Here is a 144,179-nt window from a genome sequence, read left to right as displayed (position 1 = left end):
TTTATTCCTCACGTATGAGTAAAATGCCTTTTGGTTCTCCCTAATCCTTCCCACCAAGCCTTTTTTGTGCCCCCTCCTGGCTATCCTCAGTCCATTTTGAGCTGCTTCCTAGCAAGCCTGTAATCCTCTAAAGCTGTGCCAGACCCTTGCTTCCTCACCTTACATAAGTTGCCTTCTTCCTTTTGATGAGAAGCTCCTAATACAGTCCTAATCAATCCAGTCTCTCTTCGTGCATCAGTGCTACCATTCCAGGAATTAGTTGGTCAACCTTTGTAACAGTTTATCCATCGCCAGAACATCCATCCTCAGATAAGGAGACCAAAACCACACACAATACTATGGGTGCGGTCTCATCAAGGCCTGTACAATTGCAACAAGACATCCCTCCTCCTGTACTCAAATCCTCTAGCTATGGAGGCTAGTGGGCCATTTGCTTCTTCACTGCTTGTGGCACTTTCATTTTATGTCCAGTGATTGGTGTACAAGGTCACTGAGATCTTGTTGCACCTCCCCCTTTCTGAAGCTATTGCTATCCAGGTAAATCCTCACATTGGTTTTGCTGCCAAATTAGATAACTTCACATTTGTTCACATTATACCTCAGCTGCCCTACAACTGCCACACATTTTATTTTGAAATTGCTAGACAGGATGAGGAGGACCATGGTTTCGGACTCGCTCCTTTGAGATCCGAAGCTGTTCTATTGACAAGTGAGTGTGACATTATCACAGTGAAGATGATGAAGACACTCCTCAGCATTAACCCTTTTGGAATCTTACCCTACGACACAACTGGTATGTGGGGTGGCACACGCTGGCTCAGATCTTCTGGTCAATGTTAATATTGCACGCATCAATATTGTCCGCAAATATTTCTGAAAAAGAATCAAGCACAACCTTTGATCTTGACGAGAACATTGATAAGTTTGTGCAAATTCCCATGAAGAAGACCATCAAATACAAGAAACTTAACAGAGACCATTCATATGTTCATGAAGGGAGCTGCTGAATTCAGGTATGTTCTTAAAGATCTCAAGTCTTTAGGTTCGTTTGTAAATAGATGAATGATTGGTGCATGTTTCTGTAATTCTTTTATGAGATGTGGTAAAGTCACCATGGTGTTGCTCCCTTATTAGGGAGAGAGAGATGATGATGAGTGATGGTTTAACTTGAGGATTACCACACCTTCGGAAAGGGAAGAGTTTGAGAAAGAGAGTCCTTCATGATAACCTCAGCTAGTACAGGAATTGAATCCATCCTGTTGGCATCTCTCTGCATCATAAACAAGCCAACTGAGCTAACCAATGCCCTGTGAGATATGGACATCATTGGCAAGGCCAGCATTTGTTCCCGATTTCTAATTGCCCCTGAACTGAGTGGCTTGCTGAGCCATTCTAAAGATCAGTTGAGTATTGCCCACATTGCTGAGGCTCTGCAGACATGTGCCCACAATTTCATGGATCGCCAATTCCAGATTTAGTCATTGAATTTAATTGGAAGCAGCTTCATTCATGGGATTTGAATGAGTCTCTCCTGGAACATCAGGCTGGGTCTTTGGATTGTCATTCCAGTCATGTTCCCACTATCCCACTGCTTCCCTTTGAGGTTGATTCATTAGAAGCTGTATTATTGGTGCCCAGTTGGGAGACATGGTGTGGCAAACTATGTGTGATAGTACAGTGTGAACGTAACAGTTTAATTTTGCTGCTATGTAGGCAATACAGCTGCTGAGATTATGGTAACCCAGAATTTCTTTACATTCATATTTTGTGATAGTTTTAAGTTAATCCAAGAAGGTGTGTCAGTGTGTTTGAGAGTTTAAATCTCCTACTAATTAATGCTCTATCTAATTTAAGCTTGACTTGTGTGGATGCCTCTGGCAGTTTGAAAACTATCTCTGATCTGAGGAGACCCAATACTCTTGGCAGAAGAGAAACAAAGTACAGCTCTCTAATTTTGGATCAGGGAATTCAATCTGTGGGATTCTTTACTGCAGAAGGTTGTTCAGGTTGGGTCATGAAGTATATGCAAGGCTGAGGTTGACAACTTTTTAATCAGTGAAGGAATCAAGGGTTATGGACAACAGGCAGAAAAGAAAGTTGAGGCCTATCAGATTAACCATGATCCCATTGAGTGATGGAGAAGACTTGATGAGCTGAATGGCCAATTTCTGAAGCTTGTGGTCTGCTGGATGGTATCAAACTTCTTGACTGTTTCTGGAGCTGCACTAATCCAGTGAAGTGGGGAGTATTCCATAACACTCCTGACTTGTGCCTTGTAGATGGCAGACAGGCTTTGGGCAGTCAGTTACTTGTTGCAGTGTTCCTGACCTGCTCTTCCAGGTATAGTGTTCATATACCACTGGTCCAGTTCAATTTCTGATCAATGGTAGGCCCCAGGATGTGGTATTTGGTGACAATAATGTCATTGAATGTCAAGGGACAGGGATTAGATTCTCTCTTGTTTGAAGTAACATTGTTTGGCACTGGTATGTTCCGAATATCACTTGCCAGTTATCAACCCAAGCTTGGATAATGCCTAGGTCTTGTTGCATTTGGCCACAGACTGCTTTGGTATTTGAGGAGAATGGTACTGAACATTATGCAATCGTCAGAGAACATCTCAATTCTGATGGAGGGAAATTCATTGATGAAGCAACTGAAGTGTGTGGTGCAATTTTCAGGATCATGTCCACCATAATTAAAGTGTAAACTGAGATTCGCTGGTGGAATTGTTGTCTCATGGTGTGATGTTTGTGGGCTTGAAAATTCTGCTCCTGAGACCTTGAGTACAAAATTGAAGTGCACAGTCCCATTACAGGACTAAGGGAGAGCTTGAAACAAGGATGCAAAATAAAAGTTTGGAACTGTCTTCCACAAATGGCAGTTGATGCTAAACTGGTTGTCAGTTTTAAATCTGAGACAGATATATTTTCATTAAGAAAAGTTATGAAGGGATACAGATCAAAGGCAGGTATGTGGAGTTAGGCCATAGATCAGACATGGTCATACTGAATGGCTGAACAGGCTCTGATTCCTGATGAAGGGCTTTTGCCTGAAATGTCGATTTTCCTGCTCCTCAGATGCTGCCTGACCTGCTGTGCTTTTCCAGCATCATTCTAATCTCGACTCTAATCTCCAGCATCTGTAGTCCTCACTTTCGCCTCATGAGACTGAATGGCCTACTCCTGTTCCAAAGCACTGATGTAAACTGCCTTACCAGTTCTGTCCATATCTTGAAGAATTAATTTTTAAAAAAATGTTCAGACAAAAAAAACTCAGCCTTTTAGCTGATGGACAAGAATGAAGGGATTTAAGGGTCTGGCAAGAGAAGTGGGGGAGTCAGTGTGTTAGGACATTTTTATGAAGCGAGTGGTCATGACCTGAAGCCCATTGTCCATTAATGAGAGAGAAGAAGAGACGATCAGATGGACGAGTGGAAGAAAGGGATTGATTGGTTTCCCTACAGAGAGGTGGCAAATCGTCTCCTTCTGAGATTGATTGACTCTACCTGGTTTTAACTGCATTGTTACTATTGGTTCTGGTGGTCCTTTGCTGAGGTGAGTACACCAGTAGTGTTTTTGCTCCTGATTACAGTTTATATCTTCATCCAACTTTGTGGAAATACCATTATCTGGAGTCATCAACACTCCAGCCTGAGCTATGACCAAGGGAAAAAAAGAAACCAGTAAATCAATCTTGGAATGACCGTACTGGTCATACTGGCCACATTGTTCTGAGGGGTACAAAACCAGTGCCACCAGTATAATTAATTCACAAATTTTACTGGCCTCTCCACCATTAGCTGATCATCACATAGAAACTGATTGGAAGGAAGAGGGAATATCTAAAGGCAGAGAAATACTTTGCAAATAATTGATGGAACATCGATCAGTGCCTTCTAACAGTTACGCTTTGAGCTTCCATGACATGTCAACATTTTACTTAAACATACAGAAACTTGTGGGAATAGACTGCTTTCCTCCACAACCCTTCCTTTACATTAAAATACTACGAGTTAAAAGCATTTCTAATTGCACAATTACCCACCCAATGTGCAAAACTAAGGATCAATATCTATCATGCCAAAAATGCATTCAACAACCTCTGTAGAGTAGCTTGTATATTCATCACAATGTCTGACACAAATTAGTATCACACATGGTGATATCAAATAATAATCATTATGTTATTAGTGAAACTTTAGCAGACTTCTCAGTGCATCAATCCTGAACCGTAATCTTTCCTGCCCCACGTTTGTCGCAGAGGGCTGGAAGATGAAACAAAGCAAACAGAACTTTGTGAGATGCAGAGTGCTGCTAGCATTATGGTATCGCCATCACATTGCTGCCTTTCTGAGGACATTCTAGGCCGCAAGACTCATTACTGGCAGTGTCAAAAGGCAGCTTGTTCCTTCAGATTTCAACACAAAACCATTCATTATATTCACATCGCCAAAGGGAACAGCCTGTACCCACTTGGCCTGGCATTGTCTAAGGAGGGGCTGCTGTTTCGATCTCGGCTTTGTTCCCACTGAAGAATTTACATTGACTGGTTACATTCTGGGGAGTTACTTGATTAAAAATCCTTATCTCGACGTCACTCTGCTAACAGACAATCTTTAGCTATCTCTCTCTCTGCGGAATCCCTGAAGAGTTTCTATTTGCATTTGCAAAGAAGGAAAATATTAAAGAGGATTAGGCTGGAGGTAAGCTTCAAAAGCTAATTACTAAATTAATTACAATTACAAAAAGATCCTTCACTAAACCTTGTCTTTAATTTCTGTGAAAATCTCTGATTGTTATTGCATTAATGTAAAAATTTCCATTGTCGATCATTTTGAGTAAATCTCCAAGCACAGCAAAACATTAATACAAGATTTACTTGATTCCAAATTGTATGGTTACAGTTAACAGGCAAAGAAGTTTTGCCATTAGAATTTACTTGATTTGTTTAAAAAAAATGAAGAGATCTTCGAATTCCTACAGTGCGGAAACAGGCCCTTTTGCCCAACAGGTCCACACCGACCCTCCAAAGAATCTCCCACCCAAACCCATTACTCTATATTTAGCCGGACTAATGTCCCTAACCAACACATGTATGAGCAATTTAGCAAGGCCAATACATCTAACCTGCACAGCTTTGGATTGTGGGAGGAAACCCATGCAGACATGGGGAGAATGTACAAACTCCACACAGACACTCTCTCAAGGCTGGAGTTGAACTCAGGCTCCCTGGTGCTGTGAGGCAGCAGTGCTAACTGCTGATCCACATCCTCTGCCCACACAGAGGATGTGGATTTTAAGAGAATCGAAATCCAAAATGAGTTCCAAATGAGAAAGAATTCAATGGAAGTTCTTTCTTACAATAGAGCTATTTTTCAAGATTTTTATGGATGCAATTAATTATATATCAATTCTGTGAAGGAATGGCTTAAATTCCACTAGATAAGGTGCCAGTGTAAATCTTGAAGTGTTCTCTCAAGGTTAGAAATGTCAGTGTAGAGATTTCTTCCCAAGATGTTGGCAAAGAGGGGATAGGCGATTGCATTGGCAGATAAGGTCAGGGATAATCCAAAGAGATTCTACAAATACATTAAGTGCAAGGGGGTAACTAGAGAGAGAGTAGGGCCTCTTAAAGATCAAGGAGCTCATCTTTGTGTTGAACCCCAGGAGATAGGAGAGATACTAAATGAATTTTCACGTTGGTTTTTACTGTGGAGAAAGAGATGGTACCTGAATGCAGAGAAATAAATTTTGATATTTTAAAAGCAGTTCACTTGACAGAACAGGACGTTTGAGAGGTCTTAAAGAATATAACAGTGGGTAAATGTCCAGGACCTGATCTAATGTATCCCACTGTGGGAAGTCAGAGAGGAAATTGTGAGACCCTTTGCATAAATATTTGCATCATCTATAACCATGGGTGAGGTGCCTGATGACTGGAGGGTGGTTAATGTTGTACCTTTGTTTAAGAAAGGTTGTAAGGAGAAACCAAGGAACTATAGACTTGTGAATCTGACTTTGGTTGTTGGTAAATTGTTGGAGATGATAATAAAAGATAGGATTTATGGATGTTTAGAGAGGCAAACATTGACTAGGGATAGTCAGCATGGTTATGTGTGAGGAAAATGGTGTCTCACAAACTTGATTGAGTTTTTTGAGGAAGTTATCAAAAACATTGATGAGGGCAGAGCAGTAGGTGTTGTTTATTTGGATTTTATAAAGCCTTTGACAAGGTTCCACATGGTAGACTAATTAATAAAGTTAGGTCACATGGGATTCAGGGAGAGCTTGCCAATTGGATACATAACTGTCTTAATGGCAGGAGACAGAGAGGAGTGGTGGAGGGTTGCTTTTCGGACTGGAGCCCTGTGACCAGTTGTGTTCCACAGGGATCAGTGCTGGGTCCTCTTTTGTTTGTCATTTATATAAATGATTTGGATGAGAATATAAAAAGCATGGTTAATAAGTTTGCAGTTGACACCAAAATTGGTGGCATTGTAAAGAGTGAAGAAGTTTTTCTAAGATTACAAAGGCATCTTGATCAAATGGGTCAATGGGCTCAAAAATGGCAGATGGAGTTCAATCTGGATAAATGCGAGGTATTGCATTTTGGAATAACAAACAAGGGTAAGGGTTATACAATTAATGGTAGGGCCTTGGGTAGTGTTGAAGAACAGAGGGACCTCAGGGTGCAGGTACATAATCCTTTGGAATTTGCATCACATATATACAGGGTGGTTAAAAAGGTTTTTGGCACATTTGCCTTTATTACTCAGTCCCTTGAGTATAGAATTTGGGATGTCATGTTGGGGTTGTACAGGACATTGGTGAATCTTCATCTGGAATATTGTGTCCAGTTCTGGTTCCAGTGGAAGGATATTACCAAGCTGGAGATGGTTCAGAAGAGATTTACCAGGATGTTGCTGGGTATGGAAGGTTTAAGTTATAAAGAAAGGCTGGATAGGCTGGGACTTCACTGGAGCATAGGAGGTTGAGACCTGACCTGATAGAAGTTTATAAAATAATGAGAGGTATAGATAGAGTTAATGGTAGTTGTCTTTTCCCTAGGATGGGGGTTTTAAGATTAAGGTACACGTTTTTAAGGTTAGAGGAGAGAGCTTTAAAAAAGTTATGAGAGACAAATTTTTTATGCAGAGGGTGGTTTGCATGTGGGAGAACTTCCTGAGGAAGTGATGGATGTGGGTACAATTACAACATTTAAAAGACATTTGGAAGGTACATGAATGGGAAAGGTTTGGAGAGATATGGGCCAAGGACAGGCAGGTGGGACTAGTTTAGTTTGGGATTATGTTTGGCATGGACTGGTTGGACAGAAGGGTCTGTCTCCGTGCTGTATAATTATGTAGCAACTGAAAGTTGCTGTGTCGATGCTGTGACACCTTGTCATGTTTGTGGAATCCAAGAACAGCACCACCTAATGTACAGGCTGAGTACTAACTTCATGCGGCACTCAACAGCTTTTGACAAACAGGTGACCGAGTTATTTTTGGTGTTTGGAAATGCAACCTTTCATATCTCTTTAATGATATAAACAAGCACAGAAATAAAATATGACAGTAAATGATAACTTAACTTAATGATTGTTCTCATGCATCAGTAACCAAAGTATCACCTGCTGAGTTCCCTTTATTTATTAATAAATCAGTTCTTAGCTGGTGAAACAATTTGTTGTTTGATAATAAGAACTGCAAACCAGATACCAATCTGTCTTTGATTATAGCAAGCTTTGAGAAGATTTGTAGCTCAGGCTGAACTTCTGAATGTAGGTTTCCTCGCTGAGCTGGAAGGTTCCTTTTCAGATGTTTCATCACCATACTAAGTAACATCTTCAGTGAGCCTCCGGATGAATCACTGGTGGTGTAGTCCACTTTCTATTTATATGTTTGAGTTTCCTTGGGTTAGTGATGTCATTTCCTGAGATGACATCATTTCCTATGGTGATGTCATTTCTAGTTCTTTTTCTCAGGGGGTGGTAAATGGGATCCAAAACAATGTGTTTGTCGATAGAGTTCTGGTTGGAATGTCATGCTTCGAGGAATTCTCGTGCATGTCTCTGTTTGGCTTGTTCTAGGATGGATGTGTTATCCCAGTCGAAGTGATGTCCTTCCTTATCTGTATGTAAGGATACTAGTGAGAGAGGGTCATGTCGTTTTGTAGCTAGTTGATGTTCATGTATCTTGGTGGCTAGTTTTCTGCCTGTTTGTCCAATGTAGTGTTTGTTCCAGTTCTTGCATGGTATTTTGTAAATGACATTAGTTTTGTTTGTTGTCTGTATAGGGTCTTTCAAGTTCATTTCCTGCTATTTTAATGTGTTGGTGGGTTTGTGGGCTACCATGATGCCAAGAGATCTGAGTAGTCTGGCAGTCATTTCCGAGATGTCTTTGATGTAGGGGATACTGGCTAGGGTTTCTGGATGCATTTGTCTACTTGTTTGGATTTGTTGCTTAGCCACCAAGGAGACCCAAACATACAAATAGAAAGTGGGTGCTTCATCCGGAGGCTCACTGAAGACGTTACCTAGTATGGTGATGAAATGTCTGAAAATGAACCTTGCAGCTCAGCGAGCAAACCTACATCCAGTGTCTTTGGTTATATCAGCAGAGTTACTGAATATATTTGGATCAGTCTCAAAGTCTTAAAGCTGTTCATCAACAGTTGATCACACTTGGCAAAAGAATCACCATTTAAAAATGATTCCTTTTGGTTGCATTTTGCGCATTTGGTTACATTTAGTTGGACTTAGACATGCTAATCATTTCAGCTTTGTGTACAATTTACTTATTTTGAATGATAGGAGCCAGTTAGCCACAGTGTAGTTTCCACACACACAACAGCACAAACTTTTGACATAAATGAATAACAATGCATAAAGCAATTAACTACTCAACACAAACAGGCAAAAGTAAAGATTGCAGATACAATAGGTGAATGGGGATGGGGATGGAGGTGATAGGACAGAGAGGAGGGTGGGGAAAGGTAGCAAATGTGGAAACTGGTGAAATTCACATTGATGCCCTGGGGTTGAAGTATTCCGAGCGGAAGATGAGGTGTTCTTCCTCCAGGTGTCGGATGGTGAGGGAGCGGTGGTGGAGGAGGCCCAGGACCTGCATGTCCTTGGCAGAGTGGGAGGGGGAGTTGAAATGTTGGGCCACGGGGTGGTGGGGTTGATTGGTGCGGGTGTCCCGGAGATGTTCCCTGAAGCGCTCTGCGAGGAGGCATTCAGTCTCCCCAATATAGAGGAGACTGCATCGGGAGCAACGGATACAATAAACGACATTGGTGGATGTGCAGGTGAAACTTTGATGGATGTGGAAGGCTCCTTTGGGGCCTGGGATGGAGGTGAGGGAGGAGGTGTGGGCGCAGGTTTTACAATTCCTGCGGTGGCAGGGGAAGGTGCCAGGAGGGTAGGGTGGGTTGTTGGGGGGTGTGGACCTGACCAGGTAGTCACGGAGGGAATGGTCTTTGAGGAAAGCAGAAAGGGGTGGGGAGGGAAATATATCCCTGGTGGTGGGGTCTTTTTGGATGTGGCAGAAATGTCGATGGATGATGCGGTTTATGCAAAGTTTGGCAGGGTGGAAAGTGAGGACCAGGGGGTTCTGTCCTTGTTACGATTGGAGGGGCGGGGTTTGAGGCCGGAGGGGCGGGATGTGGACGAGATGCGTTTCCTCATTTCCCCTCTCCCCACCTTATCCCAGTTCCAACCTTCCAGCTCAGCACCGTCCTCATGACCTGTCCTACCTGCCAATCTCCCTTCCCATCTATCCACTCCACCCTCCCCTCTGACCTATCACCTTCATCCCCACCTCCATCCATCCACATTGTATTCTTTGCTACCTTCTCCCCAACACCCCTCTCCCCCCCGCCCCCCCTCCCCCCCCCCCCCCCCCCCCCCCACACACACACACATTTATCTCTCCACCCTGGAGGCTCCCTGTCTCCATTCCTGATGAAGGGCTTTTGCCCGAAACTTCGATTTTCTTGCTCCTCGGATGCTGCCTGACATGCTGTGCTCTTCCAGCACTACTCTAATCTATTCAACACAACCAGTTCAGTCAAATATTTGCACACCATGTTCTACTGGCCATGAAAACTCTAAATTAGATTTGGATTACATGCTACATTCTCCCATTTCCTAAACAGCTAAATGCCTTCCTAGTCAGACTTTTAGCTGTTTGGTTTCCAGTATAATGTGTTGCTATAGTGACATGAAGCTGAAATCCAAAAGCAGCTTTAAGTTTTTGGTACAAAACTTGATTAGTGACCTCCACCTCCAATTTAACATTGTAGCACCCTAGCTGTTTATATCTTTGCCTATTTACTGAGCAGTATGGTGGCTCAGTGGTTAGTGCCAGAGACCCAGCCTCAGGTATATGTCTGGAGTTTGCATGTTCTCCCTGTGTCTGTGTGGGTTTCCCCAGGCTACTCTGGTTTCCTCCCACTGTCCAAGGATGTGTAGGTTAGGGTGGATTGGTAATACTAAATTGTTCATAGTGTCCAGGGATGTGTAGGCTAGGTGGATTAGCCATGTAAATGCAGGATTGTGGAGATGGGGTCTGGGGAAGGATGCTCTTTAGAGGGTTGGTGCCAACTCAATGGGCCGAATAGTCTCTTATCACACTGTAGGGATTCTCAAAATTAAAAATCACACAACGCCAGGTTATAGTCCAACAGGTTGTCCAACCTGACAACCACCTGATGAAGGAACGTCACTGAAAGCTAATGCTTCCAATTAAACCTGTTGGAATATAACCTGGTGTTGTGTGATTTTTAACTTTATACACCCCAGTCCAACACTGGCCTCCAAATCGTGTAGGGATTCTAACTGTGATTGCTTGCTTATTTGTTCTGCTATAGAAGTCAGTAAAGCCCAATTATAACCTGCATTTAAACAGCATCTTTAATACAGTAAGGCACTGCACAAAAGAATTATCAAACCCATATAGATACTGACATTCATATAAAGAGATACTGGGATGGATGGTCCAAAGCTTAGGAAATGTGGTCAATTTTAAGAAGGGTCTCAAAATACAAAAACGTATCTCCCTTACCTTAAATATCTGTTTTACCCGAATTAATTTTGTCACCCCTCCAAATCCACACTAAATTCTTCCCAAAATGTGAAAAGGTGAAGGTTGAAGGGAATTAGGAAGAAGATCAGCAGAATGACTTCCCTCAAAGGTTGATGCGATTTTGGAATCCTTCATCCTGGATGGTTGTGGATATTCGCTTGTTGAGTTCACATAAAGCTGGGACAGAGAGGGTTCCTGATAGCTCTGGAATCTGGCGATATAGGGAGCTGGTGGGAAAGTAGAGTTGAAGGTCAAAATTAGCCATGATCTGATTAAAAGATAAAATAGCCTCAACAAATCACACAGTTTATTCCTGCTTCTATTTCATGTGTTCCTGAAATCACTGTTAACCTGAAAGGAAGTCATTGCAGCAAAAAAACGTTGTAGAATTTGATAGAACCATTAACATATATAAAGTGGAGACTTAATGAAAGTAACATGATTGAACTTTCAGGCGGGAATTCCAGAACAAATGACTTGGTTTTACAAAATGCATGATTGCCAATGGTACAGATATTAGAATGAAAGATGTGCAAAAGGCCACAATTGGAGATAACCTGGACAGTTTTAGGACATGAAAAAGAAATCTCCTTCTGACCGTTCCACAGATATATTCTAATGTGGAAGCAACACTTTTAAACAGCTGTTGCCATTTCAATATGGGCAGACAAGATGTTCAACAATTGTCACTTTTAGATTCGACAGTAATATTTTTCACTTGGCAAATGCTGCCTAGTCCTCTGCTATGGCACCATAATGAATGCACATTCAGTTTCTGTCTGCTTTATCAGTCATGTGAAAACAACAATGGCCTGAGCACATCTCATCTGTTTACATGATGCTATGTGTCAGTTGATTGCTTCTCTGCTTTAGTCGATGTTAAAGTATGACCCTGAGAAAAACTAATCCACCACAGACCAAAGCAAACTTCACACCTCACTGCAACTATGGGGCATAACGGATCTTATTTCCACGTTCCACACCATGCATTTGTATCATGTTTCAAATAGGAATGAACGTGCCTTTATATAGCACCTTTCATACCCTCAAGATTCACAGCCAATGAGAAGGTCACTGTTACTTTGAAGGTAAATTGTAGCAGTGAATTGTACACAGTAGACTCCCACAAAGTGTGACTTAGAATAGGATTGTGTGTAATTTGATGAAAATGTTAATCTAACACAGGGAATGTGTGGGTGAAGATTGATCAAAATGGCATAGTTGAATCATTTCTTTTCTGAGCTCATAATTAGAACTGCCAGGAAATAGATAATTTGTGATGAATATGACATTATGACATAAATCTGTTGAGCTCAAATTGCTAGCTTGGGAATTCAAAAGAATATTTCGGGCATGGGTAACAATGGTATCAGTTGAGCAATGAGTCGCATCTGTATACATTACATTATACCCTTTATGCAGATGTTATTTTATCAAGCATGTTTGAGTTAAAACTATTTATGGTGTTGATTCCCTCCTCTTTGATCCTTGTTCGTGTGCATATTATTTGCTTGAATTCAGGCAAAATACTGCAGATGCTGGAAATCTGAAGCAAACACAGTGAATGCTGTAAAAACTGAGCAGATCTGGTAGCATCTGTGAAGAGAATTAAACTTTTGAGTCCAGTGACCCTACTTTGGAACTTCTTCCATTCTAAAGGAGATCATACCAGACTTGAAATGTTGACTCTAATAGTGGCTTGACTTAGAGTCTAACAGACAGTTGAAACTTTATTGCTGGAACAGCACAGCAGGTCACTCTCTGCTCATTCCTGAGGAAGGGCCTGTGCCCGAAACGTCGAATCTCCTGTTCCCTGGATGCTGCCTGACCTGCTGTGCTGTTCCAGCAATAAAGTTTCAACTTTGATCTCCAGCATCTGCAGACCTCACTTTCAGTCTAACAGACAACATCACCAGCAAAAATACATAAATCACCCTTCCAGAATTCGACTGTCATCAGGAACACTTACCTACCTTCCTAACAGATAGGCACTAAAAGGTGTGTGTTTTTATTAGAATACAGTTTTTTTTAAGTCCCTGACTAGACATTGGGAAAATATTCAACAAAAACTGAAAAATCTGCTATAAATCACAACCAAAAACAAAAAGTTGCTGGTCTGAGCAGAGATCAGAGTTAATGTTCCGTGACCCTGGGCCAATTTTGCTGCTGCATTATTTGGACTTAAGATGCGCTCACATGATCATGGAATCCCTGCAGTGCAGAAAGAGACCATTTGGCCCATTGAGACAGCATTGATCTGCCAAAGGCCATCCATTAGAACCTACTGCCTCCATTGCTTTTTTTGTAACCCACACGTCTTTGGGCTGCAGACAGAAGCCAGACCACACAGAGGAAGCCCACGCAGACACAGAGAGAATGTGTAAACTCCACACAGACAGTCACCCAAGGCTGGGATTGAACCCTGGTCCTCAGTGCTAAAAGGTAGCAGTGCTAACTGCTGAGCCAGTCCCCACATGTGCATGTGCAGTGGATAACCAAGAATGTGCACCAATATGAACCTATCCTGGGGGTGGAGAGAATGCAGTGTGGTGAACATAAGGCAGCAGAGGGGAGTGCTCTTGTCAAAGTGCCAGAACACAACAGAATCAGCTCGCTGTGTGGGAGACCAGCTGAATCCTAATGGTTCTAACCTGTTTCAGACCATGATATCAGAACATTCCTCTACTGCCCTTTGTCTCACCATTACAATGTTAATTTCTTCACTCTGAGGCTGATGGCATGCCCACAATTTGCATGCTTTTGCTATGTGGCATTGTGAGCAGGGAATCATGTCAGTCAGGGGCACATTTCATTGGTTTACATGATGCTGTGTGTGTTAGTTGATTATTTCCCTATTTGACCCTGAGGAAAACTCATCATGTGAATATGTACAGGATACATTTCCACTGGCAGGGACATATGCGTCTTTATACCTCTTAGCTTGCTTTCTTAGCGCTTACTCACTTTAATCGCAGAAATTTACTTATCTATGCTACTTATTTACTTATCTATGCTCCTTAACTCTGTGATCTGCCTGTATTGCTCACAAGACAAAGCTTTTCACTGTGCCTTGGTACACGTGACAATAAATTCAATTCAATTCAATTCAATTCAAGTGCTATTAGACAATGAGAACCTTTTTCCACGTATGGAGTCAGCTATTACGAGGGGGCATAGCTTTAAATTAAGGGGTGGTAGGTATAGGACAGATGTTAGGGGTAGATTCTTTACTCAGCGAGTCGTGAGTTCATGGAATGCCCTGCCAGTAGCAGTGGTGGACTCTCCCTCTTTATGAGTATTTAAACAGGCATTGGATAGGCATATGGAGGATAGTGGGCGAGTGTAGGTTAGGTGGGCTTGGATCGGCGCAACATCGAGGGCCAAAGGGCCTGTACTGCGCTGTATTTTTCTATGTTCTATGTTCTATGTTCAGAATTCAGCTTTTCATCCTTGCACTGGCATGTTAAACATGCACCATTACCTCGGGTCAATCTCCTGCTGTACCCTTGCACATTACATTTATCCAAACAATCATCCATTGCCCTCTTGAATGCTTCAACGCAAAAGTAGGAAAATGGAGTTGAGAAGTGTGAGGTGTCCCGGCTGAGGGAGTAGGAAACACAGTTCTTATGAAGGTGGGTAGATTAGGAGGGTGTATATGAGCCCCACATAATATTGAGAACCGTCTTGGTGAGATGCATGTGCAGCGGTAGAGTTACAGCGTATTATCTCGGCTGACCGGATGGCCAGTCTGCAATGCAGATTGACGCCAACAGTGTGGATTCAATCCCTACAACAGCTGAGGTAACTTTGAAGGACACACGTTCTCAAGCTCTCACCTGAGGCACATTCACCGTTAGGTTATGATGTGTTGGACTGGGGTAGACAAAGTCACATGACACCAGGTTATAGTCCAACAGGTTTATTTGAAACCACAAGCTTTCAGAGTGCTGCCCCTTCCTCAGGGTAAGTGCTCTGGGGGCTACACTTCGAAAGCTTGAGACATTCCTGATGAAGGGCTTCTTCCCGAAATGTCGACTCTCCTGCTCCTCGGTCGTTGCCTGACCTGCTGTGCTTTTCCAGCACCACATTTTCGACTCTGATCTCCAGCATCTGCAGACCTGCACTTCTGACTTTATCCACCCTCAGGTTCAACCACCACCGATCATCTCTCTCTCTATCTCTCTCTCTCTCTCTCTCTCTAATGAGAGTAGAATTATGGCAACTTCCACTAGGTATTTGCTAAAAGAAATTGAAAATTGAGGAGAAAAAGATTACATAGTGAACTGTTTGATCTGGAACTCACAATCCGAATGAGGGATTCTGTGCCCAAGTCTCTTAACTTCGGAACTTCTTCACAGTCTTCTGTATATGAGGTAGGCGTGCACCACTCTAATCTAGACTCTGATCTCCAGCATCTGCAGTCCTCACTTTCGCCTAGTTGATTTTAACCTTACTGCAAAACCTCTTGCAAGGATGCCTACCTTGAAGAAGTTCTCCTTCTCTCTCTACAAAGATCCCAGTGAGTCTCTGTCTCTCATTGCAGCCTCCAGTCATCTCCTCTGCCCCGAAGTTCTTCAACCATGCCCTGAAACAGACTCGCTACCACAGCCACATTTGCTCCCTCAGTGCTTGTCTCCAACCTCATTCCTGAAGAAGGGCTTATGCCTGAAACGATGATTCTCCTGCTCGTTGGATGCTGCCTGGCCTGCTGCGCTTTTCCAGCACCACACTTTTCAACTCTGCTCTCAAGCATCTGCAGTCCTCACTTTCTCCTAGTTGATTCCAACCTTCCAGCTCAGCACCATCCTCATGACCTGTCCTGCCTGCCAATCTTACTTCCCACCTCTCCGCTCCACCCTCCTCTCTGACCTATCACCATTACCCCCACCTCCATCCACCTGTTGCACTCTTGGTTACCTTCTCCCCAGCCCCATCCCCTTCCCATTTATCTATCCATCCCAGAGGCTTCCCTGCCTCATTCCTGATAAAGGCTTTTGCCTGAAACGTCGATTTTTCTGCTCCTCAGATGCTGCCTGATCTGCTGTGCTTTTCTAGCACCACTCTAACTTGTTCTGTTGACTGGGCCACATTTAGGACTGAGATTTTGAACTGTTAATTTTTTTAGTATTTTCAATGAGAAGGAAGTATTAATAAACATTTTTAAAATAATCAATTTCTCCATATCAGCAACATTTTGTGACAATGAACAATGCTAACTATTATCTTATACCTCCATGCAGAAAGACATTAGTTAGTCACACATTATCAATACCTCACCTAAGAGTCACGGAGCTTTGAGAGAGTTTTACAAAGAGAGGAAGGAGGCCCTTTGGCCCATTAAGTCGGTGCTGGCTTTTTTGTTTGCGGAGTTCAGCTACGCTTAAATTGAATTTTAGAGAGTGGAAGTCAACCTTAATTAGACTGACACCGAAATGTTTATTCTTTTATCAGAGATTTTGGTTCAATTTTTGTTTCATGACAAAACAACTTAGCAAGATATCATTGTGTTTCTGGCACATGTGAAGAAGCTGAACTGTTGGAACATTGGCCCAACCCCACAAAGAAGTATTTCACTTGAAATGCATGCAATTTGTAAAGGAGTCATGTTATCCCTCTCTTAATAAATATCCTGTATAAATGAGGGTGGGAAATGTGATACCAATTATTCTGGGAGGCCAGACCCAACTAATGGCTCAATCAGCGATCGCATTACTATCCTCCAGCTGCTGTAGTTTCAATTTATCAAGATGTAATAATCTGAGGGTAAAAGGCTAACTGTTTGACAACCTTCGGCTCCTTACACTTTACTACCCACACACTTCATTTCGAGCTTGTAAATGAACAGTCGGCTTCTACCATGTAATTAATGTTCCAAATAATTGCCTTTATGTTGGGCTGCACACTGAAATATGGAGATACTAATTGAAATATTTTGCTACCTCATTATCTTTAAGTAGAACATGCTGGTCCTGAATGTTCGCAGGCCCCAGTGGAAAATCCTCAGAGGAGGATGACGGGTGGGTGCCAAACAAATCTGACCACTTCCGAGTGGCTTCAAGGGTTGTTTGTGCTCCCATCTGCCCTGAATGTGGAATCAACAATTTCACCAAACCAGGCCTGCCCTTGCTGTCTATGCTCCCCTCACCCCCCCCCCCCCCACCTCACTTTATCCTCCACTCAATGGAGGTCTTAAAATCTTAGAATGACAAGGTGTGAAAGAAGGAGAATCGACGTTTCAAGAGAAAAGCCCTCCTGATGAGGTCTTTTGCCCAAAACGTTGATTCTCATCCTCTTGACTCTGATCTCCAGCATCTCCAGTCCTCACTTTCTCCATGGTTTGAAAGAAAGCTATTTAGTCCATTAGCTGTTCAGAAGATTATCAAATTGGTCCCACTACCCTGCACTTTCTACTTGACCCCTTGCAAATCTTTCCCAATCAAGTATTTATCAAACTTAATTTAGAAATGCCTTGGAGGTGCCAGTGTTGGACGGGGGTAGAGAAAGTTAAAAATCACACTACACCAGACTATAGTTCACAACCACCTGGTGAAGGAGCAACGCTCTGAAAGCTAGTGCTTTAAATAAACCTGTTGGACTATAACCTGGTGTTGTGTGATTTTTAACTTTGATTTTGAAAGTTATCATTGAATAAGCATCCATCATTCAGGCTAAAAACCAAAAGAACTGAGGATGTTGTAAATCAGAAATAAATAAAAAGAAATTGCCGGAAAAGCTCAGCAGGTCTGGCAAAAATCATAGTTAACATTTTGGGTCAAGTGACCCTTGCTCAAAACTTCAGGTGGTTCTGAGGAACAGCCACTCGACCTGAAACGGTAACTCTGATTTCTCTCCATGGATGCTGCCAGATCTGCTGAGCTTTTCCAGCAATTTCTGTCTTTTGGCAGTGAGTTCGAGATCAAACAACTTGCTAAATAACCCCTTTGCTGTCAAGTTATTTTATCAAATACAGGTACACAAACCTTTATCCGAAACGCTTGGGACCAGCTGACTGTTGGAACTCGGAATTTTTCGAATTTCTGAATAAGTGACAGTTTGACAGTGAAATTTTAAAAAATCTTACCGAAGAGCGGACTCACTGTGAGTAACGGGTCCTGAGACAGAATTGAGGCCTGCCAGTGATGGGGCACAGCTCCGCCCCCGCTCCCCACGTCGCATCTGAGTGATACGCATCGAGTGTTGGCTTAACTATTTGCATGCCAAGCAATCTTGTTATGGAGAAAAAACTTCAACAAAAGACATTCAGATTTCGGAGCTTTTTGGATTTCGGGATTTTGGATAAAAGGTTGTCTACCTGCACCTTAATTCTGTGTCCTCTGGTTACCTAACTCTACTGCCACTGGAAACTGTATTCTTCTTATTCACTATCAAAATGATTCAGAAAATTCTATCAAATCTCTTACTAACCTTAATAAAAATCTAAATACTGAGGATGCTGGATAATCTGAAATGAAAGCAGAAAATGCTTGCAATTCTCTGTAGGTCGGGGCAGAAGTGTTGGAGAGAAAAACAGAATTGATTGACTGATTATTCCCATTTGCAGTTAACGTGCAGTGGCAATGAGCCCTGAGACAGAGTGGGGAGGGAGAGATAGAGTTAAGGGTGGAAGGGGGGGAAGAGAGAATGCGTGCTAATTGGGGAGTGGAGGGGGCTGGTTGGGGAGAGGGAGTCAATGGGAATGTCGGGAAGGGTGAGAAGTCAGAGGGATTGGAGGGTTAGTCAGGGGTGCCTGTGGTTGACGAAGAGGAACAGCAGAGGGTGGAGGCATGGAGCTTCATCCTTCAAAACATCGCATCCGTGTGGTGTGGCTCCCCTTCTCTGACTGCCATTCTGCCCTTCCCAGACCCCTAGTGCGATCACCCCCCTCCTCCAGGGAGGTAGCATTCACCAATACTGCCTCCCAGCTCTGGGAGGGGCATCACGGGGGCGAGGGGGAGAGGGTTGAGTGGTCAATGGGAGAGGGGTGAGCATAATGGTGGTGGCCTCATGTCTCTGCCCCCCCACCCCTCCCCCAAACCGGGCACAGGCCCAGCCACTTCCTGCTCATGGCCGTTGTCCCACACCAGCTCTTGCCCTGATCCCTCTCCAGCAGGGTACCTGCGGATGTTCCCCTGTGTTGAGGCTGGTTTGGTATTATGGTCTGGATGGCTGCATACACAGCAGTCATACTGTGTTATGGATAATCACTCCGGCTGGTGAATACAACTGATTGCAAATCAGCTTTGCCCCAACCAGTGGGCACAGTGCATACTAATTTGTATCTTGGTGCGTTTCAATTCTTCATTTAAACTTAGCAGCCTTAGTTATTCATTTTAAAAGTTTTCTGTGAAGAAAGTAAGTTCCCCAAACCTCTACAATCCGCCTTCATTCGATCAGCTAAACATTCAAAGCGTTCATCCTTGACTTGACAATTGCAATGACCCTGCAGCTACACTGATGTGAAATCCCAGCTCCCAGTCTCTGAACTCTCATGAACATTCTCTCTCTGTCTCTCTCTCCCTCTCACACACACACACACAACACGTGCACGTGCACACACACATACATGCATGTGTGCACACACACACACCACACATACACACACACATGCGTGCATGCACACATACATGCACACACCACACACAGACAGACACATACATACATTCACACACACACGTACGATACACATACACACGCGGACACTCACATACGGACACCACAAACACACACACACGCACACACACATATAGACATAGGTGCACACATACAGACACAGGCACACTCACCCACTCAGACTCACGCGCGCACACACACACGCGTGGAGAGAATGGGGATGATAGGAATGTAAGTAATTCAGTCCCTTCCCACCTTCCCTTTAAGTGGTTAAATCGACAAATACAAAAAAGCCAGAGAGCATTTTGTCCCTGAGTGAGGGATGAGGTTCTCCTTCTGATTTGGATGGTGACCTTCACTGAAAAGACAGGTGATCCAGTCGGACTGCTGTAGAACACCTGACACAAATCCCCCGGGAGTGTCTGTGGTGATGGAAAACCTGGACCAGCCACTGAGCCAGTAATTGAATACAACCCAAACTAAATTGGTCGACCGTGATTCTGTGATTATAAGCCTTGGTAGATTGGATTCGGATGATCCTGTGGGGCTGAAGAATAAATGTGCCTCCAGGTTGTAGAGCCGACCTGTCAATCTGTTTAAAAGGGACACGCATTTGGCTGATAGCACATACGCTTGATGCTAGTTAATGAGAACATGGACACCAATTGATCATGAATGTATTTAAATCTGTACCACTGAGGTTTGATTAATGGAACAGACTAATAATTGGGACAATTCCATTTGCATGTGGGGCATTTCAATTAATCAGCTTCATGTGGTTTGTTTGATCATTCAGGCTTCAGCACAGGAACACTGTCCCCTTCCTCCCCCACACTCCCCATCCCCTTCACAATGTATGTGATGGACACCAATCGCAAATATACTGGGATCAGAGCAACTGACTGGGAAATGTCAGACCTGAACTTGACAGGCCTGAGACTTTCAGGCAAATGAGGCACAAGAATATAATGAAGCAATTTAGGCCCAGAAATCTAAGTGCACTGTGTCCTTTTACTCATCTGTAAAATAGGTCGTGGTTCAAATGCATTAAATTGTACTGGAGATGGGGAGGTGATGGTCTAGTGGTATTACTATTAATCCAGAGTCCCAGATATTGTTCTGGGGACCCCGGTTCAAACCTTGCCATGGCAGATGGTGAAATTGGACTTCAATAGGAATCTGGAATCAAGAATCTAATGATGACTGTGAATCCATTGCAAATTGTTCAAAAAGCCCATTTCATTCACCAATGTTCTTTAGGGAAGGAAACTGCCATCTTTACCTGGTCTGGCCTACATGTGACTCCAGACCCACAGCAATGTGGTTGACTCTTAACTGCCCTTTGGGCAATTAGGGATGGGCAATAAATGCTGCCTAGCCAATGATGCCCTCATCCCGTGAATGAATAAAAAACGTGTTGTGTATGATATTCGATAGGTGTCAACTTGAAATTAGCATGAGACCTATTGCTTAAGGAAATTGGCTGCACTATGACTGGTGACTGCCTATAGCATTGGTCCTGACATACCAGAGCTACAACTAAGGGACAACTTTTAAAAAGAAGGGGTTACCCATTTTAGATGAAGCTAAGAACTATTTATCTCTCAAATGTTTAGTGGTCTTTGAATCTCTATGCCCTAGAGAAGAGCAATAATTAAATATTTTCAAGACAATTAGATAGATTCTTACCGAACGAAGGAGACAAAGGCTAACAGCACAATGTGGGAAAGTGGAGTTGAGCCCACAATCTGATCAGCCCTCATTTATTAAAGGCTAGAGCAGGCCTGAAAGTGCTGAATGAGCTACCCTGAATTATACATTGACATGCTGCTTTGTAACTTAACCTGTCCAAACATGGAGAGCACAGATAGCAGTCCAGACCCTCAGTCACTGTGCAACTGGAGCCCTTACACATTTTCCTCACCAATCTGTTGAGAAAGTTTATGATGCTCTTCTGGAGCAGGCGGGACTTGAGCATAGGCCTCCTGGTTCAGTGTTAGGGACACTATCACTGCACCACTTCAGCCCTTATAGTTTGTCCAGGAGAAAGTGAGGACTGCAGATGCTGGAGAGTCATAGAGTCAAAAAGTGTGGTGCTGGAAAAACCCAGCAGGTCATGCAGCATTCAAGGATCAGGAGAGTTGAAGTTTTGGGCATAAGCTGTTCACCATGAATAAGCCCGATAAAGGGCTTATGCCCGAAACGTCGATTGTCACCTGACCTGCTATGATTTGGCAGCGCCACACTTTTCAACCCTTATATTTTGTACGCTCGTGACACGAAATACATAATTGATGGCTTTTTTTCATCAGGGATGAATATGCTGACAATATTTCATACTTTTGGATCTATCACATTCAATGGGCAGCAGATGAAGTCTTCCTGACTAACATCGCTCCCTTAACCAAAATCACTAATGGCCATTTGTCTGATTGTTGTGAATGGGATCTTTTTAGCACATTGATTGCCAAATGTACTGACATTACCACAGCGATTATACTTCAACAGCATGTCATTGAGGTGTCCAAACTGAGCTCACAATAGAGTGCAGATTGGTTTTATATTGGTCTCATGTTTTGAGTTATTTTTCCTTTCCATATGATTCTTTCAGCAAAAATTCAGAGAATCTCCAATAAGATGCATTCGCTTATCTAATTACCCACCACAGAGTGATGTTGTATCGCATCATTCATAAACTGGATGCTATAAACTGATTGCAAGTAATTGTTAATTTTTTTATAATCCGTCTCCAAACCCACGCAGTCAAATAGAGAGCTGAAAATGTGTTGCTGGAAAAGCGCAGCAGGTCAGGCAGCATCCAAGGAACAGGAGAATCGACGTTTCGGGTATAAGCCCTTCTTCAGGAATAAGGGCTTATGCCCGAAACGTCGATTCTCCTGTTCCTTGGATGCTGCCTGACCTGCTGCGCTTTTCCAGCAACACATTTTCAGCTCTGATACTCCAGCATCTGCAGTCCTCACTTTTTCCAGTCAAATAGAGACCAAAGCACATCTGAGATGGCAGAGCAGACTTCAGGTCAATCAATGAGTGAATGGTTTGAACAATACAGTCCAAACTTACTGAAACACCCGGGGAAACTGTTTTACACACGAGTCTTTGAAGTATACTGCTTTGAGGTGCAATGTGGCATTAACTTTACCACATTCCCACGACAAAACCTCTATTGTTCAAAAGGCTTCTTTTTCTGTGCTTGGCCAAACTAATTAGGACGGCTCGGATGCTGCCTGAAGTGCTGTGCTCTTCCAGCACCACTAATCCAAACTAATTAGGACAGCAATATTCAGAAAACAAGTCAGATTGAGAGCTCTTTGAGGATTTTGCCAATGTAGTGGTTTGGAAGAATGTTGTAGATGTGGAGTAGACTTATCTCCACCAAATATTTAATCAGATATGACATGACTGCACAGAGGCTGGTATTCCAGCACCACTTCCCCCTTTATTGACATGGTCAAAAATCACACGACACTGGGTTATGGTCCAACAGATTTATTTGAAACTGCAAGCTTTCGGAGCCCCTGCTCCTATACGTGAACTCTGACCAGTCAGCTTAGTACCTGTCGTTAGAGTGAGGAGACTCTCTCAGACTCACCAATCCATTGACTGATGGATGGTGTGGAGCTGTCTGAACATGCCGAATGTCATTTAACTTTTGGAAATACTCAAAATCCCTGCTGGTAAGTGACATCCCATTGTCCGTGATCAATACTTCCAGGAGTCTGTGACCAATACTACCGGGAGTCTGTGACCAATACTTCCCAGAGCATATTGCTAACAATGCTCGCAGCTTTTCAGAAGTCATCTGTTTGGAATTGCGGTGATGCTTGGAAGGGGTAGGTGGGACTTGAGCCTGGTCTATCTGGTCCAGAGTAAGGACAGTACCAGTGCTCCAGAAGAACTCTATACACAGGTAGCTACAAGTTTAAAGCCTGGACTCTAGATCACTTGGCTTCGCCCACACAGAGAAACTGAAACAGTGCAGAGTCAGAATATAAATTAGATTAAAAACGATTTCAAAGGGCTGATTAGTCTGCAGGAATAAGAACAGGCTTCCTCTTTGGAAATAAAACAAAGAACTGCTAATGCTGAAGATCTGAAACCAAAACAGAAACTTCTAGAGAAACTCAGTGGGACTGGCAGTGGAGAGGAAGCAGGGTTAACATGTCAAATCCAGTGCCCCTTCTTCAGAACCCTGTGGGTAGTTGTGTTGCACAGATTTCTGCACTCTGACTTCTTCTACTGCCTGGATATATTGACTGGTTTTGATATTTGGGCTAGAAAGTGTGGTGCTCAAGTTTGCATTTATTACCTAGACAGCAGTTACAATAAATAATTAAAGACAATGAATAAAGTGGATATTGATAAGATAATCGATTGGCAAAAATGTGTTTAATGCAATTCAAGCATCAATAAATCTAACATGGCGCATTCTGATTAGCAAAAGGCTTCGCTCAACTGAACTAACCTTTGTGATTACAGTTCGAGCCAGGTCTTTTCCTCGATACACATCATTATAACTTCAGTTAGAAAATCCATGACAGCTCACATGATGCTTAGATGGTAGCATCCTCATCTCTGAGTTAGAAGGATTCAGTCTCAGCCCAGGGAACTGAGCACACACATTTAAGCTTGCAAATCATGGTGGACAACATTTATGTACTGTTTAAGATATCAAACCAATGCACCTGAGGTTGTAATGATAACAATCCGTTCTTTCAGGTGAAAAAATATTGCATGGCACTCTTTTACAAACATACCGTAGGGAATAGGAGTAGGTGACTTGGTCCTTCAAGCTTGCTATGCTATTTAATAACATCATGGCTGACCTGATATTAACCTCAGCATTCCTGCACATCCCTGATTACCTTTCAACTTCTTGGAAATTAAAAAGCTATCTACCTCTGCCTTAAAAATAATGAAACATTCTACATCTATTGCCCTTTGAGGAAGGGAATACAAAGGACACACAGCCTTCAGAGAAGAAAATGTTGCCTCATCTGTGGCTCAAATGGATGGCCCCTTAGTTTTACACCATGGCCCCTAGATCTAGAAGATGAAGAAGTTGAGGAACTATCTATGCATGGTACAAAGACTGATTCCTGATGAAGGGCTTTTGCCCGAACATCAATTTTCCTGCTCCTCGGATGCTGCCTGTCCTGCTGTGCTTTTCCAGCACCACTCTAATCTAGACTCTGGTTTCCAGCATCTGCAGTCCTTGTTTTTACCTAACTGTGTGGAGAGACTAATGCAGTTAACATTTTGAGTCCACTATGACTCTTCTTTGAAAATAATCAAGATCATCTGGTTATTATTGCTTATTATGGTATTTTGCTGTGAGATAATTGGGTCATTGCTGTGTAGAGCAACAATGATTAGACTTCAAAAGTACTTACTGAGTTAGAATACTCTTTGGAGCGTCCTGCTTGTTCTGAATGGTGCTACACAAATGTAAACCTTTCTGTTTGGTGGAATCCGATGCACAAACTGAAATTTTAGTCCTCCAAAGCATGTTAGCTTCATTACGAAGCAATATAAATGACATTTTCTGATATTGTGGTCCAGTCTGGAAAACAAACCTTTGAGTATGATATTAGATATCCAACTGTGCTCAGTGTAATTGAAAATTGCATTCAAATATATTCAATACACAATATCTATGACCCGGACTCAAACCATTGTTTTCAGCAGGTTCCTATTAATACTAACTTGTTGAGATTCTTAGATGGATATTTTCTTTGATGAAGCTCAAAAGTATTTCATTACAGCGTGACAATGGTAAGGGACAGTCAATTTTCAATTTCCGTCATCTAAATTTAATATCTGAGAGCTTTATGGAACAAAATCCTTTTAAGGAAGAGGAATCATGGACCTAAAATGGCTGGAGTGATCACCTGACCACAGATTGTTACAAGCTCAAGAACCCCATAAGGAATAAACAAAATCAGCTGAACTTAAATCATCATTTTTTTCTTTCGGACATGAATCAATTTCCTGTTCTGATTTGTCCACAAATGTGAAGTCATTGGATATCAAAAGGTTTCAATAGAAAGAAAATGAAGCCAGACTCAGGCACATTCAAATGAGCCATATTTTAGTAGCATTCACACAGAAAGAAATTGGATTGGTAATTACAAGGACAGGAAGAGACTCCTCTCTTACTCTGTCTCCTTCGCATCATCTGGAACACTAGCATTGATGATAAAATACAGAGGAGAAACATTCAATCATTGAGATTTCAATAATGCTATAGATGTCTGAACTTCCTGAGGAAGTGGTGGATATGGATACAATTACAACATTTAAAAGACATTTGGAGAAGTACGTGATTAAGAGATGTGTGGAGGGATATGGGCCAGGAGCAGGCAGGTGGGACTAGTTTAGTTTGGGATTATATTCAGCATGGACTGGTTGGGCCGAAGGGTCTGTTTCTGTGCTGTGTGAGTCCATGACTCTGTGTCGCGATTGTTGAAGATGCAAAACATCCACTAAACAGCAGTAGTCTTAGGTTCATAGGAACATATATAAGTATGAATCTGAGACTACTGCAGTTTAGTTGTTCAACTACAGGTATAACAAAGGATGTTTGCTTACTGTTGCACTGGCCAATCTCCCCTTTTAGAAAAGTCTTTACAGCAGTTTCTGTGTTTGTTCGAATGTGGGTTTTATTACTTTTGTCAGGTTTAGTCAGTAATAAGCTGAAAATGTGTTGCTGGAAAAGCGGAGCAGGTCAGGCAGCATCCAGGGAACAGGAGAATCGACGTTTCGGGCATAAGCCCTTCTTCAGGAATCCTGAAGAAGGGCTTATGCACGAAACGTCGATTCTCCTGTTCCCTGGATGCTGCCTGACCTGCTGCGCTTTTCCAGCAACACATTTTCAGCTCTGATCTCCAGCATCTGCAGACCTCACTTTCTCCTTAGTCAGTAATAAATTCCACGTTCTTTCCTTTCAAGCAAAATTCTAGTTGGCTCCATGACTTTGAGTAGTACTGTATTTTAGTTGAAGTATGATATAACTGCACGCTAAAAAGGAAAAAGTATTTATTGAGACTGACACGAGTTGAAAAGAGGGGATTCTATTTAATGATCCCCCTCCCCCACTTGATTATAAACAATGCTCACAAAATGTCTAATGGTCAAATGCATGGCTGTATTGGTTCAAAAATAGAAGTGAGAGTTTGATGTATTGCATAGCTTTTGTCAAAGAGAAGGAATAGTCAACAAGCCTAAACATTATGTGTGGAAATCTAAAATAGAGAACATTTCTGGAAAAAAACTTATTGGGAAATAAAATGATTAAAATAACTACATCAGCTATTTTGAAAGAAAAAATCTTTCTTTGTAAATATTATAATTAAGAGGAAAAGATTGCTTGCTTTAATTAAGAATGAAATGGCTCAGAATTTCTTTCAGCCATGTCTGTATGACCTTCATCGTAATCCTCATATACACTTACCCAGAGACTGTTCATGGGCTTGTCAGCATGAAGTTTATTAATCTGTTGCTTTTTTCCCCCACGTCTACAGCCCATGAAGATGAAAAACATCAGTCAGTTAGAGTGGAGACTCCTCACTGCAAGATACGGATTGAAAACCAGGGAGTGTAAAGCGGAAACATAAATTATAAATAATTTTTGTGGAGGATGTGAATCAAATAGTAAGAAATACCAATAGGATTAAAATAGAGAGATAAAAGAAAACATGTAAAATAACTTTATTTGTAAATTGGGAAATTAGGCTGAAGTATAAGTAAGCAGTTAAGAGTAAGTTAAAAGTTTTACCTTTTAATTACCTTCTCAGTGAATGAAGTTCCATGCTTGTAAAGTTAACATTGTACTGGCAGAGAGGTTGTTCATAAGTAGTTTAAACTTATCAGGACATTGGAAACTCATTTATTTCTAAACAGGCTGCTGCTAATTCTTTTCAACTGCCACTAGTCCAGACTATAGCAAATATGTTGTGAAACTTGAAAGGGTTCAGAAAAGATTTACAAGGATGTTGCCAGGGTTGGAGGGTTGGAGCTATAGAGAAATGTTGAATAGGCTGGGGCTGTTTTCCCTGGAGCATCGGAGGCTGAGGGGTGACCTTATAGAGATTTATAAAATCATGAGGGGCATGGATAGGTTGAATAGCTAAGGTCTTTTTTTCCCCAGGGTAGAGGAGTCCAGAACCAGAGGGCATGGGTTTAGGGTGAGACGGGAAAGATTTAAAAGGGATCTAAGGGCCAACTTTTTCACACAGAGTCAGAAATTACTGGAAAAGCTCAGCAGGTCTGGCAGCATCTGTGCAGAGAAATCAGAATTAATTTTCTAGGTCCAGGAAGTCCAAACTTTGGAAAGCAATTCATGGATTTCCAATTTGCCAATGTTGTTTTATCGAATATAATCAGCGACGATGCTCATTAAATGAGCCAATGCAGGCATGATGAGCTAAAAAGCCTTGTCCTGCACTGTAATACTTTGAGTAATTAAGTTCATTAAACCGAAGTCAAAACTTTACCCAAAACCCTCCCCTGACTGCAGTTAAGTCTGTTAGTAGTACACAGTCTTTCCAATCACTGGGATTCAGGCAGTAGGCGTCAAATGGGCAGTTATGTATCTAGTTGGAGCTAAAGGGATACGTACAGAGTGATTGATATTCTCCTTGATTTTCAGTCCTGATGGGAAATCTTTACTTCTGTTACTTGGCTACACAAGCCTTTATCCATCATCTGCACAACATCCATTCCTTTTCTTGCCAAAAAAAAATTGCTTCACTTTCAAGTTTAAATGTAAATCTGCGCACCAACTGCTCAACGGACTGCTGATAGCGCAATTAAAAATTATGATTGATTGATTAATTCCGTTTTCCTGAAAAGCTTTGTGAGGTTGAAGTCAATAACAGGATGTGGAAGATGGAAACTTTGGGAAAGATATTTGCTCACTGGGCCACATTGGTATTAAGGTTAGCACCCAAAATAAAATAGCCAGCATCCTGGTCTGCCTGCGTTGATTTTTCCTGGGGACGAGAAACGGTGAATGTGCATAACCCTACAGGTAAGGGTCCATGCTGCTTCATTTTTGCAGAGGTGAGGACAGCTGTGGGAAGAGGCCAGTTCCAGGCAGTTATATGCTTTAGAACAAACTCAGAACAGAATATTACAGGAACAGACCCTTCTGCCACAAAGCCTGCACTGACACATGACGCCTTTTCTAAGCTAAAAGCTTTTTGCTTCGATGCTGTCTGCCTATTCATATTTCTGTCAAGATGCCTCTTAAACACTGCCATTGTATTCACCTGCACCATCTCCTCTGGCAATTCCAGGCCGTCACCACCCTCAGTGTAATAAACCTGCCTCTCACATCTCCTTTAAACTTACCTCTTTTTACCTTAAACCTATGCGCCCGAAAAATTGACACTTCTATCCTGGAAAAAAGACTCCAACTATCCATTCTATCCATGCCTCTCATAATTTTGTAAACTTCTATCAGGTCGCTCCCCATACATCAATGTTCAAATGAAAACAAACCAAGTTTGTCCAATCTCTCCCCATAATTAATACCCTCCAAAACAGGGCAACATTGTGGTAAATCATTTCTATACCCTTATCTTGCTATTTCAGCTTTTGAAATGGACATGAGGCAGGTTCACAACATTAAAATCTTTAGCTGATAGCTTTCAGCACATACGCACAATGCAAGACCAACAGACAGAATTCTGACGAGTTTACATTAAGGACAGTATTCTTTTATTTTGCTTTCACGTTGCTTCTTGCTTGTCTCTTCTTTCCTGGGGCTGGGTTTTGTTTCCCCCTGCAGTTCACGTGGACCTTTTGTTCAGAAAGGAGATGGATTGCACAGGAAGGGAGCAATTGCTGAATGAGAAAGGCCAAGATCACACACGAAACATAGATCACAGTTGGACAGGCTACATATTGAATCTGAAGGAAGAGCAGCTGTTTCCTGCTCTGGACAGTTAACATAGGAATTGTTAAACGAGAGAGAAAAAAAATTCAAGGCCCATATAGCTCACCTTCTACCATCTTTTGATTGCTTGATAAAACAGGAATAGATTTGTTGGCTAATTGGAGGAATTAATCTCTATCAATTCAATTCACTCAGCTAATACCAGGTAAGGAAGTATTGTCTTATAAGGAGAGTTTGGGCCTGGATTCATTGGAATTTAGAAGATTGAGAGGCAACCCTATTGAACATATAAGATTCTTAGGGGACTTGAAAGTGCAGAGATAGAAAAAATTGTGTCTCCTTTTGGGAGAGTCTAGGACGAGAGGGAATAATCTCAGAATGAGGAGTTGTATACGCCAGACAAAGATGCAGAGAAATTTCTTCACTCAGTTTTGTGAATCTGTGGAATTCTTCTACTGCAGAGGGCTGTTGAGGCTGGCCTATTGAGTATATTCAAGGCTGAGATAGACTGAAGCTGAGGGTTACAGGGGGAAGGAAAGTGGAGTTGAGGATGATCAGATCAGCCATGACCTCATTGAATGGCAATGGCATTCACTGAGCTGAATGGCTTGTGTCTGCTCCTACCATAAGACTATAAGATACAGGAGCAGAAGTAGGCCATTCAGTCTGTTGAGTCTGCTCTGCTAACCAGTGATGGATCTGATAATCCTTCTAACTGTTTTCCTGCTTTTTCCCTCTAACCCTTGACTCCCTTGCTTCTTTAAGATTATATAAGCAGCTTGAGCTAAAAAGGCATTCGGTCTGGGTGGGAATTGGCTGAACCGATTTAAATGTGGATAGCAGGACAGTGAGGTGCCTTGCAGATTGACCTAAAGAAAGTGGATGCTGAAGGAGAGATTGGAAGGAGTGACTCAAAGCATGAATGAAGAGATGAATTTTGAGGCAATTTTCAAAAAGGAAAAACATGTGATGCAATGTTGACAAACAGGGAGCCAATGCTGGCCAGCGAAACCTCAAGTGACAGACAAGCAAGACAAGAAAGGTACAAGAGAATTTTGCAGAAGAACCTTTGCAAATGGGACATCATTAAAGAAAGTATTGTAGTAGTCAGATCTGGAAATGAAAAAGCCATGGATGTCAGTTTGAATGGAAAAGGATCTGAAGTCGAAGGGACAATTAGCAACATTATGGCGGTGGAAGCAAATTGTCTTTGTCATGGATACCATAATTCATCTAATATTCATTTCAGGTCAAACAGGATGACAATATTGTCAGGAATATGCATGAGATAGAAGCAGTGGAGAGAAGAGTATAAATTATTGGAAGAAAGAAGAGTCTGTGTCCAAAACTGAAGAAATTGAATTTGAGCAAGTTCCATTTCAAGAATACAGTCTGATACAGAGACAATTGAGAGGTCAAGACAAGTTGACAGAAAAGTCATGTTCAGCGTTAGTAACCAGGAATTGGTCATTGCCTGAATTTCTGTAACTTGCGTCATTGAAGGACTGCATTTCAATGAGTAGTAATGACATCAACTGTGCCTGGAGGATCATCAACTCGGTGAAGGACGCTCTCTGGATGGTCCGAAACCTGCTGATCTTCCAGCTGAAGGAGTTGACCCCGACTGAGTTCTGCAGACTGGCACATTCCAAGGTCCAGGACTACGTGTTGAGGGAAGCGCTGAAGCTTGGGGCAGCTGCCGCCAAGGCGCGGTGGGGAAAGACCACTGTGTAAAGTCTGCCTGCCTAACGAAGAATAGGGGGGCCATGCAGTCATTTGGGGTCTGCTGACGCCTCAGCTAATTATATGGGCATATGATTGAAAAATGTACAGACCTGTATAAAAATGATAAATTCTGATCTCTGTATGTACATGTTTACATATGCATGGCATGACCAACTGTACAGACCATCAAATTATTTTATGAATAAAGTATATTTTTGAAATAAAAAAAAGTAATAAAGCATTGATTCCAGCTTTTGAAATGCAAAGGAGATAAGATATCCTTTTGCGAGAGGTACATTGGGCGTTCGTGTTTATTCACTTGTGGAAGGTGGGAGTCATTGCCTGCTCCTTAGTTGCCCTTTAAAAGATGGTGGTAAGCTGTCTTCTTGAGCCGCTGCAGTCCCTGCACTGCGGGCAGGTCCACTGTGCTTTTAGGGCGGGAATTCCAGGATTTTGACTCAGCGACAGTGAGGGAGCGGTGAAATGTTTCCAAGGCAGGATGGTAAATTAGATGAGTTCACTTACATAGGAATGGAGCCGAGCAAAGGCAATCTCTCAGAGCTGAATGGCAAAGGTGAGATTTTGAAGGAAAATGACATGTTGACATCTTCCTTTTGAAGGTGGGAAGGGACAGGGCACCACATTGACACCATTATTTACAAAAATAAGACTCATCAACAACCACAAGAAAAAGGAGGAGGAGTCATTTAATCCCGTTCGATCAGTCAATACAGTCACAAATGATTGACTTTCAACTCTATGTTCTCACACCATTCCCATATTCTTGTTGACCTAGCTTGCCTGTTGTGGTTTCAGAGAACAAAACACATTTGCTTTCCTATAGGCACTGTACTGTTGCTCTGTAGAAAATGACATATGTGGCTGTCAGTTGAGGAACAAATGCGTATTTGATTGAACTGTTACAAAGGAATTCACCACAAGGCCTTCAGAGCACTGAGTGTGATCTCCATCATCAGCTCTTCACTGTGTAGGTGATAATTTAACTTCTTCTCCTTGGGGACAGAGTATTTTTCATCCAAAAGTAGCAATGAGAGTACTTCATGTTTCTCCCATAGTGAACAGTACAACACATGATTTCTTTGAAAATGCAGTCCACATATACAAAACGTACTTTAACAAAACACAAGATGGCGAAAATAATGTTATCTCCTGTCATGACATGGACTGCTTTAATCAAAACCAAACCATTTTCACCTAATAATTGTCCCTATTATCGGCTTTGCTTTCCCCTTGGCTCACCGTTATCCATCCCTTTGTCTTCCTAACTGCTGTTCTCTCTCTCTGTCTCTCTCTCTGAGCTCCATCTCCACCTCATGAGTTACAATTCCACCATTTCTTCAATGTTTGTTGCAAAATCTTCCAATTGTTCACCCTTGAATCTCCCAATCGCACTGTCTCTGCATTCTTTGGAATCTTTCTGTTCAGATAATGCTCTCTTCTACCTCGGAATAATCCCTTCTCAAAGGCACAATTGTTTTTCAGTTAAATGCTGAAGTAGGTTTTTTAAAGCAGTTGGTCATTATTTTGTCTAAATGCTGGAGCCATTTTGTGTCTCTCAAAAAAACAGGCAGCTTCCACAGGCCTCGGCCAGATAATGGCCTCAGGGACATTATTAACAAAAAGTAAAATAAAAGTACATTGATATGTAGTCTTACAGCAGTGTCACATCCATAATCCTCTTCTTGTTGTTTGATGAGCTGGTAATTTTCTTTTGCCATTCTATTAGTAATCGGTGGGCCTGATGGTATACATTAGGGCTATCGTCTTGATTGGTAGCCCTTCTGCAGTCATCGTCTTCATTATTATAGTTGTGAGATACTTGAAGAAGCCAAAAATAAGATAACACAGACATACAATGACAATAAAAATTATTATCCCCTGGGAAATGGATGATCCCAGGGATCCCTGACATCCCATTGGCCAACTCCATAGGATCGAAGATGGGGTTGTTTGAGTTTGACTATTTCATTATGAATGTGTTCAGCTAAGTCAGTAATTTCTTCAGAATTCTCTGGAATGTATGTGCAACACTCCTTGCCAATGAATGCATATGTACCTCCTTTTTCAGCTGGTAGCCAATCAAGGGTCATCCTATTCTGTAACGCTGTGGTTTGGATGGTAGCCATCTCAGCATTAATCTTAATCAGGCCCTGAGAGGTATCATTTGCTACCTGTACTAGGATACCTGGCATATTGATAGATTCCCTGGTTAGCTTGGCGACACCGTACCAGGGTAAGAAGATGGCAAGGAATCTTTCTTTTTCTGTAATGGCACATTTGTGCTGTCTCAGTGATCCCTCCAGGGAAATGATGTTTGGTATCCAAATGGCATCACATAACTTAGTTAGCGCGACCCTGTCTAGGATTGCCGAAAGCTTTGCCCCCAACACAACTGGTGCCAGCTACATGATGTGGGAGCTGGTGGACCCCATTGTGGTTAATAGTGACCAAACCTGGAGAAAATGTTGGTTGAACAAAGAACAAAGAACAAAGCTTGGTTGCTTGAGGAACTCCAACTCAGAGTTGATGAGTGTCGCATCAATGGTAGGGAAGCTAATCGAAAGGAAGAGAGAAAGGCAAGGTTTGATCAGGGCCAGTCAGCATGGCTTTGTCAGAGGGAGGTCATACCTAAGAAATTTGATTAATGTTTTTGAGGAGATGACCGGCTATGCTGATGAGGGTACCGCAGTTGGTGTAGTTTAGAAGGATTTTGGCAAAGTACTGGACAAGGTCACATGGTGGTAAAAACAATGACTGCAGATGCTGGGAACCAGAATCTGGAATAGAGTGGTGCTGGAAAAGCACAGCAGTTCAGGCAGCATCTGAGGAGCAGGAAAATCGACATTTCGGGCAAAAGCCCTTCATCGGGAATACAGGCAGAGAGCCGGTTACATGGTGGAACACTGATATAAAAAAAAGATGAAAGTTTATGGGATCCAGGGTAGCTTGGCAAGTTAGATGACACAACATTGGTCAGGTAGTTAACACTGAGAAAGTAGGTCTTTGATTACTGAGAGATTTGAATGGAATGGTTAAATGGGCAGATCAGTGGTCGATGGAATTTAACCCTGATAAGTGTGAGATGGAAGAAGTATTAAGACAAGGAAGTACTTAATTAATAGGAGGACACTAGGAAGCTTAGAAGAACAGAAAGATGTTGTGGTGTTTGTCCTGTAAATTGGCAAGATAGGTCAGTAGTGTAATTCGTAAGGCAGTCGAGACACTTGTCTTTATTGATCATAGCATAGATTATAAGAGTAGGGAGGTTATGTTGGAGCTGTACAATATGTTGGTTAGGCCACAGCTGGAGTACTCTGTACAGTTCTGATCACCTCACTACAGGAAGGATGTGATTGCACTGGATGGGGGTGCAGAGGTGATTTATCACGATTTTACCTCGGATGGAGCATTTCAGCTATGACTAGAAGCTTGACATGATGGTTGTATAAGATTATGAGAGACATGAACAGGATAGATAGGAAGCAGTTGTTCCCTTTAGTTAAAGAGTCAATAGCAAGGGAAGGCATCATTTTAAGGTGAAAAACAGAAGGTTTAGAGGGGATTTGAGAAATTAATCTTTTTACCCAGAGGAAGGTAGGAATTTGGAACATACTGCCTGGGAGAGTAGTTGAGGAAATCTCGCAATCTTTAAAATGTGGGCGGCACGGTGGCACAGTGGTTAGCACTGCTGCCTCACAGCGCCAGAGACCCGGGTTCAATTCCCGCCTCAGGCGACTGACTGTGTGGAGTTTGCACGTTCTCCCCGTGTCTGCGTGGGTTTCCTCTGGGTGCTCTGGTTTCCTCCCACAGTCCAAAGATGTGCAGGTTGGGTGAATTGGCCATGCTAAATTGCCCGTAGTGTTGGGTAAGGGGTAAATGTAGGGGTAAGGGTGGGTTGCGCTTCGGCGGGTCGGTGTGGACTTGTTGGGCCGAAGGGCCTGTTTCCACACTGTAAGTAATCTAATCTAATCTAATACCACCTGAAATATAATAACATTCAAGCCTATGAGCCAAATGCTGAAAAGTGGGATTTTGTCAATGCAGACCTGATGGGTTGAAGGGCTTTTTCTGTATTGTAAGTCTCTGTAGTTCACCAATTCTCTATCCATGCGAATATATGACCTCCAACAGCATGGGCTCATTTTTCATTAAGTAGCCTAATGTGTGGTACCTTGTCAAATGCCTTTTGGAAATCTAAGTAGACCGTATTTACTAATTCTCTTTATTTACCCTGCTCGCTACCTTCTCAAAGAATTCTAAACAATTTGTCAGGCACAATATCTCCTTCATGAAGTCGTATTGCCTCTGCTTAATCACATCTGTACTTCCATTATTTCATTCATAATACTCTAATAATTTTGCAACATCACGTTACTTCTTCTTCACTTTTCCCTTTTGAATAAGGGTGACATGTTGGTAATTTTCTAGTCCTCTGAGACATTTTTAGAATCTAGAGATTCTTTGGAGATTACTACCAGTAACATCCACTATCTGTATAACTACTCCATTAAAGTCTTGGTGTGCAACTTGTCAGGTCCAAGGGACTTATCAGCCTTTAGCCCCGTTATTTTCCACAGCACTTTTTCTTCAGTGGTAGTGACTGTATTTACTTCCTTTGTATTTGTTGCTCCTTCATTATTTCATATGTTTAGGATGCTATTTATGGTTCCACCAAGAAGTCAGATGCCAAGTATTTATTCAACTCCTCTGCTATTTCCTGGCTCCACATTATCATTTCTCAGCCTCGTCTTATAAGGGCTCATACTCAGTTTTTCCTATCTCTTCTTCTATATATATTTAATGAAGCGCTTGAAGTCCATTTAAATATATGCTATGCCACCCTCAATTCTTATATTCTCCTTCTTTAGTTTTTTAAAAATCTTCTGTTGTTTGTAAAACTTTCCAAATCCTTTGCTTCACCACTCAGCTCTACCATGTTGTATATCTGTTTCATTCAATTTAGCACCAACCTTAACTTCCTTGGTTAACTATGGTTGGTTTATCCCCTTCTTTGAATCATTCTTTGACTTTGTGTTATATCTTTGTTGTGAGTTACGACCTACGTTTTTAAATGTCTGCCATTGCTGCTCTGCATTTCTGCTAAACCCCTTTCCCAGAACACTCCACCCAACGCTGGACTCATTCTTTTGTAAATACCCTTGTTTTTCTTTTACCACAGTTGTTTTTGATTCAATTTTCTAATTCTCAAACTGGGTACTGAATTCTCCCATGTTACGATGACTGTTTCTGAGGAGTCATAGGGTCACACAGCATGGAACAGACCCTTCAGTCCAACCAGTCCATGCTGACCATAATCCCAAATTAAACTAGTCCCACCCGTCTGTGCTTGGCTCACATCCCTCCAAGCCTTTCTTATTCACGTACTTATCCAAATGTCTTCTAAAAGTTGTAACTATACTTTAATCCATCACTTCCTCTGGCAGTTCATTCCACACGCGAACCACTCTCTGTGTAAAATAGTTGCCCCTCAGATCTGTTTTGTATCTTTCTCCTCTCACCTTAAAAAATGCCCTTCGTTTTGAACTCCCCCACTTGAGGGAAAAGAGCCCTGTCATAAACTTATTTATGTTCCTCATGATCTTATAAATCTCAATAAGGTCACCCCTCAATTTCTTACATTGCAGTGAAAAACGCTCCAGCCTATCCAGTCTATTGTTATATCTCAAACCCTGCTTTCCCTGTAACATTCTGGTAAATCTTTTCTGAACCTTCTACATTTAATAATATCTTTACTCTAAGAGAGTGACCAGAATTGCACATTACTCCAGAAGAAGCCTTGCCAATTCCCTGTACAACCTTAACGTGACATTCCAACTCTGATACTCAAAGGTCTGAGCGATGAAGGCAAGTTTGCTAAATGCATTTTTAACCACCCTGTCCACCTATGATGCAAATTTCAAAAAGGGAAGTACTGAATTCCTAGGTCTCTCTGTTCTGCAACACTACCCAGGGCCTTGCATTAATTGCATAGGTTCTGGCCTTGTTTGTATTATTGAAATGCAATAGAGCTTGCTTACTCTGAGATCATACATTAAAGCTGCTTCATTATGCATTACCAAATCTAAAATAACTTGATTGGATATCCCTGGTTGGATTCACTATGCATTTTTTTCACCAAACTGCCCCATGAATAGTCTATGAATTCTTCCTTTTGGCTACCTTTGCCAGTTTGATTTTTCCAATCTATATAAATATTGTGCATAACTGTGATTAATGTGTTGCTTTTTTTAAAAACACAGATCCTATTTACCTCCTGATTCATTCTCATTCCTACAGTATAGCTATTGTTGGGGAGGAGCTATCTGGCTGACACCTCTTCCGTTCCAAGACCATTTCTTACAATCACATTTATTCTACCTTGTACTAACAAAGATAAATGATGGCGATGTGATATATGTTAGTCACTGATAAACTCAACAGGCAATTCAAGAAAATATAAACCTCTGTACCCAGGAAATGGTGAAAATGTGGAAATTGTTCATAAACAGTGTGTTTGAGGTTATTGGCAGAGATGCATTTTAAGGAGAAACTAAATAAACCCATGAAGGAGAAAGAAATAGGAGGCTGTGCCAATAGATGAAGATGAAGATGAGAAGGCGAGTCGAATATGTTTCAGTTGAATGGCTGCTTTCTGTGTTATAAAGTTAATGTAATATGATTTGTCTTGGGCTAATCATTGAAATGGTGGGAATTAAAGCTGTATGTCTCCAACTTATCAATTTTCCTCTCTACCAACAGTCATTGAAATGTAATTAAAAAAAAATCATTCATGAGGTGTGGGAATCACTGTTTAAGCCAACATTTAATGCCTATTCCTAAATGCCCAGGGAGCAGTCAAGAGTCAACCACATTGCTGTGAGTGTGGAAGGTTGGCTAATCTGGGTAATGATGGCAGATTTTGTGCACCTAAAGGAAGTTAGTGAACCAGATGGGATTTTCCAACAATCAGCACCAGTTTTCATGGTAATCATTAGACTCTTAAATTTTTGTTGAGGAAGGTATTAAGGAGCAAAAGCAAGTCTATGGAGTTAAGCCACAGGTCAGCCATGACCTCATTGAATGGTGAAACAGGCTTGAGGGACTGAATGGCTTCCTCCCATTCCTATATTCTATGACTGCTTTAGTCGTGAAAGCCAGAGTAAATTTCACAATGGGTGAAAGTAAGTACTGCAGATGCTGAAGATTAGAGTCAAGAGTGTGGTGCTGGAAAAGCACAGCAGGTCAGGCAGCATCCGAGGAGCAGGAAAATCAACATTTCGGGCAAAAGCCCTTCATCAGAATTCCTGAAGGGCTTTTGCCCGAAGCATCGATTTTCCTGCTTCTCAGATGCTGTCTGACCTGCTGTGTTTTTCCAGCACCACACTCTTGACGCAAATTTCACAATGTTTGTCTTCACCAGTTTCTCATGAATGATTTGGTTTCTTTTCCCTTTTTTAATGTCAACCACAGTGCTTTGGGTCTGAAGTCACACGCAGATCAAATAAGTAAAGGCATTAATTAAAGCAAAGTACTTCAGATATTGGAAGTTTGAAATAAAAACAGATAGTGCTGGACAAAATGTGCAAGTCTGTCAGAGAGAAACCAAGTTAATACCTTGAGTCTAAAGACTCACAAAAAAAACCACTTTGCACAGGAAAACTTAACTCTATTTCTCTCTATAAAGACTATCTGGGGGTTTGGGCTAATCTCATAGTTTCATGTCACTGTTACCGATGCCTATGTTTTATTTAATTAATTTATTTTTAAATTTATTTTTTATTTTTATTTTTATTTTTAATTTTCATTTTATTTAATTAACTGATAAAATGCCATGATGGGATTTGAACTCAATAACTCTGTATGATTTGTCCAGACTTCTGGATTACTCATCCAGTAACATAGTGTTAGCACATCTCTAGAAAGGAAACTAAACGTATACACCTTTCTTTCTGAAGAATACATATGTGGTATACAAGAATGTTGAATATAGAGTCAAAATATCACCTTCTTTTATCAGTTGTTTTCTTGTATTCCATAAATTTGAGTATTATTCACCTCTTTTTTCCTTTCCACCAGCATCTGGCTTGCTTTCCATATCCTGTCAATATTGCATGGAAGGGAGATAAGCATAAATAATATTAGAGATTGGTTAGATAGACTGTAAGAATTGACAGATGAACAATACAGATGCACAGTAATTGCATTCAGGAATCAGAGACTGGGACAGATTACAAACAGAACTCAAAGCCTGGAGCTAATCAAACTGGGTCTTGAGATTGGCGTCAGGGCACACATGGGAGCCTTTGACTAAAAATAAAGGAAGGAGATGAACTTGGTCATTAAGCACAGGCCTCGGGGGTAGAGTGAAGACTGAATTTAATGTTGGTGGCATCTGTAGTGCACATTATTTCTTTCAATATGTTGTCATGAAAGATACAGCATAAAAGTTGTCCTAATAATGCACTGTAAACTGAACCTGGGAACAAAGAGTGGCTTAGATATGGTGGAAATCTTCTATTTATTTTATAAGCTACTTAACTGACGTGGGCTTACCAGATTGCATTGTAAGTGAATTAGCCTCTGCACTGAGACTACACAAACACAAAAACTGCTTAGTTATAGAAATTAAATATTGATAAAAAGTCCAAGCTGTTGATGAATGCAAGACGTAAAGCTTTGATTGGTTTGTCTTTTAAGCAATGATTCAAATCAAAAACTTTAGGGGATGCAACAGCTATTTCTTAACCCATTAGTCAGACCATAATGTGTCCACAAGTGTGTCAGCTATGTCTTTTTATTTTTCTGTATTTTTACTTGTGGACTGAAATGGGAAATGGGACTGGTTTAAAAACAAAGTATGGGTGAAAGATTACTGAACTTTATAAACACACATAATATGACACTCGTTTTAAGTTCTGTTTACACAGCTGCTTTTACAAGCAGTGGAGAATGTCTAGGCACAAATAAACTGGACCCAGGGGGCTGTGTACAACTGGAAGATTGGCCAGCAATTAGCAACTGATTGGATTGGGAAATGGTGACCAGTTATTGATGATAAAGCCTCCCGCCTGCCAACAATGATGTGATTGGTTCACATGTTGCTGTACAGCTTGGGGGTTTGAGTGTTCAGGACAGAGGCTATCAGATCTTCAAAAGGGAAGGAGCTGCTTTTGTTCTGTAATAAAAAAACATCTCAAGCCTGAACAGAGTCGGTTTATTCCTCTACCTGTTGCTGTAAGCAGTGACTTTTAATTAATAAATTTGTGTATAAACCAGTCACCCTGTGCCTTTTGCAAACAAGTATACAGACAAGTGAAAGAAGGAAGATTGAGAAGCAGCATTCTGAATAGCACAAGCGCAACCTCAGCAACTTGTGTAAACAAGGGTCATTGAACTGCCTTCTCGGTCTTTCCATCTATCCATAACACCCGTTCTTTTTTCTATTTGTTTATGTCTGTCTGTATGTGTGTATGCATGCGAGGTTTAGAGTTTCAACTCATAGAGAGTCAGAAATCACACAACACCAGGTTATAGTCCAACAGATAAAGTTATGAAGGAGTGACACTCTGAAAGTTTGTGATTTTAACTAAACCTGTTGGACTATAACTGGTGTCATGTGACTTCTGACTTGGTCCACTCCAATCTGACACTGGCACCACCACATTATAACTCTTAGAGAATTATATGCCAATATTCATATCATAGCTAGAGTTAATTTTTTTGCAATGAATAATAATTGGTAAATAAAGAAACCTGGTTTGTGCTTTGTATCAATTGGGTATAAAAGTCAGTTAAATGGAGGATTCCTGCATACTTTTTGTAAAAACAGTACATTTTGTGCTGACTCTGGGCTTGATTTCCAGTGAGCTGCCCCAGTGAGGCATCACACAAGGAGGGTGTAAAATCTAACTGTCCTAAATAAAATTAATCAATTTGATTCCTTCGATACAGTTCTTCCACAACCTTCTTGGAAGTAAGCACTAGACATTTTGATGCAAATCGAAAGCTCTTCCGATATTGTTGGATTTTGAGAGACCTTGAGGCCATCAGCTATGTTGACAGTGTAAGACCATGGACTGAATCTTACGGTATTCTGGCTCAGCTCAGGTTTTATGGAGACATTCTCACTGCCAGGATGAACAAGTGTCTGCTCATTGAATTTTGCCAAATGCACTGGTAATCGTCACTCCTACCCCTTGGCATATGTGACATCAGATTTCTGCTCCATCTTACCCTGACTGTTCCTGGAACAACTCATCACTCAGCAATCATCTGCCCAAAAACTAGCTTCCTTTCCATCCTTGCCATCTTTGATTGCATGTTGCTCATGGGGAGGAGTGCTGGCATTTGGCAGTTGGTCATGCAAGCAGTGAGGAGTGATGGTGGAGAAGGGTAGGCTGGCATCTTATTTCTTGGGATAGGGACCTGAGTGACTCAGGGATGTTCTGTCCCCAGGGGACCATCAAAGAGGGTGGCACACACCAGGCAATGCCAGCTTGGTTGGGGAGGACCAGGCTGTACTGCAGGAAGAAAGTCGATGCCCTTCTCCACTCCACAAAGGTAAGTGTCAATTTCCCTCCATCCTCACACTCACTCCATCCCTAGCACTACACCCACTTCCTGCCAAGGCTCATGCTCTTACCTCCCCTCGCCCCCCCCCCCCCCCCCCACCCCAGTTGGTGCAAAACCCTCCTTCCTCAGCCGAATCACACGCCACTAACTCTGCATGCTGCCTCCTCACTCCCTCGCAATAACTCAACACGTTGCCCCCATATGCACCAGCATTTCTATCTTACTCATTCATCTCTCCTTTATGTAATAGAACAGTGCAACACAGGAACAGGCTCTTCAGTTCACCATATACTGGGCTAATAGTAAGATTCTTGGTAGTGGACATGAGTAGAGAGATCTTGGTGTCCAGGTACATGGATCCCTGAAAGTTGCCACCAAGATTGATAGGATTGTTAAGAAGGCCTACGGTTTTGTTTTGAGATTAGATTAGATTACTTACAGTGTGGAAACAGGCCCTTCGGCCCAACAAGTCCACACCGACCCGCCGAAGCGTATACCACCCAGACCCATACTCCTACATTTACCCCTTCACCTAACACTACGGGCAATTTAGCATGGCCAATTCACCTAACCTGCACATTTTTGGACTGTGGGAGGAAACCGGAGCACCCGGAGGAAACCCACGCAGACACGGGGAGAGTGTGCAAACTCCACACAGAGAGTCACCTGAGGCGGGAGTTGAACCCGGGTCTCTGGCGCTGTGAGGCAGCAGTGCTAACCACTGTGCCACCGTGCCGCCCATAGCTTTTATTAGTAGAGGGATTGCATTTCAGAACCATGAGATCATGCTGCAGCTGTACAAAACTGTGGTGTAGCCACATTTGGAGTATTGCGTACAGTTCTGGTCACCGCATTATAGGAAGAATGTGGAAGCTTTAGAAAGGGTTCAGAGGAGATTTACTAGGATGTTGCCTGGTATGGAGAGAAGGTCTTACAAGGAAAGGCTGTTTTTGTTAGAGAGAAGAATGTTGAGAGGTGACTTAATTGAGACATATAAGATAATCAGAGGGTTAGGCAGGGTGGACAGTGAGAGTCTTTTTCCTTGGATGGTGATGTCTAGCACAAGGGGATATAGCTTTAAATTGAGGGGTGAGAGATATAGGACAGATGTCAGAGGTAGTTTCTTTAACAGAGAGTAGTGGGGGCGTGGAATGCACTTCCTGCAACAGTAATAGACTCACCAACTTTAAGGGCATTTAAATAGTCATTTGATAGGCATATGGACGAGAATGGAATAGTATCGGTTAGATGAGCTTCAGATTGGTTTCACAGATTGGTGCAACATGGAGGGCTGAAGGGCCTGTACTGCATTCTAATGTTTTATGTTCCATGTTCTATGTTCTATGTTCTATGGCTGTGCTAAAATGATGTCATTCTCAACTAATCCCATCTGTCTGCCTATGGTCCGTATCCCTCTATTCCCTGCCTGTTCATGTGTGTCTATCCAAATGCCTCTTAAACATTGCTATCATGTCTGCTTCTACAGCCTTCCCCGGCAGCACATTCAAACCTCCATCAGACACCTAACCATGGCTGAAGTCTGTCACTGGTCTGGGGGAGTTGTCCTTGACTAAATCAACTGGGGAACCTCTGACTGACGTGTATCCCCGTGAACTTCACTGCACACCACTCCTCTAAGATTCAGATATTTTCCACTGGCTGCTGCAGATGCCATCAGTTTGTCACAAACACTACTGCCACGTGGAACAGATGCCGGAATGACATGGCACACTGAGGTATGACTAAGTGAACAGACCTTTGGTTCTGGCCAGCTGCCTGGTTCAGTGACTATGTTAAACAAGGTGCAGCAAGGGAAGGGTGCATACTATTGACATGCCAATCGGTGTCAGTTGATTGGGCACTGGGAGAGCAAGTGAGCGGCCCCAATAAGGTTAGGGTTAGGGTTAGGAATACTGCCCGTGTTAGGATTAAGGTGAAGGTTAGGATTAAGCTGAGAATGAGCATTAGGGTTTGAATTAAGGTTTGGATTAGGATTAGGGTTAGAATTATGTTTCAGGTTAGGATTTAGTGTTTAGGCTTAGGGTTAAGGTTTGAGCTAAGGTTTAAGGTAGACGCAATTCCACACATAACATCATGAGATGGCGGACAGAATAGGCCATTCAGCCCAAAGAGTCTGCCCTGCCACTCATTGAGATCATGGACGATCTGATAATCATCAACTCCAGTTTTCTGGTTTTGCCCCATTCCCCTTGATACTGATTTACTAACTGTCTCTCTCAGCCTTGAATACGCAGAGTTCTGCAGCCCTCTGTGGGACAGACTTACTGCCCTCTGAGAGAAAGAATTCTTCCTCATTTTTGTCTTCAATGAGATGATGCTCCTAGACTCTCCCACAAGGAAAACAACCACTCGGCATGTCAAGTGCTTGAAGGATCTTATATATTTCAACAATCTCATACATTTCAATGATGTTTCAAGTGAGTTCTCGTACAAACCCTACACAACATATCCTCATAAAGCGTATCCTTCCACTCTTGGGAATAACCAACTGAGCCTTCTCTGCTCTTCCTCCAATGCCAATATAGTATCAAGGGGAAGTGAATCTATATTGTACGACTGACCCTTTAAAAATACAAGGCAATTGGAGACACACCAGGAAAATGGGACTGATTGCTTAGCTCTCTCAGAAAGATGATGACCTAAATAGTTTCCTAGTGTTCCATCATTCTCTGTGACTCTCATACTGATGTCTGTCATTTGGATTGTATTTGCCTTTGGCCTTTTGTTGAACTAGTGTGGTGGGTTGGGTAAACATTTACATTATCACAAAAGTTGCGAAGGTCATCCATCTCAAACAATGCAATTTTTATGAGCCATGTACCCATTGTCTTCTCAGCTGATCCATACACCAACAGTTTGCATTTATATAATGCTTATAATGTGGGAAATGTTCCAAGGTGCTTCATAATAGTATATTTAATACAAACACTGAACAACACACAGTTGGAGTGAGGTTGAGAAGCATATCGGAAAATTGGTTGATAACTTTGACAATTTTTAAAATATAAGCATTCATTCCCAGGGAGGGGGTGTCTCTGGCTAGGCCAGCATTTATTCCCCATCCCTAATTGTCCAGAGGCCAGTTGAAAGTCAACCACATTGCAGGTGGGTCTGGAGTCACATAAAGGCCAGACCAGGTAAGGATGGCAGCTTCCTTCCCTAAAAGGCTTTAATGAACCAGATGGGTTTTCCTGACAACTGATTCATGTTTGTCATTTTCCAGATGTTTATTGGATTCAAACTCTTCCATCTGCCATAGCAGGACTGGAACCCAGGCGCCCAGGACACTGAGTTAACAGTCCAGTGATCATCCTACTAGGCCATCACCTCCTCTTATCCATTCTGTCCAGGCAGAGATGGGAATCCATCAAACGTTGTCAAGTATTTTTTTCTCTTCTCTTATTTAATAATTTAGATAAATGTGATGTGCTGCATTTTGGGAAAGCAAATCTTAGCAGGACTTACACACTTAATGGTAAGGTCATGAGGAGTGTTGCTGAACAAAGAGACCTTGGAGTGCAGGTTCATAGCTCCTTGAAAGTGGAATCGCAGGTAGGTAGGATAGTGAAGAAGGTGTTTGGTATGCTTTCCTTTATTGGTCAGAGCATTGTGTATAGGAGTTGGGAGGTCATGTTTCAACTGTACAGGACATTGGTTAGGCCACTTTTGGAAAATTGCATGCAATTCTGGTCTCCTTCCTATCAGAAAGGTGTTGTGACACTTGAAAGGGTTCAGAAAAGATTTACAAGGATGTTGCCAGGGTTGGAGGATTTGAACTATAAGGAGGGCTGTTTTTCCTGGAGCGTCGGAGGCTGAGGGGTGACCTTATAGAAGTTTGTAAAATTATGAGAGGCATGAATAGGATAAATAGACAAAGTCTCTTCCCTGGGGTAGGGGAGTCCAGAACTAGAGGGCATAGGTTTAGGTTGAGAGGGGAAAGATATAAAAGAGACCTAAGGGGCAACTTTTTCACGCAGAGGATGGTGTGTGTGTGGAATGGGCTGCCAGAGGAAGTGGTGGAGACTGGTACAATTACAATATTTAAAAGACATCTGAATGGGTATATGAATAGAAAGGGTTTGGAGGGATATGGGCCGATTGCTGGCAGGTGGGACTAGATTGGGTTGGGATATCTGGTCAGCGTGGACGGAGTTGGACTGAAGGGTCTGTTTCTGTGCTGTACATCTCTATGACTCTATGATTCTAGGACAGTAGATCAATAATGTTATACTGCAAGAACTCATACTGATGAGTTTGAAATATATTCCGTTGAGAGTTCACTATTACATTACACATGAGCCCTTTGATAGCCCTAACTCTTAAAAGTAAAAATGATACACGAGAGTCCAAAATTAACCAAAACATGGCAGCACTAGATCCAAATTGAATTTACTAAAGCCATTGGGTGATTATTATTTGAAGCCAGTGGTGTGGAATGATTGCCTCTTCCTCTTGGGTCTAATAAAGCAAATTGGCTTCTTAATTGGTCTTGTTAAGGTTGGAGACCAACATCATTTTTTGAATGTTTATTTTTAACACAAAAATGGAACTACCTGCTGAGTCATCAGTGAGGAATCAGAGGTTAATCTCCCTGCTACTAAATGGAGCAAATAATCAGCCTTCAGAGCCTGTTTCCTCCACAATAAATAAGCTCTGACAAGCTGAGGGGCAGCACTAAGCATCAGTCAGCCCTGTTCACACCATCTGTCCAGAAATTAAGACAAGGCGTGAGAATTAATTCATTCCATTTGCAAACAAACACACCCGCAAAGCAGTGTGGATGTTTTGAGTGAAGTGGGGTGGGGCATGAGTCATTTTGGATAATTTCTCTTGACTTCTCTGTGTTTTCGAATGCTTGCCACATATCAGCTACTGGCTGTTGAGCCACATAGCAGTTAAATGCTCACTTCACGCAAGAGTGGGCAATGACTGGCATATAAATGGTGGTTCATGTTCAGATCTGTTGACTTTATGTTTTGGACGTGGTTTACGAGCTCTGGGTCCGAAGCTGTCATTATTCTTGATGAGGGAAACACAGCCCAGTGTTACTCCAACAGTGGATACCACCGGAATATCTCAGCACTGATGGTGGCTACGCATGACTCAGCAAAAAGAAAAATGCTTCTAATCACGAGAGCAATCATTATTGAAACTTTACAAAAAAGAATTGATAATGGACCACAGATCTAAAAATATCGCTCCTCATTAACTTGTGGAGAGAAACTTACGAGTATAATAATGAGTTACCACAACTTGTTTTATTTAGATTCACTTCATATCCAGCTACAGACAGAACACTTTCCCTTTCTCCTGCAATTTACTTTCAAGTAAAATTGTTGACATTATTTATCCTTTCAAGGTATTTCACAAGAGTGAAGTATTTGATGCTCAATTACATGAAGAGATGTTGGGATGGGTGATGAAGGGTTCAGTCTAAGATCCTAACCTGAGGTGGCACAGTGGCTAGCACTGCTGCCTCATAGTGCTAGAGACATGGTTTTGATTCCAGTCTTGGTGATTGTCTGAGTAGAGTTTGCACATTTGTTCCTGACTGTGCAGGTTTCCTTCCACAGTCTAAAGATGTGCAAGTTAGGATGGGTTGGCCATACTAAATTGCCCAGGGATGTGCAGGGTATATAGATTAGCCATGAGAAATGCAGGTTTACAGATGCAGGGTTTGCAGGAGATGCTTTTTGGAGGGTCGATTTGGGCCAAATGGCCTGCTTTCTCACTGTAGGGTTCCATGATAAGACATAGCAGCAAGATTAGGCCATTCAGCCCATCAAGCCTACTCCACTGTTTCATATGTTTCTCAACGCCATTCTCCTGCTTTCTCCCCATAACCCTTGATCCCCTTATTAATCAAGAACCTTTCCAACTCTGTCTTAAATACACTCAATGTCTTGGCATCGATGGTAATGAGTTTCACAGATTCCCCACCCTCTGGTTGAAGAAATTTCTCCTCATCTCAGTTCTAAAGGGTTGTCCCTTCACTCTGAGGCTGTGTCCCCAGGTCCTCATGTCTCCTACTAGTGGCAGCATCTTCTCCATGTCCACACTATCCAGGTCTCTCAGTATACTGTAAGTTTCAATCAGATATCCCTCATCCTTCTGAACTCCATTGAGTACAGACCCAGAGTCCTTGACCACTCCTCATTGACAAGCCCTTTATCCCAGGGATCATTCTTGTAAACCTCATTTGGACCCTCTTTGACGTCAGCACATCCTTCCTTAGGTATGGCGTCCAAAGCTGCTCACAATATTCCAAATGCTGTCTGACCAGGGCCTCAGTAGTACATTTTTGTTCTTGTATTCTAGCCCTCTTGAAATAAATATTAACACTGTATTTGCCTTCTTTATTGCCAGATGATCCTTATTTTTCAATAGTTTTTTGAGAGAGAGTGAGATAGGTAGAGACAGAGGTTCGTAGTGTCCCTTAGGGAAAGAAACTACCGTCCTTACATTCTCTGGCCTACACTTGACTCCTGGCCCACGGCAGTGTGGTTGATTCTCACCTGCTCTTTGGGCAATAAGAGATGGGCAATAAATGCTGGGCCAGTGATTTCCACACCCCATGAATGAACAAGAAAACAATCTAGCGAGGAAATTCCAGATATTCAGGGATTAACACTTCCAAGTATGACCAGAAATGGATGGATAGAAGATATTTGGGATGGTAGAGAGGCCAAAATTGATAGAAAGCAGAGTGGTCAGAAAGTTGCAGAGGTGGAGAATGTCACATAATGGGGAGAGGCAAATCTATGGAATCATTAGAATACAACAATGAGCATTTTAAAATGAACCATTGCTGGAATCATGAAGCTCAGATCTCTTTGAAATTTGCTGAATAAAAAAATTAACCATTTATTTAGGAAATGTCCCAGTCGCGATTTCACATGTTCTACCGGACAGTAGCCTATTCTCCAGCCAGATTACAATGAACAGGAACATAAAAGCTAGGAGCAGGAATAGGCAATTCAGCCCATTGATCTCTGCTCCCCCATTTAACATGAATTTAAATTAGACTTGCTTTTCCTTTCATGCCTGATACAATGATTTTCTAGATCCCATTTGTTTTAAATTCCTGCCTCTTACTTAGGCAGACAGAAGGGTGTATCCCAAACCTTTGTTTTCAGGTTTTAATTTTTCAGACAAGCCCCCAGCACAATCCTTGAAGGTGAAACCAACTATATGGTTTATTAACCAATACATTCAGAACATGGGGAGGTTCATTTGCCACTCTGTCAATGCACACATGGACATACAGACACACACACACAGACACACACAAATATATACAGACACACACACACACATACACACACACAAGCATTCAAGTATTTAAGAGAGACAAGAAAAGGAGAAGAAATAGGATATGAATTACATGTTTTTGGTAAATTCAAAAGTGTTAGCAATCAGTTCATATGAGTTAGACTGAAGCACAGATACTGGCAGCAGGAGTAGGCTATTTGGCCCTTTGAGCCACTATGCTGTTAAATCTGATCATGGCTGATGCTCTATCTCAGCATATCCCTGCTTTCTCCCCTTTCTTTTTGATGCCTTTTAAATCTAAAAAGGAATCTAAATGAGCGAAATTACAACTTCCTGAAAGGCGGTGTGCTATCGGCTTCTCAAATGAACTGAACACAGCCATTTTTCCTTCCTGCAGGCAAAGTGTTGGCTTCTTTCCAGCCAGTAACTTGGATCCAGATTATGGAGGGTCTGAGGTATGCTGCCTGCCCAGTACCTCTCCCTCTGGAGGTCAAACAACAATTCATGGAGAATCTCAGAATACTTAAGAAATTCAGCTCTGAGGTGACAAAGACGGGCATTTGAGATGCTGGTGGCCTTTCTCAGTGGGCTCATTGGAAGGTCATTACGCTAACGGTGTAGCATTACCTCGCTCATTAGTGTTTCCATTGTGAACAGTAGAAATATTAGTAGCAATTCATGACAATTTTAACAGATTGCGTTTTGATGTTTCTTTGTCCAGAACTGGTAGGAAGCAGCTTGTTCATGCTCACGTCCTATGTATTGGCCTTGGCTGGAATGTCTACACAATTCAGGGGGTTCAGCAGCTTCTAGAAATATGGTCATGTGACCATAAGCTTTTCCATTTATCAAACACCGATAGAATTTAAACACAGAAATATAGAATATAATACAATTTTCTTTAGGATATCTCTTCACACTCTCTGGCCATGATACAGAATATTAATCATTTGTGACTTGAGCAACATCTCCCCTTGGATTTTTCATCCTGTCTGAATAGTTCACTCTCTCTTGTTATCCTCTCTCACACCTTGGTTGTAATGCGGTAACACGAACATCCATTTTGGAAATCAAGCACATGACGATGTAAGGGAACAACTGGATTAGATTCTGTTACGTTGTTCAAAATCCTGTCAAAACATTGTTTAAGGGTGGAATTGCAGTGGTTCTATGACTAAGCAAGTTGGTTTGTCCAACAGGAAAGGCATAATTGTAAGACATACATTTATATAGCACCTTTAGCAATCTTAGTGCATCCCAAAAACTTCTTTACAGCTAATGAAGGATTTTTGGAGATAGTCATTATTTTTCTTCATGAATCACCTGGAAAAGTGCCTTGGATATTTTATTGCGTTAATGTGTGTGTTTTAATCTATTATATAGATACATATTATTGCGATGTAAGGGAACATTACCTATAAAGACTTAACATTCAACGTGTAGGTTTACTAATATTATAGACAGTATCAGCATCTTCTTCAATAACAATTGCAAGTGACCACATGTCTTATCTTCTCAACTGTGTATTGAGAAATGGAATTTGTATGCTCCGATACAGCTAAAAAGTACTAAAAGTGTTTATTTTTTCTCTGCAATTTGAAGAGCAGGTGATATTGTTTGATGTACACTTTGGCAATGTGAGACTATGCTACGTTTTGGAGCAATGAGGCGGATACTCTATGAGGCAAAATGATACCAGGAGTCTTTGATTTATGGAGAAACTGCCAAGTGATAGCCTTTGCATTGATCCAGCTGCAGTCTGTACCAGACCTGTGAATACAGATATCCAAAAGACTAGAAACAAGAAGCATCGCTCACCATTCCTCTCTGTCAGTGAAAAGACAAAAATATCAAGGAACTCAAAAGAAAGAATTCTAATACAAGAAAGTATAAGAAATAAACCTGGATCCACCAGATCAAATATTGAATTAAAGATCAAAAATCAATCAGTATCAGCATTGATAAATAAAACAAAACTGAGGAAATAACTTTCCATTCTTGATGTCTGGTCTAGATTGACAGAATTCGTTGCCCTCGTCAATACTTATCCACCCATAATATTTATTTCAAGCCATGTATTTTTAACCGTCTTATTGATGAATATGTGTATGTGTGTGTGTGTCTATGTGTGTATGTGTCTGTGAGATTGTATGTGTGTGAGATTATGTGTGTCTGTGAGATTGTATTCATTTGTGAAATTGTAAGTGTATGTGTATATATCTGTGTCTGTGTGTATGTGTCTATGTGTGTATGTGGCTGTGAGATTGTGTGTGTGAGATTATATGTCTGTGAGATTGTGTGTGTCTGTGAGATTGTATGCGCTTATGAAATTGTGTGTGTGTATGTGTGAGATTGTATGCGTCTGTGAGATAGTGTGTGTGTGCGTGTGTGTGTGAGTGAGAGAGAGATTGTATGTGTCTGTGAGATTGTGTGTGAGTATACGCCTGTGAGATTGTGTGTGAGATTATTTGCGTGTGCCTAGAATTCTAAAGGAGTATAGTATAAATTGTGTTATAATAAATTACTAATTTTTTGCCATTTGTTAAAGAATAAGTTTGACTGCAATACATCGTGTTATTTTCCTGCTAATGAGGAAACCTTTGTATGAATTACATTTAGAGAAAATGAGGACTGCAAATGCTGGAGATCAAAGTCGAGAATGTGGTGCTGGAAAAGCACAGCCGGTCAGGCAGCATCTGAGGAGCAGGAGAATCGATGTTTCGGGGATAAGATTCCTGATGAAGGGCTTATGCCCGAAATGTCAATTCTCCTCCTCGGATGCTGCCTGATCTGCTGTGCTTTTCCAGCATTACACTCTTGCCTATGAATTACATTTGTTCTGAACAGCAATCAATCAGGCCAATTGACCATCTTGGTGCTTCAGTCGTATGCTTACAGATTTGTCATGGCTTATACAATAGTGGGGCTTGAATATCAGTGCACTCTTTCCAATTGATGCAAATGACACAATTAAGAAAACCATCAAGTATCAGAAATCATTCCACAAAATTATAAAATGCAGACATTTTCCAGTTTGTCTGTTGGCCTTTTCAAAGAGAAATGCTAATGTTTCTTGTGCCAGCACTGGTGACAAAACTGATACATTGCGAAGCAACAAGCTTCTGTACAGAGTGGATGAAAATAAAAAGGAGTGTGGGGAACAGCTAGTAAATGTCAGGAGTCAGTGCATTAAAACACAATGGGTAGATACGGTCGGTTCTGATAAAACGCAATAACTTTGTACATGTGCGATCTCTCATCATAAGAAAATCGCACAGTAGACGTGCCATTTAAACTAATGGGGCCGGAATCGCATTATAGCCAGTACAAGTAAGGAAAGTTTGCATTTTTACAAATAATGGTCTAAATCCTTCAGTCACGTTAAAGCCAACTTGTGTTGAAGAAACACGTGTAATAGCAGAACTGAATGTGTATGAAATTAAAAATGCTGGGAAGAAACGCTGAGCAATACAGAGTTTAAATCAGTCAGGCTCTGGGTCACTGTCACTCGGCAACTACATTGTTTTTAATCCAACCTCCTTTCCTCAGTAAACCACTGGCCTCCACCTCTTCAGAAGTTGTAAAACCTCATTAAAATGCACAAAACTAGACAAGCCTTGGGACTTCTTATTTACCAAGTGACGAAGAATAACTAAAATATGTCATGTCTCCTGATTCTTAACACACGAAACACAAAATTAAATCAAGCAGAAAGTTAAACATTATTCCCAACCGTAGGTACTGTGCTGCTTCTGACATGTCATCTAGGGGCTGGGATTGAGGGAGGTGTAGTGATTGTAATGAGGTTGGCCAGGTGGACCTCATAGAATACAAGTTCCACAACTGGGGCTGTTAATCCGGTCCAATCAGGGAGCCCTGGCTGACAGATATAAACAGGACTGTCAGAGGTTCTGTTCACACTGAGAGCATGTTCTGAGGGAGCTGGATCAGTGTCAAGGACACTCCATGTGTAAATAAAAGGTGACTTGGTAATGGGATACCAACTCTGTGGATCTTTATGTGGTTGGATCTTTATGATGTAATAACGGGATATGGAATCAAAGTGGTTCCTGTCCCATTGCTGGACACTGAGCATGGCTACATTGCTGAAGGACAGCACACTATTACTGTCCACAATAAGTCAATATGGCATTCTGAGAGGCATGACCTCAGGCCTTGTCTTCCTCAGGGGTGCCTGGCATATCCTCCTCATTCTCATCATCATCGCCTTTGTCATCCTGTGCTGTCTATTGCTGCAATAGATCGGTTTGTAATAAAAATAAGGAGATAGGGAAGAGGCTAACAACTTCTACAAGGATACCAGGCTAGCAGTGCAAGTGTTTGGTTAGTGTCCTGGCAGTGGCAAGATGCAAATAGCTTTATCGAGTTCATGGTATTTCCAGGAATGACATAACTTTGTTTTTGAAAGGAGGGGCTTACAGCTGGGGTAGTGCCCTCGCAAATCTTTCAGTGGGCATTGAATTCCAATGTTTCTTGCAAACAGGGATGAGTGAATGAGCTAAAGGATTCTGTATAGTGAATGGCATGGAAGATCTGGAGTAGCGGATTATGGGTAGAGAAGTGAATGCAGTGAGAATCAGGCGGGTTTTGTAATGGGGTGGGCAATATTCAAAGTTTGGGAGAAGATTTGTAGCTTGGGTGCTCGTTGTTGTGGTTCTGTTCGCCGAGCTGGGTATTTGTGTTGCAGACGTTTCGTCCCCTGTCTGGGTAACATCCTCAGTGCTTGGGAGCCTCCTGTGAAGCGCTTCTGTGATCTTTCCTCCAGCATTTATAGTAATTTGTATCTGCTGCTTCCGGTTGTCAGTTCCAGCTGTCCGCTGCAGTGGTCGGTATATTGGGTCCAGGTCGATGTGCTTATTGATTGAATCTGTGGATGAGTGCCATGCCTCTAGGAATTCCCTGGCTGTTCTCTGTTTGGCTTGTCCTATAATAGTAGTGTTGTCCCAGTCGAACTCATGTTGCTTGTCATCTGAGTGTGTGGCTACTAAGGATAGCTGGTCATGTCATTCCGTGGCTAGTTGGTGTTCATGGATGCGGATCGTTAGCTGTCTTCCTGTTTGTCCAATGTAGTGTTTTGTGCAGTCCTTGCATGGGATTTTGTACACTACATTGGTTTTGCTCGTGCTGGGTATCGGGTCCTTTGTCCTGGTGAGTTGTTGTCTGAGAGTGGCTGTTGGTTTGTGTGCTGTTATGAGTCCTAGTGGTCGCAGTAGTCTGGCTGTCAGTTCAGAAATGTTTTTGATGTATGGTAGTTGGGTAGTCCTTTGGGTTGTAGCATGTCCTCATTCTGTTATCTTTCCCTTTGGCATCTGTTGATGGAATTGCAGGGGTATCCGTTTTTGGCGAATACATTGTATATGTGTTCTTCCTCCTCTTTTTGCAGTTCTGGTGTGCTGCAGTGTGTTGTGGCCCTTTTGAACAGTGTCTTGATGCAACTTCTATTGTGTGTGTTGGAGTGGTTGCTTTCGTAGTTTAGGACTTGGTCTGTGTGTGTGGCTTTCCTGTATACCTTAGTGGTGAATTCTCCATTCTGTGTTCTCTGTACCATCATGTCTAGGAATGGGAGTTGGTTGTCCTTTTCTTCCTCTCGATTGAATCTCCCACAGAACTCACAGACACAGAAAGAACAATACTGGCCAAGGGACTCAACTACAACCACAGGGACGCCAAGACAGCAGACTTCCTAGCAGCACTAGAATGCACACTCAGAAACGATGGACTGACAGAAGAGACACAACAAACAGTGAGACAAAGTTATTGTATCCCTGATAACAAGGAAAAGACAAACACATAACCTCAACACCAAGGAGAGGGAAGCACTAAAAGCACTAAGAAACGATAAGAACATAATCATACTACCAGCAGACAAAGGCAGAATGACGGTCATCCTGGACAAAGCAGAGTACATCCAGAAAGTGCAACAACTGTTTGCAGATACCAACACCTACCAAAAGAGGGAGTTTGACCCCACCCCACAGCTCACCAATAGGATAAACAACACACTGAGGAACCTACAAAAAAAACGGACAGATAACCAGGTTTGACCTACAGAGAATGAAACCTGAAAGCAACACGACCCCCAGATTCTATGGACTACCTAAAGTGCACAAACCAGACATCCCACTCAGACCCATAGTATCACTACCAGGGACATCATCACACAAACTGGCTAAAGAACTACAACAGAAACTGAAACACCTGATCAGCAGATCCAGACACTCTATACAGTCAATACAGGAATTCTTGGACATCATCAGAAATATACATAGAGACAAGGAAGAAACCATGGTCTCATTCGATGTAACGGCACTGTTCACCTCTATCGACAAAACCTTAGCCAGAGAAACAATAGCCAACCTGCTGGATATACAGAACAGACAACAAAACAGGGAACCTATCAACAAAGACTGCATACTCAAACTACTGGACCTGTGCCTCACAACACACTTCACATTCAACCACCAAATATATGAACAAATCAACGGCACACCCATGGGCTCACTCACCTCTGGACTCATAGCAGAAACAGTAATGCAAAGGTTAGAACAAACAGTCTTACCTCAAATTCAACCCAAACTCTGGGTCAGATATGTAGATGATACCTTTGTAATCATTAAAAACACAGAAATAGAAAACACACACCGGATCATCAATGCCACACTCACAGGAATCAGATTCACTAGAGAGGAAGAAAAGGACAACGAACTCCCATTCCTAGACGTGATTGTACAGAGAACACCGAACGGTGAATTCACCACTAAGGTACACAGGAAAGCCATACACACAGAACAAGTCCTAAACTACGAAAGCAACCACCCCAACACACACAATAGAAGTTGCATCAAGACACTGTTCAAAAGGGCGACAACACACTGCAGTACACCAGAACTGCAAAAAGAGGAAGAAGAACACCTATACAATGTATTCACCAAAAATGGATACCCCTGCAATTTCATCAACAGATGCCTAAGGGAAAGACAACAGAATGAGGACATGCTACAACCCAAAGGACTACCCAACTACCATACATCAAGAACATTTCTGAACTGACAGCCAGACTACTGCGACCACTAGGACTCATAACAGCACACAAACCAACAGCCACTCTCAGACAACAACTCACCAGGACAAAGGACCCGATACCCAGCATGAGCAAAACCAATGTAGTGTACAAAATCCCATGCAAGGACTGCACAAAACACTACATAGGACAAACAGGAAGATAGCTAACGATCCGCATCCATGAACACCAACTAGCCACGAAATGACATGACCAGCTATCCTTAGTAGCCACACACTCAGATGACAAGCAACATGAGTTCGACTGGGACAACACTACTATTATAGGTCAAGCCAAACAGAGAACAGCCAGGGAATTCCTAGAGGCATGGCACTCATCCACAGATTCAATCAATAAGCACATCGACCTGGACCCAATATACCGGCCACTGCAGCGGACAGCTGGAACTGACAACCGGAAGCGGCAAATACAAATTACTATAAATGCCGGAGGAAACATCACAGAAGCTCTTCACAGGAGGCTCCCAAGCACTGAGGATGTCACCTAGACAGGGGACGAAACGTCTGCAACACAAATTCCCAGCTCGGCGAACAGAACCACAACGGTGGGCAATATATCTTTCATTCAGCCCCCCTCCACACCCATCACTCACCCAATGCACATTCCCCCCTCCAAGTTTGTATCGCAAAATAAAACTATCCAAATAATCTTCATCTGAGCTGTAAATCTGAATGGTGCTTTGAACTCAGGGATGTTGTAAATTTGGATATTCCACACACAAGTCTTGAATTAATATTATAGTCACTGCTACCCAATTAGAATTATTATCATTAACATTTAATCTTTGCTGCCTATTAACTATCAAGTAATACCTATTACAGCTTCACTCTGAATATTGCAAGCTTTAAATTTAGCCTCGCTCCTGTGAAGGATTTTATTAAATACCTTCTCAAAGTCTAGATTATCATCATTCAGTAACTCTTGTTACAGCTTCATAGAATCCCACTACATTTTTAGGCTTCATTTGCCTTTCATAAACCTGTAGCTCTGATTTATTGCCTTGTTCTCACTCCATGCTGAATTGCTTCCTTTATAATAAACTCCAACATTTTTCCTACCACAGTTGTCAAGACAGCAGTGTAATAATTCGTACAACTGCTTTCATTTTTTTTAAGAGAAAGGAAACTAAAATTTCAATCACATTACCTCCCACTGAACCCTCCTGTATCCATCCCATTCCCATCCACTTAGGTTAATGTCTCATAGAATCACAGAATTGTTCTGGTGTGGAAGAAGGCTTTTTGATCCATCCTTGTCTGCCCTGGTCTTCGAATGATTTATTGTCAATCACTTGCCATTTCCCTTTGGCCCTGTGTGTTGTTTCAATTCAAATAATTCTCTAATGTCTTCATGACCACCTCAATTGAACCTACCTCTGCCACACGTCCAGGCAGTACACGTGCTCTGTGAGTGATTATCATACTTAGGTTTTTGCAAGTTGCTTTTAGTCTGCGCCTTCTTCCTTCTTTTATGGATGCATCAGTTCCTCCTTGTCCTCTCTGTCCAGACCCCATATGATTTGGCAAGAGCTTCTATAAAATTTCTTCTTAGCCTTAAGATGCTGCTGGGATAGGAAGGGTTTTGGGCTCTGTTATCGTGTGGTCCCACTCCCACTCCCCTGACTGCCTGCATTCTTCTTCGCTTTATTTTATTTCATTTTTTCAGTTCTCATTTGCATCAATGTTCTCCTTTTAGTGGCTGTGGTGGAGGAGGGTGTGATGGGACTGGTCTGGAAACCCTCCCTTTGGCAGCCTCAGTGGCAGCTTTGGTGGTGATATCTTAGATTAGATAAGATTAGATTACTTACAGTGTGGAAACAGGCCCTTCGGCCCAACAAGTCCACAACGACCCGCCGAAGCGTAACCCACCCATTCCCGTACATTTACCCCTTTACCTAACACTACGGGCAATTTAACGTGGCCAATTCACCTGACGTGCACATCTTTGGACTGTGGGAGGAAACCGGAGCACCCGGAGGAAACCCACACAGACACGGGGAGAATGTGCAAACTCCACACAGTCAGTCGCCTGAGTCGGGAATTGAACCTGGGTCTCTGGCGCTGTGAGGCAGCAGTGCTAACCACTGTGCCACGTGCCGCCCACTGACTGGCTATATCTTATAGCTAGTCAGTGGGTGGCACGGTGGCACAGTATCCTATATCTTATATCCTATATAGCCAGTCCATAAATCTCGGAGCTGTGGAAGGAAAAAAAGATTAATTTTGTCCTAAGGTATTGTCTCAGTTATTTCTTTTTATAACTTCTATAAGTAGAATAGCACTGAATTGTGGCAAGTTATACACATCTTACTGTATTTGCACAAATACAAGTGACAATAAATTGCTATGCTGTTCTATTCCAAGACAAACACTCCCTACTTCTGAAGTCTACTTTCCAAACTGAACTTTCTCATCCTTGAAACCAATCTTGGAATCTTCTTCTGCACTCTCACCAATACTTCAATAATCTTCCTACAGTGTGGCACCCAGAAGTGTACACAATATTCCAGCTGAAGTCTACCTACTGCCTTATAGATGTTCTTTTTCTGGATCACCCAGGGAATGTGAGCTAGCAGTTATTGCCCATTCCTGGTTGCCCCTTGAACAGGTGGGGGTGAGCTGCTTTCTTGAACCACTGCAGTCCATGTGCTGTTGCTAGACCCACACTACCCTTAGGGAGGGAGATCCAGAATTTTGACCCAGTGACAGTGAAGGAACACCAATTCAGGATGGTGAGTGGTTTGGAGAGGAACTTTCAGGTGGTGGTATTCTCATATATCTGCTGTCTTTGATCTGCTAGGTGGATGTGGTCGTGTGTTTGGAAGGTGCTGTTTGAGGATCTTTGGTGAATTTCTGCAGTGCATCTTGTAGATAGTACACACTGCTGCTACTGAGCGTCGGTGGTGGAGGGATTGAATGTTTGTTGATGTGGTTCCAATCAAGTGGGCTGCTTTATCCTGGATGGTGTCAAGCTTCTTGAGTGTTGTTGGAGCTGCACCCATCCAGGCAAGTGGGGAGTATTCCATCACACTCCTGACTTGGGCTTTGTAAATAGTGGACAGGTTTTGGAGAGTCAGGAGGTGAGTTACTGGCCACAGTATTCCTAGCTTTGGATCTGCTCTTGTAGCCACTATGTTTATGAGGCGAGTTCAGTTGAATTTCTGGTCAATGATAACCTCCTCAGGATATTGATAGTGGGGGAATCAGTGATGGTAACACCAGTGAAAGTAAAGGGGTAGTGGTTAGATTGTCTCTTAAATCTAAGGGGTAGTGGTGATTGTTATTGCCTGGTATTTGTGTGACACGAATGTTATTTGCCACTTGTCAGCCCAAGCCTGGAAATTGTCCTAATCCTACTGCATTTGAACATGAACTATTTCAGTATCTGAGAAACCACGAATAATGCTGAACAATGTGCAAAAATCATCAGTGAACATCTCCATTTCTTATCTTAACATGGAGGCAAGGTCACTGATAAAGCAGCTGAAGGTAGTTGGGCATAGGACATTATCCTGAGAAACTCCTGCAGAGTTGGCCTGGAGCTGAGATGACTGACCTCCAAAAGCCGCAACCATCTTTCTATGTGTCAGGTATGATTCCGATCAGCAGAGAGTTTACCCCCAATTCGTAACGATTTCAGTTTTGCTAAATAACTTCCTTGTTCTTGTACTCAGCATGGCAGATTTCCTTAACTCAAAGGGGGGGTTTAAACTAATTTGGCAGGGGGATGGGATCCGGACTTGTAGTCCAGCAAGTAGGCTAGCTGTTTGTCAGGATGTCCGAGTATGTGGGGAGGCTGTGAAGAAGGTAGCACTGACAGGGAATACTTGCGGACACAGAGATGGGTTCAAGTGCGTATACTTCAACGCAAGGAGTATCAGAAATAAGGTCGGTGAACTTAAGGCGTGGATAGGTACCTGGGACTACGATGTTGTGGCCATCACGGAAACGTGGATAGAAGAGGGACAGGAATGGTTGTTGGAGGTTCCTGGTTACAGATGTTTCAGTAGGATTAGGGGGGGTGGTAAAAAAGGAGGGGGGGTGGCGTTGCTAATTAGAAATGGTATAACAGCTGCAGAAAGGCAGTTCAAGGGGGATCTGCCTTTGGAGGTAGTATGGGCTGAAGTCAGAAATAGAAAGGTGCAGTCACCTTGTTGGGTGTTTACTATAGGCCCCCCAATAGCAGCAGAGATGTGGAGAAACAGATTGGGAAACAGATTTTGGAAAGATGCAGAAGCCACAGGGTAGTAGTCATAGGCGATTTCAACTTTCGAAATATTGATTGGAAGCTCTTTAGATCAAGTAGATTGGATGGGGCGGTGTTTGTACAGTGTATCCAGGAAGCTTTTCTAACACAGTATGTAGATTGTCCAACCAGAGGGGAGGCCATTTTGGATTTGGTACTCGGTAATGAACCGGGACAAGTGATGGGCTTGTTAGTGGGTGAACATTTTGGTGATGGTGACCACAATTCTGTGACTTTCACCTTGGTTATGGAGAGAGATAGGTGCGTGCAACAGGGTAGGTTTTACAATTGGGGGAAGGGTAATTACGATGCTGTAAGACAGGATCTGAGGAGCATAAGTTGGGAGCATAGGCTGTCGGGGAAGGATGTCGTGGAAATGTGGAACTTTTTCAAGGAACAGATACGACATGTCCTTGATATGTATGTACCGGTCAGGTAGGAAAGAAATGGTCGTGTGAGGAAACCTTGGTTGACGAGGGAAGTTGAATGTCTTGTAAAAAGGAAGAAGGAGGCTTACATAAGGTTGAGGAAACAGGGTTCAGACAGAGCAGTGGAGGGATACAGGATAGCCAGAAGGGACCTGAAGAAAGGGATTAGGAGAGCCAAGAGAGGGCATGAAAAATCTTTGGCGAATAGGATCAAGGATAACCCAAAGGCATTTTATGTGTATGTGAGAAACACGAGAATGACGAGAACGAGGGTAGGTCCAATCAAGGACAGTAGTGGGAGACTGTGTATTGAGTCGGAAGAGATAGGAGAGGTCTTGAATGAGTACTTTTCTTCAGTATTTACGAATGAGAGGAACTGTATTGTTGAAGAGGAGAGTGTGAAACGGACTGGTAAGCTAGAGGAGATACATGTTAGGAAGGAAGATGTGTTGGACATTTTGAACAACTTGAGGATAGACAAGTCCCCCGAGCCTGATGGGATATATCCTAGGATTATGTGGGAAGCAAGAGAGGAAATTGCAGTACCGTTGGCAATGATCTTTTCATCTTCACTGTCAACGGGGGTGGTACCAGGGGACTGGAGAGTGGCGAATGTTGTGCCCCTGTTCAAAAAAGGGAATAGGGATAACCCTGGGAATTACAGGCCAGTTAGTCTTACTTCGGTGGTAGATAAAGTAATGGAAAGGGTACTGAGGGATAGGATTTATGAGTATCTGGAAAGGCACTGCTTGATTAGGGACAGCCAGCACGGATTTGTGAAGGGTAGGTCTTGCCTTACAAGTCTGATTGAATTCTTTGAGGAGGTGACCATGCATGTGGATGAGGGTAAAGCAGTGGATGTAGTATACATGGATTTTAGTAAGGCATTTGATAAGGTTCCCCATGGTAGGCTTATGCGGAAAGTCAGGAGGCATGGGATAGAGGGAAATTTGGCCAATTGGATAGAAAACTGGCTAACCGGTCGAAGTCAGAGAGTGGTGGTAGATGGTAAATATTCAGCCTGGAGCCCAGTTACAAGTGGAGTTCCGCAGGGATCAGTTCTGGGTCCTCTGCTGTTCGTAATTTTTATTAATGACTTGGATGAGGGAGTCGAAGGGTGGGTCAGTAAATTTGCAGATGATACGAAGATTGGTGGAGTTGTGGATAGTGAGGAGGGCTCTTGTCGGCTGCAAAGGGACTTGGATATGATGCAGAGCTGGGCTGAGGAGTGGCAGATGGAGTTCAACCCTGCCAAGTGTGAGGTTGTCCATTTTGGAAAGACAAATAAGAATGCGGAATACAGGGTTAACGGTAGGGTTCTTAGTGAGGTGGAGGAACAGAGGGATCTTGGGGTCTATGTTCATAGGTCTTTGAAAGTTGCCACTCAGGTGGATAGAGCTTGTAAGAAGGCCTATGGTGTATTAGCGTTCATTAGCAGAGGGATTGAATTCAAGAGTCGTGAAGTGATGTTGCAACTGTACAGGACTTTGGTTAGGCCACATTTGAAGTACTGTGTGCAGTTCTGGTCGCCTCACTTTAGGAAGGATGTGGAAGCTTTGGAGAGGGTGCAGAGAAGATTTACCAGGATGTTGCCTGGAATGGAGAATAGGTCGTACGAGGATAGGTTGAGAGTGCTAGGCCTTTTCTCATTGGAACGGCAAAGGATGAGGGGTGACTTGATAGAAGTTTATAAGATGATCAGAGGAATAGATAGAGTAGACAGTCAGAAACTTTTTCCCCGGGTACAACAGAGTGTTACAAGGGGACATAAATTTAAGGTAAAGGGTGGAAGGTATAGGGGAGATGTCAGGGGTGGGTTCTTTACCCAGAGAGTGGTGGGGGCATGGAATGCGCTGCCTGTGAGAGTGGTAGAGTCAGAATCATTGGTGACCTTTAAGCGGCAATTGGATAGGTACATGGATGGGTGCTTAAGCTAGGACAAATGTTCGGCACAACATCGTGGGCCGAAGGGCCTGTTCTGTGCTGTATTGTTCTATGTTCTATGTTCTTTGTTCTAAAGTTATTAATGAACCAGATGGAACTTTACAATAATCAACAGTAATTACAGGATCACCATCAGCCAAGCTTTAAATTACAGATTTTTATTGTATTCAAGAATCACGATCTACAATGGAAGAGTTCAAAATCAATATCCCCAGTGTATTAACCTGGGGTTCCAGATTACTAACACTACACCAACACCCCACAGCCTCGGATTCCATATTAACTGCTCTCCATCAGTCTGGCTACCCCTAGCTTTATATATACTCCACTGGAGTTTGTACTTGATGAATCTTCAATAGCTTCAGCTTCTTAAAAAAAAACGTTAATTGCCAACTTTTTTCATCTTAAAGAAAGAGGAATTAACTTTTATTTATGACGCCATTTATATCGTCAAGACCAATTGAAGCACTCTATTGCCAATGAGTTACTGTTATTTCCAAGCAAACCCTGGCAGACAGCACTAAGATAAATAACCAGTTAACAACAGATGTCCTTCTTCAATGTAACTGGAGCCATGTCAACACCAATGTGATGTTCTACCATTACTGCCCCATCTATGCTGGTACTTCAGCCACTGCCATTAGGTACACATCCTTCAGTAGATGGACAGAATGTCCATCCGGGAAAATTGCCCACTCTTGGAGTAATAGCATGGAGTCTTTTATTACCACCTGAACATCCAGAAAGGTTCACAATTCAACCTTTCACCAGAAAGATGGCAGCTTCAACACTGTAGTTTCATCTGAACAGGAGTGGGAGTAGGCCACTCTGCCCTTTGAGCCTGCTCTCCCATTCAATAAGATCATGGCTGATCTGATTTTGATCTCAACTTTACATTCCTGCACATTCCTGATAATCTGTCATTCCCTCAGTCATCAAGAATCTATCTACCTCTGCCTTAAAATCATCCCAAGAGTCTGCCTTTGAAGAAGGGAATTCCCAAGACCAACAATCGCCTTAAGAGAAAAATTGTTTCCTGATCCCTATCTTAAATGCAAGCTCCTTATTTTTGAAATATGACCCTTAATACTCTGTACATGGATGCATCCCTTATGGCTTACTGATGTACATGTTGGGAATTATCAAAATATTCCCTAATATTACTATCCTTACTATCTCCACCATCATCATAAAAGGGACACACTTTGTCATGGTCTGTTACAAACCGAGAGAATTCCAATACAACCACTGATATTTTATTACAACAACACAGCAATGATAAATGTTACTTTCTCGTTCCTTTAACATATTGAAACTTTCCAACAAGCTTCACAGGAGTGCTACCAAACAAAGCTTGGGCACTGAGTGACACGGAGCGGTTAAGACTGGCATTAAAAGTCTTGGTCAAAGAAATAGGGCTGAGTGGCCCAACTTCTGCTCTTATGTCTTATAAAGTGATGGAGGAGATTGAGATGAAGAGATTTAGGGATTGGCTCCAGAGCTTTGGCTCAAGGTCGGGCCACAAACGGCAAAGTGATTATAATTGAGGATACTCAAGAGTTAGTCAGTCAGCATATTACCTCGAACAAAGGTGCACAGGTACTTGAATAACACTACAAAGGCTAGCATGTGGATGAAAAATTGAAGGCAGACTAGGACAAATACGTGTCTAGGGCAGTCTAGAACAAATTCCTGATGAAGGGCTTTTGCCCGAAACGTCGATTTTCCTGCTCCTCGGATGCTGTCTGACCTGCCGTGCTTTTCCACTTTGATCTTGACCCTAATCTCCAACATCTGCAGTATCCACTTCCGCCTCGGACAAATACTTGCAGAGCCATTTTTTAACTTCTCAATTAGTCTAACATATAGCATCGCCTTATTGCTTATCAATTTTCTTAAATAAGTTGAAAGTGTATGTCTTTGATGTTTTCTGTAAACCTCATTATTTTATCGCGTAGGTCCCATTTTATTACCTCACGGTTTTGATTTGATAAATGTTTTGTGAACAGTCTCAATTACAGAAGGGCCCTAAATCATTCTAATCTATTTCTCAACCATCAGCTTTAATTCAGAATTAATTGTTCCTCCATGCCTTCAAGGACAACTCTGTGAAGATTTAGTCCAATGATTTTAAACAACAATCATGTCCTCAATGTTGACAATGGTACCGATTTTAATGCTGTTTTCTAAGTACTTGCCTAGTAAGATAGGAGATTACCTGTGTCGCACTTCACTGGGGGTGCACACTGGAAATTAAATTCTTTTACTCCCAAGTTGTTACAAAAGTTAAAGATTTTAAAATGTATGTCAGAATTCCCCAGCGCCCTGTCACTTAGACCTATTTTTTGTATTTAACAAGAATGATCATTTATTACAATAACTACATTCTAACTACAGATAAACAATCATGGACCATTGATAGAATATTATGGAAATGAAGAAAGGCTGTGGAAAGTTGCAACACAAATGGCCTTGGTGGATATTTGTGCATGAAACACAGAAAGCTAGCACACAGGTAATCAGGAAAGCTAATGGATGTTGGCCTTTATTTCAAAGCCAAGGAGTATAAGATTAGGAAGTCTTACTGCAACAGTACAAGGTGTTGGTGAGACCATATCTGGAGTACCATGAGGAATTATGAGCAAAGGCTAAACAGAGGGATTCTGCTCACTGGAGTTTAGAAGAATAATCTAATTGAGGTATACAAGATTCTTAAGGGGCTTGACAGGGTAAATGTTGAGATTATGTTCTCTCTCACGGGAGAGTCTCGGAGCAGACAGCATAGTTTTAAAATAAAGGGTTATCAATTTAAGCCCGAGATAAGGAGGGATTCCTTCTCTCAGAGTTTTGTGCATCTTTTGAACTCCTTGTCATAGAGAGCTGTGGGGGCAGAGTCCCTGTGTGTATAAAAGGTTAAGACAGATAGATTCTTAACAGTCGGGGAATCAAAGGTTATGGTGGAAGGACAGGAAAGTGGACGTGAGGAATGTCAGATCAGCCGTAATCCTATTGAATGGTAAAGCAAGCTTGAGGGGCTGAATGGCCTACTCCTGTTATGACTTGTTAGGATCGTTTGGACATGTAGCTCCAATAGTTGAAACTCTAACCCCCTTATAGCCCCTTATAGCCCCTCTGTCCATACAACTACAGACTGGCACAGAGAAAACAAAAACATGGGTGTTATGGATGGAGGGAAAGCCTGGGAAAGCAGTTCAAGCTTCACTGAGATGGTCCTTTCAGCTTGTCAAGACATGCTGCTCCATGACCCTCCTTCTTCAGGGACTTCCACTTGCTTGTAGGAAGGATAAGGCAACTGATTCACACTTATATAAAGTTTCTGTCATGAAGGTTAAAAAATAGTAGCTTACAACAACTGTTGAGGGGCTTTTTTCAGTCTTGACGTGGTGTTTACTTCAGAGAAAAGGGACAGCTCCTTCTCCAGCAGACATCTGATGGCTTCTGACTACCTCATTCACAACCTAAGCTGTTCAGCTACCTGAGAGCCAATAACATGGTTGTCAGCAGGCAGAATGACTTTGTCATCCATAACTCATCACTGTCTGACAGACCTATTAGGCAGTTATTGCTGGTCAAGCTCCATTTGTACACAGACACTCCAAACTCTAGACTGAGACAAAAATAAAGGAGCCTGGTGTATTTGAATACCAAGCCTCTCTTGAAAGATCATCGGCCTGGCACTAGCAAGCCACTGTCCTCCAAGGCCATGTCTCCTGATATTTTGAATTGCAGGATCCACTGTTGGCTATCACTCATTACCCTAACCCTCAGGGATTACTGCCTGGGCCAGGTAGTCCTATATCTCACAATGGGTAGAGTGGATCTCATCCAGGATCAATCCGATACTTCTGTTATCTAAAATACATTGAACCAAATTATGATCTTATGATCGCAACTGATGTTACTTCAGGCAATTCAGATCCACAGTTGAAACCTGGCTTGATAGATCATAAATTGGATATTTGTACAATTAATGTTGTGATCAGTCACTGAAGTGTATTGATGCAAGTTAAAAATGTGATTTAACAAATGAATATAACTCCAAAGAAAAGAAAACTCAAACTTCATGGATATAGACGATATAGATGGTGGAATTTAAATTCAATAAAAAGAGACTGATATTAAAAATGTCATGATGGCCATCAATCCATTGTCAATTGTTCGAAAAGCACATCTGTTTCATTAATATCCTTTCAGGAAGGAAACTGCCATCCTTTCCCATTCTGTCCTCCATGTGACTCCAGACCCACAGCAATGTGATTGATTCTTAAGTACCCTCTGGGATGGACAATACATTCTGGCATAGCCAATCAGTGATGCCCTCTTCTCTTCTTTGTCTATATTGATTTGAATTGAAAATCCTTTATTGTCACTTGTAGTCCAGTACAGGAGTACAGTGAAACATTTCTACAGTGGCTGCCTTTTAATGACACCATCAGAGGAACATTAGTGGGCGGCACGGTGGCACAGTGGTTAGCACTGCTGCCTCACAGCGCCTGAGACCCGGGTTCAATTCCCGCCTCAGGCGACTGACTGTGTGGAGTTTGCACATTCTCCCCGTGTCTGCGTGGGTTTCCTCCGGGTGCTCCGGTTTCCTCCCACAGTACAAAAGATGTGCAGGGTCAGGTGAATTGGCCATGCTAAATTGCCCGTAGTGTTAGGTAAGGGGTAAATGTAGGGGTATGGGTGGGTTTCGCTTCGGCGGGTCGGTGTGGACTTGTTGGGCCGAAGGGCCTGTTTCTACACTGTAATGTAATCTAATCTAATCTAATCTAATCTAATCTAATCTAATCTAATCTAATCTACCTAAATCTTATAGAGTAAAAAAAATAGTGTCGGTGTACAAAAGAGGATTAAAAGGAAAACGGTAGCATTACTTAACAGCTTCAGGAAACAAGTGAACCAGATGAGTTGTTATGTGACCTGGAATACTGTGAACTAATTTGGGCTCCTTATCTGTGGAACGATATACTGGCACGAGATGCAGTCCAGAGAAAGTTCACTTGATTGATACCAGCTATGGAGGGACTATCTTAAGAAGATACGTTGAGTAGATTGGGCCTGTATTCATTGGGGTTTAGAAGAATGATAGGGGACATTATTTAAACAGACAAGGTTGTGACTTGACAGAGTAGATGCAGAAAGGTTATCTGCTCTTGTGAGAGAGTCTGGGATCAAAGGACTTAGTCTGAGCGTAAAGGGTCACCATTTTAACACAGAGATGAGGAGGATTTTCTTCTCTCAGATGGTAAATAACCTGTTGATTCAAGACTGGGATAGGCAGACTTTTAATTGGTAAGGGAATCAAGGGTTATTGGGAAAAGGCAGGAAACTAGAGTTGAAGATGATCAGATCAGTGATTACCTCATTGAATGGGGGAGCAGATTTGATGGGCTGGATGGCCAACTTCTGCCCTTCCGTCTTCTGGTCTTAATTGAATTCAAATTTCACCAGCGGCCGTAGTGCGTTTAGAACCCATTTCCCAATAACATTAGCCCAAGGGTCTGAATTACTAATCCAGTGCAACAGTATCACCCCTTTGCCCAATACTCTGACCAAATATCAACCTACAAATCCTTCCATCACATGTCAAGGACTGGAGGAAAGAGTAGGACAAATTCCTCAGCCAGGTGATGGGGAGCACTTTGGAGTCTCTACCATCACAACTTACACCTCCAGAATACAATGTACATGTTGCCATAACAACTCTGACTCCACAAACTGAACCATACCACTGCCATGCAAATACTCAGTAATGTTTTCAGTAATTTATCTCAGAGTCTATATCTGAGTGAGCTTACCATTGAAAAGAGCAGGTTTCTGGGTGTGTTCAGTAATAACAACTCAATTTCGCAACAATGCGATTTTTAATTTTATTTTTTAAACATTGTTGTCCCTCAAAGGTTCAGCTGCAGTTATTTAGGGCTGGCATAATTTGTAGAATTCAAGTGAAATAACTCACACACGCCTTTAGGTTAGAATGAAATCAAATAAAGAGATAATAAATAAAGGACAATCACAGAGAAATGACATCTTACAGTGCGGGAAGAATACAAAATAAAAATATATATTTAAAAAAAGTATGCAAACGCTATTTGAGAGTGAATTCAGGAGCCACCTCTGATATAAATAAAGCTAAGGGAAATCCTTTGAAAGGCTGAAGAAACTGAGCTTTTTGAAGTTTTCAAGAGCAGGATCAGTAAGATTTGGTTAGGTAAGGAAATTAAGGAGTAAGGGATGAAGACAGGTAAATTGGAACAAAGTACAATTCAGCTCCAATCTGTCTTTCTTTATTTATTTTTGAAACGCACAATGCCTGAAACAGCATCTCATTCACCCCAACTCTCCCACTTTTATCTCAAAAACTCTGCACTCCTATAGTTCTCAGCTCCCTTGCTATAAACGGTGAGTTTCTTTTTAACAATGACAGAGCAGCAGAGATAACTACCAATCCACCAATGAGCTGTTCCTCCTGTTTCATTTTCCTGGCATAATTACAAGTCCTTTTGTGTCAATTCCGTCTTTGATTGAAAACTTTTGTTCATTTTCCTTTGTTAATCACCCTTCTCAGCTCTCTTCTGTATTGAAATCCTCTGCTGAACTTCCATAGTCTCCAGCTCCTATTCATTGGCTCCAATCTGTAATCCTCTCTTTCTTACTGACTTTAGATGTAAATGACAAATAAATTGCAGACAGCAGTGCAATTTTCACAAATGTATTTGTTTTTTCTTTATTCTGCTTGTTCAACTGAAACAAATGAAAAGCAAACATATCTGAACTAAAAAAAATCTGAGAGTTGGAAATCAGACAATTGTGAAGTTACATTTAATTTTCAGTATTAAATGCTAACTTACTTAACATGATTCTTTCTCTTTTGTTTATCTGCTTTTATTCTTACAAGATACCACTCCTGGATGATACTGAGTGATCTTGTGCTTAATGTTTTTCTGTGTCTTATTTCTAATGTGTTTGTTAAGTTGGAGTTAACTAAAATACATAGAGAGATTTAGTATGAGCGCAACATATGTTATACAGGGGCAACAGTACATCCCTACCCAATGAGCCCAGTGCATTCAATGCTCGCTTTGAACAGCAGGTCAATGAAATGATGTTACTTGTACCAACAACCTCGGGTGTAAGTGTACTCACAGTCATCTCTGTAGACTTTAGATTGGACTTCTTGAAAGTGAACTCGCAGAAAGCAACTGGTCTGATGGAGACTCCAGCCATGTACTCAGATCCTGCATGGACCAGCTGGTCGGAGTATTTGCTGATATCTTTAACCTCTCCTTGCTACGATCTGAAGTCTCCACCTTCTTCTAGATGACCACCGTCATCCCAGTGCCAAAGATAAATCATGCCTCAATGATCACTGCATGGTAGCTCTGGCCTCCACAATCATGAAATGCTTTGACAGATTAGTCTTGGCTGACATCAACTCCAGCCTACCAAATTGCCTTGATCCCTTTGCAATTCATATACCAATGCATCCGGTCCACAGCAGATGCTTTCTCCCTGGCCTTACACTTATCCCTGGAACATCAACATAACAAGGATACTTACATCAAGCTCCTACTTATTGACTACAGTTCTGCCTTCAATACCATAATTCCGAATAAACTCATCTCCAGGTCTCGGATCCCCCTTCTTTAACCGGATCCATGACATCCTGACCCAGAGACACCAATCAGTAAGAATAGGTGACAACACCACCTCCACAATAGTCCTCAACAACTGTCCTCTGCAAGGCTGTGTCCTCACCCCTGACTATTCTTATACACTATGACTGTGTGGCCAAATTCCGCCGACCTCCATTTCCAAGTTTGCAGATGGCACCATCATTGTAAGTCAGTTCTCAAACAACGACGAGAAAAACTACAGGAAAGAGATTGACTGCTTAGCGACTTGGTGAAAACACAATAATCTCTCCATCAATGTCAGCAAAAGGAAAATGGTGGTCATTGACTTAAGGAGTGGAGGACAGCATCTGTCTGTATCAATGCTGCTGAGGTGGAGATGGTTGAGAGTGTCAAGCTCCTGGGAGTGATGATTGTTAACAATCTGTCCTGGACCACCCACATCAGTGATGGTCAAGAAAGCACAACAATACCTCTACTTCCTCAGGAGGCTAAGGAAACTCAGCATGTCCACGATGATCCTTACCAATGTTTAGATATGTACCATAGAAAGCATCCTATCTGGATGCTTCACAGCTTGACTTGGCAAATGCTCTTCCCAAGACTGCAAGAAATTACAGAGAGTTGTGAACACAGCCCAGTCCATCACCCAGACCAGTCTTCCATCCATGTACCCCTTCCAAGTTCCTACTGCTTTGGGAAACACCTACCATAATCAAAGACCCCTTCCATCCTGGCTATACTCTCTTCTACACTCTTCTGTTAGGCAGAAGATATAAAAGCGAGTTTTGAGAAGATTTGTAGCTCAGGTTGAGGTTCTGGATGTAGGTTTGCTCGCTGAGCTGGAAGATTCATTTTCAGATGTTTCGTCACCACACTAGGTAACACCTTCAGTGAGTCTCCAGATGAAGCATTGCTGATGATTCCTGATTCTTTTTATAAGTTTGGGCTTCTTTGGGTTGGTGATGTCATTTCCTGTTCTTTTTCTCAGGGGTGGTAAATCGGGTCCAGGTCAATGTGTTTATTGATAGAGTTCTGGTTAGAATGCCATGATTCTAGGAATTCTCTTGCATGTCTCTGTTTGGCTTGTCCTTGGATGGATGTGTTATCCCAGTCGAAGTGGTGTCCTTCCTTATCTGTATGTAAGGATACTAGTGAGAGAGGGTCATGTCATTTTGTGGCTAGTTGATGTTCGTGTTTCCTGGTGGTTAGTTTTCTGCCTGTTTGTCCAATGTAGTGTTTGTACAGTCCTTGCATGGACTGAGCTAATGAACTTGAAGGACCCCATACAGACAACAAATAAAACTAATGTCATTTAGAAAATACTGTGTTGATGAAATATCTGAAAATGAACCTTCCAGCTCAGTGAGCAAACCTACATCCAGAAGGTATAAAAGTTTGAATACATGTATCAACAGATTCATGAGCAACTTCTTGCTTGCTGTTATCAGACTTGAATGGACCCCTCAAATGTTAATGTTGATTTTTCTCCATGCACCTTCTCTGTGGCTGTAACACTGCATTCTCTTCTGCTACCCTGACACACCTTGTATAGTACACCTTGTGGGCTGTATAACACACAAAACAACACTTTTCACTGTATCTCAGTACATGTGTCTGGATCAGTGGTGCTGGAAGAGTACAGCAATTCAGGCAGCATCCAATGAGCAGCAAAATCGACGTTTTGGGCAAAAGCCCTTCATCAGGAATGGAGGCAGAGAGCCTGAAGCGTGGAGAGATAAGCTAGGGGAGGGTGGGGGCGGGGAGAGAGTAGCATAGAGTATAATGGGTGAGTGGGGGAGGAAATGAAGGTGATAGGTCAGGGAGGAGAGGGTGGAGTGGATAGGTGGAAAAGGAGCTAAGCAGGTCGGACAAGTCCGGACAAGTCATAGGGACAGTGCGGAGCTGGAAGTTTGAAACTAGGATGAGGTGGGGGAAGGGGAAATGAGGAAGCTGTTGAAGTCCACATTGATGCCCTGGGGTTGAAGTGTTCCGAGGCAGAAGATGAGGTGTTCTTCCTCCAGGCGTCTGGTGGTGAGGGAGCGGCTGTGAAGGAGGCCCAGGACCTCCATGTCCTCGGCAGAGTGGGAGGGGGAGTTGAAATGTTGGGCCACAGGGCGGTTTGGTTGATTGGTGCGGGTGTCTTGGAGATGTTCCCTAAAGCGCTCTGCTAGGAGGTGCCCAGTCTCCCCAATGTAGAGGAGACCGCATCGGGAGCAACAGATACAATAAATGATATTGGTGAATGAGCAGGTAAAACTTTGATGGATGTGGAAGGCTCCTTCAGGGCCTTGGATAGAGGTGAGGGAGGAGGTGTGGGCACAGATTTTACAGTTCCTGCAGTGGCAGGGGAAAGTGCCAGGATGGGAGGGTGGGTCGTAGGCGGGCGTGGACCTGACCAGGTAGTCACGGAGGGAACGGTCTTTGCGGAAGGCGGAAAGGGGTGGGGAGGGAAATATATCCCTGGTGGTGGGGTCTGTTTGGAGGTGGCGGAAATGTCGGCGGATGATTTGGTTTATGTGGAGGTTTGTAGGGTGGAAGGTGAGCACCAGGGGCGTTCTGTCCTTGTTACGGTTGGAGGGGTGGGGTCTGAGGGTGGAGGTGCAGGATGTGGACGAGATGTGTTGGAGGGCATTTTTAACCACGTGGGAAGGGAAATTGCAGTCTCTAAAGAAGGAGGCCATCTGGTGTGTTCTGTGGTGGAACTGGTCCTCCTGGGAGCAGATACGGCAGAGGCGGAGTAATTGGGAATACGGGATGGCATTTTTGCAAGAGATAGGATGGGAAGAGGTGTAATCCAGGTAGCTGTGGGAGTCGGTGGGTTTGTAAAAAATGTCAGTGTCAAGTCGGTCGTCACTAATGGAGATGGAGAGGTCCAGGAAGGGGAGGGAGGTGTCAGAGATGGTCCAGGTAAATTTAAGGTCAGGGTGGAATGTGTTGGTGAAGTTGATGAATTGCTCAACCTCCTCGCGGGAGCACGAGGTGGCGCCAATGCAGTCATCAATGTAGCGGAGGAAGAGGTGGGGAGTGGTGCCGGTGTAATTACGGAAGATCAACTGTTCTACGTAGCCAACAAAGAGACAGGCATAGCTGGAGCCCATACGTGTGCCCACGGTTTTACCTCTCAGTACATGTGACACAGTAAACCAAACTCAAAAGGACAGCACTGGTCTGAAAAGTCTTGTGTCTATCCATGTGAAAATGTTTTTCAAAAATTAGCATGTGTCACATTTCAAACTGTCATGGACTGAAATGGGCGAAAATTGCTCTGATTAATGAAACATGCAGGAAAGAAAAACTCAAAGCTGTTGGTGAGTAACACTGAGGAGAAAGGAAGCAGCTGAAAATTATAATAATCACTGATAAGTTATGCAGGTAAAGCAAGTAATCAGGAAAACTAATAGAATGTTATGGGAGAAAGTGAGGACTGCAGATGCTGGAGATCAGAGTCAAGAGTGTGGTGCTGGAAAAGCACAGCAGGTCTGGCAACATTTGAGGAGCAGGAGAATCGACGTTTTGGGCATAAGCCCTTTATCATTCCTGATGAAGGGCTTATACCCGAAATGTCGATTCTCCTGCTCCTTGGATGCTGCCTGATCTAATCGAATGTCATATTTTATTCTGGGGGGAGTTGAGCGCAAGAGTATGAAGATTATAATTCAATCATACAAGACATTGGCACGGAAGCACCTGGAATATTGTGTAGAGTAACGATCACCCTACTTCTAAAAGGAGGTTAATATGTTAGGAGCAGTTCAGTTTACTGATTAATACCTTGAATGAGCAGGTTAGTTTATAAAGAAAGGCAAGAGTGGCCAGGTCTGTGTCATCTGGAGTTTAGAAGTGTCAGATGTGACTTAATTGAAACATAAGATTCTGACTATTTGGATGTTGGAAGGTTGTTTCCACTTGTGGCAGAATATGAGGTCATAGTTTAAAAGTAAAGGGCACCCAATTAAACCACATAAGAGGAAATATATTTCTCTCAGGGGGCTGTGAGTCTTTGGAATTATCTTCTTCAAAAGGCAGGAGATGCATAACCTTTAAATATACTTTTGGCAGAGGTAGGTAGATTCTTGATGACAAGTTATGTGAACCTTGGATGACGAGGGATTTTGTAACCTTGGTCAAAAATGACAAAGTTAAAAATCACACAACACCAAGTTATGGTCCAACAGGTTTATTTGAACTATAACCTGGTGCTGTGTGATTTTTAATTTTGTCCACCCTACACAAAAAAGTAAAACGAAGCATGCATAAGGCCTCAGAAGATGGGAACTGACAAAGCTCTTGAAGTACATAAGGAAAGTAAGAATGGATTTAAACATGGAATTAGAAGGGTTAAAGGGAATCATTGAAAGTCTTTACCAGCAGGATTAAGGAGAATCCGAAGGCTTTTTATATATGTACAAAAAGCAAAAGGATAGCAAGCGAAAGGGTTGGCCCACTCAAGGACAAAGGAGAGAATCTGTGTGTGAAGCCAGAAAAGTTAGGTGAGGTCTCAAACGAATACTTTGTGTCAGGAATTGGTGGAGGATGATCTCAGGGAAGAGAACGTTGAATTTCTAAGCCAAGTTGCTATTAAAAATGAAGAGGCGCTGTGCATCTTAAAAAGTATTAAGGTAGATAAGTCCCCCAGTCCAGATGAGAGGCAAGAGAACAAATTGCTGGATCATTAACAGACATCTTTGTATCCACTTTGGCCACAGTTGATGTCCCAGTGGACTGGAGAATAGCCAATGTTGTCCCATTGTTTAAGAGGGGTAGCAGGGGATAATCCTGGAAATTACTGGCCTGAGAGTCTCACATCAGTGACAGGGAAATTATTGGATAAGATCCTCAGGGAACAAGATCCATATGCAATAGACAGCATGGTTTTGTGTAGGAGGGGGCGTGCCTCACTAACTTAATTTAGTTTTTTGAGGAGGTGACAAAGATGATTAAGGGAAAAGTGGTTGTTGATGTCTACATTGACTTCAGTAAAGCCTTTGACAAGGTCCCTCATGTCAGACTTGTACAAAAGGCGAAGTCATATGCTATTAGGGTGAGTTGGCAAGGTGGAAACAGAGCTGGTTGAGTCATAGGAGATAGAGGGTAGGGGTGAAATGGAGGGCTGTTCCACAGGGATCAGTGTCGGGACCTCTGCTGTTCATGATCTCATAAATGATTTGAAGGAAAATGTAGCTGGTCTAATTAGTAAGTTTGTGAATGTTACAAAGATTGGTGGAGTTGCAGATAGTGAGGAGATTTGTCAGAAGATACAGCAGGATATAGATCAGTTGGAGGCAGGGGCAGAAAAATGGCAGACGGAGTTTAATCTGGACAAATGTGAGGTGATGCATTTTGGAAGGTCAAGGACAGGTGGAAATTATACAGTGAATGGCAGAACCCTTAGGAGTATTGATATGCAGAGGGATCTGCGTGTGCAGGTCCACAGATCACTGAAGGTGGCAGCGCAGGTAGATAAGGCAGTAAGAAAGGTCTATGGCATAGTTGGCTTCATTGAAAGAGACATTGAGTATAAGGATAGACAAGCTGTAGCTTTATAGATATTTAGTTAGGCCACACTTAGAGTATTGTGTGCAGTTCTGGTCACCATACTACTAGAAGGATGTGGATGCTTTGGAGAGGGTACAGAAAAGGTTTACAAGGATATTGGCTGGTATCGGGGAGTTTAACTATGAAGAAAGGTTAGATAAACTGGGTTTGATTTCACTGCAAACCCAGGTTGAGGGGTGATCTGATAGCAGTTCATAAGATTGTGAATAGCATGGACAGAGTGGAAAGTATGGTGGAGGGGTCAATTACAAGGGACACAGGTTCAAGGTGAGGGGGGGGGGGGTGATGTTTAAAAGAGATGTGTGAGGCACATTTTTCACACAAAGGGTGGTGAGTGCCTGGAACACGCTGCCAGAGGAGGTGGTGGAAGCAAACACACTGCAGCATTCAAGAGGCACCTGGACGAATACATGATTGGAAAAGGAGCAGAGGGATCTGTTTTTTGTAAATGATGGGAACTTTAGTATGGAAGGGCAAAATGTGTCAGCGCAGGCTTGGAGAGCCTGTTCCTGTGCTGTATTGTTCTTTGTTCTTTGACCAAAGGAATTAAAGATTATCAGGGATTTGCAGAAATGAAGAGTTGAGATTAAAATTAGATCAGCCGTGATCTCATTGAATGGTGAAACAGGATCAAAGGGCTAAGTGGGTGAGGGATCTCCAAAACGGGCTTTGAGTGCGAGCAGCAGCTAAGGTAAGACAGTTTGTTTTAAAATTACTTACCGGTAGCGGGCAGCGGTGTTTTTTTTTCTCTTCACAGAAAGAGCGGGAGCAGCAGGGGGAAGTGACGAAGACCAGAGGGGCAGCCGGGTAGGTTTTTTTCCCCTTTAAAAGCGCGTTAGAACGAACAGAGTTGTTGTCTCTGGTTTGTTACCCGTGCCACGTGATAGAGAGTCGAGGAATAGGGAGAGAGAACAGTTAAATGCGTGGCTACAGGGATGGTGCAGGAGGGAGGGATTCCGGTATTTGGATAACTGGGGTTCTTTCTGGGGAAGGTGGGACCTCTATAAACAGGATGGTCTACACCTGAACCTGAGGGGCACCAGTATCCTTGGCGGGAGGTTTGCTAGTGCTCTTGGGGGCGGGGTTTAAACTAACTCTGCAGGGGGATGGGAACCCAGACTGTAGCTTTAGGGTGCAAGACCTGGAGTGTAGGGAGGTTAGGAACATGGCCTCAATTTCAAAGGAGGGTGTCTGTAAACAGGAAAGTGGCTTGAAGTGTGTATATTTCAATGCAAGAAGTATACGAAATAAGGTAGGTGAACTTGCAGCGTGGGTTGGTACCTGGGACTTCGATGTTGTGGCTATTATGGAGACATGGGTAGAACAGGGACAGGATTGGCTGTTGCAGGTCCCAGGGTTTAAATGTTTTAGTAGGGTCAGAGGTGGAGGTAAAAGAGGGGGAGGTGTGGCATTGCTTGTCAAAGATAGTATTACAGCTGTGGAAAGGACGATGGATGAAGACTCGCCATCTGAGGTAGTTTGGGCTGAGGTTAGGAATAGGAAAGGTGAGCTCACCCTGTTAGGAGTTTTTTATAGGCCTCCTAATAGTCCTAGAAACGTAGAAGAAAGGATTGCGAGGATGATTCAAGAGAAGAGTGAAAGTAATAGGGTGGTTGTTATGGGGGACTTTAACTTTCCTGATATTGATTGGGAAAGCTATAGCTCAAATTCGTTAGATGGGTCAGTGTTTGTCCAATGTGTGCAGGAGGGTTTCCTGACACAATATGTAGATAGGCCAACAAGAGGTGAGGCCATACTGGATTTGGTTCTGGGTAATGAACCAGGCCAGGTGTTAGAATTAGAGGTAGGTGAGCACTTTGGGGACAGTGACCACAATTCGGTGAGTTTTACTCTAGTGATGGAGAGGGATAAGTGTGCACTACAGGGCAAGAGTTATAGCTGGGGGCAGGGAAATTATGATGCAGTGAGGCATGGCTTAGGATGTGTGGCTTGGAAAAGTAAGCTTCAAGGCAAGGGCGTAATTGATATGTGGAGCTTGTTCAAGGAGCAACTATTGAGTGTCCTTGATAAGTATGTACCCGTCAGGCAGGGAGGAAAGGGTTGTGTGAGGGAGCCGTGGTTTAATAAGGAATTGGAATCCCTTGTTAAATGGAAGAGGGCGGCCTATGTAAAGATGAGGCGTGAAGGTTCAATTGGGGCGATTGAGAGTTATAAGGTAGCCAGGAAGGACCTGAAGAGAGAGCTAAGAGCAGCAAGGAGGGGACGTGAAAGGTCCTTAGTTGGTAGGATTAGGGAAAACCCTAAGGCTTTCTATAGGTATGTCAGGAATAAAAGAATGACTAGGGTAGGAATAGATCCAGTCAAGGATAGTAGTGGGAAGTTGCGTGTGGAGGCTGAAGAGATTGGGGAGACACTGAATGAATACTTTTCGTCAGTATTCAATCAGGAACAGGACATTGTAGTCAATGTGAATACTGAGTCACAATTAAGTAGAATGGATGGCTTTGAGGTATGTAGAGAAGAGGTGTTGGAAATTCTGGAAAGGGTGAAAATAGATAAGTCCCCTGGGCCTGATGGCATTTATCCTAGGATTCTCTGGGAAGCAAAGGAGGAGATTGCAGAGCCATTGGCCTTGATTTTTATGTCCTCGTTGTCTACAGGAGTAGTGCCAGAAGATTGGAGGCTAGCAAATGTGGTTCCCTTCTTCAAGAAGGGGAGTAGGGATAACCCTAGTAACTATAGGCCGGTGAGTCTCACTTCTGTTGTGGGCAAAATCTTAGAGAGAATTGTAAGGGATAGGATTTATGAACATCTGGATAGGAATAATGTGATCAAGGATAGTCAGCATGGTTTTGTGAAGGGCAGGTCGTGCCTCACAAACCTTATTGAATTATTTGAGAAGGTGACTAAGGAGGTGGACGAGGGGAAAGCGGTAGATGTGGTGTATATGGATTTTAGTAAGGCGTTTGATAAGGTTCCCCATGGTAGACTACTGCAAAAAATACGGAGGTATGGCATTGAGGGTGAGTTGGAGGTTTGGATTAGGAATTGGCTGGCTGGAAGAAGACAGAGGGTAGTAGTTGATGGCAAAGGTTCATCTTGGAGTGCCGTCACTAGCGGTGTTCCGCAAGGATCTGTTTTGGGACCATTGCTGTTTGTCATTTTTATAAATGACCTGGAGGAGGGGTTAGAAGGTTGGGTGAGCAAGTTTGCTGATGATACGAAAGTCGGAGGAGTTGTAGACAGTGAGGAAGGATGTGGCAGGTTACAGCGGGATATAGAAAGCTGCAGAACTGGGCAGAAAGGTGGCAAATGGAGTTCAATGTAGGTAAGTGTGAGGTGATTCACTTTGGTAAGAGTAACAAAAAGATGGGGTACTGGGCTAATGGTCGGATACTTGGTAGTGTGGATGAGCAGAGGGATCTTGGTGTCCATGTACACAGATCTTTGAAAGTTGCCACCCAGGTAAATAGTGCGGTGAAGAAGGCATATGGCGTACTGGCTTTTATTGGTAGAGGAATTGAGTTCCGGAGTACTGAGGTCATGTTGCAGTTGTATAAGGCTCTGGTGCGGCCGCATCTGGAGTATTGTGTGCAGTTTTGGTCGCCATACTATAGGAAGGATGTGGAGGCACTGGAACGGGTGCAGAGGAGGTTTACCAGGATGTTGCCTGGTATGGTAGAAAGATCGTATGAGGAAAGGCTGAAGCACTTGGGGTTGTTTTCATTGGAGAAAAGAAGGTTTAGGGGTGACTTGATAGAGGTGTACAAGATGATTAGGGGTTTAGATAGGGTCGACAGTGAGAATCTTTTTCCACATATAGAGTCAGCTATTACAAGGGGGCATAGCTTTAAATTAAGGGGTGGTAGGTATAGGACAGATGTTAGGGGTAGGTTCTTTACTCAGCGAGTCATGAGTTCATGGAATGCCCTGCCAGTAGCAGTGGTGGACTCTCCCTTATTATGGGCATTTAAGCGGGCATTGGATAGGCATATGGAGGATAGTGGGCTAGTGTAGGTTAGGTGGGCTTGGATCGGCGCAACATCGAGGGCCGAAGGGCCTGTACTGCGCTGTATTCTTCTATGTCTATGTCTATGTCTATGCCCACCATCATTTCCAGGAGCCCTGCTCCACGTCTACCACCACCATCACCACCACCAGCGCAAGGAGCACATCGGGTGTACCATGCTGCTGTTAGTGCAAATGCCCCTCCTGCCGATCCACCAGGAGTATCCATTTGATCCCCGCCACATCACTGCCGCTGTATCCTAACATCCCTGTTCCAACGCTGACCCCAGATGCAGCCTTCTCTGCTGACCTCAGAGGCCACCCTGCCATTACCGCCACCTTGTAAATTCGGTCCTGCCGCTGGCCCGATCAAGTCCTGCGCTGGGCTTGCCAATGCCATGCTTGCCACATACTCCAGTGCCGTTTCTCACCTCTGCATCCACACCACTATGCCTTTGCAAGCTCTCCGAGGGGTTCGCTCTGCCTAAGGATACAACTCCTGCCACCCGAAGGCCTCCGAAGAGATTGATAAAGAAAAAGCAAAAAGCAAAAAGCAAAAAAAAGAAAGCAGATGGAAGTGAATGAGCCCAATGCCTGGAGCTCGGATCAGTGCCACAACTCTGCTGCCATCTTGGAGATCAGTTATCCTCTGGCTGAGCAGTGTTTGAGCAACACAAATCCATGTAAGGTTCAGTAAATCCCTTTTGTTTTGTTAGAATCACTCTGAACTTTGGGGCACAGACAGCCTCACACAGGGCACCTCACACCTTCAATACATTATCTGGGCCGACAAATGCACCTATTGTTAAAGTTCACCTGAGAATGTAACTTTAAAAATGTTTTCATATGAAAGAACTGAAACCAACATGGTCATTCTAAAAGATGAGAGACTTAACAAACAATCCAGGTCTTTTTCAATATATAATTTCAGTTACATCACACTGGAAACATTTGCTATAAATTCTGTGTCTTACAATCTTATACTCCACAACCACTCGATGAAGGAGCAGCGCTCAAAGCTAATGCTTCCAAATAAACCTGTTGGTCTATAACCTGGTGTTGTGTGATTTTTAACTTTTAACCAGTCCAACACCAACACCTCCAAACCATCAAATACAGACAGTCCTCAGCGGCTCCTCATATGACACACCCTTCATCCCCAGGTTCATTCTTGTAAACCTCCTCTGGACCCCCTCCAGAACCAACACATTCTTCCATATGTACAGGGGCCCAAAACTGTTCATGATATTCCAAATACGGACTGACCAGACCCTTATACAGCCTCAGCAGTACATCCCTGCTCTTGTATTCCACGCCTCTTGAATGCTAACATTGTACTTGCCTTCTGACTGCCAAATGAACCTGCATGTTAACCTGAAGAGAATCCTGAATTAGGACTCCTAAGTCCTTTTGTGCTTCAGATTTCCAATCTTTCCCTACTTAGAAAATAATTTATGTCTCTATTCTCCCTAGCAAAGTGCATAAAATCACACTTATATACACTGTATTCCATCTGCCACTTCTTTTCCCACTCTTCTAGTCTGTCCAAGTCCTTCTGCAGCCTCTCCACCTCCTCAACATACCTACCCCTCTGCCTTTGTGCTATCTGAAAACTTAGCAAAAATGGCCTCAGTTCCTTTGTACGGATTGTTAACTTAAAATGTGAATAGTTGTGGTTACAACACTGACTCTTGCAGAACTCCACGGGGCACCAGTTGACATCCTACTTTATCCGAACTCTCTAACTTCTGCCAGTCAGCCAGTCCTCTATCCATGCCAGTACCTTGCTCCCAGCACACTGGACTCATTTAGCAGCCTCGTGTCAGCACCTTGTCAAAGGACTTCCAGAATTCTAAATATATGAAGCCCACCGACTGTTCTTTGTCTAAGTTGCTGGTTACTTCCTCAAAGAATTTGAACAGATTCGTCAAGCATGATCGCCACTTGCTCAATCCATGCTGACTAAGCCCTACTTTACCATGCATTGCCAAGTGCTCTGCAATCTCATTCTTAATGATGAACTCCAAAATGTTACCAATGACTAGGCTCAGGATAAATGGGCTATTCTGAAGAAAGGTCACTGGATCCGAAGTGTTAACTTTGTTTTCTCTCCACAGATACTGCCTGACCTGCTGAGATTTTCCAGCAATTTCTGATTTTGTAACTCTCCTATAATTTCCTCTCTTTTGCTTCCCTCCTTTCTTCAACATTTTCCAGTCCTCTGGGTCCTTCCCTGAATCCAGTGATCCCTGAAAGATCACTCTCAATGTATCCATAATCTCCTCAGCTATTTCGTTCAAAATCTGGGATGTAGTCTACCTGGTCCGGGTGATTTAGATTAGATTAGATTACTTATAGTGTGGAAACAGGCCCTTTGGCCCAACAAGTCCACACCGACCCGCCGAAGAGCAACCCACCCAGACCCATTTCCCTCTGACTAATGCACCTAACACTACGGGCAATTTAGCATGACCAATTCACCTAACCTGTGGGAGGAAACTGGAGCACACCCACGCAGACACGGAGAGAATGTGCAAACTCCACACAGACAGTCGCCTGAGGCGGGAATTGAACCCGGGTCTCTGGCGCTGTGAGGCAGCAGTGCTAACCACTCTGCCACCGTGCCGCCCACACCTTCGGATCTTCCATCTTTTCTAGCACATTTTCCTTAGTGATGGCCACTGCACTTACCTCTGCCCCCAACACTTTTGAGGGTCTGCTGTGCTGCTGGTGTCTTCCGCCATGAAGACTGATGGAAAGTACCTATTCAGTTCCTCTGCTATTTCTTTGTTTCTCCCTTGCTACTTCTCTAGCCTCACTTTTCAGTGGTCCAATGTTCACTCTTGACTTTTCCTTCTCTTGTATCTTCCCTTATATCTCAAATACTCCTGCAATTTTCTTTTATATTACAAACTAACTTACCCTCATAATTCATCTTCTTCAGCATTATTTCATTTTTAGTTATCCTCTGCTGGTTTTTAAGGATTTCCCAATCTTTTGGCTTCCCAGTAATTCTCACCACATTGTATGTGCTGTCCCTAACATCCGTTGTCAGCCATGGTTGCCTTACCCCTCACTTAGTATGTTTCTTCTTCCTTGTGTTGTATTCCTGCTGAGCCTCCCAAATTACCCACAGAAACTTTTGCAGTTGCTGCTCCACTGTTTCCCCCACGAGGCTCCCCTTCCAATCAACTGTGTCTGTTGCTCACCATGTGGTTTTCTCTACTTTGGGGAGACAGGATGCCAACTTGCGGAGCGTTTCAGAGAACATCTCTGGGGCACACACACCAAACTCTGGGGCTGATCATTTCAACTTCCCCTCCCACTCTGCCAAGGACATGCAAGTCCCAGGCCTACTCCACAGCCAAATCCGAGTCACCAACGCCGGGAATAAGAAAGCCTCGTCTTCCACCATGGGACCCTCCAACCACACAACATTAAGATTGGGCGGCACGGTGGCTCAATGGTTAGCACTGCTGCCTCACAGCACCGGGGTCCGATTCCAGCCTCAGGTGACTGTCCGTTTGGAGTTTGCACATTCTCCCCGTGTCTGCGTGGGTTTCCTCTGGGTGCTCCAGTTTCCTCCCACAATCAAACGATGTGCAGGTCAGGTGAATTGGTCATGCTAAATTGTCCATAATGTTAGGTGCATTAATCAGAGGGAAATGGGGCTGGGTGGGTTACTCTTCGGTGTGGACTTGTTGGGCCACAGGGCCTGTTTCCACACTGTGAGAATCTAATCTAATCTATTGATTTCACCAGTTTCTTCATCTTCCCTTTCCCCACCCTCATCCCATATTCAATCCTCCAACTTGGCACTGCCCTTTTGAACAGTCCTACCTGTCCATCTTCCTTCCCACCTATCTGCTTTACCCTCCTCTCCAACCTATCACCATCCCCCCCCACCTGCATCTACCTATCGCATTCCCAGCCCCACCCTCCCTCCTATTTATCTCTTAGTCCCCTTCCCCCATCGTCCAACATTCCTGATGAAGGACTTATGCCTGAAACATCAATTCTCCTGCTCCTCAGATGCTGCCTAACCTTCTGTGCTTTTCTAGCGCCACACTTTTCGACTCTGATCTCTAGCATCTGCAGTCCTCACTTTCTCCCCTTCCAATCAACTCTGGCCAGCTCCTCCCTCATGTCTTTCTAGCTACCTTTACTCAACTGTAATACCATTACATTTAATTCCAGTTTCTTCCCTCAAACTGCAGGGTGAATTCTATCATATTATGGTCACTGCCCCTTGGAGTTCCTTCACCTTAAGCTCCCTAATTAATTCTGCTTCACTGCATATCACCAAAACCAGAATTGCCTGTTTCCCAGTGAACTGTACTACAAATTGCTCCAACAACCATCTTGTAAGCATTCCATGAATTCCTTCTCTTTGGATCTTTGGCAACAAGCACTCTCTTTGCTTGGTCCTAGTCTTTGTCTTTACAGGATTAGCCTTGCACATCATCTGTTTGCTCCTGTTATCTCCAAATGCTGACACAGTTTTATATGCAAGTCGTAGAGACGTACAGCACAGAAACAGACCCTTCGGTCCAACTCATCCATGCCGATCACCTATCCCGACCTCATCTAGTCCCATTTGCCAGCACCGGGCCCATATCCCTCCAAACCCTTCCTATTCATATACCCATTCAGATGCCCTTTAGATGTTGTACCAGCTTCCACCTCTTCATCTGGCAACTTATTTCATACACGCACCTCCCCCTGCGTGAAAATGTTGCCCCTTAGGTCCCTTTTATATCTTTCCCCTCTCACCCTAAACCTATGCCCTCTAGTTATGGACTTTCTCACCCCAGGGAAAAGAGTTTGTTTATTTACCCTATCCATACCCCTCATGATTTTATAAACTGCATACAGATTACCCCTCAGGTTTCAACACTCCAGAGAAAACCACCACAGCCTATTCAGCCTCTCCTTAAATCTCAAATCCTCCAACCCCGGCAACTTTCTTGAAACCTTTTCTGAAGCCTTTCAAGTATCTGCTGCTGGTCCACATGGAACAACTTGTACCTCATACTAACAAAATTAGCCTTTCCTCAATTTCAAACTTCAATCCCTGGCCCATCATGTCCTTTTCCACAATTATCCTAAATCAGACTAATACTTGTAATTTCCAAAATTCTCCATGACTAATGCACCTTCCTCCTCTCTGGGTTGATTTCTAACTATTAAGTCTAAGATAGTATCAAATTGAAAGAAAAAAATAAACATTATAACAAAAATAGTGGTGAATCAGAATATTGGGAACTTTGTAAAAGTAATAGAAAATAAATAAATAAGTAGAAAGTAAACCAAGAGCACAACTTAACAAGTAACACAAAAATGGATAGTAAGAGCTTTTTTACATGTACAAGTCTCTGATTTACAAATATTCAACTTACAAATGCAATCCTCGCATCGTTTTAAAATTCAAAGACCCGACCTCTGAACATTTCCTGACTTTATGAAGGTCTGCTTTCTATTGTTCCAACTTGTGATTTTGACTTGCAAACTGACTCCAGAACAAAACCCACTTTGCAGCCCAAAGTCTGCCTTCGTAAGGAGGCAGAGAGCAGTCACTGTGAACATTGGCCTCTTAGAGACTGAGGTTATGGAAATAATAATGAGGAGCTGGCAGATGAGTTGAATTTGTGGCAGTCTTCATTGTAGAGGGCACTAATAGCATTTCAACAATCCTTCAAAATCAAAAGGGTCAAAAGGGTGAGGAAATAGTCACAGCACTTAGTTATTTTGGGGATTGTATTAAAGCATTTATATCAAATAATGTTTTGGAAGTGGCCACTGGTGGTGTAGTCTGCCTTTTATTTATGTGTTTAGCTTTCCTTGGGTGATGTCATTCCTGTGGTGATGTCATTTCAGGTTCTTTTTCAATGTGTTTGTTGATAGAGTTCTGGTTGGAATGCCATGCTTCTAGGAATTCTCACATGTGATTCTGTTTGACTTGTCCTAGGATGGATGTGCTGTCCCAGTTGAAGTGGTGTCCTTCCTCATCTGTATGTAGAGATACTAGTGGGAGTGGGTGAATGTCCTTTTGTAGCTAGTTGTGATTACTTGCCATACCACCAGTGTTTCATCCGGAGGCTCACTGATGATGTTACCTAGTAGGGTGCCGAAACATCTGAAACCAAACCTTCCAGCTCAGCGAGCAAACTTACATCCAGAACCTCAACCTGAACTGTAAATCTTCTCAAAACTTGCTAATACCAATAAAGTGCCTCATGAAGGGGTTAGGCTTTATATGCACAATTCTCCTATCGGAATGATAACACATGGCACAGTTTGAAACAGGGTAAAGTGTTCTCTGACCATTACACGACCAACTCTCTTCTCTTCACCAACACCTGATGGCCATTCACCTTTTGTGCTTTGTGGGATGTTGCTGATATTTGTTGACACAACAATGACTACACTTAAAAAGGAATTAATTGCCAGTGAAGGACTTTTGAATATCCTGAGAGCATAAAAGGGATTAAATAAATTAGACATCCTTACTTCTCTAAAAGCAAAGTGTACCAACAGAAACAATTGTTTAATTCAACAACCAAGGCTAGCATTTTTTATCATAAGTACAATTGGTTTAAGCCCATGGCATGAATAACTGTTATTGACATCAGACTCAGTGTCTTAAGAGTGGATACATTCCAAGTGCCATACATATAAAAATTTGATGTGGTTAACATTTTGACACTTCAGTTTGCCAACTCTTGCAGCAGTATAAGAGATTGCTCTGGACGTATACCCAAACATATCCTGCAAAGATTTATTGAATCCATTGCGGAAAAAAAAGAGGCAACTATTTCACTCGAACGATATTTGTTGCTCTCAAGTTCGATAATAAAGTTTTTGAAGGATCTGATGGTTTTTTTCCACTTGAATCTTTGAGCAATCGCAAGATTTGTGTATTTCCACCAGTTGAAGTGCTTAACCTCCTCATGTTTTCCCCACATTATATTCCATCCATCGTGTTTTAGTCCATTCATGTAACCTGTGCATATCCCTCTGTAGGCTCTTCGTGTCATCCTCACTACTTGCCTTCCCACCTATTTTTGTGTCATCTGCACGTTTAGTACAGTCTCTTCTGTTAACCAAGTCATTAACATTTATTGAAAACAATTGTGGCCCCGGCACTTATCCCTGTGGAACTCCACCAGTTACAGGTTGCCATCCTTAAAATGACCTTCTTGTCATGACTCTGTCATCTACCAGTTAGCCAATCCCCTATCTGTGTTAATATACTATCTCCAACATATAACAATCTCATATTTCATTAAGCCTGATGTGTTGTTGCTTACCAAATGCTTTTTGAAAATCCAACATATTCCATCTACTGGTTTTTCCTTATCAATCTTCCTTGTTACGTATCCAAAGAACTGTAATCTTTCTTTTTATGAACTTAGATTTATGAGGATAATCACATACATTTCCCCTTTGATGAATGAAATGCCTGTAACATGCGTACACAGAGTATTGTCATCTTTAAAGACATGAGGTAAATAAACTTCTCATTTTCCTGAAAGCCCTTTCCACATTTAGGGTGTGATCATGTAAGAATTACTGATAGTCGAGATAAGTGGGTAAGTAATCTGCACTCAGCATAGAACAGATTGGGGATGTTTAAGGATAATTTTGTTTGTGCGCTATAGTGCAGAACATGTGACGTTTCTGAGTACTCTCATAACAGAGCATTATTCAGTCACTGTGTAGACAGCATCACAAGCAGCAGATTCGCTGTTGTCTGTTTTTCACTCCTCTTAGTGAGTCATAGTCATACAGAATGGATACAGACACTTTAGTCCAACCAGTCCATGCCGAACATAATCCCAAACTAAACTAGTCCCACTTGCCTGCTTCTAGCCTATATCCCTCCAAATCTTTCCTATCCATGTATCTAACTAAGTGTCTTTGAAACATTGTAATTGTGCTCACATCCATCACTTTCTCGGTAAGTTCATTTAACCACCTCCTGCGTAAAGAATTTGCCCCTCATGTCTTTTATAAATCTCTTTCCTCTCACCTTAAAAAGCCACCTAGTCTTGAAATCCACCATGCTAGGGAAAAGACACCTACCATTTATTCTATCTAGAACATAGAACATAGAACATAGAAGAATACAGCGCAGTACAGGCCCTTTGGCCCTCGATGTTGCGCCGATCCAAGCCCACCTAACCTATACTAACCCACTATCCTCCATATACCTATCCAATGCCCGCTTAAATGCCCATAAAGAGGGAGAGTCCACCACTGCTGCTGGCAGGGCATTCCATGAACTTACGACTCGCTGAGTGAAGAACCTACCCCTAACTTCAGTCCTATATCTACCCCCCCTTAATTTAAAGCTATGCCCCCTTGTAATACCCGACTCCATACGCGGGAAAAGGTTCACACTGTCAACCCTATCTAACCCCCTAATCATCTTGTACACCTCAATCAAGTCACCCCTAAACCTTCTTTTCTCTAATGAAAACAGCCCCAAGTGTCTCAGTCTATCCTCATACGATCTTCCTTCCATACCAGGCAACATCCTGGTAAACCTCCTCTGCACCCGTTCCAGTGCCTCCACATCCTTCCTATAGTATGGCGACCAAAACTGCACACAATATTCCAGATGCGGCCGTACCAGAGTCTTATACAACTGCATCATGACCTCAGGACTCCGGAACTCAATTCCTCTACCAACAAAAGCCAGTACGCCATACGCCTTCCTCACCGCACTATTTACCTGGGTGGCAACTTTCAGAGATCTGTGTACATGGACACCAAGATCCCTCTGCTCATCCACACTACCAAGTATCCGACCATTAGCCCAGTACCCCATCTTTTTGTTATTCTTCCCAAAGTGAATCACCTCACATTTAGCTACATTGAATTCCATTTGCCACCTTTCTGCCCAGCTCTGCAGCTTCTCTATATCCTGCTGTAACCTGCCACATCCTTCCTCACTGTCAACAACTCCTCCGACTTTCGTATCATCCGCAAACTTGCTCACCCAACCTTCTAACCCCTCTTCCAGGTCATTTATAAAAATGACAAACAGCAATGGTCCCAAAACAGATCCTTGCGGAACACCGCTAGTGACGGCACTCCATGAAGAAACTTTGCCATCAACTACTACCCTCTGTCTTCTTCCATCCAGCCAATTCCTAATCCAAACCTCCAACTCACCCTCAATGCCATATCTCCGTATTTTCTGCAGTAGCCTACCATGGGGAACCTTATCAAACGCCTTACTAAAATCCATATATACCACATCTACCGCTTTCCCCTCATCAACCTCCTTCGTCACCTTTTCAAAGAATTCAATAAGGTTTGTGAGGCACGACCTGCCCTTCACAAAACCATGCTGACTATCCTTGATCACATTATTCCTATCCAGATGTGCATAAATCCTATCCCTTACAATTCTCTCTAAGACTTTGCCCACAACAGAAGTGAGACTCACCGGCCTATAGTTACTAGGGTTATCCCTACTCCCCTTTTTGAACAAGGGAACCACATTTGCTATCCTCCAGTCTTCTGGCACTACTCCTGTAGACAAAGAGGACATAAAAATCAAGGCCAATGGCTCTGCAATCTCCTCCCTTGCTTCCCAGAGAATCCTAGGATAAATGCCATCAGGCCCAGGGGACTTATCTATTTTCACCTTTTGCAGGATTTCCAACACCTCTTCTCTACATACCTCAAAGCCATCCATTCTACTTATTTGTGACTCAGTATTCACATCGACGACAATGCCCTGATCCTGAGTAAATACTGAAGAAAAGTATTCATTCAGTGTCTCCCCAATCTCTTCCGCCTCCACACGCAACTTCCCACTACTATCCTTGACTGGACCTATTCCTACCCTAGTCATTCTTTTATTCCTAACATACCTATAGAAAGCCTTAGGGTTTTCCCTAATCCTACCGACTAAGGACCTTTCATGTCCCCTCCTTGCTGCTCTTAGCTCTCTCTTCAGGTCCTTCCTGGCTACCCTATAACAATCTATACCATCATTGTTTATAAACTTCTAACAGATCACCTCTCAAACTCCTGCACCCCAGTGAGAAAAGTCTCAGCCTATCCAACCTTTCTTTTAACTCAAACCTTCAAACCAAACAATATCCTGGTAAATCTCTTCTGAACCCTCTCCACCTTAATAATGATTCGGAGATGCCGATGTTGGACTGGGGTGTTCAAAGTTAAAAATCACACAACACCAGGTTATAGTCCAGTAGGTTTATTTGAAGCACTAGCTTTCAGAGCCACAACCACCTGATAAAGGAGCAGCGCTCCGAAAGCTACTGCTTCCAAATAAATCTGTTGGGCTATAACCTGTTGTTGTGTGATTTTCAGTTTAATAATATCCTTCTTGCATTTTAACATCAATCCTATCCCAACATCATTTTGATTTGATATTCTGTTTCTCAGCAATGTATCTTTGACACACAACTTACCAATTGAGGTCACTGTTAAGGACCAGACCAAACCCGTTTAGGTTAATATGTTAATAAGATAGTCTAGACCCTAAGTTTTTTCTTAATTTAAAGGTAAGTACAAGGCATTGTGTTCTGGATGCAATTCAATTGTTCAACTAGCAGGCTTGAAACACACACTTTATTCATACACTATAATTAAAACACAGACAAAATAAAAAGAAAATAATTGACTTGATTGTGACTCTATGGAATGCTTAACAAATTAATATATATGTATTAACTATCACTAATTAACTGTTCCAATATAGTAACATCCCATAACACGCTCTTGGCAAAGGCAAATTCAGTAAAATAGATTGTGTCCAACAGCAAGAAGAGAACCCTGGCTTTTAGCTGTAACAGAGGGAGGAATAAGAGCTTCCACATCCAGTCTCAAGACGCCAACAACTGCTGAAAGGTAAAACTATAAATCCTGGATCAGTGGGAGTTTGACCCCACCCATTCAGGCTGCTTCTATTGTTTCAACTTAAAATAACACTCCACAAGCTTATTGGCTTGAGCAGATTACCCTGCACCTCTGTCTTAAACTTTCTTTGTAAAATAAAACTCAGGACAAAATACATCTCTTAAAGCTTTAAGTCTTCTTAGATCACAGAATGTATAAATATTAACTCCTGGAAGGTGTGGGTTCTGGCCTTCTCATGGTAAACCATGCAATTGAATTTAATGAATCTCATACCTTGTGGGATTCACCGCTGTAGTTGATACTTAGTTCCCTTTTAAAGCTTCCCAGTTGTTCAGAGGCAGCTGGGGATTGGTAATACATGCTTGATGTTGGGACAAAAACAACCTACTTTTGTGGAGTAGTCAACATTTGATTACAAGCTCAAACCTCACTTAATCTTTTTGTTATTGCCATGTCTCCTGTCTGCATTCCCTCTTGTAATTTCACTGTTTAATCAATATCATCAGCCAAATTAGACATTTTACTTGGCATCAAAATGCAATGACATGCCTTAAAGAAATGAACAAAGTGGAATGTACACATTATAACAGCTGGTCTAATGTGTTTCTACAGAACGTTGGTTCTAATGCTGACCTGTTCTGAGTTCCAAGCATTTCTTATTCAAATAAAGCCACAAAATACAATTCATGCCCCCAGCCGTTGTGAATCATTGTCATCTTGCATCATGAGGGAATTGCACGTGGCAGTGAATTATGGTGTGATATGCTTTATCAGACAACTTACAAGAAAGTTCCATTTTATTGCATTGTTTGAACCAGCTACAAATTGCTTTTAAAGGTCAAGGATCCAGGGAAGCCAAGTGGTAAGTGTTGATTATTCATAATAAACAAGGTGACAAGTGTCAAATAACAGGTCAAGTTGTATTTCTAAGGATGAACATCGATTTGTGGGGCTAGAGTTTTGCTTCAACACTGTAGGACTCTCATGCTTTCCATAATGCACTATTCTGTACTGCTGAAATGACACAAACTTCAACTACCATTGACAAGGATAGAAAGCGCTTGCATGAATATAACATCTTGCATGGTCACTGGAGTCTTGAAACACAGCTAAGTGCGAATTAATTAAGAAATGTAGCCACTGTCTTGGAATCATCGCAGCCAATTTGCACAGAACAACGTCGTTTTAAAAGGACAGTGATGTTAGGTTGATGATGATTTAACTTTGATGTTGATAGTCACATGCTATTAAGACTCTGAGAGAAATTGATGTACTGAAACAGAGAGCTGCAATTGGTAACAAAAACAGAAATTGCTGGAGAATCTCAACAGGCAGCATGTGCAGAGAGAGAAACAGAGTGAATATTTCCATCGAATTATCCTTCTTCAGATTAGTCCATGTTCTTTGTTTTCTTTTGAGGCTGTGATCAGCATGCTGCATGTTGATACGTTCAGAGGAAGAATTCATTGGAATCCCTGAGAACCAGGGAATCGTCACCCTTAGTTAAAGTAAGGATGCAATATACTCAGAATAGGGACAGTCTAAGCAGTTCAGTACAGACATCCATTGTCCAGAGTTCATGGTAGGAAGAATCTGCAAATGTAGAGGGTTGAATTCAGAGAAACAACTCAAATCAACCAAGTTGCTGAGGCCAGTGAGGTGATAATGAAAAGATCTTCCCTTCACAGCGGTATTTTGGTTTGAGGGTTAGACTTTGTTCAGGATACTGGAGAGAACAGCAAAAGACCTTCTGCAAATAGTGTAGTTACATGTCTGATAGAGTCACATGTCACAAAGCAGGTCCCTTTTTTCTACAAGCCATTCCTTTCCTCAAGGATGCGGTGTCCTTGGTTTTTTTCAGAGGGGTCATAAATTCCTCTTGGTTCCGATTCGACTAGTTTGGCACAGAGATTAAAGGAGGCCTTTTTATTTTTATGTAAACAGATGAGACTTCAGGTCAAAGTGGTCATGTTTTAGAGGTGTTGAGAATGTGGTGCTGGAAAAGCACAGCAGTTCAGGCAGCATCTGAGGAGCAGTAAAATCGACATTTCGGGCATACGCCCTTCATCAGCACCATTCCTGCTGAAGGGCTTATGCCCAAAACGTTGAATCTCCTGCTCCTCAGATGTTACCTGATCTGCTGTGCTTTTCCAGCACTACACTCTCGACTCTGATCTCCAGCACCTGCAGTCCTCATTATCTCCTAGTTAGAGGTGACCTGTATAATGAAAGAAGAGTGGTCTGCTTTTCTAGCTGAGCAGTTCTGTCCAGAAATAGTCAGGAGTCCAGCAGCGAGCTGTGTGGAAACAAATTTGCTCTGTCCTTCTGCCCTTCTAACTTCAACCTGTAAGTATTTGCTCCATTTTTACAGTTTTTTAAAAATGGTTTGTTTATTGGGACTGTTGTGTATATTCGGAACAGCATAATTAAGTCTAGTTTGGATAGACTGAGTTCTGTAGAAGTTCTTTATTCTGTTCTTTGTGTTTCATTGTGTAATTTTGTGAATAAATTTCTGTCTGTTTTAAAACCTAGTAGGCGAAAGGGGGTACTACAGATGCTGGAGATTAGAGTCAAGATTAGAGTGGTGCTGGAAAAGCACAGCAGGTCAGGCAGCATCCGAGGAGCAGGAAAATCGACATTTTGGACATGAGCCCTTCCCGATGAAGGGCTTTGGCCCATAACATTGGTTTTCTTGCTTCTTGGAAGCTGCCTGACCTGCTGTGCTTTTCCAGCACCACTTTAATCTTGACTTTAAAAACTAGTGGTCAACCTAGCTATCTTACTCCGGGTCATTGCACTTACCAAAACTAATTGCAAAGTTATGGTCTGGGTTGCCTGCTTAAGTGTGTTTTGAGTGGTCAGGCCTAGTCCATAACACACACAGTAATACAGTGCAGAAAAAGTTCTTTGGCTCATTGAGTCTACACCAAAATGAAAGGCCACATCTCTTATCTACAATAATCTCGCGTTCTAGCACTTGCCTCATAGCCTTGAATGTTATGTGCTTTTTAAGGGTTGTGAAGTTTCCAGCTCCCACTCCCTGCCCTCCTCCCAGGCAGTGTAAAACAGATTCTCACCAATCCCGCATTGAAATATTTTTCCTCATTCTCTAAGACTCTTGCCCCTCACCTTAAAATTATGCTCACTTATTAGTCACCCTTCAACTATGGGAAAAAGCTGTTTTCTAGCCATATCCTTCATAATTGTATACATTTTAATCAGGTTCTTCCTCAGCCTTCTCTCATCTAAAGAAAAGAACGCCAACTTATCCACTCTCTCTTCATCCCTGGAATACTCCATCCCAGGCACCATCCTGGTGAATCTCCTCTGCACTCCCTCCAGTGCAATCACATCCTTCCTATAGTGTGGTGTCCAGAACTGCACACAGTATTCCAGCTGTGGCCTAATCAAAGTCATTTACTACATTAACTGAACCTCTGTGCTCTTATAATCTTTGCCTCAACTGATGATGGGAAGGGTCCTGCATGGCTTATCAATGACCTTTTTAACTTGTTCCGCCTTCAGGGATTTGTGGACAAGTATCCCAAGATCCCTCTCTTCCTGCCATTCATTGAGTTCTGAAGCAGGGTCAGTGGATTTGAAATGCTAACTATGCTTTCTCTCCAAAGACGCTGTCTGAATTGCTGAGTTTTTCCAGCAATTTCTGATTTTGTTTCTGATTACCAGCCTCCGCGGTTCCCTGGATTTTTTTTTATTCATTGAATTCCCCCTTCTCCAGTCACTTCTTCCAATGTGCGTCAGCTCACACTTTGCAGGATTAAGTCCTTCACCCTGAGAAGACAGAAGAAGTTTCAGTTTAACAGCTAAAAGGCAGCTCTACCAAGCAATGTTTCGGCAGTACTACAATGGAGAGTAATGATTGGCTTTAGCAGAGAGTGCAGTGAATCCTCTGTGCCCAAGACTCTGAGACATTAGTTCAAGTTTATCTAAAAACTAAGCTCTGTTTGAGGTCTGGCTTTTTTACAGTGCTGTTGCCTGAGAACAAAAATGACCTTTTCTTCGTTGTCATCCCTGGAGGATGAACTTTACTGCAAAAGTCAAAAATCACATAACACCAGGTTATAGTCCAACAGGTTTATTTGGAAGCACTAGCTTTTGGAGTGCTGCTCCTTCATCAGGTGGTTGTCTACTGCAAAAGAGCTTCCAGCAGCAGCCAATTCGTTATGGAAATTACTTGATTTCTTTACACTAGCAATTACTGAGCAACTTTAATAAAAGGTCCCAAGGCTCTTCAAAGGAATGTAACCAGATAAACATTGACACTGAATTAAAGAAGACTTCAGGACAGTTGGCCAAATGCTTGGGTCAAAAGCATGTAAACAATTTGACAACAGAAGAGAGAGAGAGAGTGAGTAAGAGAGAGAGAGAGAGAGACAGAGAGGGTTGGGGGCTGAGGGTGAAAGAGGGAGAGAGAGAGAGAGAGAGATGGCAAGGCAAAAGGGATGGATTCCAGGGGTCAGGCCCCAAGCAACTGACGGCATGGCCAGAGGACAGGAAGTGAGGGAAATCCATTAAAAACAATTTCATGAGAGAACATCCTGGCTGGTGTTCCATGCTGATCTTGTTGATGTTCAAGATATGGAGATATGCTATATTGTGCTTACATCACAACCAGGCTATGAAGCCAAGGTCAAGGTTTTGACAACTTGCTTCTTTTTTTCTCCTAGTAATTTAATTGGATGAATTCCCCTGCTGTTTTGCAGTAAACTTGCAATATTTTCCCTTTCAAATATTTAGCCAATTCCCTTTTGTAAGGTATTATTGAAGTTTCATTCATTACCTTGTAATGCCTTCCACATCATAACAACTTGCTTTGTAGAAATATTCTTTAGATCTCATTTTTGTTTCATTGGCAAATCATCTTAAAATCTGAATTGTCTGGCATTCCACTCATCTTGCAGTGGAAACAGTTTCCTCTTAATTTTTCTGTCGAAATTGTTGTCTTCTCTACTCTTTTAATTGAAATTAAGGGTCCCTCAAAATTGTCCCCTTAAATATTCTCAGGAAAGTGACAGCATGGGGTTAGATACTGGGTAAAGCTCCCTCCACATTGTCTCCATCAAACACTCCCAGGACAGAAACAGAACAGGGTTAGTTACAGAATAAAGATCCAACTAGATCCAACTTGTCCTCATCAAACAATACAGATACAGGGTAAAGATTCTTTGACACTATCCCAATCTTAGGAACAGCATGGGAATAGACACAGAGTAGAAATTCCTTCACTCTTTTAAATTGAAAGTAAAATGTAGCACGGTGGCTCAGTGGATGGCACTGCTGCTTTGCAGCACCAGGGACCTAGGTTCAATTCCAGCCTCGGGCGACTATCTGTGTGGAGTTTGCACATTCTCCCCGTGTCTGTGTGGGTTTCCTCCGGGTGCTCTGGTTTCCTCCCACAGTCCAAAGATGTGCGGGTCAGGTGGATTGGCCACACTAAATTGCCCATAGTGATAGGTGCATTAGTCAGAGGGAAATGGGTCAGGGTGGGTCAATCTTCAGAGGGCCAGTATGGACTTATTGGGCCGAAGGGCCTGTTTGCACACTGTAGGGAATCTAATCTTGACTCTGTCCCCATCAAATACTCTCAGACTGGGCAAAACATTTTTAAAAATTCATTTGTGGGATGTGGGTGTCGCTGGCTGGGCCCAGAATTTATTACCCGCCCCTAGTTGCCCCTTGGGAAGGTTGTGGTGAGCTATCTTCTTGAATTGTTGCAGTCCACCTGCTGTGGGTTGACCCACAATGCTCTGAGGGAGGGAATTCCAGGATTTTGGCCCAGTGACAGTGAAGGCGAGGTGATATTTTTCCAAGTTAATATGGTGAGTGGCTTGGAGGGGTACTTGAAGGTGATGGTGCTCCCACGTATCTGCTGACCTTGTCCTTTGAGATACAAGTGATCATGCATTTGGAAGGTGCTGTCTGAGGATCTTTGGTGAGTTTCTGTGCTGCATCGTGCAGATAGTGCACATTGCTGCAACTGAGCGATAGAACATAGAAAAGTACAGCACAGAACAGGCCCTTAGGCCCACGATGTTGTGTCGAGACTTAATCCTATTGTAAAATATAGTAACTTAACCTACTCACCCCTCAACTCACTGCTATCCATGTGGATGTCCAGCAGTCACTTAAATGTCCCCAATGAGTTTGCTTTCACCACCACAGCTGGTAACGCATTCCATGCATTCACAACTCTCTGCGTAAAGAATGTTATGTGCTTTGACATCTTTGACCTCTGACATCTCCTTTATACCTTCGTCCTAATGTCTTCAAACTATGACTTCTCGTACCAGTCAATCCTGCCATAGGGAAAAGTCTCTGGCTATTAGTGATGGTGATGGAGGGAGGGGGGGCTTGAGGATGTGGAACCAATCAAGCGGGCTGCATTGTCCTGGATGGTGTCAAGCTTCTTGAGTGTTGTTGGAGCTGCACCCATCCAGGCAAGTGGGGAGTATTCCATCACACTCCTGACTTAGATACAGAAGAAAGCTCCCTCTACTCTATTAAACAGGAAGTCACAAAGCTCTGAAACAAAATAGTTGAACAGCCCCTGTTGGGACACTGTCGCAATAAAATACACAAATTAACAGTTTAACAGAATCTGATCTAATGGTACCCTATGTGGGGAGGTGCAGATAGGTTAGACGGCCTTCTGGTTGACATTAACAGCTCCAGACCGTAGGTATTGAAGCGGTTCATTGTTCCTGACTGTCTGCCCCTCTTTTGCTTATCCATACGTGCTCAGAGAAGGAGCATGCAGTGTTCATTGACATGATCGAGGCATTTAGGTGGGCGCTGCTGGGGCTTACCCCAGAAAATTATTTTAATTTAGTAATTTCCATTTCATTATGTAAGATTCCAGTAAACTGTTAATTTGCGTTTTTTTTTTGTTGCCTTTTCCAGTCGAAGGTGATCAACCACAGAGTTCTCAATTCGCTGCACAGCACACCTGACATTCCTCCCCACTACATTCATTCTGGTAAATCTCCTCTGTTCCCTCTCGAATGGTCAGAGAGCACAGATCTAGGACAAACAAAGTGCAAGAACTGAGTAAAAATGAATGAATGATAGTAATATAGCAGCGGAGAAAGTGAGGTCTGCAGATGCTGGAGATCAGAGATGGAAATGTGTTGCTGGAAAAGCGCAGCAGGTCAGGCAGCATCTAGGGAACAGGAGAATCGATGTTTCGGGCATTCCTGAAGAAGGGCTAATGCCGGTAATATAGCAGTGACCTGTCATGCGAAAGAGGCTAGGAGACAGAAAGGGATAGCTACATTAAGTACGAAGACAAAAAGGCATGAGAAGAAAATAAATAAAAACAAAGAATTCTGTAAATCCTCAGTAGGTCTGGCAGCATCTGTGAAGTGAGAGACTGAACTAAATTTTGAGTCTGGTAATGTCTATTCAGCTCTGAAGAAGTTGGACTCAGTGTGTTAAATTTGTTTCTCTCCAGAGTTGTTTGTAGACCTGGTGAATTTCTCCAGCACTCTTGGCTTTTATTTCAGATCTCTGGCATCTTTAATTCTTAAAGAGGTTAAAGAACTGTATTTGTATATCCCCTTTCACAACCTCAGGATGCCTCAAACTCTGTACAGGAAAATATATGTTCAAAGTGCTGTCACCTGTCAACTGTTGGAAACGTGAATGCCAATTTTCACACAGCAAAGTCTCATGAACATCGATGAAATGATCTACCTTAGAATCATGTAAATGTACTGCAAAAATGAATGAAAAAAGGTGAATTTCAGAGATGAAGTGAGAATAGCTTCTTTAACATTTTGGGCATATTTGAACGAATATGATTAAGTGCAGCCTCAGCAACTAGAATCAATGAAAATCAGGGAATACTCTCTGCTGCTTATACTCATACCTAAGGAAGTGCCAAGCCAATAGCATCAAGGAAGATGGTTTTGGTTATTGGAGGTCAATCTTCTCAGCTTCTGAAGATCCACAGGATAGTGTCCCAGGTGCAACCATTTTCAGCAATGACCTTCATCAATGACCTTCCCTCCATGATAAGGTCAGAAGTGAGGATGTTCGTCAATGATTGCACAATTGAGACTTTGTTGTATGGAAATTGATCCTCATATATTCAATGTCCATGTGGTGTGCAGTGCAAAACCTGTACAACACTCAGAGATGGAAATGTGTTGCTGGAGAAGCGCAGCAGGTCAGGCAGCATCTAGGGAACAGGAGAATCGACGTTTCGGGCATTAGCCCTTCTTCAGGAATGAGGAAAGTTTGTCCAGCAGGCTAAGATAAAAGATAGGGAGGAGGGACTTGGGGGAGGGGCGTCGGAAATGTGATAGGTGGAAAAAGGTCAAGGTGAGGGTGATAGGACAGATTGGGGTGGGGGCGGAGAGGTCGGGAAGAAGATTGCAGGTTAGGGAGGCGGTGCTGAATTTGATGGATTTGACTGAGACAGGCTGGGGGGAGGGGAAATGAGGAAACTGGTGAAATCCGAGTTCATCCCTTGTGGTTGGAGGGTTCCTAGCCGGAAGATGAGGCGTTCTTCCTCCAACCGTCGTTTCGCTGTGGTCTGACGATGGAGGAGTCCAAAGACCTGCATATCCTTGGTGGAGTGGGAGGGGGAATTGAAATGTTGAGCTACAGGGTGGTTGGGTTGGTTGGTCCGGGTGTCCCAGAGGTGTTCTCTGAAACGCTCTGCAAGTAGGCGGCCTGTCTCCCCAATATAGAGGAGGCCACATCGGGTACAGAGGATGCAATAGATGATATGTGTGGAGGTACAGGTGAATCTGTGGCGGATATGGAAGTTTCCTTTGGGGCCTTGGAGGGAGGTGAGAGGGGAGGTGTGGGCGCAAGTCTTGCACCTCCTGCGGTTGCAGGGGAAGGTGCCAGGAGTGGAGGTTGGGTTGGTGGGGGGTGTGGATCTGACGAGGGAGTCACGGAGGGAGTGGTCTTTACGGAATGCTGATAGGGGAGGGGAGGGAAATATATCTTTGGTGGTGGGGTCCGTTTGGAGGTGGCGGAAATGACGGCGGATGATGCGCTGTACATGGAGGTTAGTGGGGTGGTAGGTGAGGACCAGTGGGGTTCTGTCCTGGCCTGTCCTGTACAACACTCAGTCTTGGGCTAACAAGTGGCAAGTTACATTCACCCCACAAAAGTGCCAGGAAATGACCATTTCCAACAAGATAGAAGTGAATAATCATTTCTTTATCTTCAGTGTCATTACCACCCCTGAATCCCCCACTATCAATATTCTGGGGGGTGATCATTGACTAGAAACTCAACAAGGCAAACCATATCAATATTGTAGCTACAAGAGCAGGTCAGAGACTAGGAATTCTGCATCAAGTAATTCTCCTCCTGTTTCCCCAAAGCCTGACCATCATTTACACAGCGAAAGTAAGGACTGCAGATGCTGGAGATCAGAGTCGAGAGTGTGGTGTTGGCAAAGCACAGCAGGTCAGGCCGCATTTGATGTCGAGAGTGTGGTGCTGGATTCTCCTGCTCCTCAGATGCTGTCTGACCTGCTATGCTTTTCCAGCACCACACTCTCATCATTTACAAGGCACAAGTCAAGAATGTCCCCACCTGCCAATATGAATGTGACTCTAACAACACTCAAGAAATTAGACATCATTCAGGATGGTTGGCTGAGCTTCTCATCCATCATCTTCAAGACTCACTCCTTTCACTGTCAAAGGATACTGGCAGCAGTGTCTGCCACCTACGAGATGCACTGCAATGACTCACCAAAGCTCCCCTGACAGCACTTTTCAAACCCACAACCTCTGCATCTAGAAAGACAATGTTAGCACATGAATAGGATTGCCCCCTCCAACAGCAAATTCCCCTCTAAGCCACACAACACCCTGACATTAATATCAATGGGTCAATATTCTTGAAGCGACTCTCGAATAGCGCTTTGGGAGCTCCTTTACTTCAAGGATTATAATCGTTCAAGAATGCAGCAGCCCACCCCACCTTCTGCAAGGCAATAAGGGATGGCCAATAAATGTTGGCTTAACCAGTGACACTGCCATCCTCTGAATTAATAACATTAATAAAAGAAAAAAGACCTGAAAAGATGAAGAGCAAGTTCACTGAAGAGGTGCATTAAAATCATTCCGGGAAGAAACGAGGAGCTACTTGAGATAAATGAGGGTGGACCATGATCAAGGTTTCAAAAGGGTTGTAGGCACTGTAGTGCTATAGAATGTTCGTTTCCTGCTGGGAAAGGACATATACTTCGAAGAGAAAAGAAATAATCATATTTCCAATCACATCCATGATATGAAGTGAATCATTAAAAATGCCTACATAATATATTTAATCTTGGAAGATATTACAGCCTGCATTTTTTTTCCGCAATATTTAAAGGTGACAAAATGGTTTTAATTAGAGTGAATTGACTGGAGGTTAAATCATTCTTTTTTGTGTCGCTGTTTCACTGGTGATGCCACTCGAATCTAACAGATGCTTTTATGTGAGCTATTTACACTTCTCCAACACCACCTCCCTCTTCACCCTGCACTTTCCCCCCACCCCCTCACTGTATTACTTTAAAAGGCAGGTTAATAATATACGCCCTGGGTGAATTATTAATCAGCAGGAAGACTTTGCAGCTGTCTCCCACCACTGACATAGCTGATCAAAGATGATCACAGGAATTTGACACAGATTAAAATTTCAAAATGAGTTCTTGGAATAAGTTAAAAGGAGATCATTAACACTAGGGAACATCAATGCAATGTGCTGTAAGTAATTTGTGTGTTCTGACCTTTAGGAATTGGTGTTAGATCCCTTTGTGTATCCATTGTGTCACCTTGCATTAGAAACAGAACATCGCATTTGATGATGGATCCAAATTTCTAGCTGTAAGTCTAGCTAAAGTGAGCTTCTTTTTCAGTCAAATTCAGTTGGTTGCTACACTGTGAAATTCAGGTTAAACTGTTGTCTTTGTTTTAACAATTTAATTATCTTGTGGATAATTCCATTACAATCCCACGCTTTACTTTTGAACCCTGTTTTTCTTTTAAATGTAGATACTTTTTATTAAAAATGCACAGCTGGGATGGTTTATCTCCACTCTCCCTGAAGGACTCTTAATGATGAGTTCAGGATGAGTTGATAATGGTGATTTAGCAACTACTATACCTGCATTTAACCATCACTGCTAAATCTGACAGAATCAATATGACTTAGGACAGAAAATAGTCCACGGGCTGATTATGGTGTTTCTTCTTGGTTCACATAGCAACGAGCCTGCTGCAGTCTCTGGAGAGACTCCACGGGGAATTGTAGGAAAATCAAGAGTCAGTTGGCAATCAATCAGTCAGTCAGTCAGCGAGTCAGTAGCAGCAGACAGAAAGTACAAACCCCATCTGCACTGCTTGTGTGTTTTCCATCGATGTTTCACATCAAATCTGTGTTTTCCTTCTGCAGTCCGTTAAACTCATGAGAATTTATGTCAAGGCAACATTAATTTATAGATAAAAGTGTAAGAGACAACTCAATATTATTGCTGTGTTTTTGCTCTGTTTGTTCTTCTAGGACTTCCTTCAAACTAAAAGGAAAGATGGTCATCCAGTCCACTTGATATCAACATTGCAGATCAAATCTTCACAATAAACATTACACTGTTTGCTTAAATGTGAAATCAGATGATGGAGATTAGAGTTGAGAGTGTGGCGCTGGAAAAGCACAGAGGTCAGGCAGCATCTGAGGAGCAGGAGAATCGACGTTTTGGGCAAAAGCCCTTCATCAGGAATCATCAGGACCATTCCTGATGAAAGACTTTTGCCTGAAATGTCAATTCTCCTGCTCCTCGGATGCTGTCTGACCTAAATGTGCAATCAGCTGAGCGTAATTGGTTTCACATTTAGAGTCTGTGAACCATTACTGAATGGTGTCATGAAAGTTTTCCAAACACAATTTCATAGCCAGTCTCTCGATCAGTTCCAATTTTCACTACTCACCATTGGCAATATTATGCTCAGCAGCATCATTCCTATCCTCTGGGATTCCCTCCCAAAATCTCTCTGGCTCTCTACCGTAAGTTGTCACCTTCTGTCTCTGACTTCATTCTAATACTTGAACATGAAGATACTCAAAGCTCAACTTAATGTCATAGAATCCCTACATTGCAGAAAGAGCCCATTGAGTCTGCACTGATCTTCTAAAGGGTATCCCACATAAACTGTTATAACACAGGGTAAACCCTTCTGCGTAATTTAAACCAGCAACACAGAAACTATTTATCCCGTGCAATAATCTGTGAAAATCCAAGAGGCCAAGAACTATTTAAAGTAAAAATTAACAACTTTTATTTCTTAAAGTATAACAGAGAATAATTAACTAACAACTATTTACAACTCCTTCCTCTAACCTATCTTTTACTATCCCTTCTATAATACTAGTCCGATAAAACCCACGATTAAGATTTGCCAAGAATTCAAATTTCAAAACCAGCCAGCGGTCGAATCTTCTTTTTAGATCTTCCTCTGTAGATTTGCTCTCCAGGTCAGTATTGATATTTGGTCTGAGCAAATTCCTTCTCTAGGCAAGTACCTCTTTGACTAGAAGCCTACATCTGTTAGGCTTTTGGCAGTTCTCCCTCAACAGTTCAATTTTCCCCGGTCTTATACCCCCAAAGCATCAGATTGTGTTATTGGCTTTTAATATTGTCAATATACTCAATTCAAACTTGATTGGAGTTTGGTTTTTTTGGGGGTGTAATTTAAACTGATTAGCCTAATTCAAACTTGTTTTTGTTTGTGTCTCCAGGTATCTAGCTGCTGTACCACATGTTACATTATATCTTATTCAGAACACTTGGTGCTGTCAGGTAGTTCTGCAAGCCGTTAACTCTCTTAAAGGTACAGTACACCCACATTTTCATAACAACATCCAGCCTCCCACAAACCTGCATTTAGCATGGTGAGCCTCCATAGTCTGTAAGCTTTGGATTATGGGCCAGAGTACCATGCAGCCACAGGGAAAATGTGGACGGATAGGCACCCAAGGATGAGGATGGAACCCAGATCCCTGGTGCTAGCCACTGTGCCACCCACTGTGCTGTTGTCACTGGGTTTTATGCACACAGTAATAATTTAACTTTTACAATACATACATGACAAACATACAAACATTTGAACTGCACTGCCAATCGATAAGATCATGGCTGATCGGATTTTAACTTCAAGCCAACATTCCTACATATTCACAACGATCCTTCATCCCTTGGTCATCAGGAATCTATCTACTTCTGCGTTAAAAATGAAATGAAATGAAATTTATAGAAATTCATAGAGCAGTACAGCACAGGAATGGGCCCCTCAGCCCACGATGTTGTGCCGAACATGAGGCCAAATTAAACTAATCCCTTCTGCCTGCCCTTGGTCCATATCCCTCCATTCCTTGCATGTTCATGTGCTTATCTAAAAGTCCCTTAATTGCCCTTGTTGTGTCTGCCTCCACCATCACCCCTGGCAGCACATTCCAGACTCCTACCACTCTGTGTAAAAACTTGGCCCTCATGTCTCCTTTGAACTTTCCCCTATCACCTTAAATGCATGCCCCCTAGTTTTAGACAGTCCAACTCTGGGAAAAAGATTCTGACTGTCAGCCCTATCTGTGTATCTCATAATTTTATAGACTTCTATCAAGTCTCCCCTCGGTCTCCTTTTTCTAGAGAAAACAACCTGAGTTTTTCTAGCCTCTCCTTGTAGCTCATGCCCTCTAATCCAGGCAGCATCCTAGTTAACATCTTCTGCATATTTGAAAATATTTAAACATTCTGCATCCATTGCCTTTTGAGTAAGGGAATTCTAAAGATTCACAATCCTTCGAGAGATAAAATGTTTCCTCATCTCTGTTTTAAATGAGAGCCCTCTTATTTTTAAACCATGACCCCAGAGTTCCAAATTCTCCCACAAGAGGAAACATCATTTCTACATCCACCTGGTCAAGCTCCCTCAGGATCTTACATTATGTCACCTCTGACTCATCTAAACTATACAAAGCCTAGCCTTTCTTCAATCGGCTTATTCTAGGTATTCATTTAATAAACCTTCTCTGAACTGCTTTCAATGCATTAACTCCTTCCATCACTACGGTAACCAGTACTGCACATAGTTTACCAGATCTCACCTAGTCATGGATATCTAAAGCCTAACCTCCCAACTCTTGCACTCAAATCCACTCCCAATGAATCATAGCTTTCCTGACTAGAGCTGACATTCCAATATAACTGTTAATAATACACCTATCGATATCAAATATGTTACAAGAAATCATGTATATGATCACCTGGTGAATGGTAACTATACTGGCAGCTCTATCAGCTGACTGAGCAGCACTGATTAAAAGATTAAATCACATTTTATAATGAGTTTTAATATTTTCATTTTCAAGACAACAATGTTTAAGAGGCATTTAGATAAACACATGAACAGACAGGGAATAGAGGGATATGGCCCATGTACAGGCAGGTGTTGTATGATCAGCACAGACATGGTGGGCCGAAGGGCCTGTTCCTGTCCTCTACTATTCTATGTTCTATGTTCTAAAACAGGCAGGATGTAACTTTGAAAAGATTGTACCATCCTATCCAAATCTACTTTGAATTACCAATGAGCCATTTACAGTGGCTCAGTGGTTAGCACTGCTGCCTCACATCATTTCTACATCCACCTGGTCAAGCTCCCTCAGGATCTTACATTATGTCACCTCTGACTCATCTAAACTATACAAAGCCTAGCCTTTCTTCAATCGGCTTATTCTAGGTATTCATTTAATAAACCTTCTCTGAACTGCTTTCAATGCATTAACTCCTTCCATCACTCAGGTTTGATTCCACCCTCGAGCAACTGTCTGTGTAGTGTTTGCACATTCTCCATTTGTCTGCATGGGTTTCCTCTGGATGCACGGTTTCCCTCCTGCAATCCAGGGATGTGTGGATTGGACATGGTAAATTGCTCATAATGTGCGCTAGGTGGATTTTCCCTGGGAAATGCAGGGTTACAGGGATTAGATGGGGTGGGTTGGTGTGGACCTGATGGGCTGAATGCAACATATCATTTTCCACCATTTCCACCACCTACAGTCAGACCCCATCACCAGAGACATATTTCCCTCCTCACCCTTATCAGCATTCCGGTGAGACCATTTCCTCTGTGAATCCCTCATTAGGTTCACACCCCCCACCCTCCACTTCCAGCACCTTGCCTTGCCACTGCAAGAGGTGTACAACCTGTGCTCACACTGCCCACCCCCCACCTCCATCCCGCCCCAAAGGATCTTTCCACATCCGGCAGAGATTTCCCTGTACATCCAAACACCTTCGTTCTCTGTGTCCGTTGCTGTTGATGTGGTCTCCTCTCCATTGGAGAGACAGGATGCCAACTTCTGGACATTTCAGAGAACATCTCTGGGACACATGCACTAAGCAACCCCACTGCTCCATGTCTGAACACTTTAACTCCCCCTCCCACTCTGCCAAGGACATGCAAGCGGGCCTCCTCCAGCACCAAACTCTAGCCACCTGACGCCTGGAAGAAGAACGCCTCATCTTCCGCCTTGGGACTCTTCAACTACACAGGATCATTGTCAATTTCACCAATTTCCTCATTTCCCCTCGCCCCATCTTATCCTGGATCCAAACCTTCCAACTTGGCACCACCCTCTTGAACTGTCCGACCTATCCATCTTCCTTCCCACCTATCTGCTCCACCCTCTGCTCTGACCTATCACCATCGCCATCACACTCCCACCTGCATCTACCTATCACCTTCCCAGCTGGAAGTATTCCCCCCCCCCGCCCCACCACCCTCCGATATATCTCTCAGCCTCGCTTCCACCACCACCATATTCCTGATGAAGGGCTTATGCCTGAAATGTCGACTCTCCTGCTTCTCGGATGCTGCCTGACCTGCTGTACTTTTCCAGCGCCACACTTTTCAACTCTGATCTGCAGCTTCTGCGGTCCTCTCTTGCTCCATGATGGGCTGAATGGCTTGCTTCTGCACTGTAGGGAATTTATCAACCCACCATTCCATCCTTTCTTCAAACTATGATATCAAAAACTCCTTGATAATGTCCACATATTTTTAACCACCCCCACGTCAGCAGTTTTTTATTCCTCATGGATGTTGTATCTAGTTTCTAAATCCTCAACAGGTATAACAGCTTCCTTTTCTTTGCCTTACATGAATGCAGCAGTGCTTTTTGCTGAGTTGATTGACCTGGCGTTTTGTAATGCCAGCAACATGGGTTCAATTCCTGCAGTGGCTGTGGATATGAGGAAGCATTCTGGTGACCCTCAGGTTAAGTCACCAACACTTGTCTCTCCCTTATGAGAGAGCAACATTATGGTCTGGTTAGGCTATTGTGACTTTACCCTTGACACATCTTACTATCACAAAATAATTAACTGATTGTGTACAAACTTTTGCTTGGAGAATTAAAGACAGAGTTTCCTTGATAAAACTATATTCTGAAAATAATGGTCTCTCTGCATGTCCTCAGATGCAAGCACTGGTATCATCCATTACTACTATTATAGGACAAGCCAAACAGAGAACAGCCAGGGAATTCCTAGAGGCATGGCACTCATCCACAGATTCTATCAATAAGCACATCGACCTGGACCCAATATACCGGCCACTGCAGCGGACAGCTGGAACTGACAACCGGAAGCGGCAGGTACAAATCACTATGAATGCCGTAGGAAACATCACAGAAGCGCTTCACAGGAGGCTCCCAAGCACGGAGGATGTCACCTAGACAGGGGACGAAACGTCTGCAACACAAATTCCCAGCTCGGCGAACAGAACCACAACAACAAGCACCCGAGCTACAAATCTTCTCCCAAACTTTGATTGGTATCATCCGTCAAAGACAGTGGGTGCCACTCTTTTGCAATTTTAAAAGCAATTGAATTAGCCAAGGACATGTTTAACTACCTGTCATTCATCCATGTAAAGCTTAACTGAAGTTCTCAGTCAACATGAAAGCAAAATATCGTTGTTTATTGATTACGAACCATTTTAACGAATTGTATTAAACATTCTGCAAGATTCTATTTGTCTGCTGATGCTTTCGCTCAGTTTCTGCAATCTCCACAACAGATTTTGATTACAAGTACGATTAAGAAGATCAAAAATAATATAGTCACTTGCATTTTGTCTCTTTCTTTCTTGAAGCTGCTAATTAAAAGCCAAAGCTTTGATTAAGCTTTTCATCACCGGGCCTAATATCTCCCTCCAGGGCTCAGTGCCAAACATTGTTTGATAATAAATGTGTGATGCATTTAACTTCATTGTTCCATTTTGGATTTTCAATTTTTATCTTTAAAGAGCCACAATTGAACCATCCATTCACAAAGATGATTTAGTGCCCATCAATAGATGCTCTGAGAAGGTGGGATTCTGTATTGTCCTTGAAACTCTCCTGTCCATGGAGTAGTGATGTAATGGAGCGAGAGTTCAGACATGTTAGATTAGATTAGATTAGCTACAGTATGGAAACAGGCCCTTCGGCCCAACAAGTCCACACCAACCCTCTGAAGAGCAACCCACTCAGACCCACTTCCCGACCCTACATTCATTCCTGACTAATGCACCCCACACCATGGGCAATTCCGCGTGGCCAACTCACCTAACCTGCACATCTTTGGATTGTGGGAGGAAACCGGAGCATCCGGAGGAAACCCATACAGGAACGGGGAGAATGTGCAAACTCCACACAGACAGTTGCCCAATTGAACCCGGGTCCCTGGCGCTGTGAGGCAGCAGTGCTAACCACTGAGCCACTGTGCCACCCAAGTTGATGAAGCAGTTTTAGTACTTTCCTAAATCTGGATGCAATAAGCCTTGAAAGGGGAAATCTGAGGTGACTTATCTGCCTGAGCTGTTACTGGAGAAAGTGAGGTCTGCAGATGCTGGAGATCAGAGCTGAAAATGTGTTGCTGGAAAAGCGCAGCAAGTCAGGCAGCATCCAAGGAACAGGAGAATCGACGTTTTGGGCATAAGCCCTTCTTCAGGAATGAGGAAAGTGTAGCCTGCTGGACACACTTTCCTCATTCCTGAAGAAGGGCTTATGCCCGAAACGTCGATTCTCCTGTTCCTTGAATGCTGCCTGACCTGCTGCGCTTTTCCAGCAACACATTTTCAGCTGAGATGTTACTGGCCATGTCACTGTTGGTGGCACAGGTCATGAGTCTGGGAGGAGGTCGCTGCTTCAATTGCCGATGATCCAAGTTTCTGGATTCCCTTCCTACAACTTTGCTCCACTACATCATTTTCCTCCTTTATGACACTTCTTAAAACCTACCTCTTTGACCAAGCTTTTGGTCATGCCAGTTAATATCTTGTTATGTGGCTCAATGCCATATTTTATTTGATAATGTTCCTGTGAAGTGCCTTGGGATCTTTCATTATGTTAAAGGTACAATGTTAAATGGAAGGGGGTTGGTTAGCTGAGATTTTTTTAATTTCAAAACTATGCTTTATTCAGAACAAATATATATATATTTATATATATGTATATACATAGTCACAAATGCAGCTCGGTTCTGCAGAGTAGCGTACAAAGGAAACAAACAAACTTTGGAGTTTGACTCTATCCCCAACAAACAAGACTATATTAACATGCATTTGAGGCACCAATAACTGAACAGACCCCCATTTAACTTCAACAGGAAGATCTCAGTCAGTGGTCTCTCCCCACTGAACCTTGGTAGTAGCAGACCCAAGCTGGTTTCTGATGCTAACAGTGTGGGTTCAATTCCCAGTCGAGGTGAGGTTACAATGAAGGTCTTACCTTCTTGACTTTACCTTTTGTTTTAGGTGTGCTGGCCCTCAGATTAAACTCACCACCAGCTATCTTTGAGAAGATTTGTAGCTCAGATTGAGGTTCTGAATATAGGTTTGCTCGCTGAGCTGGAAGGTTCATTTTCAGACGTTTTGTCACCCTACTAGGTAACATCTTCAGTGAGCCTCCGGACAAAGCATTCCTGATGATTCTTGCTTTCTATTTGTATGTTTGGGTTTCTTTAGGTTGATGTCATTTCCTATGGTAATGTCATTTCCCGTTCTTTTTCTCTGTGGGGTGGTAAATCGGGTCCAAGTCAATGTGTTTGTTGATAGAGTTCTGGTTAGAATGCCATCTCCCTCCAATAGAAAAGTGGGAGACAAAATTATTGGATGCAAATATAAATTGTTGTCATTGAGGTCTTGCTAAAGTATGCCTTGTGGGCAACCCAATGACAAACATCCAACGGGTGGATACTAAGAATGAATCCTGTTGCTTTATGTCTAATAGCAGTATGCAAGCAACACAGCAACATTCTGCTACAAGGTTAGGGAAAAAAAAACATTAAAAGACTTCCCACCAGCTGCCTTGTGGTATTTTGCCATTCTTTTGATCTGGCCCCTGATTGATATCTTTAAGGCATGATGAGCATCACTGAAGATACAGATCCAAATTCCCTGCTTTTGAATAGGGTAACATGGACTGAGGTTTACCAAGCTTAGAAAATATGACAATCACCTGGTACAACCCAAAGTCTGGAGCACCATTTATTGTTATGGTTAGGCAATGTCTTTTGAGACAATCACATTTGGTTCTTCTTGTTTAGAGACAGCTAGACTTAGAATGACTGGGAAGCTGATCAATTTCATACCCAACAGCAGTGGAAACCCCTTACTGGTTTGCAATTCCAATTTCCATAGCGTTGGCACCAAGTTTGAACTGGAGGAGCACCTTTGAGGAAACTCTGAGTTGACCTTGTTGCTTCTCAAAACTTCATCCTGCTGGCAGGTTTTCTTCGAACCCTTTGACCTCCCCGAGGACCCCTCATAATGAACAGGTTCGATAGTCAGTGAGGGGCATATGCATCTTGGGACAGGAGACCAGCACAAATGTGCTGAAAAAGAAGAAAGCGTTTGAGGAGGAAATCAGCCACCAAGAGTTAAATTCCAAACATCCTCAAAACGTGCAGAGAGCACTGGTCACACTCGGGTTTTATTGTGAGGTTAAATAGAATAAGAATATACTTCATCAAAGAGGTTATAGGACAGCTACTGAACGATGAACTCTAATAGATACTAACTTGGATAAGAGCAAATTATTGCGGATGCTGGAATATGAAACCAAAAGAGAAAATGTTGGAAAATCTCAGCAGGTCTGGTAGCATCTGTAAGGAGAGAAAAGAGCTGACATTTCGAGCTTTGACAAAGGGTCAGTTAGACTTGAAATGTCAGCTCTTTTCTCTCCTTACAGATGCTGCCAGACCTGCTAGATACTAACTTGCCTGGTTTGCTCTTTTGGTAGCTACTATGTTCGCTGCTTTCCCGTTATACAGTACACGATTGATTCTGGTTGCCACTAAGGAACATCTGCAGTATCATGCAGTCTTCCGTGTGGTGTATTGATCAGATAACCAATGCCATTTACTATAGAGCTGGTGAATTAATCTCTGATAGCCTTACAGCAAGACAGCAGGAAAGGGGCACTGGAGTAGAAGCAAAATACGGGAAATCTGATGGAGTGCTGGAGAATCTCAGCATGTGTGGAGAGAGAAAAACATTAGCTCTGTTTGGCTCTCCACAGCTGCTGCCAGACCTGCTGAGTTTCTCCAGAATTCTGTGTTTTTGAAGCAGAGAGGGACATTCACTCTCAATACCCCAACGGACAACGTGTGGCATCTTTAACGGAAGTGCATCATGAAGGGTTAGAACCGCAAATGTTGCTACAAAAGTCGGAGGAGGCTGCCAGGGAGAAAAAGAGAGTGGCTTGCTTGGGTAAAGGTAATTGAATTGAATCCATTGCTGGTTTAGAATTCAAGGGTAAGATGCTCAATGCTAGTGCCATCCACAGTGACCCTCAGCCCCTGATGGCCTGAGTGAAGTTCCATAGTTTGATGTTACAATTTCACAGGGGTTCCATACTTTAACTTTCTGTGCTCTCGAGAAGGGTACAGAGGCCATTGTCAGACATGCGTTGGGGCTTTCCTTTCCTATCCCCTGCTGTATTCTCTGCCCATTTGGCCGTACTGCAGAGTAATATAATAAAAAGATTGTGCAAAGTATTTGAGGGAAGAAGAAATAGAAGGACATCCTGATAGGAGCTGATGGAAAGAGGGATGAGAAGGTTCATGTGAAGCACAAGTCCCAGCATAGATTTGTTGAGCTGAATGGTCTGTTCCCGCACTGTCAATTCCATGGAGCTGATGAGATTTACATGCAAGACTCGAGGAAGTTAAACAAGCACTGTCCCTTACTTTGCTGCTTCCACCCCTTTCAACCCCCATTCAGTTGCTGAGGTGTGAACTGTGCTGTTAAAGGTTAGAATTGCAGAAGACTACAGAAGTGGTTCTTCGGCCCATTGGGTCTGGATCTACAAAATAAATTACTCTAAATCTACACTAGTCCCACTTTCTAGCCTGGAATGATGTTTTTGCATCAAAATAAACTATGGCACAAGGCACCCTATGGAAATTCAAGGCCATTGAGTTCAGTGGCAAGGATTACGATCACGTTTCTTATTCTGGTTAGTGTTAAACCTATTGTGATCCAGGTAAATTGTCGAGTATCCTATCAGAGTCCTGACTCGAACTTTTCAAAGGTGACAAGGTGGTGGTGGTGACAAGACTATGATGATTCAGATTGTAGAACAGCCAGTCTTCAAAGTCATGTTCCTGACCTGACTCGTCATGTTGGGCTTCTGTTCAATGGTCACGCCAAAGCTGACAATGCCATTTGTGACAGGACTCTCCTCAATATGTTGAAATACGTTACAATAATATTTGGTCTTTGGTTTTTTGGGAGCCAGAGGATTTCCTGTTGAACTCCTCCATGATTCTGAGCTTAGTTTAGTTGCAGGTCCTGATGCAAGACATTGCTACAGAATGAATCTATACCAGGGATGTAACTGTAGCGTATTAATAGCCTGGTCCAACAAAACCAAATACAAATGAGTTATACAGCAGGCTACAGGCAGATAGCACATTGGACAGGTCTATTCTTCCTTTATATTTCAATCAATGTCTCTTCAACCTTTAGAAGAAAATCAGAAGCATTAGCTCATTTTCTTCATAATTGAAAGATTTTCAAGATGATGATTTCCTTCACTTTGCATCATTTTAATATTGATCTCAACTCTTGAAGCTGAAACTATTTTTTACATTTTACATTTTGCCCTTGGATCTGCAGTCAATATATATGAGAAATTTCTGCTCAGTGTTTCTCAGTGTTTACTCATCATGAAGACCGATTCACTGAACCCATCTCCCATGGGCATGTGAGCTAGGCACAGGAGTAAGCAATTCAGTCCCTCGAGCCTGTTCCACCATTTAATAAGATCATGGTTGATCTGATTGCAAACTCAACTCCGCATTGATGCCTACCCTCAATAACCTTCGACCCCCTTTGCTTACCTACTTCTGACTTAAAAATATCCAAAGTCTCTGCTTCCACAAGGTTTTGAAGGGAAGACGTACAAAGACTCACAACTCTCTGTGAGAGAAAGAAAATCTTGTCCTCCCTCTCTGTCTAAAATGGCAACTCATTATGTTTAAATAGTGATTCCCCCATCCTTGATTCTCCACAAGAGGACACATTTTTTTGGATCTTCTCCCATTCCCAATCCATTAAAATCAGTGGATTGCAAATTCCGATGGGATACGTTCAGGGTGGATAATTACCTCAGTCAGATTTCCACAAGGGCAGCTCTCAATGCTGCAGACAGAAAGTAGACTCATTCTGAGTCAGACTAAAGAACTCGCAACTCAATCACTGTTCCATTTTTATTGTGCCACGGTGTTGGACAAAGAAATAACATTCTATCATTGAATACACCTGATCGAATACGACTCTAACTTTGAGCTCACGTAGTATTCAGAGGGTGTTGCAACATTTAAAAATAAAAATCCATTCTGTGGATGTGCACCTTGCTGGCAAGACCAACATGTATTGTCCATCCCTAACCGTATGTGGTTGGTAGTGGTGTAGAGCTGGCTCCTTACGCCAGTGTAGTGACGTTACTCCCACAGTGAGGTTAGGGAGGGAGTTTACTCGACAATGGTGAATGAGTAGTATACATGCAAATCTGGATAGTGTGTGAGCTGGAGGGAGCTTGGAAATGGCAATGACTAAATTCCATCCCTGATACTTTTCGGATTCTAATTCAGGCTGTTCAATAGAATTTTCTCCCTCCCCCATAGGGCTGTTGTGGTGGCTCAGTGGTTAACATTGCTGCCTCGCAGCGTCAAGGGCCCGGGTTCGATTCCAGCCTCAGGGGACTGTCTGTGTGGAATTTGAGCATTCTCCCTGTGTCTGTGTGGGTTCCCTCCAGGTGCTCCTGTTTCCTCCCACAGTCCAAAGATATGCAGGTTAGGTGAATTGGCCATGCTAAATTGCCCGTAGTGGTCAGAGATGTATAGGTTTAGTGCATTAGTCATGGGAAATGTAGAGTAACAGGGTAGGGGATTGGGTCTAGGTGGGATACTCTGAGGGTTAGTGTAGACCTGTTGGGCCAAATGGCCTGTTTCTACACTGTAGGGATTCTATGATTTTATGAATAGTGGTTGCAGTGTCTAGGCTATAAAGAAAACTGTCAGCAGATCATCAGATAGTCCCACAGATATTGTAATCTAATAACTGGCAGCAGTTACAAAGATAGGACCTAGTGGTATGTCAATGGATTTAGCCCCATTACCACCCAGCTTGAGGTATACTCAGACAGATTTTTTTTAACCTGCTGCTTCATGGTTCTTAATGCTTGGGTGGAAACAAATGGCTCATTATGGCATAGCTGCAAATTTGCAATCTATTCACTAACTAAATTTGCTGCTGGTGTATTTGTTGCTGTAGCAGGAAGGGATTGGTAAAAAGTGTTAATTACACTACCCAGGAAGTGGAGCTTGTCATAGCTAATCCAGTAGGATTCTGATTTCAGTGGGAATGAAAAGTAAGGGAGTTCTTTAATAGCTGGGCCACCCAAAAAACATTGGAATACTGCAAACAATTCTGGCCTACCTGCAATAGCAAGGATGTTATTAAACTGGAAAGGACACAAAAAATGATTTACAAGGATGTTACCAAGACCGGAAAGTTTGAGTTATAAGGAGAGGCTGGATAGTCTGGGACCTTTCCCCTCCAGCATCGGAGGCTGAGGGGTGACCTTATAGAGGTTTATAAAACCGTGAGGGGTATCGATAAGGTGAATAGCAGAGGCCTTTTTCCCCAAGGTAGGGGAGTCCCAAACTAGAGGGCTTAGGTTTAAGGCGAGAGGGGTAAGATTTAAAAGGGGCAACTTTTTCACAGAGGATGGCCCATGTGTGAAACAAGCTGCCAGAGGGAGTGATAGGGACAAGTACAAATAAACATTTAAAAGATATTTGGACAGGCACATGTCTAGGGAAGGTTGAGAGAGATAAGGGGGCAAACACAGGCAAATGGGACTACTTTAGTACAGGAAACCTGGTCAGCATGGAGAGGTTGGGCTGAAGGATCTGTTTCTGTGCTGTATGACTCTATGACACTGTGTCAGACCATGATGGTGAATATTGCCCACCACTGGTCTTGGACCTTGCCAATAACTCAGTAAGACTCTATTTTACTCTCGATAAACATTGTGGCCACCTAGAATCTTCAACAATGTTATTTTCCAATTATTCTGTAAGAGCATACGATTGAATTGAGAGCAAATAGCTAAAGCTCCACTCCCTGTGAAGCAAAGACCTATGAAAAAGTGATGTGTTATTAAAATAATCAATTTGGTTTTTCCGACACGTTGAATGGGTCACAAAGGAGGCTTGCATCTGTATACTGTGCTTCCACTGAAAACAATGAGAGCATCGGATGACATGTGCAACTCATTCTGCTGAGCACGAGATGTCATTTTCCTGCCCTTTCCTGCCCCCATTGTCTTCAGGGACTCTTTTCATGGACGTGTCACAAAGGCAGATGGTGCCAACACCTGCAGTGTGATGAACTCCTGTCACAGCGCCGGCATCTCTTGTAGCATTGAAACACGCAGGACAGATGAGAAAGGAGAGTTCAATATGACCCCCAGAAGCCATTTAAAGCCACCGTGACGATTGTCAGGTCAGATAAGCAGCACAAGCCAAATTGTCACAACTAATAATAGGTGAGGGGCTCATGATGTGAAGATGGGACCAAGGACAAATCCCTTTGAGTGTGGGGTCCTGGACAATCATCAGAATACAAGTTGTGAGTTGATGTATACCATGAGGCTTTGACCACAATTGAAGGTTTCAATTAAACTTATAATTCAGGCCAAGATGCAAAGTCTCAGGGGAGCAATTTTAACCTCATGTGCTCATATTGGGACCGAGAGGAATTAATTACAACTCTGCTTTTACACCTTGTCATTGGAGAATCACATTTAGTGGGGCAGAAGACTGGCATTGCACCTAATCCCAGCAGTTTAGCAGTGGGCAAGCTTAGCTCAATAGCGGTCCTCAGACTGGTGCTTGTGAACTCTGGGCTGGTATTTGGGAGCAGGCTTTACCAAGACTGGGATTTGCCACGTGAGTTCAGTCTTCTTCGAGTGAACCTTTTATTAAAATTCATAGAATGTACTGCACTGTATATTGAGGAAGTTGCCCACCCATCTCATTGTGATGTTTGGTTGGTATTCTATCTATGAACTTAATCCTTGGAGTAATTCCTAAAAAACACCAGAATGGCTGCCAGTGCATAGGCAGACTGAGCTATCCTTATTTCATTGCAATTAGTTTCAAAAATAGATCAGAGATGCCCTACCCCTGAGCCAGAGGTGTTTCAGGCACTTCCACCCGGCTTCTGCACTGATTCAGTCCGAGGTCGGATGGGGGTGGGGGAAGGGTGGGGGTGGGATTGGGGTTTGAGGAAGAAAGGGAAGCCTTCATTATCCATAACCCCTCAGCAGTGCGGACAACCTCTAAGTGATTATATCAACAGCACTACATGTATGGTGGTCTGTTGGTGCTGCCTCCTCACTGGGTAGTTCCATTGCAATGCAGCACTCTTATAACCATAGAATTCCTGCAGTGTGGAAGCAGGCCATTCAGCCCATCAGGTCCAGAGCAACCCATCAGACCTACCTCCCATGCTGCATTTCCCATGGCTAATTCACTTAACCTTTGGACTGTGGGAGGAAACCAGAGCACTCGAAGGAAATTCACACAGACACGCGAAGAATGTGAAAACTCCACACAGACAAAGTCACGTGAAGGTGGAATTGAACCCAGGTCCTTGGCACTGTAGGGCAGCAGTACTAACCACTGAGCCACCATACCACCCAGTTGGTGGGAGAGTAAATGTCATTCTGAAACATTCACTCCTTCCACTACTACAATCGGTGACTCCGGAAGCTCCATCAAGTCTCCTTGGATAATGCCTTCCAAAACTACAACACGGTGAATAACAAATTCAGAAGATGCATGAGAGCTCCAAACCTCCAGCTCCCCTCCAAGACATACAGTCTTCTGACTTGGAAGCATATTGCCAACCTTTCACCTGTGCTAGGTTCACATCTCAACCTAACCTCACTATGGGTATTTCTACAGCACGTGGACTGAATTGTTTCATAACAGCTACGAGGTGTTGTTGAGCTCACGTTTGGATTACTGTGCAGTTCTGGTCAACCTGCTGTAGGAAGGATATGATTCTATAGGTATGTCAGGAATAAAAGAATGACTAGAGTAAGATTAGGGCCAATCAAGGACAGTAGTGGGACATTGTGCATGGAGTATGAGAAGATAGGGGAAGCGCTGAATGAATATTTTTCACTGGCATTCACATTGAAAAAAAGACAATGTTGATGAGGAAACACTGAACTACAGGGTATTACATGAGACGGGATTGAAGTTTTCAAGGAGGAGGTGCTAGCAATTATGGAAAGTGTGAAAATAGATACGTCCCTTGGGCTGGATGGGATTTATCCTAGGATTCTTTGGAAAGCCAGGGAGGAGATTGCAGAGCCTTTGGTTTTGATCTTTATGGCATCATTGTCTACAGGAATAGTGCCAGAAGACTGGAGGATAGCAAATGTTGTTCCCTTGTTCAAAAAGGGGAGTAGAGACAGCTATGGTAATTATAGACCAGTGAGTCTTACTTCTGTTGTGGGTAAAGTGTTGGAACGGGCTATAAGAGACAGGATTTATAATCATCTAGAAAGGAGTAAGTTCATGAGGGATAGTCAACACGGTTTTTTGAAGGGTAGGTCTTGCCTCACAATACTTATTGAGTTGTTTGAGATGGTGACCAAACAGGTGGATGAGGATAAAGAAGTTGATGTGGTGTATATGGATTTCAGTAGGGTGTTTGATAAGGTTCCCCATGGTAAGCTATTGCTGAAAGTAAGGAAGCATGGGATTGAGGGGGAACTTAGCAATTTGGATCAGAAATTGGCTAGCTGAAATAAGATAGAGGGTGGTGGTGGATGGGAAATGTTCATCCTGGAATTCAGTTACTAGTGGTACACTGCAAGGATCTGTTTTAGGGCCACTGCTGTTTGTCATTTTTATAAATCAGCTGGATGAGGGCGTAGAAGGATGGGTTAGTAAAATTTGCAGATGACACATAGGTCAGTGGAGTTGTGGATAATGCCGAAGGATGTTGTAGGTGACAGAGGGACATGGATAAGCTGCAGAGCTCAGCTGAGAGGTGGAAAATAGAGTTTAATGCAGAAAGGTGTGAGGTAATTCACTTTGAAAGGAGCAACAGGAATACACTGAGTACTGGGCTAATGGTAAGATTCTTGGTAGTGTAGCTGAGCAGCGAGATCTCAGTGTCATGTATATAGATCCTTGAAAGTTGCCACCCAGATTGATAGGGTTGTTAAGAAGGCTTACGGTGTGGTAGCCTTTCTTAGTAGAGAGATTGAATTTCGGAGCCATGAAGTCAAGTTGCAGCTGTGCAAAACTCTGGTGTGGCCGCACTTGGAGAATTGCGTACAGTTTTGGTCACCACATTATAGGAAGAAAGAAAGCAGAGGAGATTTACTAGGATGTTGCCTGGTATGAGGGAAGGACTTATGAGGAAAGGCTGAGGGACTTGAGATTGTTTTCGTTAGAGAGAAGAAGGTTGAGAGGTGACTTAATTGAGACATATAAGATAATCAGAGGTTTAGATATGGTGGAGAGACTGTTTCCTTGGAGAGTGATGGTTAACATGAGGGGACTTAGCTTTAGATTGAGGGGTGATAGATATAGGTCAGATGGCAGAGGTAGTTTCTTTATTCAGAGAGTAGTAGGGGTATGGAACGCACTGCTTGCAACAGTAGTAGAATAGCCAACATTAATGGCATTGAAATGGTCATTGGATAAACATACGGATGAAAATGAAATAGTGTAAGTTAGATGGGCTTCAGATTGGTTCCACAGGTTAGCATAACATTGAGGGCCGAAGGGTCTGTACTGCACGGTAATGTTCTATGTTCTCAATAGGAAAGGGTGCGGAAAATATTTGCCAGGATGTTACTGGGTCTGGAAGGTTTGAGTTTTGTGGAGAGGCTGGATCCTTTTTCAATGGAGCGTAGCAGCTTGAGAGGGTGACCTTATAGAGGTTTATAAAATCATGAGAGGCACAGATAATGAATGAATGAGTCAATGATTTTTATTATCATGTGCATTTTACTGTGAGAAAAACAGTATAATTCAATGAAAAGCTCTTCTGCTGTCGTCACGATCTGGCACCATTTTGAATAGTTTCAGAGTAAGAAAGCAAATAGAAAGATATGCTACTTAAAAAGTAGCATCAATCCTGAGCCAGCTCATCTTCAACAACACCTTCCCTGTCAGATAAGGTGAATAGCAAAGGTCTTTTCCCTCGGGTTGGGGAGTTCAAAACTAAAGGGCATAATTTTAAGGTGAGAAGAGAAAGATTTAAAAGGGACCTGAGTGGCAACTTTTTCATGCAGAGGGTGATTCATATATAGAATGAGGTGCCAGAGGAAGTTGTAGATGCAGATTCAGTTCCAACATTTGAAAGACATTTGAACAGGTACATGAATAGGAAAGGTTTAGAGGGATATGGGCTGAACATAGGCAAATGGGGCTACATGGTCAGCATGGATGTGTTAGACTGAAGGGTTTGTTTCCATGCTGTATGAGAAAGTGAGGGCTGCAGATGCTGGAGATCAGAGCTGAAAATGTGTTGCTGGAAAAGCACAGCAGGTCAGGCAGCATCCAAGGAGCAGGAGAATCGACGTTTCGGGCATGAGCCCTTCTACAGCTCCATGCTGTAGACCGACTCTACCACTTTCTCAAGATCAGGTAGGCATGAGCAATGAGTTCTGGTCTGGCCAGTGACAAATAAATAAAAATCTCTGTGTTTTCTTTCAAACGTCTTTTTCATGTTTTTCAAAAGTACACTTCTGTTAAACTGAGGTAATGTATAAATGTCACAATAAGGATCAAAGACAATTCAGTAAATCCCATGGTAAAGACATAATCTTCAAAATACCAACAATGATAGAGATTATGAATAATGGCAGTAATGTCTAAATCAAAATGTATCAATAATTCTGATAAATTCTGAGAGGAAGAACATTCATGGAATAAATTATGCAGCTTTGATGTTTTCAGAACAAGATTTTACATACTGCTTTTTCAACATCTACAATAAGATGTTTAAATTGGAGAACTTTATGCAATATGAACAAGAATGGACTTTTACTCCTCTTATGAGTCAACAAAAGTCCAACAAATCAAAATAACCTAATTTTCTTCTTTTTTTCAATGTGTTGTTGTGCTCAGACTGTGTCTTTTAAATATATTTATTTTCTCCCCATCATTTATTTCTCAATAGCTGGGCTCAATTGTAGAGAATATAAAATAAAAATACAAATTGTTCTCATGCACACAACTCAAGTTCATTTTTATCAGTGTTACATAAACACCATTCATTGTACATCACTTCATGGTTACTGTGTTAATAGGAAGGCTGGCTTTAGAACACACAATTTGCTCAGGCATAGATTGATTCCCAGTAGATCTTGTTTTGTTTGCTTAACGAGAATGATTGGAAAAAAAGGGATGTTTATCTTGCCATCAAAGTCCCAGAGGCTTACCTTGTATCAACTGATTCCATTTCTACCACATCAGCTAGTGAACACACCCAAGGTGCAGATTTCAGGTACGTTCCCTTCCCCTTTTCTGCCACGTACTACCCAGACCAGGAGTCAAAAACTTGCCACTTTGGAGCCAAGTGTGATTCATTAAAAATTGATATGTCAGCTCTCGACCTTGACCACTCAGAAATTATAATGGATTTCTCATTACTAATATTTAGAAAATAGTTTCCTCATTTGCAAAGAATATCAGATATTGAAAAAAAGTCTTCTTGGCAATGAGTACTTTGACAGATAACAGCTCAAACTTGGGAAATGGTTAATCATAAATTATGAAATTCTATTGAAACTATGCTTGGATCACAATTCATAACAAGCCAACCAAAACAGTATCATGCATCATCATATTAATGGCTTATATATTGTCTGCTAGTTGATCACCTGAGTCTCTCATATACATCAATAAAACAATAACTGAGACCCTTATTTAGTCTGATTTGCTACAAAAAATTATATGGAAGTTTGTGATATTCGTCAGTGTGGATTATGAAGGTCAATGTTTTTAAGGAAAACTGCTCAACACTTGAATTTAAGTTGAAAATTTGACACGAATGGAGGGGTTGAAGTGATTCAAAATCAGTAGCCAGCCATTTATGAATATGGATTCAGCTCTAGACTTCTGTGTTGCTTGTGGTGAACATGTGATGTTCATGATAATAGACAGATTGCCCTTCTCTGGAAGCAGGTGAATCTACATCAGTGAATAGGGTGTTGCATAAAGATCCAGAGTGTGTTGGTTTTAGTTTTTATTACCATTTGTGTAACAGCATTGTGACACTTGAGAGATTGCATTTTTTGCCCAAGTTTTAAAAACTGTTCTTTTTGTTACTAAGATTGGTGACTACCTGCTCTTCTCCCTGCATCAGTAAGTACCTGTTTCCATTTCCCAGATCTTGGCCTATCTTCAGTTTGCTTTGCAAATGGTTTATAAAAATAAGCTCAATTATAATCTATCTCCGAACTTCATAATCTTTCCTTTATTTTGCCCTTGAGGTGTAGACTTCATAAGTATTTGCCTCTCGAGATATCTGTGGGTCATTTTAAATGTTAACAACATGGAACGCCCATGCAGTTGCTCCCAGTCCACCATCAAAAGTTGCCTGCAAGCATGATAGAGCAGGGAGCTGATGTTGAACTTGTACAAGATAATTGGGTGGCAGGATGGCTCAGTGGTTAGCACTGTAGTTTCATAGCACCAGGGACCCGGGTTTGATTTCACTCTCAGGAGACTGTCTGTGTGGAGTTTATACGTTTTCTCTGGTGCTCTGGTTTCCTCCCGCAGTCCAAAGATGTTCAGGTTAGGTGGATTGGCCATGATCCGTTACCCATAGAGTCCAGGGATGTGTGGATTAGCTGTGGGAAATGCAGGATTTCAGGGATGGGGTGGGTCTGGGTGGGTTGTTCTTCAGAGGGTCAGTGTGGACTTGATGGGACGAATGGCTTGCTTCCACACTGTAGAGATTCCATGATTTGTTAATAGTTGGAGTATTATTGACAATGTGGATACCACGTTGCAGGAAGGATACATTGGAGAGAGTGAAGAAATGCTGCATATGTGTGGCTCCAGGAATGAGAAAGTTGCATTGTGAGGATAGATTGAAGAAGTTGAGACTCTTCTCCTTGGAGAGTCAAAGGCTGAGAGGAAATTTGATTGAGGATTTTAAAAATCAGGAGTGGCCCAGGTAGAGTAGATAAGGAAAAACTGTTTGCAAAAGAGAATAAGAATGAGAGGGCATGGCTTAAATGTGATATGCAAACGAAGCAAGGGTGATGTGAGAAAAAAGCTTGTTCACATCGCGAGTAGTTGGGGGTGGAATGCATTGCCTGGAAATTTGGTGGAGGCAGCCTTCAACTGTGGCATTCGAGAGGGGCAGTGGATAGTTATTTGGCTGGAAATGGTAATAGATTGTCACTAGGTAACTGTACCAGAGTAGACACGATTGGCAAAATGGCTTCTTTCATTGACATGGCGATTGTGAGGAACCCCATTTCAGAGTTGCCCCATGCTCTTGACGGCTTTACTGGATTTATATGAGGAGGTGGCAGACGTGGTAGATACAGGAATAACAGCGAAAGGCATTCTTCACAAGACAGGCAATTCACAACGGCCAAGATCCTGGGATCATTAGGAATTGACTAAAGTGGATTGGCAAATGATTGGCTGCTCGACAAGCAACAACAAGCTGGAATGCGTGGGCCTATACTTGGTTAGTAGCCAGTTACCATTGAAGTTCCACAGGGTTCATTATTGGACTGTTGCTGTTTTTAATTTTTAGGACATGTTTAGAGAAATGCATTCTGGACAAAGTGCCCTAAGTTGAAGCCGGCACAAAATTTAAGCTAGTGAATATTAATGCGCAGATTCAAAAGGTGCCTGGCAAACTGAACTTGTCATCAGAGAAATGACAAGTACAATAAAACGCAGGGAAATGTTCACTTGTGGAGGAAATATTGATGCGGATTATGGGCTAAATGAGGATGTACTTCAGATATTGGAACAGGAGAAAGCGAGAAAGAGAAAGAGAGGGTGTTTTAGTGGACAGATTATCAGCATAAAGCTCCCAAGCTTTTCAAAAGCAAGTGGAGATTCATTGCAGGGAGTGTATATAAATATATATATAATTCAGAGAGGTAATTTTAAACTTTAATTGGCTGTGAATAAGCAGCAGCCGCAGTACCCCTCTGTAGTTTTGACTTTCCTGTTTAAAAAGGTTATTCCCTGTTATTGAAAGGGATATACAAAAAGCTAAATGGTGATCCCTGTACTTCAGGCAATGAGGCATGAGCAATAATAATGTACCCTGGATTTCTTTTGCTCTTGAAAGGAGAAGACTAAGAGGCTGTGAAAGAACTATTAACAATTACAAAAGCTTTGAACAAATTGGAACCAAGTAAATTTCTCTGTCGTTGACAGAATCTAAGTTCAAAGTGTAATGTTTAGATTGGATCAGTAATAGAACACAATGGGAAATGCATTAGGATCTTTTTACTGGCAATTATAGGAAAAAGATTCCCAGCATGGTTGGAAGAATGAAAAAGCTCAATAGGTTTAAAAAAAATTGTACAAAATGTGTGGAAGGAAAGACTGGTTACGTAAATGAAGTTACTTCAATATTCATTAACCGTTCTTCCTGAATGTGAACTGAAATCAGGAAAAGGCAGTCCACGGTGTGAACCTTCCTGCAGGAAGGATGGCTGCTGCTGAATTCTGGCCATTCATGTCATGGTGAATATCTCACCTCCTGACAGCTCCGAGCCCATCCACAAGGCCCAAGGCAGGAATGTGATGGAGTACTTGCCTGGATGGGTGCAGCTCCAACAACACTCAGGAAGCTTGACACCATTCAGCATCCCATTAAATCCCATGGTCACAGCACCAACTTTAAAATCATTTTGTGGCTATTCACCTGGGACAGCAACATCCAAACACGTGACTTCTGTCATTTACAAGGACAAGGGCAGGAGACACGTCACCATCCACAAGTTGTCCTACCTGTTACACACACCTTCGTGACTTGGAAATATATCACTGTTCTCTCACTGTCACTGGGTCCATATCCTGGAACTTTGTCCCCAACAGCACTGTGGGTGTCCTACACCATATGTACAATGGGAAGTTAAGAAGCCAGATTACCATCACCATCTCAACTGAAGACTGCAGCATTGAGAAGTTGCAGAGTATTCATGACAATGATTTCTCAATTTCCATCTTTCACTGCACACTGTAGATGCTGGAAGCTGCGATCAAAATTATCTTGTGTTAACAACCTTATGATTGTTACTACACTGTGCTCCAGGCCATGGTATTCTCGTGATGCAGGCTGGGAAATAAATATCTCCCAGAATGCTGGGGAGAACACCACTCCTCCTCTTCAAAATAGTACTGTGGGTTTTCTCTGGTCAACTGATAGGCAAAATGAAGCTAGAAAAAAAAAATAAAACAAAGAAACATCAAAGTTGGAAATCAACAACAAAAACAGAAATCACTAGAGAAACTCAGCAGGTCTGGCAGCATCAGTAGAGAGAAAACAGAGTTAATGTTTCAAGTCCAGTGACCCTTCTTCAGGAAGGATCTTTCTGTTACACCAATGTTTAGGTTTTGCACCATTTGACCGTCTTCAATCCTCTCCTCACCTTCTTGTCCCATTTCGAGTAAGATGCTCATGCTGATCTTCTAAGATAATTATCATTCTGGTCATTATCACTTGGTCCTTGGCAGTAGTTTGCTATGTGCAAATTGGTTGCCCATTCCCTATAGTAATTGGTGCCTACAAATGTATTTGATGGAATCATCAAATCCCTACAGTGTAGTTAGAGGGCATTCAGTCCATAAAGTCTGCACCAACTCTCCAAACAACATTCCACCCATTCCTGTAATCCTACATTAACCATGGCTAATCCACCTAACCTGCACATCCTTGGACAATATAGGGCAGTTTAGCATGGCCAATACACCTAGCCTGCACATCCCTGGGTAATATAGGGCAGTTTAGCATGGCCAATCCACTTAGCCTGCACATCCTTGGCCAATATAAAGCAATTTAGTATGGCCAATAAACCTAGCCTGCCTTGGCCAATATAGAGCATTTTAACGGCGGTGCTCGGACCCGACGTAGTGCACCAGTTGGAGGACGCTCAGGTGTGCGGTGGGATCCCGTCCGCGCTCACCCCAGCCCGGACGGAATTTCACATTGGCCCCAAGGTCCCGTACTTCCCGCGGGAGCCTGTGCCCCACAACCTGAGCCGCCTCCAAAATTTTAACTTTGTTTTGTTTAGGGAAATAAAAAGAAGAACCCTGTACAGACTGCTGCTGCACACCGTCCACCTCTTCTCCCTCATCCACCGTCCGCACATGCCTTGGCGTGCCCATTTGCCACCGGGCGGTGGGGATCCCCAGAGGAGGGCTCTCTACGCGGGAGTCCTCCCCCTTTCTCTCGGGGATCTGGGGTGGAGGGTGCTGCACGCAGCAGTCCCCTGCAATCGCAGATTGCGGTGGTTCACGGACTCCCAGCCCAACTGCTTGTTCTGTGGCGCTGTGGAGTCCGTGGACCATGTATATATTGGGTGTGGGCGTTTGCACTCCCTTTTTGATTTCCTTAAAAACCTTCTCCTCTGTTTCTGGCTGCACTTCAGTCCCACGCTCCTGATCTTTGGGCACCCGGTACGGAGGAAGGAGGGCAGGTCTGAAGACCTCCTCGTGGGTCTGCTCCTGGGCCTGGCCAAACTGGCCATCAACAGGTCGAGGCAGCGGGCCGTGGAGGGGGTCGTTAGGGCCGACTGCCTGCCCCTCTTCCGCGGTTATGTTAGAGCCCGGGTGTCCTTGGAGAAGGAGCACGCAGTGTCGACCAACACCCTGGAGTTGTTCAGGGAGAGGTGGGCGCCGCAGGGAGTGGAGTGCATTATTTCTCCCTCCAACTCTATTTTGATTTAGTCCCTACCCTCCCCTTCACTGTTTTGATCATACAGCACTGCCCTTTGATGTGAAGGGCAGTGTTTGTCACTGGCCACCCGGGTATTTTCCTATCTTCCTGGTGGTGGAATTTGAATAAAGATTCGTGCACTTTGTGTCTTTCACTGTGTCTTACACCTGCACACACACACCATGGGTGGTGGGGAAAAAAATAATAAAAAAGAAATAAATAAGAGATTCAGAAAAAGGAAAAAAAAAATATATAGAGCATTTTAACATGGCCATCCACTTAGCCTGCACATCTTGGACAGTGTAGGGCAGTTTAGCATGGACAATCCACTTAACCTGCACTTCTTTGACCTATTGGATGCAAAGCTGTTTGAGGTTCTGCAGGTCTTGAGTTCACGACAGACATTTATATGAATACAAATCTTGCATTTCCTTTCTTCAGATTCCTGTCAAAGTGTTGTTAATACTTAGACTCTATTTGTTGACAGGTGACATGCTTGAACAAGGCAGGGACAAGCTGAAGCTGACTTGGGTGGGATACAGCATAAAGAATCTGCCTTTCTCACCATGAGCATGCAGTTGGAGTGAGGAGAAAGTGAAGACTGCAGTTGGTGATCAGAGTCGAGAGAGTGGTGCTGGAAAAGCACAGCCGGGCAGGCAGCATCCGAGGAGCAGGAAAATCAACATTTTGGACATAAGCTCTTCACCAGGAATGCCTGACGAAGGGCTTATGGCCGAAACATCGATTCTCCTGCTCCTCAGATGCTGCCTGACCGGCTGTGCTCTTCGAGCACCACACTCTTTGACTATATATTTGGAGCTGAAGAACAGTTTATGCTGTATGTTTAGAAATGGACCACCTGAAGATGGTCTGTTATTTCTTTGCTGTTTTCTGTGAGGGCCACTAGAATTTTATACTATTTATCATGCAAAGAATGGATGGAGTACAGTTCTTCCATTATTACAAGGCTTACATTCAATCAAGGGATGTAGATAATGTCAAATCACAAATGTGAGTTGAGAATTTTACAAATATAACTAACTTCAAAATCAAATCAGTTAATCTTTTTCTATTCATTCATGGGATGTAGGCATTACCTGTCCCTAATGTCCTTGAGAAGATGGTGGTGACGTGCCTTCTTAAATCGCTGCAGCCTACATTCTGAAAATTGACCCACATTGCCAATAGGGAGGGAATTCCAGGATTTTGACCCAGTGACAGTGAAGAAAGGCAATAGATGTCTAAGTCAGGATAGTGAGTGGCTTGGAGGGGAACTTGAAGGTGATAGTGTTCCCATGTATCTACTGCTTTCGCCCTTCTAGGTGGAAGTGGTCGTGGGTTTAGAAGGTGCTGTCTGAGAATCTTCTGCAGTGTACCTTGCAGATAGTACACACTGCTGCTACTGAGTCTCAGTGGAGAAGGGAATGGATGTTTGTAGATGTAGTGCCAGTCCTGAATGCTGGAAAGCTTTTTTAATGTTGTGGAGCTTCACCCATCCAGGCAAAGAGGAATATTCCATCGCGCTCCGGACTTGTGCCTTGACGATGGTGGAAAGGATTTGGGAATCAGGTAGTCACTTATTCACTGCAATGTTCCTCACCTCTGACTTGCACTTGCAGCCACTATGTTTATACAGTGGGTCCAGTTGAGATTCTGGTCAATGGTAATTCCCCAGGTTGTGAGGAATAAAAACAGGAATTACCGGAAAACTCAACAGACCTGGCAGCATCTGTGGAGAGAAAGCAGAGTTAATTTCTTGGGGGCAGTCCTTCTTCAAAACTAACTGTTGCTAGGAAGAGGTTACCGTATATGCTGAAGATGGGGTTGGGGGAGGCAGTTAGGGAGGAGATTGATGGAGATGAAGCCCAATTGGGTAGACAAAGGAATCGATAAACATCACTCTGGGAGAATCAATGGCTGCTGGTGGGGATTATTAGGGGACTTTCTCTCCACAGATGCTGCCAGATCTGCTGAGCTTTTCCAAAAATTTCTGTTTTGCTTCTGGTTTCCAGCATTGGCAGTTTTTTTTGTTAGATAATGAACATGACTTTCATTTATATTGTATCAAATGTGATCTCAAGTTGCCCCAAACCATTTCACAGTCAGTGGAGTACTTTTGAAGTGTAGTCAGTCCTGTAGAGTAGGCAACTTAAGGGAGGCCTAGTGGTATTATCGCTAAACTATTAAACCATAACTCAGCTAACATTCTACGGAGATTGGTTTGAATCCTACCATAGCAGATGGCACTACCATAACAGATGGTAGGAAAGTAGATGGCCTAATGGTATTATTGCTGGACTGTTAATCCAAAGATCCACATAACACTCCAGGGACGTGAGTGTGGATCCTGCTGCAGCAGAAGGTAGAATTTGAATTCTGTCTCATGGTGACCAGAAATCCATTCCTGGGGAGAAACCTACCTCAATCACTGAAGGACTAGTACCCTTTAGGGACGGAAATCTGCCATCCTTACCTGGTCTGGCCTACATGTGACTCTAGACCCACAGCAATGTGGTTGACTCTTAACTACCCTCTGAGCAATTAGGGGCAGGGAGTAACTGCTGGACTAGCCAGAGATGCCCTCCTCCATTGAGTGATTACAAGGAAATGTCAGCGAGTTTCCACAAACAGCCCTGACTTAAGCATGTCATTAGATGTTTTTAAAGGGATAAATGGTGGCCATGACATAGAGGGAGTTTCCTTTTTCTTCTTTGTATAGAGTTCTGGGAGATTTTCTTGTGGCATAGTGGCTCAGTGGTTGGCACTGCTGTCTCACTGTGCCAGGGACACAGGTTCAATTCCAGCCTTGGGTGACTGTCCACGTGGAGTTTGCATGTTCTCCCCATTTCTGCATGGGTTTCCTCCCACAGTTCAAAGATGAGCATGGTAGGTAGATTAGCCATGCTAAATTGTCCAGGGATGTCTAGGTTAGGTGCATTAGTCAGGGAAAATGTAGAGTAATAAGGTAGGGGAATAGGGATTGACTTACTCTTCAGAAGATCAGTGTGGACTTGTTGGGCCAAATGGCCTATTTTCACACAGTAGGGTTTCTGAACTTTTTCACCTGAGAGAGCAGATTGGTGCTTTGTTCAATATTCCATCTGAAGGGTGGCATTTCAGGAATCGTAACACTCTCCCAGTATTGTCCTGTAACTTGGTGCTCGGGTCTCTGACATAGATCTTGAACCCATGGCCTTATTTCTTGGAAGCCTTACTACTGTACAATGGCCACACCCAAACATGCAATCCTACACTGGATCACTGAATGTAAAAACGCAAAGCACACAAAATGAACCTTTCCCTACAAATACACTATAAATGTGTCTGATAGACACAAGAGTAATACAATTTTTGTTTTATGCGATCACTCATTGCTCCCCCTTCTTGACAGTGTCTGCATAGATATCATTTGCGTGCTAATCAATTATTTTGAAATGCAGCCTATTTCCTCTAATTAACAAAAAAGCACAATGATCAGCAATGAGCATGCAGCTTAATGCAGAGGAGGTGCTGTCTTTCAAATCAGACAGGAAACTGAGGCCAAGACTACATGTTTTGATGAATAATGATGGAAGGCACAACTTGCAATAAAGAAGATAGACATTACTAAAAGAAAGAAAAATAGTGCATTCATGCACCATCTTTCAGAATCTCACCATGTCCCAAAGCAACAGCCAATGAAACTATGTTGATAGACTCCTGATTGTTCGAGTACATCTAAACTGTAAGTGATTTTATTATCTTTTGTAGGTCTTCTCATGATGGAAGCCTTTGGTGTAGGATTGGCATCGGCATCCAATGGAACTGGTACTTCATGTTGTTGTTGTTCGTCCTTTGGGGAACTTCTCCAATCAGGTGTTGTTTTGTTGGAAATTGAGGCAGTTGATTCCCACACATCGAAGTGATAATGATCAGGCAATTTGTTTTTTGCAATGTTGCTTGAGGAATAAAGGTTGCCTGGAAGGACCGAGAATAACTCCCTTGCTCTTCAGAATAGTGCAATGGGATTGTTTGCATCCTCGGAGAGCGTGGAGGGTATCAGATTAACACCTCATCCAAAAGGTTCCTGAAGTCATGACCAACAGCGCCACTAAAACAGATTGACTGGTTGTCTACTTAATTATTATTTGTGGTGATTTTCTTAATATGTAGGTTTCCTCCGGGTGCTCCGGTTTCCTCCCACAGTCCAAAGACACGCAGGTTAGGTGGATTAGCCATGCTAAATTGTACCATAGTGTCCGGGGATATGTTGGCTAGGTGGGTTAGCCATGGGAAATGTAGGGTTACAGTGATAGGATGGATTTGGGTGGGATTCTGTTTGGGAGGGGGGTAAGTGTGAATCCAATGGGCTGAGTGGCCTTCTTCCACACTGTAGGGTTTCTATGATTCTATGATTGTTGATGGCTTACAAAACAACAATGGCTACATTTCAAAAAGCAATTAATTGGCTTTGAAGCATTTTGGGTCATGTTGAGAATACGAAAGGTGCTACATAAATGCACTTTTCTCTACTGTCTAAAGGCATAAGTTGGGTTGCGTGGAGCAGAAGGTAACTTTATATATTTGGTCTAAAGACAGCGGAAGAATTTAAAACAATGGGGAAGTGCAAATGTGAAGACCATCATATTAAATAATTGACTAGCTTTTTACAATGTTAAATTATAAATGTTTTAAATTGTGAATTCAGTACTTTCAGAAGAGAAACACTCAATTGTAATCTGAGCTCAGCTTTAAGTTTTGAATGCCATTGCACTACACTGAATGAAAGTGAGTGTTCCTCTGAGTGAGACAGATGAACAGCTCTGTGCACTTCCTCCAATGCAGATGTGCAAGGTGACTTTTACTTTGAGGCTGAAGAGTTGTTTTATGACTCCAGTTGCCACGTAATATAGCTCGAGGCAGTACTGCTGGTTTCATGCCAGGGCATGTTCTTTGGTCTCTGATGCCAATCACAGGGGTGCACCTGTTTCTGACAGAGGGCAGGACACGTCTAATATCTATTACACATCCACTAAATGTTAAAACAGCACCAGAGTGTGAGGTGGATGCACTTCTATGGCAATGCATTTGAAACAAAAAAGAAAATTTTTGAGATGTGCAGTCAGAAGTTGAAAGCTAAACAAGACAGTCATTATGAAATATTTATTACCTTTTGGCAGCCCTGGTTATCTCTTTGTGGAATGTTGCACTCTGTTTACATGATGTTAAGGTTTATTCAGGGCATTAACTTGCATCTATCAGGCTGGGGGATTACTTCAGTTGTGCTTTCACGTTAGGTGTTGTGTGAAATAAATCTGATCCCCAAAGTCTTTAAAAGGATGTTTTAAGTACATTCTTTGGAATACCTGGTTCATCCAAATAGTAATAATCTTTTTCTCTATTCGGTGCTCGAAAATGATAAGCCATTGGCAAGAGTTGCGATACCTGACAGGGAGATTCGAGTTAAGATTAGAGTGGTTCTGGAAAAGCACAGCAGGTAAGGCAGCATCCGAGGAGCAGGAAAATCGACATTTCGGGGAGGAGCCCTTCATCAGGAATGATGAAGCTCATTACTGATGAAGGGCTTTTGCCCGAAACATCGATTTTCCGGTTCCTCAGATACTGCCTGACCTGCTGTGCTTTTCCAGCACCACTCTAATCTTGATTCTGATCTTCAGCATCTGCAGTCCTCACTTTCACCATACCTGACAGGAAGCCAATTAAAACCCTCCAATTGTTAATAGTCAAAAGGAAAGGCTGAAGGTGAAAGGTCGAGGGGTAGATGTAGGATTTTGGCGGAACGGGGAGTGTGTGGGAAGAACGACTGAGCTGAAAGGTGAAAATTTCAGACCAAAGAAAAGGCTCAAATGCAAACTGAGTAGCACAGTGACTCAGTGATTAACACTGCCACCACACAGCACCAGGGACCCAGGTTCAATTCCACCATTGGGTGACTGCTTATGTGGAGTTTGCATGTTCTCCCCATGTCTCTGTGGGTTTGCACTGGTTTCTTCCCACAGCACAAAGATGTGCAGGTTAGGTAGATTGACCATAGGCAATTGTCCCACAGCGTCCGGGGATGTGCAGGCTAGATGGGTTAGCCATGAGAAATCCAGGGATAGGCTATGGGTGGTATGGTGTTCACAGGGCTGGTGTGAACTCAATGGGCCAAATGGCCTGCTTTTACACTGTGAGGATTCTGTTCAAATAAAAGGCTTTCATTTACTTGCCTTACTACACGTCATGGGGATCGGGAGTGTGGTGCTGGAAAAGCACAGCAGGTCAGGCAGCATCCAAGGAGCAGGAGATTCGACGTTTCGGGCATAAACCCTTCATCAGGCCACGTCATGGGGCAAGCCGAGTACGTGGGATTAACAAATTCTGGACGGTCTCTGGAACGAGGGTTATTGCAACCTGGGACTGGCAGTAAGCCTGACATTGCCCTTATCCTGAAGCCCAGAACCAGTGTCATCCTCTTAAAAAGACAGTTATCCAATTAATTTGCAGCATTCAATTGACATCATGAGGCTGCACTGTCTGGAAGATCCAGTTGAAGATGGAAGCTTTTTGGAAGAAGTATTAAGACCATAAGACATGAGAGCAGAAGGAATTCATTCAGCCCATTAATTCCCCTCTGCCATTCAATGAGATCATGGCTGATCTGTTACTCCTCAACTCCATGTTCCTGTCTTTTCCCTATAAGCCTCGATTCCCCTTCCTGATTAAAGGGCTGTTTAGCTCAGCCTTGAATATATTTAATAAACCAGCCTCAGGAACCCCCTGTGCTAAATAATTCCAGAGATGTACGACTCCCTGAATTCCTTGTCATCTCTGTTTTAAATGTGTAACTTTATTCGGAGATTATTTCCTCTGCTCTTAGACTCTTACAGGAGGGGAAACAAATTTCCACACGTACCCTGTCAAATCCTCTAAGAATCTCTTACATTTCAATAAGAATCTCTTCTATATTCCAATGAGGACAGGCACAATCTACTCAGAAGACAATTCCTCCATACCTCATTATCAGCCTTTTGCTTGACTGTCCCCGTTGCCAATATATCTCTGTATAAATAAGGGGCACAAAACTGCTCACAGCATTCCAACTGTGGTCCAACTTGTAATTAAAATAGTTTTCATAACATGCCCTTGCCTTTCTACTCCATTCCCTTAGAAATAAAGGCTAACATTCCACTTGCCTTTCCCTTTCAGAGTTTCTGTTTGTGTAGCAGAACCGTTGGAAGTGTCTATCTTAGCATTGTTGCCTCGTTGGTGGACAACTCTGAAACCAGGACACAAAGACTCATTGATCTCTGTAACTCGAAAGATATGCACATGAATAATATCATGGCTTTCCTCTAAAATATGGGAGTACTTATTCTTGGAGATCCCCCCCCAAAGTCAATGAGGAATTATGGGAGCACACCATTATGTTGCCAGTCATTCAGGATATCCCGACCCTCAGACTCTTTGCCAGTCATTCTTTCCATGCCCATTAACTAAAAATGACCTGCAGCAGATTTCTTCATCAACAATGTTCCCCACTTACCATCGCTTTCAAAGGTCATGTAACGAAAAGTGGTAGTAATCCTTGGAATTAACAGTAAAGGCTTCCAGTCATTTTAACATAACTCCATCGTCCCCTCACCATACCTCCATACCACTCTCATTGAACTGCTCAGTGGATGCAGGCGTTTTTCCACCTGACCCCTAGTAAAAGGCTTGAAACCATTGTGTTGTGGGATGCCTGTTCCTGTGTTTACTTCATCACTCTCTGCCTCATGCTGGTGGGTTCAGCCTTGTCTATGGAAAAAAAAACACACCAGGAGCCATGTGATTATGTAACTAGTAATGGAGAGACTTGGCCTGACAATTCAGAGAAATTCATTCAAACCTCACTATGGAGGCTTGTGAAATATAATTAAAGACCTAGCCTTAATAGCCATCTGTGGTAAAGAATTCCATAGATTTACGACCCTCTGAGAGAAGAAATTCCTCCCCATCTCTGTCTTAAATGTGTAACTTCATTCTGAGATTATGTCCCTAGTCTTAGACTTTCTCACAAGGGGGACCAACCTTTCCACACCAATCCTGTCAAGTCCTCTAAGAATCTAATAGTTTTCAATGAGGTCACCTCTCATTGTTCTAAATGCTAATGAGTAAAGGCCTAATCCACGCGACTTCTCCTCATAAGATAGTCCCTTTGCACCTCATATTTGGTGAATAAATCAAAACTGGTAGTCTCAGTAATGGTGACTATAACATGATTGACAAAAAAAAACTACCTGGCTCACTGACGTCCTTCAGAAAAAGAAAGCTGTCTGCCTTAAGGGGTGGCATAGTGGCTCAATGACTCAGGGGTTAGCACTGCTGCCTCACAGCACCAGGGATCCAGGTTCACTTCCAGCCTTGGGCAACTGCCTGGGTGGAGTTTGTACATTCTCCCCATATCTGAGTGGATTTCCTCCAGGTGTTTCAGTTTCCTCCCAAAGATGTGCAGGGTGGGTGAATTGGCCATGCTGAATTGCCCATAGCGTTAGGTGCATTAGTCAGGGGCAAATATAGGGTAGGGGAATGGGTCTGGGTGGATTACTCTTCGGAGAGTTGGTGTGGACTTGTTGGGCCAAAGTTTCTATACTGTAGGGAATCTAATCTTAACTGGTCTGGCTTATATACGTGGGTCCAGATCTGTAACAATACAGTCGATTCTTAATTGTCCCTGAATTCATCCAGCAAGAGCAATAAGGGATGGGCAAATAATGCTGGCTTGACATTCTATGAATGAATGATTTTAAGAAAGCCAACCATCTAAGGTCAATTAGGAAAAGGCAAAATATTGGCTGTGGACATTCCATGAATAAATGCAGCCCAATTCAGAAACTGGCTTGGCTTGAGACGAGACAGACGGAAATCCTTTGTCAAAAAGTACGGTGCTGGAAAAGCACAGCAGGTCAGGCAGCATCCGAGGAACAGTAGAATTGACGTTTTGGGCATAAGCCCTTCATCAGGAATGTCCTTATGAAGGGCTTATGCCAGAAATGTCAATTTTCCTGCTCCTCGGATACTGCCTGACCTGCTGTGCTTTTCAAGCACCACACTGCTTGACTCTGATCTTCAGCATCTGCAGTCCTCACTTTCTCCTAGACAGGGAGAATTCAACTCCAGTGTGAGGCTTTTGAAGGCTTTTACCACTCACCCACAAAGACTAAGGCATGGACACTTTTTGGGACAGTTTTTACTCTGTTCTGAGCTGCCTTACAATGATTGTTACATGAACCGTAGGTGGTTGAGGTCCATTAATATATGAATAAGTAAGAAAGCTGTATCATAGCCAGCAAAGAACCAGAGATGAAAACAAATTGGAATAAAAGAGGAACTGGCTTAATATTCATACAAATGGTAGCAGCCTCATTTCGTTCTGTTAAATGGCCATCTAGCTAAATTTTAGAGAGCAAAGGACAATGAAGTAATACAGAGAAAGATCAAGAAAAGAAAGATGAGCTTAGAAAAAGGAGGCCATCTAGATCGGAGCGTGAAATCTGCAGTAACCACACAATAGATACAGTTTGTTAATTTTAATGGTGATTCTGATCTTGACATGAGTGGGCACCTCACATTTGAATTAGAGATCTAAGCACCCTTCCTACTTCTCTGATGTTGACAGCTCTGCTCAAATAACATCATTCTCAACACCAGCCTCTCCACATTCAGAATTAAATTGTACATAAAGTTCATTTAAATAAAGAATCAAGATTCATGTATTAGCAGCTGTGTGTGAGGTAGCTAAGCAGCATTTAAAAAGGGTCAAATTGGCCAAATCCTACTGTAATTTGTTAACAGCTTCTCGAAAATACTTTTTAAATTGATTACCTGATGTTGAAGAGCAGATATTAAAATTGATCATGGGACAGAGTGGCACAGTGGCTCAGTGGTTAGCACTGCTGCCTCACAGCATCAGGGACCCAAGTTTGATTCCAGCCTCGGGCGACTGTCTGTGTGGAGTTGGCACATCCTCCCCGTGTCTGCGTGGGTTTCTTCCGGGTGCTCCGGTTTCCTCCCACAGTCCCAAGATGTGCAGGTTAGGTGAATTGGCCATGCTAAATTGCCCATAGTGTTATGTGCATTAGTCAGAGGGAAATGGGTCTGGGTGGGTTACTCTTCGGAGGGTCGGTGTGGACATGTTGGGCCGAAGGGCATGTTCCACACTGTAGGGAATCTAATATTCTGGAGCTTCTCTCTTCAATCCAGGAATCAAAATCCTTACAGTTTGGAAGCAGGCCGTTAAGCCATCAGAGCAGCGAAATCGACGTTTCGGGCAAGAGCCCTTCATCAGGAATAAGGGCTTTTGCCCAAAACATCGATTTCGCTGCTCCTTGGATGCTGCCTGAACTGCTGTGCTCTTCCAGCACCACTAATCCAGAATCTGGTTTCCAGCATCTGCAGTCATTGTTTTTACCTCGTTAAGCCATCAGACCCACCCTCTACTTTATCTCTGCAACTCCACATTTATCATGACTAAACCACCTAGCCTGCACATCCCTAGACACTATGGTGTGGCCAATCCACCTAACCTACACACCTTTGGTCTGTGAGAGGAAGCCAGAGCATCTGAAGGAAACCCACACAGACTCGGGGAGAATGTGCAAACTCCAGGCAGTCACCTGAGAGTGGAATTGAATCCAGGATCCTGGCACTGTGAAGCAGTAGTGCCAACTACTGAGCCATCCAATGATGGCATATGTCGTCGAAATAGATAGTGAACACTTATTTTCTAAATTTTATCTAGAATGATCACTATTTGAGAACGGATTGATCTTGATTATTCAGAGTTAACGTTTCGAGTCGAGTGACCCTTCCTCAGAACAGGTCCTCACCCAACCCGAAACGTTAACTCTGATTTCTCTCCACAGACACTGCTAGACCTGCTGAGCTTTTCCAGCAATTTCTATTTTTGTTTCTGATTTACAGCACCCGCAGTTCTTTTGATTTTTATTTTGACCTTGATTATTTTTTGCCTTTTTTAATTTGACAGACCACATCAGCACTGAACAGTGTTCTTTCTACTTGGGCTGATGAAGAAGAGGTCAGCTGATTGAGGGAAATGAAAAAATACCCTGTAAGATTTTTGCACTGAGCAGATATCTAGTACATTGTAATAGATAAATTAGATGGGATTTATTGAGCACAGAAGTGATAGTTCTTACCAAGAATTCATTAGCCTGCATCTCTTCTTTCATCTAATATCGAAATGTCAAGGAATCACTGCAATTCATAAACAGCAAAAGAAAGATAAAAAATACGAGCAATTTTGTATTGTCTTTTATATCCCCAGGAAATCCTTAAATACTTAGCAGTATATTAGTACTTCTGAAGTGTAGATGTCTTGTTAATGTTGAAAGTGTGCCAACCAGTTTGAGCAGAGCAAACTCTCTCAAATTGCAATGAGATAACAGTCAGATCTAAGTGATGCAGACTGAGGAAGAAATTGCTGAAAGATGATAATCACCAATGACTTTCAGTTCTGAAGCTGTCCTATTTTTCAGACTTTGTGAGCAACCCTTTTTTTTCTTTGCCATCCAATATCAAATTGTTGAAGTATTTATGCACTCTCTTATAATATTGATGGGCTGATGGACAAGCTGTAAGGCATGTGAACAATCACCAGTGTTATACTGTCTGGTTGCCCTATACTTGCAGCGAAGGATGGCTTCCCTTAAGGAGAGGTCTTCCATGTCAACGTGGAGTGAGGAATATTGGATCCTATTGAATGACAGAGCAGTCCTGATGAACGGAATGGCCTGGTCATGTTCCTATTTCTTATGATCTTACCTTGTGTATCTACATGGATACTCAAAATTCTAAACTGGAGACACAAAGCCCTCTTGCCAACTTGGGTAGACGTTGGATTCTGTAACTCATTGACTTTGAAGGCTCATTCAAAGGCATGCTCCATGAATCCAATTAATTTATTATTGGTTTTTATATCCCTATAACAGCAAAAGAGAGAGAAAAAATACAGTGATTGAAAGGGTTGGAGAGAGTACTGATTGCATATGTGTCATCACTCATCAAGGATTCAGCCAAACAACAATGAGTCATGGCATATAGATGAGAGAAAATATACGAGGATAGGCCTGAGTTGAAACGTAGTGATAGAACACAACAAACAGATTAATGAGAAGATGCTTGGAGATGTGGGTAAAAGGGAACAGAACTTGGAAGGAAAAGGTGAGAGACAATTTTTAAAACAAAATGGCTTGGTTCAGGAAATGAGAAGCTAAAGAGAGTGGGCGAAGAGAACTAAAATAAGGAATAAAGGATGACTAGAGAAATGATATGGTAGCAATGACATAAAGCAAAGCATACAGAGTAAAGGTGGGATTATTGGCCCATTGTGACTGGCTGGGCTCTATGCTAGAGTAATCAAAAGTAATTCTGCTTTTATCTCCCCTTGGCATTGTCTCTTCCACCAATTCAATGTCTGTCTAATTTTCCTTTACGACACAAAGGATTCTGTTCCAGTCATTCATTATGGACATGTATACCAAGCTCTTCAAATGAAGACAGTTCCCCTCTCCTCATCCATTCTGATGAATACTAATTACCCTCGATACATTAACTCTGTTTTCTCTCTGCACAGATGCTGCTAGACTGGTGAGTTTCTCCAGCACTTTCCAGGTTTGTTTCTCATCACCTCTCTGATGATGGAGACTATAAATTGGTGAAGCCCAGGCTGACAGTTTGGAGACTGGTTCTCCTGAAAACCATCCTAGAATCTGTGAGGAAGAAGAGAGGTTAAACTGTGCAAGCCACGGTGAAAGAAACACAGAAGTGTGTGTCCAGTCATTGGTTCCTGAGGAATTTTGAATGATTAGCCAATCTGTTTGTGTTGAGTGTGTGTCCTCACCTCTCCCTATCTCTGGAACCACCTTCAGCCTTGAACCCTCATTGATCTCTGAGCTTCTCCTCTTCTTGTGCGTCCATAAGTTTCTTTGATATACTTTGGAAAGCTGTGCCTTCAGCGACTTGGCCCCAAAGCTCTGCAATGCTCTTCCAAATCCTTTCCACCACTCTACTCCTTTCTCCATCGACGATTCTTTTTTTGACCCTCTCTGACATATCTTTACGCAACTCAATGCTGAACAAATTTAGTGAAGTCATCGAGTCATAGAGTCATACAGCACAGAAACAACTCACCTGTGCTGACCAGACATCCCAATCTGACCTCATCCTATTTACCAGCATTTGGTCCATATCCATCTAAACGCTTCATATTTACATATACATCCAGATGCCTTTTAAATGTTGTAATTATATCAGCATCCACCACTTACTCTGGCAAATCATCCCAGACACACACCACCCTCTGTGTGAAAAAGTTACCCCTCAAGTCCCTTTTAAATCTTTCCCCTCTCATCTTAAAGTTATGCCCTCCAGTTTTGGACTCCCCCACCACTACAAAAAAAGTCCTTGGTTATTCACCATGTCCATGCCCCTCATTGATTTTATAAACCTCCATAAGGTCATGCCTCAGTCTCCAACACTACAGGGGAGAAAAGCCCCAGCTTATTCAGCCTCTCCCCATAGCTCAAAGCTCCAATTACAGCAACACCCTTGTAAATCTTTTCTGCACCTTCTCAAGTTTAACAATGTCTTTCCTGTAGAAGAGCAGCCAGAATTATACACAGTATCCTAAAAGTAGCCTCAGCAATGTCCTCTACTTCCGCAACATGACATTCCAACTCCTGTACTCAATGTTCTGACCAACGAAGGCAAGGGTACCAAATGCCTTCTTCATTATTCTATCTACGTGTAACTCCACTTTCAAGGAGCTATGAGCCTGCACTCCAAGGTCTCTTTGTTCAGCAACCCTCCCCAGGCCTTTATTATTAAGTGCATAAGTCCTGCCCTGCTTTGCCTTTCCAAAATGCAGCAGCTCACATTTATGCAAATTAAACTCCATATGACACTCTTTGGCCCATTGACACGTTGCATTCATTTTATCATGTCAAGATCACTCAGACCTGGGAATTAAATGTATGAATGAAGTCCATCAATCAGTCATAATTATTTGAAAATTTCCCTTTCTTTGCTCCTGTCTCTGCTTCAGTCTTCAAAATGGACGGACCCCGTGCACAAACATTCTGGAATTTATTACAAAAGGCAATTTGCATATTCAAACCTTTCAGCTCAGGTGCTGTTTCCATCGCATTAGTGCCCCCGCTAATTGCAATTATCATTTTTTTTTAACTGCCTGCCTGGCTAATATGGAACAAACAGGGAAGGAGAGATGTAAATGTTTTCATCCAATACAGCATCCACACCAAAATCATTTTATTTTGGGGCGGGCATATTAAATGTGCTTTGAGGTGATGCCAAAACAAAATGTCGGTAACTGTGCACAATCTTAGGATTGAACATGAAAGGCTTCCGACCCACACATTAGAGAGCTCTGGTTGCACATCGTTGATATTATAAACAGCAGGGGTAGTGATCAAAGAATCTGCACTTGTTGTGGTTTAACATGTATACACATTGCTAGCAGCAGTGTTTAAACCTGGTTAGATTAAGAGAACAATACTGTGGTAAATCATGAAATGATGCTTGAAGTTTCAGAGCTAAGCACAACTCTCATTTTCTGATTGGATGTCAGAAATGTAGTCAGTGATGCAGAAGAATAATTCACCATTGTCGGATTTATATTTAAAAGCAAGGAAATGTTCAATAAGCTGTGAGTAAATCAGGTCTCAGGAAAAAGAGGAACAAGGCAGGTGACTGAGGTGTCAATGGGGGAGCACTTTGGGGCCAGCGACCGTAATTCCATTAGAGTTAAAATAGTGATGGAAAAGGATAGATCAGATCTAAAAGTTGAAGTTCTAAATTGGAGAAAGGCTAATTTTGACGGTACTAGGCAAGAACTTTCAAAAGCTGATTGGGGACAGATGTTCGCAGGTAAAGGGACGGCTGGAAAATGGGAAGCTTTCAGAAATGAGATAACAAGAATCCAGAGAAAGTATATTCCTGTCAGGGTGAAAGGGAAGGCTGGTAGGTATAGGGAATGCTGGATGACTATAGAAATTGAGGGTTTGGTTAAGAATAAGAAGGAAGCATATGTCAGGTATAGACAGGATAGATCAAGTGAATCCTTAGAAGAGTATAAAGGAAGTAGGAGTATACTTAAGAGGGAAATCAGGAGGGCAAAAAGGGGACATGAGATAGCTTTGGCAAATAGAATTAAGGAGAATCCAAAGGGTTTTTACAAATGCGTTAAGGACAAAAGGATAACTAAGGAGAAAATAGGGCCCCTCAAAGATCAGCAAGGCAGCCTTTGTGTGGAGCTGCAAAAAATGGGGGAGATACTAAACGAGTATTTTGCATCAGTATTTACTGTGGAGAAGGATATGGAAAATATAGACTGTAGGGAAATAGACGGTGACATCTTGCAAAATGTCCAGATTACAGAGGAGGAAGTGCTGGATGTCTTGAAATGCATAAAGGTGGATAAATCCCCAGGACCTGATCAGGTGTACCCTAGAACTCTGTGGGAAGCTAGAGAAGTGATTGCTGGGCCTCTTGCTGAGGTATTTGTATCATCGATAGTCACAGGTGTGGTGCCGGAAGACTGGAGGTTGGCAAACGTGGTGCCATTGTTTAAGAAGAGTGGTAAGGACAAGCTAGGGAACTCTAGACTGGTGAGCCTGACGTCGGTGGTGGGCAAGTTGTTGGAAGGATTCCTGAGGGACAGGAAGTACATGTATTTGGAAAGGCAAGGACTGATTCGGGATAGTCAACATGGCTTTGTGTGTGGCAAATCATGTCTCACAAACTTGATTGAGTTTTTTGAAGAAGTAACAAAGAGGATTGATGAGGGTAGAGCAGTAGATGTGATCCAGATGGACTTCAGTAAGGTGTTCAATAAGTTTCCCCATGGGAGACTGGTTAGCAAGGTTAGATCTCATGTAATACAGGGAGAACTAGCCATTTGGATACAGAACTGACTCAAAGGTAGACAGACGGTGATGGTGGAGGGTTGTTTTTCAGACTGGAGGCCTGTGACCAGTGGAGTGCCACAAGGATTGGTGCTGGGTCCTCTACGTTTTGTCATTTACATAAATGATTTGGATGCGAGCATAAGAAGTACAGTTGGTAAGTTTGCAGATGACACCAAAATTGGAGGTGTAGTGGACAGCGAAGAAGGTTACCTCAGATTACAACAGGATCTTGACCAGATGGGCCAATGGGCTGAGAAGTGTCAGATGGAGTTTAATTCAGATAAATGCGAGATGCTGCATTTTGGGAAAGCAAATCTTAGCAGGACGCATACACTTAATGGTATGGTCCTAGGGAGTGTTGCTGAACAAAGAGACCTTGGAGTGCAGGTTCATAGCTCCTTGAAAGTGGAGTTGCAGGTAGATAGGATAGTGAGGAAGGCGTTTGGGATGCTTTCTTTTATTGGTACAGGAGTTGAGAGGCCATGTTGCTGTACAGGACATTGGTTAGGCCACTGTTGGAATATTGAGTGCATTTCTGGTCTCCTTCCTATCGGAAAGATGTTGTGAAACTTGGAAGGGTTCAGAAAAGATTAACAAGGATGTGGCCAGGGTTGGAGGATTTGAGCTATAGGGAGAGGCTGAACAGGCTGGGGCTGTTTTCCCTGGCTGAGGGGTGACCTTATAGAAGTTTACAAAATCATGAGGGGCATGGATAGGATAAATAGACAAAGTCTTTTCCCTGGGGTCGGCGAGTCCAGAACTAGAAGGCATATGTTTAAGGTGAGAGGGGAAAGATATAAAAGAGACCTAAGGGGCAATTATTTCATGCAGAGGGTGGTACGTGTATGGAATGAGCTGCCAGAGGAAGTGATGGAAGCTGATACAATTGCAACATTTAAAAGGTATTTGGATGGGTATATGAATAGGAAGGATTTGGAGGGTTATGGGCTGGGTGCTGGCAAGTGGGATTAGATTGGATTGGGATATCTGGTTGGCATGGATGGATTGGACCGCAGGGTCTGTTTCCATGCTGTACATCTCTATGACTCTGTAATTACAATTATTCCATTTGCGTAGCAAATTTGAACAGGACTACCATTTATCATTTACGAAGATGGTAGGATATTGGTGACTGAAAGCGTTAAAAAAATGATGATTTTGAAAGCCTTGTGGACAGAAGGTTGGAGAGGGGCCCATAGTTAGTCCAAGGCAGCTGAAGGCATTGTCATCAATGGCGGAATGACGAAAAATCAGGGGACATATAGGAAACCAGAAACTCATCCATGCCGACCAGATATCCCAACCCAATCTAGTCCCACCTGCTAGCACCCGGCCCATATCCCTCTAAACTCTTCCTATTCATATACCCACCCAGATGCCTTTTAAATGCTGCAATTGTACCAGCCTCCACCATATCCTCTGGCAGCTCATTCCATACCCTCAGCGTGAAAAGATTGCCCTTTCGGTCCCTCTTATATCTTTCCTCTCTCACCCTAAACCTATGCCCTCTAATTCTAGACTCCCCCACCCCAGGGAAAAGACTTTGTCTATTTACCTTATCCATGCCTCTCATGATTTTATAAACCTTCAAAAAGGTCACCCCTCAGCCTCCGACGCAACACAGAAAAC

This window comes from Chiloscyllium plagiosum, unplaced genomic scaffold (assembly GCF_037043375.1).
Source record: "Chiloscyllium plagiosum isolate Xiang-an unplaced genomic scaffold, Cpla_swu_hap1 HiC_scaffold_19, whole genome shotgun sequence".
NCBI classification, from domain to species: Eukaryota; Metazoa; Chordata; class Chondrichthyes; order Orectolobiformes; family Hemiscylliidae; genus Chiloscyllium; species Chiloscyllium plagiosum.
This window is presented reverse-complemented; position numbering follows the sequence as displayed.